Source organism: Pseudorca crassidens, chromosome 3, assembly GCF_039906515.1.
Source record: "Pseudorca crassidens isolate mPseCra1 chromosome 3, mPseCra1.hap1, whole genome shotgun sequence".
Taxonomy (NCBI): domain Eukaryota; kingdom Metazoa; phylum Chordata; class Mammalia; order Artiodactyla; family Delphinidae; genus Pseudorca; species Pseudorca crassidens.
Window position 1 is genome coordinate 106,947,045 of NC_090298.1, and position 127,277 is coordinate 107,074,321.

Genomic DNA, 127,277 nt, shown 5'->3' on the forward strand with positions numbered 1-127,277 from the left:
GTCCTGGCCCTTCCTCTCATGAAACACCACCCCAATGAAGCCTTTTCACAGCTGAAACAATTCTGTGAACTTGAGTCAGTTTCCTATGGCTACCATATTAAATTACCACAAACTCTGAGGTTTAAAACAAGGCAAATTTATTATCTTCCATTTCAGTAGGTTAGAAATCTGAAATGGGTTTCACTGGGCTAAAATCTGTCTTTTCCACTAGATTCTAAGCTTCTTGAAAGCAGGACCTGTGCATTTATTCTGTACTCATTCTGGAAACTCATTTTGAGAACCTACTAAGTTCTAAACATGTGCTGAGGATAGAAAGATGCCCCAAGGAAGCTTAGGGTCTGGTACAAAATCAGATATATCATAACCTTTCAGTAAAAGTGAATTGAATTATGTCAAAGGTTCAAGAATGTCAGTACAACAAAGTTTAGAGTAATATACTTGTGAATTCTGCGTTCTCCCTTCTTTTTTGCAGATCATGCAAGCAAGGTGATGAGGCCTAATTATAGGAAACCTGAATTGATTTTAATACATTAGTCTTTGAATTGGAAGTGTCTCCAATTTTGTAAGGTAACAAAATTCTTTTAACTGATGTAAATAAAGACCTTGAGAACATAAGCAAAAGAATAGTCCAGTGTCTTGAATTGCAAGGGGGTTAGAAAGATCAAGACACATCGTTTATTGAAATGCTAAAACATATGCAGAAACTTTATCTGAAATTAAAAGTAATAAAAGTTATTCTAACCAGGAAACCAAACACCCTATAACATCCATTTAATTACCACATTTCTCTAATTAGGAAGAATATTTTCTCTTTTTAAAAGTTGATATTTGGGTAAATATGACTTTAGATCTGGGTGGAACTTTAAAGATCATGATCTCAGGTCCATTTCAGCTGTAAAATTCTACAACGGTTTTCTTTCACAAGTGTGGCTAGTGAGACCCAGAGATAGATGTTTCTAGTTGCAGAGGTGAGGAAAGGCTCAGCAAGATGACAACTACATTACTTAACACGTTGCCCTGGGCTTCCTTACATTAGTTGATAACGCTAGAGATTATCAGAAGGAAAGCGGGGAGAACAGTAAAAAGGATCCATTTTAGAATCTATAAAACACTACACTGTTTACATTCGCAAAGCTAAAGGGCTGCTTCCAGCGCCGAGAACTTTCCCTGTGCCCCATCTTCAGTCTAGCCTTACTTCTTTCCAGATGGTTTTGAACTAATTCGGGAGAATGGCTGATAATATGAAAATTACCATTATTTTTATCCTCAGATAACTACAAATCAATATTCTTACATCACTCATGCTTCCTTGATCCTCCATGGAGCATTATTGTCACTATTTAACCCATGATTAAAAAATTTAAAAATCACTAGGCTACCGTAATGAGATACATCGATTACTTTGATATGGTTATGAAATAATTGCAGTTGGCTTTTAGAATTCTTATTACCATGTTGCTTTTCTTTATCTTTTAAGCCTGAATAGCAGACATCTTATTGAAAATTTATTTTTAGAAGAGATTAAAGTCCAAAATGGTGGTCAAGTAAAATAGCCTATTAATTCCGGTTAAAGAGACTGTAATCTTGATTTCCCTGTTGTAGGAAACAGAATTTTGAACTGGGCCCCAAGGTTCCCACTCTGGTATACACACACTTTGCCCCTGACAGGCAAATACTAATCTCTGTTCAGCTGTAAAGGGTTTGCTCAAGTAATTAAGGCTTCAAATCAGTTCACCTTAAGATAGGGAGACTGCCTTTGTGTTCTTGATTGAATCAGGTGAGCTCTTAAAAGGAACTGGGCTGTTCCTGGCAAAAGAGATTCAGTCTGTGGGAGGGATTTCGTGGGAGGGAGATTCCCTGTTGCTGACTTAGAAGATTCTCTGTTGCTTACTACAAGGCTGAGGATTTGGGAGGCCAGCAAGGAAACAGGCTCCTAAGTTGTACAAGCACAAGGAACTCAATTTAGCAAAGAACCTCAGTGAGTCTGGAAGCAAGTTTTCCCTCAGAGCCCCCAGGTAAGAATGCGGGCGGCACCCCCAATGCCTTGATTTCTGCCTTGTGAGACCCTGAGCCGAGATGGCCCCCATGCTGTGCCGGGACTTCTGACCTCCAGAACTATGAGGTAGTAAACGTCTCTTAAGCTGCTAAATTAGTGATAATTCATTACACAGCAATAGAAAATTAATGTACTTGCTTTTTTTGTTTGTCGTGGTTTTTTTTGATTTGCAATCATGTTTATATGAAGAAAAAGAGGAAGAAAATAAGTGGGATGCCATCAAGACAATAAATCTAGCTTCTATTAATTTATTTCCAGAAAAGTGGGATGGGAGGGAAAGTGTATGTCTGTTGTATTAATTATGTAGCATTTTTCATTGTAAGGTTAGCTTTTTGTCATTTTTATTGCAGAAAATAGTCAACTTAGAGCATACCTGTCATAGATGAGGCTTCATTTCTTGATATAATTGTTAGTTGCACAGTATATTTCACTAAACTGTAGAAGTCCCTTGGCTTCAGATTTGTTCATTGTTCTCACAGCTGTTTCCTTGCTGAATTGTTCCTCCCACTTGAGACAGTAAATGCAAGAAATGAAAGGTGATGTGTCTCAGAACCTGTGGTTAATACACAAATGCTCACTGTTGACGTATTTTGAATACATGCAGCTTTGAATTGGACTTCTGGAAGATGCATATTGTGCTTTCACAAAATAGCCTGTTTGGCAGCCCCAACTAAAAATGTGGAATGCACTGTAAATGTCGGAAATGTGGGGATTTTTCCAAGAAATTAAGACCTAGAAATAATACGTGAAACATACAGAGAAGGCAGGTGTAAATTGTTAGCCGTTACCCAAATGTTAGCATCTTTTTGGTTGTATTGTTTGTATGCCAATAAGTGCTTTTTTCTTTTGGAGAATTTGGCAAAACTTAAATACTGTGTCCTATGATGTCCATATTGGATTCCAGCAATTCATTCCTGCAGGTAGACAGCACGGTGTAGATGTAACATTGTGTGTGTTTATCTATCACATACCTTCCTTTTCGTATTAAAAAAAATGGAGTTGTTGGTGGAGGGAATTGGCAGGAAAGAGAAGGATGGGGGATTGCCTTTAAATACTGGAGAAAGAGCCACTGGTTATGTGATGCATTGTGTAATGGAAAGCTTTTAAATGGTAGACGCAGCTTCATTCTTAATAGCTTTAACACTGGGGGCAAATGTCTCATTTGTACAATGAAGAGATTGGACTGAACTGTACCATGTGTAAGGTTCATTGCCGTTCTAAATTGTATACTTCAGATTTTTAAAGTGAATCAAATTTAACATTTGAGCATCTGTCATATTAAGTAACTTGATCCTCATAACAACCATATAATGTAACTGAAGAACTAAGTGAATAAGTAACTTGCCCAAGGTCATCCATCTGGTTAGAAGTGAGAAGGCTGAGATTTTAACCTAGAATTTAGAAACTGCTGTAACTGCCATAACTACTATGCTGTACTCCCTCTGGCCATCACGAGAGCCAGTCATTGTGCGAGGGAAGCCTCTGTGAGCAAGTAATGATGTGTGAGGCATGGGTGGCAAGTGGGGATTCTTTATTTCCAAGTTTTTAAAAAATTTCTATATAGATGACTTTATGCTCTGTTTGCTATAAATAGCTTTTTTTGAAGACTAAACATTTTAAAATATTCTTTAGAGAGCTCATTGAGAAAGGTGAATTCCATTATATGCCAACCGTCTTGCTGTCTTTAGTCTTCCTTTAAATATTAACTAAATTGATTTAGCTGTGCATTCAAAAAAGTAATTAGTCAGAAATTTTGTCAATTTGCCCAACCTCTGTATTCAAATCTTCCAGCGATAAATAGAAGCTTAATTTGTCTATGGCGAATATTGACTTTGACAAATTACTTTCTGCATATTTTAATTACAAAATAACTATACTTAGCTAAAACTAAATCCATCTCTTTTAAATACCTGAATATTTTAGTTAGCTTTGAGTAAAAAGTCTTCAGTGATATGATGAGAACCAAAATTAGCATAAAAGCTTTTTAGAATTAAGAGGAATGGGAACACACTTATATGGTCGCCCTTGTTCTCTTTCCATGTTGACCAATCTCATATGTTCTGAATAAATCTAGTTAAATCATTTGCTATAATAACCTGTAGACATGAATTTTCAAGCTAAAATCAGTGGCAGGCTTGGGATTTGATTGTACACTTCTTATAAGATAATGACCATGCTACTGTTTCATGGATGCTAGCAGAAGACATGACATTCCTGGATCAGAGACAAAGGACTTAATTATGCAAGCAGTGTGAGCAGTAGCGTGTGTGCATTGGTTCCCTTTACACCTAAGTCCCACAGGGGCAATGCAGTATGTACCAGATGGATGCCATGCACTCAGTGGGTTTACACTGAACTTTTATAGCAAAAAGTAAGCAAGCCTGTTCTTTGTCCATAAAAAGCTGTTACCTCATTACTCAAGGTTACCGGCTGCATAAACAAGACTGAGAAGTGGGCTGGGTAGAAGTGTTCAGGGCCTTGAAGACATGGCACACCCAGCAGACCTGGAGGAGTACAAGAGCTCTAAGGAGGACTTACCTCCCAGCAGACAGGTGTGGTGAACTTTAGTGGAAAGGGTAGTGAGGCAGGGCTCTGGTTCTTGTCCTAGCTCTCTGCAGCAGCCTTCCACAAGCCTTTCTGAGACATCTCTAGGTTCTCTTGTATAGGAAATGGAGTTGGATGAGATGACAAAAAATATCTACTCTTTCATCTAGATATTAGGGTTATACTTTTCTGAAAACCTTCATTTAAAATAAAACTGAACAGGTTGCCTAAGGCTAAAAATTGAGCCTCAGAATTTTTACAAAATCAAGCAACACAAGCACAGAATGGCTGATTCCCCTCAAGTGTTAAATGGATTCTTAGGAGAGAAGATGAATCATTGTATTGGTTCAAACAGGGATGCCCTTTATAATTTTAAGAGACATACCTTAACACAAACACAATTATAAAAGCGTGAACAAGAAATGTTACCTCATTTTCTTTGATAAACAAAAAAATTCCAATGATTATATAAGGCATAAGGGCATTCATTAAAAAAATTATCATCTTTATGGAATGTCTGGACCAGCTTAGAGATTTTAGATTGAATGCATTGTTTGAGATTGTTTTTCAAGAACAAATGAATGAGAGCTCATTACTTAATCTTGTGAAACACATTTTATAGATTTTTTATTTTAGATTTTGGAATAAATTCTGTGAATTCACAAATTTTGCTGAAGATTACTACATTAAGATCAGCTTTGTTGGTCGAAACTTCTCAAAAATAGGTTAAGCATCTGCTTTTCACCCCTTGAAAAATTCTACTCGAAAGAACTACTAAATTTTTAAATGAAAGATACTTGGGAAGAAGATGTTAAATGATTTGAGTCCACATTAACTTGCAAAATAGCAAAAATAGTTCTGGAAAATCCAATCATGCTATCACTGTTAAAATTTAGATTGTACACAAAACTCTGTTTTGGCTACTTAGAATGTGGAAAGATGTTCCGGTACATGGGGTTTATTTATATTAACATCATCCAGCAAACACGTTCTGTCACTGATAGACCAGCAGCACAGGTTTTGAAGTATTTTAACACATAAGAAATAGACTGCAAGCAAACCTTGGCTACCAAGAGTTTTCTGGAGTGAATATATATGGGTTTGTCTGTTCTTTCAGTATTGCTTTATTGAATACCTACCCAGTGAAAGCCTCCCTGCCGGGGAATGTCTCCAGAAGAGAGAGCTGTTCTGAAGTTCAGTCTAATGAGAGACAAAACAGGTCACACAGGGTGGTTAGTACAAAGATGAGGTCCTGGACATAATTGGGGAATGCTAGAAAACAAATTCTCCCCAGATGGGTTACGGCTTTTTAAATCCAGGGCCTGGAGCCTTTTCATTTTAATTCTTTCTGGCAGGGTTTGTTTCTTTGGCTTTTGGCTGGTTAGTTTGGTTTAATAGATAAAATTATCTTGTAATATATAATCTATATTATGGTTAGTTTTAATATTTGTAACATTTCCTGCCTTAACAGGTTAGGACATTTTACTCCTTAAAGGAGCTTACAATCTAGTTGTCTAAAAGGAGCTGCACAACCTGCACTGGCCATGCCCAACACAGGTGAAGGGCTTTGTACAAAATGGGCAGTAATAGGAGCTTGATACCACTTACTCTGAGCCAGGTACTTAGATGCTGTGACTTCCCTAATACTCATAACCTTGTCAGGTTGTTTCTGTTATCCTTACACGGAGAGGTTAAGAGCCTTGAGCTAGGAGTTGGTATGAATGAACCCTGTTTTATGGGCTCTCCCACTAACTGCGTAGCCTTGAATATTCTTAAATATCAGCTACGGGGAAGGACAGCTCACGATACATACACCAGGGCAATGTCTAAAAAAATTCTGTTGAGTAGACCAATTATTCGTGGTATGTATCGATTAAAGACAGCTCTGCTGGGGTGTTGCTAGTCGTGCTGTGACCTGGGGTTAATGTGCAGTAGGCATTGCGGAACCCAGAGCGCTCAAACCTGATTGCCCACGGGATGAGGCAAGCAATACAAATAAATGAAATGGGACAGGTAGGCCTGATACGTGTGCAGCCAAGTTTGAGAACGAGTGCTCTGAGACTTCGCTACTCAACGAGCCCCTCAAATCATCACCATCATACCTGTGGGAAATAGAGAATCTCAAGCCCCATGCTAGTACTACCAGGACATAATCTGTGGTTTACCAAAATTCCAGGTGATTCTATGCAGGCTAAAGTTAGAGAAGCATTGCCTAATAATCAAGTGACAGGTTGAACCTCACTCTAAAGCCTTAGAACAGTGGTTCTTAAATCACGGCTATGCATAAAAATCAGCAGCGAGTTTCAAAAAGGTACTAATATTCACGTCTGTCATTGGAAATTCTGTTTCAATTGATCTCTGGTTAAAATCCTGGAATCAGTATTTTAAAAAATTGTCCCAAAGTGAATCTAATATGCCAGGGTTAGAAAAAAAAACAACTGTAATTCAGTTTTTTTTTTCCCACTTTGAAATTCTATGAAACTGTCTTCACCCAATACATCTTTCTTGTATGGAGTCATCTGATAATTACTTCATATTGAAAAAGGCACTGGGAGAATTTTTCCTGCTTCCAAAACTGTTAGCTGAATGTTAGCTGTTAGTTGAACTAGGTCTGAATGTTTTCTGATCATTGATATTAAGTAACTCTTCATCTGCCACTCTTGAAGATGGACTTAAGAATTAGTCTGCCTTCATTGGTAAACAGGCAGCCCTTCACTTTGGTTTTCAGTCTGTCTATACAGCAAAAATCATCTGGAGACCTTGCATCCACATTTAATGTACTTTCACAGAGCTCAGGATTCTGACGGGGTGAAGGGCACGCGCTTTTAGTCACCCACACACAGGCCCACAGTAAGCTACTGGAACGGTTCAACCAACCAGGTTGTCTTTTCTGTTAGGACTTAGAGATCACCTGGAATAAATCGAATTTTATCATCACTCCTGTGAACTCCAGATTTTTCAACTGTTAAAAAAGAAGATCTTGTTACTTATGAGAACTTCATGTAATGTTTATAAAGCACTTAACACAATCTCAACTCTGAATACTTCTGAAAGTCTAATCTGACAGGGCAGGTCTTCTGATGGAAGATATTCACCTCAAGTGGTGTATATCAAAGACCTTGGCTCAAATTTCTTTAACTTCTACCCAAATTAAGGCATGTTTTTCCCCCTTAATGAACTAGTTGCATGCCTTCCAATCACAAAATAGAAAAATAGCTACCTTTTCTTATGCAGATGGCATGGCTTATCATAAAGAGCTAGAGGTACCCCAAGAAGCCAAATGATCTTCTGAGAAAAATTAAGTGCCCGCCCCCGCCCCCCGCCCAAGTAAGCAGTTGAATTGAGCGATTCAGTTTGTTCAGCCTTGTGGGGCAGGCTGGCAAGCAAATTCAGGTGGGTGGGCCTGCAATCCCAATCACAGGTACTTTAAGAGCCATATTAGGGTTCTTCTGTCAGTGGCAACAGGTCACACCTGTTAACTCAAGTTTAACTGGCTAATTTATCTGTCGTGCTACAGTGGTTTTCAATCTTTCTATCACAGTGCAAGTAAAAAAGAAAACTAACATTTCTAGAGTACTTTAGGGTAAACTGATAAAGCTGGATCAGGAGAGGCAACATACTGAAACGCTTTGGCTGCTCAGAGGGCTGGAAACATCCATATCTCAGTACAAGCACGCTTGGATCCTAGTCTGGGAACACGTGCACTAGAAGCTCTATGGCGCCCCTTCGGGGCATGATATGGGAATAGGGCTCTCAACACTGCTTCATCCAGAGCAGCTCATCATCTCTCATGTTTTATTATTTATCTTCCATATAAATCTTCATTTACAGAAAAGTGAAGTCCCTGCCTTTGTGGGATGTAACTTATGATGGTATCTCGGCTTTCATTTTATAAAAATGGATCATGTAATCTAAATATCACTTGAAGAAAGTGGTAATAGCTCAGTGAAAGGAGATCCAGTATTTTCAGACATTCCTTTTGGAGTCTGTTTTGATAACAAGTTTCTTAGTATTTCCCCCCAGCTTTCTGTTCTATTCTTGTTTGTGGAAAGGCATGTATCTTGTATGTGATTTGTTATGAACCTAGTTGGTGAAATACACTGAGAAATAGTGAATCCTTAATTAGAAATTAAGAATTTTTCAGTAAATCCAGCCTTAGAAATTAACTCATCGAATTTCCTTTACGGATGAGATACTGAAATGCAAACTCATCTCCTCCGCCAGTGATTTGTTCATTGGGTTTTCATGTCTTCCTAACCAGGCCACATCAAGGCTGTTCACATTTCCTCAGAGCTTTGAGGGGATATTGTTTATTTGCTAACCAAAGCTCAAAGACCTGGTGACTTCACATAAAGAAAAGCTGATCCAAGGTATGAAAAATGAGGACTCACTACTTACTGTTTAGTTAAATACAAATTTATAAATCAGAAAATCATTTTTTAATTGGTGTGCCTACTGTCTTTAGCTATAAGAAGTATACAGTATTTGATACAAATTCCTGAGAGGATTTTGAACTACTTATTTGTGTTCTGTATAAATGCATCCATTTGAATATTTGGATTCAGTGCTTCCTTGTGCACTGTGAAAGCAGTGAGGCCTGAATAAGGCAGTTGTGTAGGGGAGAGGACGTGAGTGACTTGAGTAAAACTCCACAGCTTTGCTGAGAGTTTTGCAGACCTACTTGTTGGTATTTGGTGGTGCTTTCCAATCTGTTTACTTTCCTTTATTATAAATAGTCAAAAATATGACTGAAACAGAGCTGGCAGAGCTAATATTTCTTTCTCCTGGTTGCGTTCTGTCTCCAGCCATCCTTCTCTCTGCAGATTTAATTTTTCAACAGTGATTTGTATGTGTATGTATGTTCTGCATGTCAGATGAACTCTGAGGATACAAAGACATAATATGAAACTGCCCCATCTTAAGGCACTTATCTACTCATAAGGTAATTTCTAATTCATCAAAGAATTCAAAAGTGAGACTTACCTGTAATTCCTGCTAGTAATCAATTTTTAGGTTTAGGTGTTCAGAAATATTACTTTTTTAAAAAATGGAGTTAGACACTGTCAACTGTCAGTTTAGGGAATGCTAGGAAACATAATAAATATAATCAGATAAACACTTTTGGCAAAGTCATAATACAACAGTGCATTTTTTCCCAGTGATTTCTAATGATTTCTGTGATCTCAGATTATTAAAAACAAACACTATATGAAATTTAGGAGTAATATTGAGAGAATTATTTAAATTTTATAACAAATCATTAGTTTGTATGCATTATTTCACCTAAATATTAAAACCAAAGTGAATTTTCACTATCCTGAATTGGACCTACTTTCTAGGTCATTTTCAAAGCAACACAGAGAGAATTCTTTTTGTACTTTAAAAATAAAATTTAACTAAATTCATTTGCATTCTCATAGCCGATTTTACTGTCAGTCCTAAAATGAGGACAAAGGTAAGCTGGTAAGTTCAGGGAAATATAAGGTTATACCTATAGCCTCTAAATATACTGTTTGTATTCTCTCAAGGAAACACACTCAGCAGCTAATTGACAGGGTAGCCTGGGCTTACATGGAAAGGTCATCCATAATGTCAGAAAGGAGTCAGAGACTGAGAATATCCATTAACAAGGGAGATCCGAAAAGATGCCCACTAAGGCCAGAGGATCAATGCTCATTTTCTAAGCTTACCTCATTCAATCTTAAGGAAGAGAGAATGATAATAATAAGCTCATTTAAGTACCACATTGTAAAAAGTATTCCAAATATGCATGCTTATAACTTGTATTTCTTGCATCAATTATTAACTCACTACATGACCAACTCTTCACAAATTTCTCATAATTTTGAAGTTGCAGCATACTTTACTCATTTATTCATAGTTTGATACCATAAGTCAGGTCCCATTTCCCAGAATAAAGACAGCTTCACCAAATTGAACTCTAAACTAATGATCCCCCATACATAATGAGCAGATAGGCACATTTTATTACTTTAAGCTTATCTCAGCATTGAAAAAAGTAATAAAATACTAAGAAATGTAACCACAAAATAAGCGAAATCTTATAACTCTGTAATATTAAAAAGCAAACATCAACTTTGGAAAATTCTGCAGCACATAATTAAAAAGAACTTACACTTTTTAACGTAAAGACTTGTTAGCAATTTTTTTTTAAGCTGGCAGCTCTTTTTTTTAGCTCTTTTTTTTATATTAGAAATATGGGCAAATGGGAAATTGCCAGGTGTTTACCAAAAAAGAATGCAGATGACCACAGCATGAAAAATTATCATCAAAAATGTAAGTGGGGCTTCTCTGGTGGTACAGTGGTTGAGAGTCCGCCTGCCGATGCAGGCGACGCAGGTTCGTGCCCTGGTCCGGGAGGATCCCACATGCCGTGGAGCGGCTGGGCCAGTGAGCCGTGGCTGCTGAGCCTGTGCGTCCGGAGCCTGTGCTCCGCAATGGGAGAGACCACACAGTGAGAGGCCCGCGTACCGCAAAAAAAAAAAAAAAAAAAAAAAAAGTAAGTGAAAATAGGAAATTACTATCCACAGTACTTGGAAAAGGAAGCAAACAAACAGAAAGACAGTCTGGTACAGTTTTGTATGTAATTAATAAAAACTTTCCAGAGGGAAGATGGTAAATTTAAAAATATATGTATAGACATGTTCTTTAAATTTTAGTAAGTTCTAGGGAGTGAAACATTGAGGGATACGTAAATGGATGTTTGCTTATGAGAGAAGAGACATGGATGGATATTTGTCAAAATATCAATAGTTATTTTCTTTTCAACCATATAAAATACTGAATAGTCAGTTTGAGTGCCAGGACCTAGTCAAAGTACTGTATATACAGCAATGCCTGAAACAAAAATTTCTGCTTATAGAACTTACATTCTAGTTGAGGCTGATATTTAATGTATTTTGATTTGTTTTTTATGCTTTTCAGTGTTCTCCAAATTTCTTCAGTGAATGTACTTAATCAGAAATACATGTTACTTAATTCATTCTAGTTAAAAGATGAACATCTGTTCTTTTTAAATATCAGGTTCAAATATTTTGGCTAAACAATTTTCTGCTGTCTTAAGTGTTTTGAGATGTTATGTATTGAACTGGGCCACAGAGGCCTTAGCTGTATACAAGAATGTATGACTGCGTATTAAGTTTATTTACAACCATCATTGTCAAGCTAATATTAGGCTCTCTAAACATCATTTTCCCAAACTTCTTCTGACAATAAAGCATTTTGAGAATTTCAAGAATGAGAAAACTAATGAAGAAGCTACAGAGACATTTCTCTCATCACTGATGCCCCTGGATCATTACATAGTCCTGAGTTGTATCTGACATTGTTGCCATTTTCAGTATATTCTATGTCTTAGCCATAGTGGGGAGGAAGAAATGGGATTATGCAGGGGTAGGTGGTATTTCCTAAGTACCTTTTAAAACTGAGTGGTAGTTCTTAATCTCTTTGTGCATCAGAATGACCTGGGGAGCTTAATATAAATCAGGTTTTCAGGCCCCTGCCCAAGAAATTGTGATTCAGTAGGTCTGGGTCTGGGCCAAGCATCTGTTTTTTTTTTATCAAGTGGTTCTGATGGCAGTAGCCACATACTGGAAAACACTGAGAGTAAGTGCCATAGGGCTTGAAGCATGTATCCCAGTAAGTTTTAGGATGTTTAATTATTGTCTCCAAAAAAGCTTTTCCCCTTAGCTTAACTCCCTGATATTCCCATTACTGTAGTGGCTTTCTAAGTCCTCTGCACAATTTTACGCTGAGCATTTCTTTTTTTTTTTTTTGGCTGTACACGGGCCTCTCACTGTTGTGGGCTCTCCCGTTGCGGAGCACAGGCTCCAGACGCACAGGCTTAGCGGCCATGGCTCACGGGCCCAGCCGCTTCGCGGCATGTGGGATCCTGCCAGACCGGGGCACGAACCTGTGTCCCCTGCGTCGGCAGGCAGACTCTCAACCACTGTGCCACCAGGGAAGCCCTCTGAGCATTTCTTGAAGGTCTACCTGCAGAGGGTTTGTTTTTTTCCTGAATCTATTTCAGACTGAATAGAAATGGCAAGGTCACCTTCAGCATCAACAGTTGTTCTTTGTAGGTCTCCCTATTTAGTCTTTGTCAAGTCAGACTTGAGCTCTCCATGCTCAAGGGGAAAAATCTTTCAGAGTTAATAGGCTTCCAAATACCTCTGTTTGACAAATACTAACCTGAGGAACTGTTACATTATTCTCTGAAAATGTCTTCCAATTGGAAGTATTATTGCAAAAGAGAATTTTTGGCTTTTCAATAGCAAAACAAATTTTCCTTTTATTTAGCATCAAAATGAATACATGAAAATTAAAAAATTCTCAGTGTTGAGGGACTCCTAAATATATATGCAAATGATCGTTCGTTGCCAATTTAAGATACGTGTTTAAAATCTCTTTAAATGATGATACATAAAGCATGGTCATGACCTAACGTTGGATTACATTGTGAAGTAGACTGAGGTGGTCCCTCATCTCTGCTTCCTGATTGTTCTGTTTAGGGAAGTGTATTTCTCCTCTCCTCTGGTACCAGGGCCACCAAAGCTCTGCCATGTGCTCTCAAATTTGCCTTTCTTAGCTGCTGACATTAAGTTCTCAAATAGAAGTAGATGTTCTACTTCTTACTGGGACTTCAGCAAAGAAGTTTTCATCCAGTAAACGCAATTCAGGAAGGATGTTGAATATTAGCAGGAGTTCAGAAAACATTTGTCAGGGCCTAAGGGTTTTGCCCTGAGATGAAAATCCATGATAGTCTTCTTTCCCCCTGTGAAAGCACCTTGACCTTCGATATTCCTTCCTTAGCATTTTGTTAATGTGAGTCATAAAAATACCGTACTAACCATAGACACTAAAATGTGTCTCGTATGAGTACATGTTCTATTTTCCCTTAAGAGTTTCTTAAAGCAAATTAAACACATGAATATGAATTTATATAAATTCATGCGTAGATAATATGTATATATAAGCATTCCCATATTTCCTATAAATTGCTATAAAAATAGAGATTACTTTCAAGTAATGGCTTTTTGCATGGACTATTTAAATTATTGTGCCAGAATTGTGTTTGTTGTCTTGTGTCATGGAGACATAGGACAGTGGAGACATACATATCATGTTGAAAAAATGTGCTGGGGTAAAAAAGCAAGAAAACAGCTGCATTCGCTAATGAAACACTAGAGACTGGTTATGTAAACTCGTCACATATTGGTGTACTTAAATGTACTGTTTTTTTATCCCTCGAAGAGTTTTGTTTGTTTTATTAAGCTTTATTGATGAAAGAGCAATGGAAGAGAAGGCCACTTTTAACAAGTTTTTAAATATGTTTTTAATTCAGAGCTTAGCATGTTGCTTGGCATGTAATAGGCCCACTGGATTAAGTCCTGACTTTGGCAGGCTATGTAAGACTAAGACACTCATTTCACCCCGCCTCACACACTTATCAAATGACAAACTTACCCAGCTTTCAATTCTTCTGTCATAAAATTTCATAGTTGATAGAGAAATCACATCATCTATTGTAGCTCCCTCTTTTACAGATGAGGAATCTGAGGCCCAGATGGGTCGATGATTTGCCTTAAACAGGATCAAAACTATGTCCCGATTCTCATCCCAGCTCTTAACTGTATGCTTTAACTACAGCCCTTGCATTTATATAGAGTGTAACATGAGTCTAATAGTTCTAAGTTCACGTTTTATCCTCTCAGTAACTATGCGTGGATGGAATTTAATAATATCCCCACTTGACAGATGTGAGAACTGAGGGTTAGAGAAGTTAAGTGAGTCATTTTAGGATGTAGGTTTTGTAGGAGTAGAAGTACTCTCCCTTTTGCTCTTGATGGTATTGCCTCTTGAGTGGCAGTGTTCTTGGGTCTCTAACCTGAGCTACTGTAAAGGTTGCCTTTCTTGGAAATGTTAGGATTTCTCTTCTAATCCTTTAAAAATAAAGTGAACCTCCATCTCGTTCTGAAACTTGAGAGTTGTTTAATTAAAGCCAGTCAACTAGACAAAAGAGTTTAGGTACAAACACGTATATTTCCACTATTTAACAAGTAGGATTTACTATTCTGGAATTTTTTTTACCTGACGTCTTACATTTTGGAATATAATCTCAAACTGTCAATCAGTGTGATGTGTGGGTTTTTTTTGACAAAGAGCTGATCAGTTGATGTAATTTTTTAAAGTTAAAATAGATTGCTTGAAAGAATGAAAAGGAAAGTCTTCAAATTACAGGCCAAATTTGATAGCCCAAAGTGTTCAAAGGAAGTCATTTCTTAAGTGAGGCTAATTCTCACCTTAATGTAATATTCTCTCTATCCAAAAGATATACTGTTGGACTACAGACCTCAGTGGAAAAAAGTCTAGAAGTAGCTAGATGTCTCGGGAAGGGGGAGATCCAGCCACCATGAGGTAGAACAGATACTATGGTAATAAAAGAATTTGTATTCCATCAATAGTAGGACTTAAGCTGATTACATGTACCAAAGAAGACACGTTCCACCCTTCATAATGAAAAAATTCCATGGCATTTATACTAAGAAAGGGAGAGTGTTTAGTCAATACTCGTATTTTACTGTTGAGGAACAAATTTAGGGAGGTGAGGTGCCTTGTTTAAGCTTTCAAATACAGGTGCCAAGCCAGAGCCAAAACCCTGCTTTCCTTGCTCCCTTCCTGGACCTCTGTTACTAAAATAAACTATATTCATTGAAAAGATAGTAAGTAGACAGTAAACACATCTGGAATAATTTCATATGGGATATGTGCACGATGGACAAAGCTGCATTTCTGCCAAAGACCACGGATATACAATCAATCAGGTCACAGAAGCTATTTGTAGTTGTCAGAACAAGATGTGCTCTGATAGAAACCTGGAAAATAAAGATTGCTAACAAGCCAGCTTTAGGAACAGCAGCTGTTTTGGAGGAGGTCATTGAGAGGATGTGACCACCAGTTGAGTTGACCGGAGAGCTGAACCTATGAAATCTTGAACCCACTGTTCCCATAGGCAGAGCTGTCACTAGGAGGTAACCATGAGAGAGTAAGGTGTGGAGACCATCCAGGCTAAACCCAGGTAAGGTCCATATAGAAACTTCTAAGGTCCTGGTGGGTGAGTGCTTGTAGAAGCAAGCCTCGTAAGTAAGTTGCTTATTAGATCTGCCACCTACCAATCTGGAGTGGTCTCTCCTTGCCCTCCATGTGGGGGGGCCAATTCGTGAACCAACGATATGATTATTTTAGGGTGATTTTAGCAGAATGCCTGCAAAAGCACTCTTCCAGATTGTAAACCAAATGGGAGAAATTTGAGGGACACACTTACATACAGGATAGTCTCTGTGGTCTATTTATCCAAGAAAGAACCACTTCTAAACCACTGAAGGACAAAAGGAATTGCTATTCTTCTAACGAGAAGAGGTATTTTGGCAACTTGCTCCACTGTTAGATCACACGAATATTGTGTGTTTTTTGAGAAACTTGGTTATCGATGGGAAGGCAGTAACATATAGATGAAATCATGTTATTATAGAAGTTATAAACTTCTCATCAACCATAATAAAAATTGAATGAGGGCTTCCCTGGTGGCTCAGTGGATAGGAATCTGCCTGCCAATGCAAGGGACACAGGTTCAATCCCTGGTCCTGGAAGATCCCACATGCCACAGAGCAACTGAGCCCATGCACCACAACTACTGAGCCTGCGCTCTAGAGCCCACGAGCCACAACTACTGAAGCCCGCGCGCCTACAGCCCGTGCTCCGCAACAAGAGAAGCCATTGCAATGAGAAGCCTGTGCACCACAACGAAGAGTAGCCCCTCCTCACCGCAACTAGAGAAAGCCCACGCAGCAATGAAGATCCAACACAGACAAAAATAAATATTAAAAAAATATATATATATATATAAACACATATAAAAATGTGTTTACTGGAATTTTTTAAACAGAAAATACCACATGAAATTTAGGCCTATTTGATGCATAGGTTCAGGGTACATCAGACTCATTCATCCTGCTAATCGTACGCTTTAGTGCCATTCCTAAGTCTCCCTCCATACCTTTTTTTCCATTTTGTAGGAAAATTTTGACTTAGGCTTGGAGTACTCTTTGAATTTAACCCCAAAATTATGTTTCCTTATTGCTTTTAAGAAGACTGATGCTTATCTTCTGCAGAATCGATTAAAGCCAATTGTTTTCATGTAGAAATATAATTTCAGCACCTTGCCTAGGTATAAGATATCAAATAATATACAGCATTTAAATGTTTTAAAATTACAGGTCATTCTAAAAATGTATTGATCACTAGTAGTATTCTAAAGGTACCCATCTCAAATATGTGCTTATAACTCATAACTTACATATAGACAGACTTTTTGTCTAATCAGTTGTTTAACTGAAGGCAAATTTAAAATAAAGCTATTAGAAATTATGTATTCTTTCACTCTATATAAACAAAATTCCAGTCACTGGAATGAATTGCTTAGGTATGTAAGTGCATGTACTCTCTTAATAAGTTGGAATAGGTCTTCCTACTTTATTCAATGTCAGAAAAATGTTTAAATGACAATCCAAGGCTCCTAATTTTTCAGGGTTAATGAGAAATTAAGTTTTTAAAGGAAAACCCTTCTTAAAATAACTTTTAGAACCAGATTGATTTTTCTGTTTCTGTCCTTGTATTGCCAGTTTCTGGTCCTGTCTTTTCATTAATTAGTGAAGAATTTAAACGGTTTTGGTAAAAGTAAACTACCAGGGAAACAAGTGATTTTATAAACTAGTTCAATAGAAAGGAAGTAGGGGCACTGTGAGGAAGCAGTGGTGGTAATCTGTCTTCAGAAATCAACAAGATTCTACCCATAATGGCTCTTAAAAACTCAAAGTGCAGAATGGGAAGCCATTTGTTATAAATAACTGCCACAAAGATAATTTGAAAAAACCAGGCAGGCACATCTCCAGGTGAAGTAGCATAAAAAGGAGGGCCTCTTCAGAATTCATGTCAGATATGGTCTCATTTATTATTTAAGCTTGCAGATGACCAGAGTAAGCCTCTCTGGACATTGAAGTAAACTAAACTCTAAACGCTTATAGGGACAAACATTGCAGGTAAGGTCATGTTAGTGTGTATAGTAACACATTGAGAGGGCAGGGACTCCAAATACAGAGCCATCAAGGGGTTCACGTCCATGGTTCTTAACACGCTGAATCCAACGCAGGACGTTTGTCGTGGAAGTTAGAGACACACATGAAAGGAACAGGGACAAGAATTGTCAGAGCACCTGGTCTGTGCCTTTTACAATGCTTAAGAATTATAAGGAATAATAGGATTCTAGACTTTTTACCTAAAAATATTAACTACTGAAAAAATACAAAGTTTTAGATCGTGTGTTGTGTGTGTGTGTGTGTGTGTGTGTGTATGTATACGTTAGTATCCTCATGGGAATTAAGGAAATCAGTATATTTTGGCTCTGACTAATTTTCTGAGACTAATAGCAAAGACAATAACCAATCCCTTCTGCAATAGTCCTTTGGTGTCTCTGCCAGAGACAGAGGCCAGACCCAGATGGAAATGATTCATTTAGTTAATCCAAATCCTGGAAACACATAAGGGGATGTTTAAAGGCTGGACTTCTTTGGTTAGTTGTCTGTAAAAGTTTAGAAAGTTAATATAAGTGTTGATGTTTGTGAAGCAAGTCCTTTGTTTCTCCCTATATATGTATCCTGTGTTTAAAAAAAAATGTATTAAGAAGAAAAAATTTCCCCTTTGAGTCACCTTTCCTCTATGAACGAAATGAAGTGAAAACACATCCTGCCTGTTGAGAGCGCCCAGAGTATACATCCTGCTGTTTCATGGTTATTTAATTATGCAATGATTCATCAAGTTCTCATTTAGTCAGAGAGGTAGAAAAAGAGAAATCATAATGAAATCAACACTGAGGATAAGTTCTACCAAGGGGCAGGATTTAGAAAGTTATATTGCTGTTTTTCTTCCTTACTGGCCCCTAAGCCTAGCGTTCTGGATGCCGTTCAGGAATCACTCACCAGTGAGGATGAAGAATTTTCAAGATGTGTTGATGGAACATTGGAATGTACTCAGTTTACCTTTTCCTGCTGGCATTTTTCTGTGTCTGCTTATGGTTTTTATGACAGAGAAGGTTATTTTAAAATCAGAAGACTGTTTTACAAATGCTATGGCAGTGAAAATGCATGAAATCATTCTCAGGTTTCTCTGAGAGGTAGACGACAGTAATAATCTTGATTGTGCCCTGGCTCAGGCACACACTGGAAGCAACTCTCCTGAAGTGATGCATCAGATAGTTCCAGAGCCAAGTGTGAAACCAAGAATCTGACCCCGCAACTGCTACCATTAAGAAACCCCTGCATATGAAAACACCGGCCATACGTGGGTCAACAGAAAAAGAACTATGGAAACATGAGGCTAACGAGCTAGCCTGAGATCAGCAGTGGGAAGTTACGATTTCAGAGGGAGCTCCTTGGTGCTCATTCAAAAATGTGCACGTATGCCTGCCTCTCTCCTTCCTGAGACAATAAAGGAACACAAAAATGAATGAAATCTTAAAAGTGAAGAGAATTGTAGCTGATCATGGGGAAATTAGAGAGTAAGGATTTTCTGAAAATCTGAAAGTACATACCTGGAAGTCTGCTAATGACTAAGACCACGAGAAAATTGAAATGGAGGTGAAAGCCAAACTCCCCGACAGAACCCCAGAATGGGCTGAGCTCAGTATGTGCAAGCATAGAGCACAGAAGTGAAAAGAGCAAAATACAGAGCACTTACATGGATGCACATACAAATTGTACCTTCCTCCCTCTTCCCATTATAAGACACATTTTAGCTCTCCTAAAAGTCTGTGAAGAGCTGCCTAGAGAAAGCAATAGTACTGTGTGGGTGTGGATATCCCAGAAGTAGTCTTCATTCTGGCACCAGAGGATTTTTTGAGCTGTGAAAATACTCTGTATGGTATAATAATGATAGATATATATAATTTAAGATACATGTAATTTACTTAGCAAACCCATAAAAGAGACAACACCAAGAGGGAAACTTAAGGTAAATTACAACTCTGCAATTATGATGTGTTACTGTACATTTGTCCTTGGTTAAAAATACCATTCTGATAAATGATGATGATAATGGGGGAGGCTCTGCATGTGTGTGGGCAGGGGGTATATGGTAAGTCTCTGTACCTCACTCTCAATTTTGACTCCTTGGGCTCAAGCTGAGTACACTTTAGTAGAAGAAACAGGAAGAACTAACCATGAAGTACAACAGAAAGACTACAGAGGTACAAATTTCCATGGAAATAGTGAGAGAGGTGCAGTTAAATCCATTTGCAGTGGTACCCAAAGCTACCAGGAGCCTGTATCTGAGCTAAATTTGTGCCCATCTCTTAGCAGACATCTCTAACTTAGGGAAGTAGGAAAGGAGAGTACCATATTTCTTACTGTCTTCACCCAACCAATTACTAGTCTTGTTTCTGTCCTAAGTTTCTTGCCTAGTACAAGTGTAAAGAACTAATTTTGTACATCAGGAATTCCTTACTAAACTGGACATAGGATGTAGAGGATACAGTGGTCTTAAACCTTCTGTACTTCATGCACAAGACAATGAATGTTTGCTGTTCAGCCAAGAGTACATCATATTTTTTTAAAGAAATTCTTGAAATAAACATAAGGATAGTTAAAACTCGTTATTTTGGCAAAAAAACCTCATTTTTAACTTGAATTAACTTGAATTCCTTAAAAAATTAAAAATAGAATTGCCATATGACCTAGCAATCCCACTACTGGGCATATTCCCAGAGGAAACCATAATTCAAAAAGACACATGCACCCCAGTGTTCATTGCAGCACTATTTACAATAGCCAGGTCATGGAAGCAACCTAAATGCCCATCGACAGACGAATGGATAAAGAAGATGTAGTACATATATACAATGGAATATTACTCAGCCACGAAAAGGAACGAAATTGGGTCATTTGTGGAGATGTGGATGGATCAAGAAGCTGTCATACAGAGTGAAGTAAGTCAGAAAGAGAAAAATAAATATCATATATTAAGGCATATATGTGGAATCTAGAAAAATGGTACAGATGAACCGGTTTGCAGGGCAGAAATAGAGACACAGATGTAGAGAACAAACGTATGGACACCAAAGGGGGAAAGCAGGGTGGGGGGGCTGTGGTGGTGGTGGGATGAATTGGTAGATTGGGATTGACATATATACACTAATATGTATAAAATAGATAACTAATAACCTGCTGTATAAAAAATAAATTTAACATGAATTGACAAGTTAACCTCATATCCATTTACAGTGAAGTTAAAAGTGATATAAGTGTGGTGAACATGAGTGTGTTACTGTGACTGAGTTCTCAAGAATGATAACATTTTGATCCTCACTCCAAAAGGTAGACCCTAAGTTTGGTAGGTACACAGAACTTTCTGCCCTGTTATAATTCATTGTCCTTTACTTTGATCGCCTATTTGCCGTCATTACTCTCCTGTTTGATTATTACCTAGAGGTATAAAAGAAGGCAAAATTAAAACCAAAAAGCATAAAGACCTGGAGTGGGGTGGAGTTGGAGGTTTGGGTGCAGCAAAGGGGGAGGGGGCCACATTTTCAGCTGGTTATTTTTGGAGATGCCAAGCCTCTAGCTTTAAGTTCTGTGTGTCTTATATAATCATGACCTTTTTTTGTTCTCCCAAATGTTTCTATTATTAAATATTAGAAACATTTTAATTTTATTAAGCTTACTTAGTCTTTATAACTTAGGCTTTGAAACTGAATGCAAGGGACTTCCCTGGTGGCGCAGTTGTTAAGAATCCGCCTGCCAATACAGGGCACATGGGTTTGATCCCTGGTCCGGGAAGATCCCACATGCTATGGAGCAACTAAACCCACGAGCCACAACTGCTCAGCCCCCCACATGTCACAGTTACTGAAGCCTGCGCACCTCAGAGCCTGTGCTCTGCAACAAGAGAAGCCACCGCAATGAGAAGCCTGCACACCGCAACAAAGAGTAGCTCTGGCTCACCACAACTAGAGAAAACCCGTGTGTAGCAATGAAAACCCAACGCAGCCAAAACTAAATAAATAAAAATATTTTTAAATAAAAAATTATAAAAATAAAACTGAATGCAAGAAGATACTTGCAAACGCTATATCTGATAAGGGGTTAATATCCAAAATATACAACGAACTTGTACAGCTCAACATCAAAAAAACAATTTGATTAAAAAATGAGCATTGGACCTAAATAGACATTTTCCCAAAGAAGACATACAAAAAGCCAACAGGAATGTGAAAAGATGTTCAACCTCATTAATTATCAGGGAGAATGCAAATGGCTATTATCAAAAAGACAAGGGTTTACAAGGGTGTAGAGAAAAGGGAACCCTAGTATACTGTTGGTTCGAATGTAAATTGGTGCAACCACTATGGAAAACAGTATGGAATTTCCTCAAAAAATTAAAAATAGAACTACCATATGATCCGTCAGTTTCACTCCTGGGTATTTATCCAAAGAAAACATTTATTCAAAAAGATGGGGCACCTCAGTTTTCATAGCAGCATTATTTACAGTTGCTAAGATATGGAGGCAACCTAAGCATCTATCAATGGATGAATTGATAAAGAAAATATGGTTGCATATATATATATATATATATGCAATGTTATATTACTCAGCCGTAAAAGAGAATGGAATCTTGCCATTTGCAACAATGTGGATGGACCTAGAGGGTATATGCTAAATAAAATAAGTCAGAGAAAGATAAATACTGTATTATTTCACTAATATGTAGAACGTGAAAAACAAAACAAATGAACAAACATAACTAAACAGAAATTCTCACAGGTATATAGTACAAATAAGTTGTCAGAGGCGAGGAGTTGGGGGAGGAGAGAAATGGGTGAGGGAAATTAAAATGTACAAACTTTTAGTTACAAATTAAGTGAGTCATGGGTATGAAATGTATATTATGTGGAATATAGTCAGTAATTATGTAATATATTTGTATGATGACAGTTGGTAACTAGATTTACTGTGGTGATCATTTTGAAGTGTTTAGAAATATCAAATCGCTCTGTTGTGTACTAGGAACTAACATAGTGTTGTAGCTCAATTATAGTTCAAAAATAAACTCATAGAAAAAGAGGTCAGCTTGTGGTTACCAGAGGCAAGGGGCTGGGGAGGGATAATTGGATGAAGGTAGTCAAGAGGTACAAACCTCCAGTTATAAGACGAATAAGTAATAGGGCTGTAATGTACAACATGATATATATGATACTGCTGTATATCATATATGAAAGTTAAAAGAAATACTAAGAATTCTCATCATAGGGAAAAATTTTCTACTAAATTTTGTGTTTGTATAAGAAAGTGGATGTTCACTAAACTTACTGTAGTCATTTTACGATGTATTTAAGTCAAATCGTTATGCTGTACACCTTAAACTTATATAGTGCTATATGTCAATTACATCTCACCAAAGCAGGAAGAAAAGTTCTAAGTACTGTTAAAATTAAAGTAATAAACTTTTATATCTCTTGACATTCTGAATTTGCAAGAATTAACTAATGTGTCATGAGATAAATCATAATTATCAGAAAAATTATACTCATTAAGTCATTATAAATCATAATCATAAGGTATTATCTAGTGCAAGGTTAATCTTTTTCTTTTAACCTTGCACTGGATAATATCTTATGATTTTCTCATTTCTTTTTTTTTTCTTTTTTGATGTGGACCATTTTTAAAGTCTTTATTGAATTTGTTACAATATTGCTTCTGTTTTATGATTCGTTTTTTTGGCTGTGAGGCATGTGGGAACTTAGCCCCCTGACCAGGGATTGAACCCACACCCCCTGCATTGGAAGGCGAGGTCTTAACCACTGGACTGCCAGGGAAGTCCTGATGATTTTCTCATTTCTTGAGCAAAGAAATAAATGATGGTAAAATTTTAACTCAACTGTTTCACATGAAAAAAGCTCACAAAACTAAAAATTATAGATGTTCAGTAATTTTTGAATTGAACTGTTTTTGTGACTACTTGACATGATATACAAGGTATGAAGAACTCAATGAAATTTAATTCAATTGGAATTCCAAGGGAATTTGCAATTTAAAGGAATGTTTATTCTGTAACAAATCTTGGGTTAGAGGCCACCTATGGATATTGCATTCTTAACATAGAATCTGTTTTGCACTAAAAATACCTTATTAAAATATTGGCGTGATGGAAAAATACATTTAGTTGATGGGTATGAGGATTTCATACATACAACCATGTCACTCTTGATATCTCTTACTCTGTTTTTTTTCTTTTTCTCCGAGGCACTTATTAATTTCTATTATATCAGATAGTTTACTAATTTATCATGTTATTCACATCTTTCTCTCCATGCTAGCATATAAACTCCATGCAGTTAGTGATCGTTATCTGTATTTTTCACTGCTGAATCCTAAGCATCTACACCAGTGCCTAGAGCATTGTAGGTGTTCAATCAACAGATATCTGTTGAATGAATACATTAATAACGATAATGCTTTTTGAAGAAAAAAATCCCATCATTCTTGACTGTTACTTTTCTTTAAAATTTCTTAGGCATAGACTTAAAACACTATGGTAACTTGACTTATTAAAATACTTATGTAAATTTATACTTTACTATTCTAGTATAAATATTTAAGTATTCTGTAATTTTTTGTGACATAATATTGGCTCCTTTATATTTCATGCTAATAAGAAAAATGGATTTATGATACAGAATTGATAATTCATAGACTTCATTTTTCACTCAACAGTGATATTTTTATTGACCTCAGTCAAATACTTTGTTTCCTACTTTAAAGCCCCCAGAGTGTTTCTATTAAAGATATGAATTGTATTTTTCTGGAAATAAATGCTTACACTTGACAGGATCAAGAGAAATTTCACTAACTGTAAGGTACACTGCTCTAGAGAAAAATAAGAAATTTAATAATATTCACACAAAGGAAACTTCCTAGCCAATATTGATATTTTTAATCTAAAATTCTTGACACAATCTGCTTTGAGGAAGGCTGCTTCAAGTGGTGCTCTTGAAATTACAATGATGGTTAATAATGTACTGTTTTAAACTATAATATGTTCAATCTATAAAGAGATACTATGAATTGTTATGCTCTGGTTACATAAAAAAGGTGAATTTATTTTAGAACTATTGCCTTTTGCTACTATAAACCACATTATGTTTTAGTCAGTTCTGATGACAACTGGCAATATGAAGAAGCTAAGGTTCACCTAACTGGAAACCAAGTGACATTAGGTCTGTGACTGTGTTCATTTTGGCTCCTAAAACAAAAAATACTATAAACAGGGTGATTTATAATAAACATTTTCTCACAGTTCTGGAGGCTGGGAAGTCCAAGGTTATGGCAGCAGCAGGTTTGGTATCTAGTGAGGGCCTGCTTTGCTGTAACCTCACGTGGTGGAAGGGTCAAGGAAGATTTCTGTGACCTCTTTTATAAGGGCACTAATTCCATTCATAAGGGGTCTCCCCTTGTGACCTAATCACCTCCCAAAGGCCTCATCTTCTAATGCCGATCACGTTGGGAATTAAGGTTTCATTATAGAAATTTTGGAGGGACAAAAACACTCAGACTGTAGCAGTGGCATTGCTGATTATGAGATAAGATCATTGGGTATCAATTTCAGGCAGTATAACAGACATGGTTAATATTTCTTATGTGTTAATTTTTCTTCTTTTCGCTTGATTATGTTTATTTATTAGGGAACATAGTGATCTACATCAGAGGACTCTAAATGAAATAAAAGATTGGAAAGAAAGATGTGGTTAGTCAATAAAGTAACTGCTCTTTCAGACTAATTGTTTAACTTTTCCTTTTTGGAAATGGATACCTACCCAAGTTGGCCTGGTACCATGTGTGTATGTTTTTGCTAATTTTCAGTAAAAGTAGAAAAACTAAGAGTTCCTTACAAATAAACTTCATTGAGGAATTCTATTACATGTGTGTAGTTTGTTGAGTCTTGAAAAATATATGTATCTAATGTAACCATCATTCCAATCAAGGCAACATTTTCATTACCTCCAGAAAGTTTCCTCAATCTCTTTTGCAGTTAGTCTTTCTCCCTGCTGCCCCAAACATCAAGCAATCACTAATATAATACTGTTAGTTTTAGAAATTCATATAACTGGAATCATATAGTACATGTTGTTTTATATCTGGCTTTGTTTGCCTAATATGCTTTTTAAATTTGTATTTTTGCATGATTTATAGTTGAATGTTTTGGTTTTGTTACTGAGTAATACTCATACAAACTTTTCAGTTCATCCATTCACATGCTCATGGGCATATAGATTGTTTTCAGTTTGGAGACAGGAAATATCTATGACTATTTGTGTATATAACTCCTGGTGTGGTCACGTGTTTTTATTTCTTTTAAGTAAATAGCTATCTGAATGGAATTTCTGGGTCATATGGTAAGTGTATGTTTAAAAGAAACCCTCGAATGAATTTCCAAAGTGGTTTTATCATTTTATACTCTGACAAAGTATAAGATTCAGGTTGATTCAAAGAGATTTCAGTTGTTCTACATTCCCTCCAAAACTTGGTATATCAGTCTTAGGGTTTTTAGCCTTTCTGGTAATATCTTCTGCTGTCTCAATATGGTTTTAATTTGTATTTCCTTGATGACTGTCAATGTTGAACATCTTTCATATGCATATATATTCATGAAGAGTCTATCTAAGAGTCCGTTACCCATTTTTAAATAGTAGGGTGGTTGTCTTATTTTTGAGTTGTGGACTACATCTTGTAAACATTTTCTTCTAGTGTATGGTTTTTCTAATGGTGTTTTTTGAAGAGCTGAAGGTTTGGATCTTGATGAAGTCAAATTTTTTATTTTTATTTTATTGCTAATTTTTTTTGTATCTTGTCTAAGAAATCTTTACCACTGTTCACTAATACTTCCTCTAATACATGATTCTAAAAATATTATAGTTTTAATTTTTGTTTGGTCTCTAAGCTATTTCAAATTAAGTTGTATTATGGCATGAGGTAGAAGCCAAGGTGGTTCTTTTTCTTTTTTTTTTTTTAATATAGTTTTTGCAACATGATTTGCTGAAAAAGAATGGCTTTTCCCTTTGGAATTATGTTAGTACAAATGTCAAAAATCAGTTGAGCATAAATGTTTGTGAATCTATTTCTGGACTCTCAATTCTGTTCCATTAGTCTAGAGCTACATTTATTAGGGGTTTGGAGGGGGGACTGTATTAAATCCACAGATAAATTTGAGTAGAATTGATACCTTAACAAAATTTAATCTTCCAATAAAAAATGTACATTTTCCTAATTCTTAAGATCTTTAATTTCTCTGAATGGTGTTTTGTAGCTTTTTAGTGTACAGTTCTTCCACATCTTTCATTAATTTTATTCCTAAATATTTTATGCTTTTAGATGTTATTTTTGCATTTTAAAAATTATTTCTTAATTTTGTAGCTAATATATATTTATCTTGGATCCCATAACGTTGTTAAATTCACTTTGTAATTTCGTTGGTTTTCTTATAGTTTCATTAGGATTTTCTGTGTGGACAAGCATGTTATTTGAGATCAAGATCAGTTTTACTTCCTATCTTATTTCTTTCATTCACCGATATTTTCTTTACTGTCTTCTAATCTGTTCTTAATTCCATGTATTGTATTTTTTATGTCAAGTATTTTATTTTTCATCTTTAGAAGTTTGATTTTAGTCTCTTCCAGTTCTTGAATCATTATGTTCATGTTTTCCTTTAAATCCTTGATGATTTATAATCTTTATCATAACTTTTTTTAAACATGTTTACTGCTATATCAATCACTTCTGGCACTTAATGTTCTGTGTCTATGGATGTTTTTTCTATAGGTATACGTAATATTTTCCTGCTTTTTTGCTTATCTTGTTATTTTTGAATGGATGCTGGATATTGTTAAAGGTTGAATTGAATTGTATTCCTTTAAAGAATGTTGAAATTAAGTTTTATATGAATTTCAGACTTCTGGGGCTTGCTTTTAAGATTATTTAGTGTAGACTTAGGTCATTGAAGCCCCATTGGATATCCAATGCCTCATTGGCTATTTAAACTCTGACTATTGGGATCATAAATTATACTTAGCCCTGTGTGTATTGTAGAAATTGTTTGACCTATTGCTTTTCATACTTTTCTAATCTTGGATAGTTTGTCTCATACATGAGAAAATCAGTATTCAGCCAAATATTTGAGGGAACCCCTCTCTCTGTGCATCTCTGGAGTGTGTGCTCTCTTTCTCTGTAATTTCCCTTTCTCCACTACTCTATCTCACACAGTCTAGTTGTTTTGCCTCCCTGAACTCTCATTTTTGTCCCTATACTCAGTGAAAATAAGACTTTGACAGGGTTGCCCCTCTCTGAGGTGTGACACAGAAATGCCTCCAAACAGCAGACTCTGGCAATTATATGCCTAACTTTGTTTCCTTTCTCTAAGGGAATAAGAATCATTTTCTGTCTTTTGTATAATGTTTAAATCATTTGTTCCATGTATCTTGTGGGGTTTTCTGCTATGCAGGAAGTGAAATTCCTGTCATATTTAATCATTCATGGATATAATACTATTTATAATTTTCATTTTTCAGCTCATATATCCTATCTGTTCATATATTGACTGTATTTTCCTTTTGTGTTTTGAACATATTTATTATACCTGTATTCAATTTTTGTCTGCTGAATTCACCAGCTTAGCCGTTTTAGGGTTGGTGTCTATTGACTGCTTTTTTCCTTAACTATGTATAACAATATTTCTGGCTTTGTATGTATAATTTTCATGTGTACTGCACATTATTCATAAAGCATTGTAGAAATTTTGAATATTTTTTTCTTTTAACCTGCAGGTAACTTACTAACTCATCACATTGGACTTGTGTAGGTTTGACTTTATGCATTGTTAGAATCTCTGGAAAGCCCAGGGTGTTTCTTAATCTCCTCTTACTTGTGGCATCAATCTTCAAAATATTTCTTTCTTGCTGATCTTTCAAGACTTGGTTTTAATTTGTTTTAGGGTAGATTTAAAGTAGGCCTTAACTTAGGGCTTGTTCCTTATTTCCAAAGTTGGATTTTGGTCTGTGCTGAATGCACAGGGTATTAATGAGGTGTTAAGAAGGTGTTAATAAGATCTCTCTATTGCTCTCTACTGCTGCCTTCTTGGCAATATTAAAAACAGTAAAGCAAAGTGATGTAACCTAAATATTATCAACTCATTCTCTTAGATAATAAGTAGTTTCAGATAACAAGAACTTGATGGTACCTTCTGGAATAAGAACCTATATAGGGTGGCTTTGCTTTAGCTTGTTGGGAGTTTAGTCATCCTCTGAAAAGGAGCTTCTCTTATTTCTAGAATGTCTTTTAAATTAAACTATGAAATTTACATTATTTTAAAATATTTTGTAATAATATTTTAGTCATTTTTGTTTACAACTGAGAACTGAGACTCTGGGTATTTAAAATTAACATCCTTGCCTGTGTTGCCCTTTTAGACAACAGAAAAAGTTTCAACCTTGTGTTCCACATTATTCTGCTGTGTTTTATCCAAATGAATCTTTGAGTTAGTTGGCATCCAGTTTCACCTGGGTTCTCTTGCCTACACTTTCACTTGGAAAGACTAAGTCCTCTAGGATCACATGTGCATGGTTGTCAGAGTATGGTTTCTAGGATGCTTTTGCTTATTTTTTTGTACAGCCGTTTTGAGTTGGCTTAGGCAGAATTCTCCTCTGGGCTTTAAAGATAATGTATTTCTCACTGAACATTTTCTCCAATTCAAGTACTTACCAGACTTGGTTTTTCTCGAAAGATTTCAGTTGAGGAACAGGAACAATGATCATAATAGCTTTCTGACCGCTATCAACTTACTTTCCCTGGCTGCTGTTATATTCAGCTCTCTTATCTGGGACTTAAGGTCTGAATTCATTTTCAGCTCAAGGAGACCCTGAGAGATGCTGGACTAAAACTCATCCCACTTTTCACCATTGGGCTTCACTATCTTCACACTCTAACTAATAAACATGTTCTCCTTATTGAGCACTGACCTAGGAAGAGAATACTTTATTTTTACAATTTCCTCAGCAATGTGTGAGATATAATCAGATACTAAGTTATTAAAAAGGCAGCTAATGAGGTTACATTTCAGTTTATAATCCATTTAATCAACCCTGTCTCTTTAATATCACTCAAGTGTACCCATCCTCTCTACCTTCACTACCACAATCTCTGTGCAGCCTCCTGTAATTGCTTGTCTGGTTTACTGGTCTCCTAGCCTCTACTCTGGAAACCCAATAATTCATTTTCCACATAGAAGTTATAGAGAGTATAACAGGATTTTAAAAAGGAAAATGTCACCACTTGGAGTGTGAAATCCTCCTCTGCATTTAGTAGTGGAATTTACTTATAGATGAAAGGATTGAGCAGGGGGATGAGGAAGAAATATCCTTGAAAGAGAACAAAACATAACATTATGAACAGTTGGGTTTTTTACTCTTTGAACCATGCATTTATTGCTAAGGTTGCAGACTTCTCCTCACAAGCTACAGTTGATCCTTGAACAGTGAGGAAGTTAGGGGTGCTGACCCTCTGCATACTTTACAGTTAGCCCTCTCTATCCATGATTCTGCACCTGCAAATTCAAACTCAACCAACTATGGATTGTATAGCACTGTAGTACGTATTTAGTGGGGGGAAAAATCTGATATGAGTGGACTCATACAGTTTAAACCTGTGTTGTATATTCTACGACTCAGTGAATTTTTCAATATCTCTGCCCCACTTCAAACCATCTTGCTCCCATCTGATTTACTTAGTGTCTTCCCCATTCATGCATACCGGAATCTCCTGTATTCACTGCCACTTTCAGCTTAACAACTTCCTTGACAGGTTACCTGGCTTTGAATTTATCGTCTGAGATACTGCCTCCCAGATTGCCTCCTCTTCCCTAACTGCATGCGAGTGACTACCTGAAGACATCCTTCTACTACATTCAGCCTAGGTTTCTAGAATTAGTTTTCCTGGGAGTTAAAAAAAAAAAAAATCATAGTTTTTCTGCATAGTTCTGCATAGGGAGAAAAAACAACTAAGCTATCAGGTATATTTTTTGTCAACATTTATTTACTAAATATTGTACACTTAGTATGTGCTAACTTTTGGTGTTGGATATACAACAACTGACATATTAAGCTAGTTTTCTATTTCTAGAGTGCTTGCAGTATTCTGGAGGATATAGTCTATTAAAATAGTGAGAGAAGTTCTATTGTAAGGAAGTATAGAGTGTCATTAAAATACCTAGTTGAAATACATATCTCAGTTTATAAGGAAAAATTTATTGGGAGAATAATTAAAATGAATAGGAGTTAGCAAGGAAGAAGTTGGGGCAGTGTGGAAAAGAGTATTCAGGAAAAGTAAACCAACATTTGAAAATCTAGATGCAAGAGACCACATAGCATCTTTATAGGCTGGATGGATGGGGGTTGTCAAGAGAAGTGTCAGGAAAGCTAATTTCTGGGTAGTTCATCAAAAGCTTTGTGAGCCATGAGTTTGGATTTTATCCTAACATAGTGGTTCTTAAACTTTAACGTGCATTTAAACCATACAGAAATTTTACAGTGTAGAGAGCCTTATTCACTAGGTTTGTAATGGACCTTGCTACTCTGCATTTCTCCTAAGCTCTTAGGTATTGCTGACGCTGCAGGCTCATGGACCACACTTTAAATAACAAGCTCCTAAGGGAAATAGTAAAGGTATGAGGGAGTTCAAGCAGAACATAAAATATGATTGATATTTGTTTGTCTTCTAGAAAGATCACTTTGACTACAGAATAGAGGATTAACTACAGAAGGGCAAGTTTAGTTGCAGGAAGATTTTGTAGGCTATTTTATTAATCATAGTCTACTGTAACAGCACTTTAGGCTAGTTGATGTCATGGATATGGAGAAAACTGAGCAGATTCAAAAATATTTGGGAGCAAAAAATGAGAATCTTGGAAATAGATTGCACTTTGGAGTTGAAGGAGAAAATAGAAGAATAAAGAAAGATTCCTAGGTTTCTGATCCAGTCAAATTTATCACTATTCAATGTGATTTAGGGCACCTGTGGAAGGTGTATAAAATAAAAGATCAAGAGATTTTTTTTTTCCTGTGGTTCCACTAGAAACTATTTTTCTTGAATTTTAATGAATTTGGTGTGATACACCCAAGGAACAAATCCCATCCAGACAGGGCAGATAGTTTGATGTTCTAGCTGTAACATAGCTAGTTTTCAATGTGGAGTACACACTCTGTTGTCAATTTGGATAGAGCAAATCAGTGGAGTTTCAGTAAGCAGGAAAAATTATTGGATTATTTGCTATGTGAGACTACCAGTTCTGGTTTGTTACTCACAGCTCACATTCTTTCATAGGTAAACGTGATTAGACTGAAGGCAGCTTTGCAGTCTTATAACACCAGCTAGAAATATCCAACATAAGGGAGGATTGAAGAAGAGGATTTTTTTAAATGACCAGATGAAAACATACCTATGAATCAAAAGACCTCAAACATGAGCTGGCAAAAGCCCTAACTACCTACCTCAGTCCTAAGCAGCCCATTCCTGGACAATCTGCCTGTTTACCACTTGGAAGGTTTAGCTCTCCCTGTAACACTAAGTGCTGGTGAGTCTGAGGATAAAGGTGTGTGGAGCAAAATTCTCAGAGCTTCTGTATTGTCCTTTCATTGAATGAGTCACAGATGTTTTCACTTGCAAGGATTTTGTGTTTTGCCAGTGCAGTCCATCCTTCTGTCTTGATCTGTATCTCACAATTTTCAATCCATGGTTGTTTGAATCCAAAGATGCAGAACCCATGGATATGGAGGGCTGACTGAATTGGTTTTACAAGTTAATGATGAGATAAAGAATATGTAAGTCACCTAATGGCTTCACAAGCTTTTCCCAAGTCAGCCTGTCCTACACCAGCCTCTACTTCCTTCTAACATTGTTCATTTAAACGTCCAACATTTTCCTAGTAAGGCTAATTTTTCACTGATTTTTCTCCTAATAGTTGTGGGGCATTTGATTTGCAGCATATGGAGGCTGTTAACTAATGCAGTTACAGCCAAGAATCTCTTGAGTTTCTCCTGGTTATTATCTTTCTCCTCTGACATTGTGCAGTTACACTCTGTGAGCAGGTAAAGGATTATGACAAAACATCTAGCAGTTGGAAAACACTTTTAATTCTTACTTTCCCAAACCTACTGATGTTGACAGTCTTTTTTTCTTTTCTCCAATTATTTTTTAAGGTTAACATATTTATTTCACAACTCTTCATGGTCTAGTCGGATAATTAATTGTAAGTTCAATATTGCTGACTAAATAAAACAAATTATCCAATATGTGAAAATTCAGTTATCACATGGGTGTGCCTTCCGTAGATCAATTTTATGGCTATCCAGAATATTTTATTCTGCAAAGATTTTGTCCACAAAGGAAGGTTCTATCTAGTGGTTGGAATTTACTACAGTCTGCATATTTCTCTTATGAAGAGCTGAGTTTTAGAAGGGTTATTTCACCTTATTAGACTCTCTGAGCCAATTATGGTTAGAGCCCAAGATGAATTGTTTGCTTAAGTCAGAGCTTTGGAACTTTCCTCATCATGACAATCACTTGGGGTGCTCATTAAAAGACATTTTTTCCTGATTCTAATCCAGAAATGAATTAGAATGTTCAGGAGATAAACCTAGTGTTAGGGTTCTCCAGAGAAACAGAACCAATAGGATAGGTATATATGTGGGTACGTGGTGATTTATTATGAGAAATTGGCTCACATGGTTTTGGAGGCTGAGAAGTACCACGAGATGCCATCTGCAAGATGGAGCACCAGGGAAGCTGGTAGTGTGATTGAGTCGAAGTCTGAAAGCCTGAGAACAAGAGGAGATGATGATGTGAATTCAGACTGATGCTGGAGAAGATGAGATGAGCTGTCCCAGCTCAACTTGTGAGGCAGGAAACAAAGAGGCAAATTTCTCCTTCCTCCACATTTTGTTTTAGTCAGCCCTCAGCAGATTGGATGATGCCCAACCATATTGTACAGGGCCTTCTACTTCATTGGGTTCACTGATTCAGGTACCAATGTCAACCAGAAATCTACTCAAAACACTCCCCCAGTAAGATATAATCCAGGCATCCATGCCTCACTCATGTTGACACATAAAATTACCCAACCCAACTACACCTTTTGTTAACTTTGCACCCATACTCATCTCCTTAAACCATACTTAAGATGCAATTCGTGAAAATAAGATCATAATTTTGCCTGTTGTGCTACAACTCTCCTGTGTACAATTGAAAATGCACTGACTGCTTTTCCGGTAAAGGAGGTAGAGTTCTTGAGTGATGGTTAGTCTTCTCTTTGATAGTCTATAACTTATACTATGATGTTAAATTAACAATACTTAAATATATGTTGTAAAGTCAATATATTTTACCTTACATTATAAGAAAATAAGAGGGGAAAGAGAACAAGCATGCCTATGTGTGTGTATATCTGAGTGGTATAGAAACAGGCCTAATTTCTGCAACTGGCCACATGGTTTTAGCTAGTAATTATAACTACCTTTATCCACTATCCATTCTCTATCCCCTTTTCTTCACCAAGCACCTCAGTTGGTCATGGTTCTTTAACCGGTGGAGTGACCCAAACCTTCATTCCTGAAGGGTCTGGACCATTAGTAGTCCTGCCTGGATTTGGTTAGTGTAGTTTTCTATTGACTTTAATCACACGATATGATAATATTAAGTAACACCCTAAGAGATTGCCTATATTCAAGACTTACTCTTCCTTGCTGCCATTGTAAAGTAGTAGTCCAATTTCCTCTTGGTATGAGATCAGTTACCCGAGCTTACACTGAAACGCCCTTCTTTGGTGATTTGGAAGCATGAGGAGCCCAAAGTGGCCAGTGGGGTGTTGGCATTATTAACTTCAAGGTCAGTGGAATCATCTCCTGGTGTAAGCATTCCTTCCTCTGGAACTAAAATCCCCAGTCCAGCAGAGTATATAGCCTGAAGAACACAAAGCAAAAATTTTGCTAGAGGTACCAGGGGTAATATTGAGTGGATCCATTGCCATTTCTACTCCTTGACTCCTGGACCTGTGAATCCTGGCTTCGGGAGAAAGAGCACCATATACAGGATGTTGATTTAGAGCATGTACAGCCTTCTGCAGAACCTTGCTACAGCCCTGTGAGGTATCACCACCTTACTGGCACTGTAACTAAGTCTTCAAAAGACCATTACACCATTCGATCAAGCCAGCTGCTTCAGTGTGGTGAGAAATATGGTAAGACCAATAAATTCCATGAGCACTGGCCCATTGCTGCCCTTCTTTTGCTGTGAAGTGACTTTCTTGATCTGAAACAATGCTGTGTGGAATACCATGATGATGGATAAACCATTCTTTAAGTCTATGGATGGTAGTTTTGGAAGAAACATTGAGTGCAGGGAAGGCAAATTCGTACCCAGAGTAAGTGTCTATTCCCATAAGCATAAAACACTGCCCCTTGCATAATGGAAGTGGTCCAGTGTAATCCACCTACTACTAGGGAGTTGGTGCCATATTAGGGACTCAGAATTGGTCTCTATTGCTAGCAGATGAGGCACTCAGTGGTAGTCGTAGCCAGATTGGCCTCAGTGTGTGGAAGGCCATATTGCTGAGCCCATGCATAAGCTCTGTCCCTGTCATCATGGCCATTTTGTTCATGAGCCCATTTGGCAATGACAGGGGTGGCTGGGGAAAGAGACTGCCTGGTATTCACAAAACAGTTCATCTTATCCACTTGAATATTAAAATTCTCCTCTGCTGAGGTCACCCTTTGCTGAACAATTACATGGGATACAAATATCTTCATGTTTTGGCCCAATCAGAGGGGTCAACCCCTGTACTTCTTCCCCAGATTTCCTCCTCATAAATTTTCCAATCATGTTTCTTCCAAATCCCTGACTGACTAGCCAAACCGTTGACCACAACCCATGAGCCAGTTTATAATCATACATCTGGCCATTTCTCCTTCCAAGCAAAGTGAAAAACCGTGTGCCTGCTTGAGGCCAATCAAGTATATACCACTTTCATTTGATTATGGAGTGTTTCTATGCATGCCCAACTGTGTAGCTTGGTGGATCAGATAATGCCTAGGCTAAACTAGTTATTTCTTGCTCACTAGTTCCAATCAGCATAATGTCATTGATGTAATGGACCAGTATGATATCTTATAGAAGGAAAAGTGATCAACATCTCTGGGCTAAGTTATTATATAGGCCTAGAGAGTTGTGATATACTCTTGAGATATGACAGTCAAGGTATAATGCCAGCCTTGCCAGCTGAAAAAAAAAGTCTGCTCCTGGTGGATCTTATGGAGAAAAGGGTATTTGCCAGGTCAATAGCTGAATACTTGATACCAAGGAATGTGTTAATTTGTTCAAGCAATGAAACCACATCTGGTACAGCAGCTGCAATTGGATTCACTGTCACAGTTAAGCTTACGGTAATCCACTGTCATTTTTCAAAATCCATCTTTCTTTCGCACAGGCCAAAATAGGACTGTTGAGTGGGGATGTGGTGGGAATCACCACTCCTGCATCTTTCAAGTCCTCAATAATGGCACTGATCTCCGCAATCCCTTCAGGAATGCGGTGGTATTTTTTGGCTTACTATTTTTTTATGTAGGGAGACAGGCCTTTGCTGCCATAATAGCCCTCACTCCTCACCAGATTATGATTTTATGTACACAGATTTGGGTATTACTGACTTACATTATTGGTAGGCACCAAGTTTGTTATCGTATTGTATAAAAGTTTAGTAAAATGTTCTCCCAAATATGCATATTCTAAGAAGTAGACAAAATTAATGTAATTATAAGATCTTGAGAAAAGAAATGTTTGGACATTTAAGGTTGGAAGATTCATTGGCTACCTGTAAAGGAACGCCTGAGCAGATATGATAGCACAGTTACAAAGTACAGTTAGAATGTGGCAGGTAAATGTAATTGTAAACTATTGCTATATTGGTTATCCTTTTATTTGTTTCCTGTTTTAGGTTTGCTATACTGTGAATTATTGGAAAACTTACCAGCAGGTGGTAGCACTGTTTAACAAATATACCCCTGATCACGAAGTGACTGAATTATTGGCTGCGAATGCAGCAAAATTCAAATATGTCAGAATAGTGGATTGTGATCCAGAAAATCCAAGTCCTGGTCCCAGTGGTATTACTTATTGGCCTCATCACTTTGCAAAAATAAATCTCATAGTGTTTAAATAACACTATAAATAAAATTAGTATAATAACAACTGCCTTGGCTTCTGCTGTTTTAAGGTTAGGAATAGAAACTGATTGTAAAAATCATTAAGGGAAAGGTAGGATGCTGTGTAAATGCAAATATCATTTCTCATTTTTTTGTCTGTTTTTCCTTTATTTTCCGGGCATTAATTTTAAGATGTGTTCTTACTAGTAACAAAGGTAGTCCTAAAAAGGTCCAACATGAATGTAAAATGATTTCCCATTGGTCATATGTTCAACTATTTTTTGACCATTTTTCTGTTCATTTCCATGTGGTATAAGATCTCAAAACCCATTTTGTTGGGTCTGAGGAAGAGTAGCTCTAGCCTCTGAATCCTTCTTTGCACACCCACTGCTTTCCTAACCTTTGTAAATGCGTGAACTAAAGAGGAAAAGTCCAAGAGAACGCAAATAACTTCAAGGAAATATGTGTTAACATATTTAAAGTATAAGGAGGATAATGAGCCAGCACTTACCTTTACTGTGTGCAGAGAAGTGTACTAACCACTGAAAGGATTACAGAATCCAGAGACTTCCAAAAATGAAGAACTTTTTTTTTTTTTTCGACAGATGCTTACTGATCTCCATCAGTAGACAAGGAAATTTACTAGATGCTGGGGATCCAGGCTGTATAAGACATACATAATTCTCAAAGTTGAAATTTCTATAGTTGAGTTGAAGATCACCTATCAGCAAGAGTAAACAGATATAGTACAAGGCAGGAGACGAACCATGAAAGGAAATGCACGACTGGGTGGTGGTTTAGATTAAAGCCAACCTGGGCAAGATTGAAGGAGAGAAGAGAGTCTAGGTGGACGTAAATGATACTTACAGAGACAGGTATTTGATGTGAAGGTGATAGGGTATAATAGTTAAGACTATAGTCTTTGGGTCAGAATGATCTGACATAAAGTAATAACTCTACCACTTACAAACTGAGTGACCTTTGGCAAGGTACTCTGATTTTTTGATTCTTCATCTGTAAAATGTAGGTGATAATAGTGCATCTGTTTCATAGAGTTATTGTGAGAATCTATGTGGAAATTAGTGTACAGTAAACTCTAAATGGGGAAGCAAACAGAGTTTTTTGAGATGTGTAAAATATATAGAAGAGCAGTTGATATAAGGCGCTGCATGCTGGACACTTAAGTTTGTATTTATTATAGCGGACAAAGGGAAGTGTAGATTCTTGTATAGAAAGAGATGTCCGTGAAAAGATACTTAAAAGGTGTTATAGGAGTTTGTATAGGTGTTTTAGAACAGAGAAGGGGTGGAGGCAACAGAAGGAAGGTCATCTGAAGAGTGTGGATATGAGGTCATATGAGGTTACATTTGAGTAAAGCATTTGGAAAGACTTGGTGAGATCAAGGGAGAGAGAGGATTAAAAAGTTATTCCAATAACTTGAGCCTAGGGAACTAGGGGGATGGTTGTATCTTTGGCAAAAATAAGAGACAGTTTCTTTATGTGTGAGGAAAGCAAATATATTTATTCTCATGAGAAAGAGGCTGTAAGAAAACACACAACAACAAGCAGAAGGGTCCAAGATCAAGGCTGGACATTTCAGTTGGGAATCGTCTGCTGACTTTGAAAGTGTTCATTGAAACCAGCTGCTATAGGGTGATTGAAGGTAGTAGAAAAAAAAGGAAAAAGAAAAATCACATAAGTATATGCTAAGAAAGACTATCCTTGGATCTGATAGAACATTTGGGAAAGTGATAAACTTATAAGCATCACAGCAAGCCAAATTCTGTTTACATGAACGTGGAAGAGCAATTTCCCCTTCCTGTGCAGAACTTTTGCCCAGGCCCATAGTCAACATGAGTTGACTAATAATTCGGATACTAACACATTATAACTAATTTAGTATCTGGCTGAGGCATGTACAGTAATGTCAAATAGCAGGTACCTCATTTTCTGTTAAATTATTGTGTTCTTTAGAAAAACTTAGTTTCCCCAGGTTTTCCTTGTAAAGAGAATGGAATGTCTCTCTGGAACAAGTTGACCACCCATAAAACATGCAAAAAGATGAAACAGTAAAATTCCTTCCAGAGGCTCTGGGAAGACTTCTCTAAGATCCTATCCCCATAGCTGTTTTGGGCAATTATCCTCAATATCAGAATTATATGCCACACTTACTTTTACCAGCATGCTTACAACACTGTGTTGGTATTATCATTTTAGAGGTGGCTGTGACCCTGAGTAAAACCAAAGGCCTTAAAGACAATAAAAAAGCTATTGAAAATAGCACTATTAAGATCTAATTTATAAAAAGTCACCAATTTTGCAAAATGTATGCATTCTAGTAACCACTATGGTAGTGGTTCCTGTGTAGAACATTTCCATGACACTAAAAATTCTTTAGTGTCCCTTTGCAGTCAATCCTCTCCTCACTTCTGGCCACTGGCAATCAATATTGTGCTTTCTGTCTCTGTAGCTATAACTTTTCTAGGATTTCATATAAACAGAATGATGCAGGATATATTCTTCTGTATCTGATTTCTTTCTCTTAGCATCTTACTTTTACACTTCAGTTTATTGTTGCCTCTATCAGTAATTTGTGCCTTGTTTTTCGTTATTGACTGAACTTCATACTTTATTTGAAATTCATTAGTTTTTCCATAATATATGTTTCTAGGATCCAATCCAGAATATCACATTACATTTAGTTGTTATGTCTCTTTAGACTCTTTTGGGCTATAACTGTTCCTCAGACTTTTCTTGTTTATTGATAACCTGGACTTTTTTGAGGAGTACTAGTTGGATATTTTAAACAGTATCTTGTTTTGGTTTGTCTGGTGGTTTTCTCATGGTTAGACTAGGGTTAAGGGTTTTTCAGAGTATAACCAAGAAGTGAAGTAGTTTTAAATTTATAATATCAAAATGATTTATCACTTACGGTAACAATTCTGATCATCTGGCTAGTTTTTCTGCCCTGAAAAGTCACTTTTTCCCTCTTTCCATTCTGTACTCTAGAAGCAAGTCACCAAGTATAGCCTGTACTTAAGTGTGAGTTTATGCTTCACCTTCTTTAAGGGGAGAGTGTCTATATAAATTACTTGGAAATCTCCTGTAAAGGAGATTTGTCTCTTGTCCCCTATTTATTTATTTATATAAGCCTTTATTTTATCAGTATAGACTCATGTTTTTATTTTATAATTTGGGTTATCATTGTAATACTACATTATGTATTTTGATTGCTCACATTTTCCCAGCTTTGGCAGCTGGGAACTCTTTCACTTATGAGAATACATTCACTCTTTCATCGTTAATTACAATGTTGGATATAGATGTTTTATAGATGTGCTTTATCAGTTTGTAAAAGTTTGCCTCTATTTCTAATTTTCTGAGACTTAAAAAGTTTAGAATAGATGTTGGAGTTGGGAAAATAGTTTTTGTGCATCGATTGAGGTGATCATATGATTTTTTCTTTTTAATTAACAAATACTATGAATTGCATTCATTGATTTTTTTTTTCTCTTTTTTTGGAATGTTAAATCAACCTGATGTTCCTGAGAAAAACTTCCCTTGGTCATGATTCTTAACCTTTTTCATATAGCTTGATCTGTTGAAAATTTTAGAACCTTTGCATATATGTTCATGAGGGATATTAGTCTTCTTTTTCTTTCAGTGTCTTTTTCTGATGTTAGTATCAGGACCTCACAGAATAAGTTGGAAAGCATTCTCTCCTCTTCAATTTTTTGAAATATTCTTGTGTAGAATTGGAATTAATTTTTTCCTAAATGTTTAGTAGAATTCACTTTTGAAGCAAACCGGATGTGGAATTTTCAATGTAGGAAGGTTTTTAATTACAAGTTACATTTCTTCAGTATATATAAGGCTAATCAAGTTATCTATTTCATCTTTAGTGAGCTTTGTTTGCCTATATATTTGAAGGAATATGTCCATTTCATCTAAGTTTTTGAGTTTATTTCCATGAAGTTTTTCATAAACTTTTCCTTTGCTCTTAATATCTGTAAATCTATATTGATGCTATGTCTCATTTCTGATATTGGTAAATGCCTTTCTTGCTCAGTCTGGTGAAATGTTTATAAATTTTATTGAACTTTTCAAAAAACCAGCTTTTGGTTTAGTTGATTTTTCTCTATTTTTTCTTTGTTTTCTATTTCATTGATTTTTTTTTTCCCCTCTGATAATTTTTTATCTTCCTAATTTGGTTTTAATTGACTTCTTCTAGTCTTCAGTTGGAAACTTAAGTCATTGATATTTAAGACCTTTTTCTTATCTAACATAAGCATTTACTGCTATAAAGTCTTCATGAAAAACAGCTTTAGCAGCATGTCACCAATTTTGGTATGTTGTCTTTTCATTTTCATTCAGAGAAAAATACTTTGTAATTGCCCTTTTGATTTCTTCTCTGACCTATCAACTATTTAGAAGTGTTATATACTATATGGGCTTACATACCATAAAATGGTCCCATTTAGGTCTTAGAATTCAATGGCTTGTTTTGTACTTTTATCTAGGTATGCAACCATAGCCACAATCTAGTTTGACGTTTCCATCACCTAAAAAGTTTCCTGATGTCCATTTGCGGTAAATACTGGTTTTCATTCCCAGCTCCTGACAATCACTAATCTACATTCTATCTTTATAAAGTTGCCATTTCTGTGTATTTTGTATCAACAGAAACATACTGGGTCATTTAGAGGTATGTTGTTTAATTTCAAATATTTGTGAATTTCCTGAATTTCTTTCTGTTATTGATTTGTAATCATGTACTTTGCATGATTTTAATTCTTTTAAATATACTGAAGCATGTTTTATGGCTTGGTGTATAGTTTGTTCTGGAGAATGTTGTATCTACACCTGAGAAGGATGTGTGTTTTTTGTGGTGGATGGAGTATTCTAGAGATGTCAGTTATGTCAGGTTGGTTGATAGTGTTATTCAAATCTTCTGTATCCTTGCTGATTTTCTGTCTAGTTCCTCTTTTCATTATTGAGAATGTAGTATTGAAATGTCCGATTTTTATTGTTGAGATCTGTATTTCTCCCTTCAATTTTGTCATTTTTTTTACTAGATGTATTTTGGGGCTATGATGTTCGATACTCATGTTTTGATATTCCTTATTTTTCTGTTGAATTGACCATTTTATCATTCTTTGGTCTAATGTATATTTTCTTCTGACACTGATATGGTCATTCGAACTCTCTTATGATTACTGTTTGCCTGGTACAGCTTTCCCCATTCTTTCACTTTAAGTCACTTTGGGCCATTCAATCTAAAGTTTATCTCTTGTGGATAGAGTACAGTTGTATTACATATCTATTTGGTCTCAATTTACCAATCTCTGCCTTTTGATTGGAGTGTTTAACCCATTTACATTTAGTGTAATTATTGATATAGTTGGATTAATGTCAGTCACTTTGCTATTTACTTTTCCTCCTTTACTACCTTATTTTGCTTTAAGTAGATCTTTGCTGGAGTATCACTTTTTTGTTTTTGAGTTAGTTTCTCAATGGCTTTTTCCCTAGGGATTATAACATCTCAATTAAAAATAATCTGCTTCAGATTATTCCTAATTTAATTGCAATAAAATGAATTTTGCTCTAGTATAGTTCCCTTCCCTCATTTATCCTTTGTGATGTTATTGTCATATATATTTACCCTCAAATATTATATGATAGAAGTTATAAAATATAGTTTTATAATAATCTTTTATTCTTACATTAGTCAAAAGAAGAAAAAAATATTCTTACTTTCTCTTATATTTATCTAAGTAATTACCTTTCCTAGTATTCTTTATTTCTCCATGGATTTAACTTACTGTCTGATGACACTTCCTTTATGCCTCAAAGATTACCTTTAGTATTTTGTGTAAAGCGGGTTTGCTAACGATGAATTATCTGTCTGGTTATTTGGAAATGTCTTCATTTACCCTTTTTGGAAGAATGGTTTGAATAAAGAATTCTTGATTGCCTTCTTTTTTATATCATCTAGGCCTTAGTGTTGTTAGGAGGATCTGGTCTGGTTCTCACAAGTAGTCCATGATATTCTCCTATTGAATGTAACACTTTCACAGAGCACCAGCATCACAAAGTCACTCTGTCACCATATGGATCAAGATCAAAACAAAATTATTCTATAGTCATGTCTGAACACAGATGAAAAAGAAAACATTGCCAAAACCACAAAAATGCTCAGACATATCCCTCCCATGGTTAATATAAGTAATTATTGCTGCTTCACCAATTATAGGTTACTCTTGTTTCATTCTTCCTATTTTGCAGATTAAAAAAATTTTAAGATATAACCATAAATTTTCTCCACTTCATGACATCATCTAATCCTTAACCAAGCCATACTTCCTTGATCCCGCTTCCAAATCACCTAACACAAACCCAAATCCTATAACACCCTTTTACTGAGACACTCCATGGTTCCCCGATGTGTGGTCTCCTTCATTATAACACATTATAAAACTAACTTTGTTCAACTATACATGAATTCCTAGTCTCTTTGGCCAAAGGGCATTGACACCTGAATTAGAAAGGATGAAAGTTAGGATGGGCAAAAACATATCAGTTAAATGCAACCAAAACTAAAGTATGAATCATAATATTAATATCAGAAAAGTTTTAATTCAAAGTTAATATAGGTGAACAATAAAGGATAAGATTTATAATAAAGACTTTTTTTTTTTTAAAACATCTTTATTGTGGTATAATTGCTTTACAATGGTGTGTTAGTTTCTGCTTTATAACAAAGTGAATCAGTTATACATATACATATGTTCCCATATCTCTTCCCTCTTGCGTCTCCCTCCCTCCCACCCTCCCTATCCCACCCCTCCAGGCTGTCACAAAGCACCCAGCCAATATCCCTGTGCCATGCGGCTGCTTCCCACTAGCTATCTACCTTACTACGTTTGTTAGTGTGTATATGTCCATGACTCTCTCTCACCACGTCACAGCTCACCCTTCCCCCTCCCCATAACCTCAAGTCCGTTCCCTAGGAGGTCTGCGTCTTTATTCCTGCCTTACCCCTATGTTCTTCATGACATTTTTTTTTCTTAAATTCCATATATAAGTGTTAGCATACGGTATTTGTCTTTTTCTTTCTGACTTACTTCACTGTGTATGACAGACTCTAGGTCTATCCACCTCATTACAAATAGCTCAATTTCGTTTCTTTTTATGGCTGAGTAATATTCCATTGTATATATGTGCCACATCTTCTTTATCCATTCATCCGATGATGGGCACTTAGGTTGTTTCCATCTCTGGGCTATTGTAAATAGAGCTGCAATGAACATTTTGGTACATGACTCTTTTTGAATTTCGGTTTTCTCAGGGTATATGCCCAGTAGTGGGATTGCTGGGTCATATGGTAGTTCTAGTTGTAGTTTTTTAAGGAACCTCCATACTGTTCTCCATAGTGGCTGAACCAATTCACATTCCCACCAGCAGTGCAAGAGGGTTCCCTTTTCTCCACACCCTCTCCAGCATTTATTGTTTCTAGATTTTTTGATGATGGCCATTCTGACTGGTGTGAGATGATATCTCATTGTAGTTTTGATTTGCATTTCTCTAATGATTAGTGATGTTGAGCATTCTTTCATGTGTTTGTTGGCACTCTGTATATCTTCTTTGGAGAAATGTCTATTTAGGTCTTCTGCCCATTTTTGGATTGGGTTGTTTGTTTTTTTGTTATTGAGCTGCATGAGCTGCTTGTAAATCTTGGAGATTAATCCATTGTCATGGCTTCATTTGCAAATATTTTCTCCCATTCTGAGGGTTGTCTTTTGGTCTTGTTTATGGTTTCCTTTGCTGTGCAAAAGCTTTGAAGTTTCATTAGGTCCCATTTGTTTATTTTTGTTTTTATTTCCGTTACTCTAGGAGGTGGGTCAGAAAGAATCTTGCTGTGATTTATGTCATAGAGTGTTCTGCCTATGTTTTCCTCTAAGAGTTTGATAGTTTCTGGCCTTATATTTAGGTCTTTAATCCATTTTGAGCTTATTTTTGTGTATGGTGTTAGGGAGTGTTCTAATTTCATTCTTTTACATGTACCTGTCCAGTTTTCCCAGCACCACTTATTGAAGAGGCTGTCCTTTCTCCACTGTACATTCCTGCCACCTTTATCAAAGATAAGGTGTCCATATGTGCATGGGTTTATCTCTGGGCTTTCTATCCTGTTCCATTGATCTATCTTTCTGTTTTTGTGCCAGTACCATACCGTCTTGATAACTGTAGCTTTGTAGTATAGTCTGAAGTCAGGGAGCCTGATTCCTCCAGTTCCTTTTTTTGTTCTCAAGATTGCTTTGGCTATTCGGGGTCTTTTGTGTTTCCATACAAATTGCGAAATTTTTTGTTCTAGTTCTGTGAAAAATGCCAGTGGTAGTTTAATAGGGATTGCATTGAATCTATAGATTGCTTTGGGTAGTAGAGTCATTTTCACAATGTTGATTCTTCCAATCCAAGAACATGGTATATGTCTCCATCTATTTGTATCATCTTTAATTTCTTTCATCAGTGTCCTGAAGTTTTCTGCATACAGGTCTTTTGTCTCCTTAGGTATGTTTATTCCTAGATATTTTATTCTTTTTGTTGCAATGGTAAATGAGAGTGTTTTCTTGATTTCACTTTCAGATTTTTCATCATTAGTGTATAGGAATGCCAGAGATTTCTGTGCATTAATTTTGTATCCTGCCACTTTACCAAATTCATTGATTAGCTCTAGTAGTTTTCTGGTAGCATCTTTAGGATTCTCTATGTATAGGATCATGTCATCTGCAAACAGTGACAGCTTTACTTCTTCTTTTCCGATTTGGATTCCTTTTATTTCCTTCTCTTCTCTGATTGCTGTGGCTAAAACTTCCAAAACTATGTTGAATAAGAGTGGTGAGAGTGGGCACCCTTGTCTTGTTCCTGATCTTAGTGGAAATGCTTTCAGTTTTTCACCATTGAGGATGATGTTTGCTGTGGGCTTGTCGTATATGGGCTTTATTATGTTGAGGAAAGTTCCCTCTATGCCTACTTTCTGCAGGGTTTTTATCATAAATGGGTGTTGAATTTTGTCAAAAGCTTTCTCTGCATCTATTGAGATGATCATATGGTTTTTCTCCTTCAATTTGTTAATATGGTTTATCACATTGATAGATTTGCGTATATTGAAGAATCCTTGCATTCCTGGAATAAACCCCACTTGATCATGGTGTATGATCCTTTTAATGTGCTGTTGGATTCTGTTTGCTAGTATTTTGTTGAGGATTTTTGCATCTATGTTCATCAGTGATATTGGTCTGTAGTTTTCTTTCTTTGTGACATCCTTGCCTGGTTTTGGTATCAAGGTGATGGTGGCCTCGTAGAATGAGTTTGGGAGTGTTCCTCCCTCTGCTATATTTTGGAAGAGTTTGAGAAGGATAGGTGTTAGCTCTTCTCTAAATGTTTGATAGAATTCGCCTGTGAAGCCATCTGGTCCTGGGCTTTTCTTTGTTGGAAGATTTTTAATCACAGTTTCAATTTCAGTGCTTGTGATTGGTCTGTTCATATTTTCTATTTCTTCCTGATTCAGTCTTGGCAGGTTGTGCATTTCTAAGAATTTGTCCATTTTTTCCAGATTGTCCATTTTATTGGCATAGAGTTGCTTGTAGTAATCTCTCATGATCTCTTTTATTTCTGCAGTGTCAGTTGTTACCTCTCCTTTTTCATTTCTAATTCTATTGATTTGAGTCTTCTCCCTTTTTTTCTTGATGAGTCTGGCTAGTGGTTTATCTATTTTGTTTATCTTCTCAAAGAACCAGCTTTTAGTTTTATTGATCTTTGCTATTGTTTCCTTCATTTCTTTTTCATTTATTTCTGATCTGATTTTTATGATTTCTTCTGCTAGCTTTGGGGTTTTTTTGTTCTTCTTTCTCTAATTGCTTGAGGTGCAAGGTTAGGTTGTTTATTCTAGATGTTTCCTGCTTCTTAAGGTGGGCTTGTATTGCTATAAACTTCCCCCTTAGAACTGCTTTTGCTGCATCCCACAGGTTTTGGGTCATTGTGTCTCCATTGTCATTTGTTTCTAGGTATTTTTTGATTTCCTCTTTGATTTCTTCAGTGATCATTTCATTATTAAGTAGTGTATTGTTTAGCCTCCATGTGTTTGTATTTTTTACAGATCTTTTCCTGTAATTGATATCTAGTCTCATGGCGTTGTGGTCAGAAAAGATACTTGATACAATTTCAATTTTCTTAAATTTGCCAAGGCTTGATTTGTGACCCAAGATATGATCTATCCTGGAGAATGTTCCATGAGCACTTGAGAAGAATGTGTATTCTGTTGTTTTTGGATGGAGTGTCCTATAAATATCAATTAAGTCCATCTTGTTTAATGTATCATTTAAAGCTTGTGTTTCCTTATTTATTTTCATTTTGGATGATCTGTCCATGGGTGAAAGTGGGGTGTTTAAGTCCCCTACTATGAATGTGTTACTGTCGATTTCCCCTTTTATGGCTGTTAGTATTTGCCTTATGTACTGAGGTGCTCCTATGTTGGGTGCATAAATATTTACAATTGTTATATCTTCTTCTTGGATCGATCCCTTGATCATTATGTAGTGTCCTTCTTTGTCTCTTTTAATAGTCCTTATTTTAAAGTCTATTTTGTCTGATATGAGAATTGCTACTCCAGCTTTCCTTTGGTTTCCATTTGCATGGAATATCTTTTTCCATCCCCTTACTTTCAGTCTGTATGTGTCTCTAGGTCTGAAGTGGGTCTCTTGTAGACAGCATATATAAAGGTCTTGTTTTTGTATCCATTCAGCTAATCTGTGTCTTTTGGTGGGAGCATTTAGTCCATTTACATTTAAGGTAATTATATAATAAAGACTTAAGTCAAAAATCTATCATTCCTCAAAAATCTGTCGCTATTCAAAAATGGCATAAAAATGAAAAAAGATATTCCTGGATTACTCTAGTTCTAGATTAGCAGTCAGCAAGATTTTTTTGTAAAGGACAAAATCAGTAAACATTTTTAATTTTGCAGATCAGATATTTACAAGTACTCAACTTTGCCATTTTAGTATGAAAGCTGCCATAGTCAATACACAAACGGGCATAATTGTGTTTCAAGAAAAGTTTGCCTGGGCTTCTCTGGTGGCACAGTGGTTGAGTGTCTGCCTGCCGATGCAGGGGACACGGGTTCATGCCCTGGTTCGGGAAGATCTCACATGCCGTGGAGCGGCTAGGCCGTGAGCCATGGCCGCTGAGCCTGCGTGTCCAGAGCCCGTGCTCCTCAACAGGAGAGGCCACAGCAGTGAGAGGCCCGCGTACCGCAAAAACAAAAAAAAGAAAAGTTTGCTTATGGACACTAAAATTGGAATTTTATATAATTTTCATGTGGCACAAAAAATTCTTTTGATTTTTTCTCTTCAGTAATTAAAAGACATGAAAATCATTCTTGGCTTATGGGATATACAAAAGTAGGTGATGGGCCAGGTTTGGCCTGTGTGCCTTGCTTGTTACCCCTTCTCTAGATCATTGTATGGCTCACTGCCTCACATCTTTACTGTAATGTTACCTTCTCAGTAGGGGTCTTCCCTACTTACCTTCTAATAACAGCACTCTCTGCTACCCCCTTCTCTACTTTTTGTTCCCCTATTGGACTTAAAATAATTAAATAAACTGTATATTTTATTCGTTTGTTTGACCGCTCCCCCCACTACAGTGTACACTTCCTGAAAATTAGAATTTTCAGTTTTGTTTACCATTTCAGCCCCAGGGTCTACAAAAGTGTCTGGTTTGTTGTATTCACTTAATGAATATCTGTACAATGAATACATCAGAACTTGTAGAAAGAATCACACAGCAGCAGATGACAGTAGTCACCTGGGCCTAGGGTTGGTCAAATTTCAATGTCTCCAGTTTGAGAATACACATGAGAGATACCTTTAGCTCCCAGTTTTGAGAACACTCAGAAAATACCTTGGGGAAGCCAAGGGCATGGGCATGAGGGCTAAAATAATAAGCTTTTAATTCAATGGTCTGAGATACCAGAAGAGATTTTTCAAATCAGGGAATTTAGTGTAAAAATCTAGTTTGGATTAAATTTTTGTTTCTTGATGCCTAGCTGGTAAAGTTTTACAGATAGTATTATAGATAGAAACTATAATTTTATTGTCTGAGTCCTTATATCAGTAATTTATTCATTCTTATTTTAATTAAAAAAAAAACTTCGAGAAGGGTAGAAGGAGTATGTTAGCAGTTGTTGCCTTACAGAAGGAGGACTGGGGATTTAACTCAGGAGAACTTACTTTTCATTTGGATTGTTTAAATAGCATTTAAAGGGAGGCTCCAGAATTTTCATGTGCTGGAGTCTTAGAATGCTAATCTGATTTGAAGATGGGGAGGTAGAAAGCTTTTTTGGTTAGGTTTGTACAGCAAACACAATTTCATTGCTTAGAGGAATGGCTTGGGAAGTGTGATGGACATCATGGGGGTCTAAAGCCCCTTGAAACTCCTTTTGGGGGTTGGATATACCATTTGTATATTTTTTTTATTTTTCTAAGTAGAGATGAAAATAGAAAGTAGATCCCAGTATACAAATCAGAATGTCAAATATCCAGGAAAAATATTTTTCAATGATCTGTGCCCTTTTTTCTAGAACAACCAAGAGTAAAGTGTGTTAGTTTCTAACGTGTGTTCATTTGCTTAGAAGCCTAAGCAAAGCTGTTAGGATGTTTTCCTGCAGACCTATTGTAAAGGAGTATAAGACATTCCAAATAGATACACTCCTGGTGTATGAAGTGGCCTACGGCTGTGGATGGGAGGACAGGATTCTGAAGCCAGAGCCTCCTTCTTCCTTTTTGAGAAGAACTACTACTTACTTCCTGATTAAGAACACTAGAATCAGGCTAGCAAATCAAATGCATTCAGAGAGGTCTGTTAATATAAATGCAGGGAACACGGCCTGCTGTAGGATGAAGAGGAACAGTGGAGAAGGTGGCAACCTAGGAAGGGGCACCACCATTGAGAAGCATGGCAGCCATTCAGTAATTCTTAAACGGCCATTCAACTATTAAAGAGCATTCACAATATAGGCCTGGTCTCACCAGTCTTCCGATTCATTAAAAGAAGGTAGGCATCTACCTTCTTTTTTAGATTTGTATGTGAGATCTATCCAATTTTTAAATGTCAATCAGTAATTCAAGATATTTAAAAATCCTACATAAGTTAAATACAGTTCCATCTAAGGCTTAATCTTCTGGCTTCCAGCTTGATGCGACTTCTGAACAAGACGATTGTTTGAGCTACAGTTTGAGCTACAGTTACGTTCTTTCACGTGATTGTAGAGCTACGGTGCAGTACAAAGTTTATAATATTTGGGAATACCTTTCCCATTCCAGTACTAGAGTGTAATGGCTAAGGAAGGACAGAAAAAAAAAAAAATGGGGTGGGATGTGGACTTGAGTACATTTGTGTTTCTGGAGTCTTGAGTTAAGATTCTGAATATCTAGATAAAGAGATAGGCACAGGCATAGATATAGATTATAGGTAAATTCACTTCTTATTCCTGTGATCATCTTCCTTGGCAATGGCAATCTATTAGGATGGGGAAGATATTTCAGATACTGTAAACATCATATCCCAGTATACCTCTGTAACTAGGTGAAATTAAAAAAAAATAAGTTATAGATATTCAGAGTTTAAAGTGGTAGGTAGCTGTAACTAAAATAGTACAATTGAAACCATAGTTTCAGAACAATATAGGTTAAATAGACTTTTGAAAATTTGAAAGGGGAATGAATCTCATTTACAGCACGGTTTTTGTGAGAATAAGTTCCAAGTACTAAACTATTTATATTCCAAGGAACATTTAAAATACAGCCCTTTCATAAGCTTGAGGCTGCCTGCCTGTGGTCTCTTCTCCCAGAGAACAAGATTTGGCTACAAGGAACATTTTCACCATTCTTGGAGCTTTGTGTAGCTGTTAAGCTAAGTTACTTAAAAAGGAAAGAAAAAAAAAAGTGATGTGGGGTGGCATATTGAATGCTGCCTGGGCACCTTAGAAACACAGGACTGCACTGAATTTGAAAACACTGACATTGTTATTTCCTTTTTTCCTGACCTGATAAGAAGAAACTTCCCTGGTCCTTTTAGGGGATGTTGATCAGGCTCAGCAAAGAATGACCCCACACAGACTTAACAGGGACCCTTGGGCAGTAGATGGAATTTCACAGGCAATTCATCCTCCCCTTCCCTGTACTTGTGATACATAATTTTCCTCCCTAACTGCCAGTTTCTGGAGGCTGAGAAAAGTTTTCAGTATATGTCTATAGTCCCTAGAAATGCATCAATCTTGGATAACACATTTCCCTAATTCTAACTTGTACATAGTTGCTCTGTTTAATAATAAAGATGTGGCTGTAAAGATACATTTCCATTTACTTTATGGATGTTTCTCACCTCAATAAGTCAAGACCATAAATGTTTTATATCATTTTAAAAGCTTCTTAATATGTTTCTTCCTAATACTAAACTGTTAAATAGACAGTCATCTTTTAGCAAAAAGCATGATGAAAGCACTATATCAAAATAGTAAAATAATCAAAATGCATACTATTCTTCTTTATTGCAGCCTGCAGGCTCAGATAACACACAAATGAGCAAGTCGTTTAAGAAGATAGAAGTATCGCTCACCTTCGGGCTTGGAACTATCTTTATTGTTTCTAACTTTAAAATGTTACTCTACTTTGTTGTAGTATTTCAGATTCTGTCCTTCCACAGTCCTGGCCTAAAGTGGACGTAGATCCTATTATTACCAGCCAGCTTAATCACACTCCCCTGTGCAAGCTCTTTCAGCTAGCAAACAAAGTTCAGTTTCAGACTTTCAATCTTCTTCCAGTTTCCCACGTTTACATTAGAGATCATGCTCTTAAAAGAAACTTTTAAACTAATGCAGTTCCTTTTCACCTTATATCCATTCCAAAGCTGCCTCTCCTTTGAGACCATGTTTTCCAATCCCTCAGTGGGGAATTTTCAAAATTTTAATCTCAAAAGGCTTTGCTCAGTACGTTTAGAAGCTGGGTTCATCAGCTCCATACATATCTATTGCCTGTCTAACCTTGACCAATCTGCCCAGCTCATCTCTCCATCTTAAAATGATGTCTCCCTCCTCCCAAGAAAGCTCATTTCAAAAACATGCTTTATCAGACTTCCCTGGTGGTGCAGTGGTTAAGAATCCACCTGCCAATGCAGGGGACATGAGTTCGAGCCCTGGTCCAGGAAGATCCCACATGCTGCAGAGCAACTAAGCCCATGCACCACAACTACTGAGCCTACGCTCTAGAGCCCACGACCCACAACTACTGAAGCCCTCATGCTTATACCCTATGCTCCGCAGCAAGAGAAGCCACTGCAATGAGAAGCCTGTGCACCACAACGAAGAGTAGCCCCGTTTGCTGCAACTAGAGAAAGCCCGTGCACAGCAAAGAAGACCCAACATAGCCAAAAGTAAATAAATAAATAAATTTAAAAAAAAAAAGAACCTGGAAATAATAGCCTAGTTTAAAAAAAAAAAAGCTTTATCTCAAGTGCACACAAAACAACTTCCCCTTGAATATTCAAATTGGAAACCTCACTCATATAGGGCTATAGAAAGAATTATTCTAGGTTACACTCTGCACTTCAATTCAAAGGACAGTTCTTAGGATATACTGAAACATCCCTTTGTCTCTCCTCTTTCTTTAAAAACAATTGCACAAGCAAAATCCTTACTTGGAAATTTACCTGACAACACAAGAAGAAAAATGAACATAAATGAAAGGTGTGGTAGGCAGAATCATGGCCCCTCTGAAGATGTCCATGTCCTAATTTGTGGCACCTGAAAATATGTTACCTTACATGGCAAAATGGATTTTGCACATGTGATTAAATTAAGGACCTAGAGATGGAGAGAGGATCCTGAATTATCCAGGTGGATCCAGTGTAATCACAATGGTCCTCCTGAGTGGAATAGGGAGGCAGGAGGTTGGGTGTCGGAGTCAGAGCTTTGAAGATGCTGCGAGGAAGGGGCCACAAGCTAAGGAATGTATGTGTCCTCTAGAAATTAAAGAAAACAAGGCAACATTCTCCCCTAGAGCCTCCAGAAAGGAATGTGGCCTTGTTGACACCTTGATTTTAGCTCAATGAGACTTGTGTCAGACTTCTCACTTCCAGAAATGTAAAATAATAGATTTGTGTTGTTTTAAGCCACTAAGTTTATTGAAATTCAATTTGAAATCGAGTAAAACTAAAATCTAATACAGTGGGGTAAGAGGACTTTAGATTTCTTTAGTAAGGTGTATGAATATTCGAATTCTTTAAGTAGACAGCCCAGAAGCCGTCTGCCATGTAACATTATGTGTATATGTGCATATCTGTATGTACATATTTTATATATTGGCATACATATATATGTATACATATGAGTTGAGATATATAAATATATATGCCATAAATTAAAGTATTCTGAAAACAATTTAAAAGTCAAAAAGTAAATACTTCATGATGTTCTGTGATAATTACCTTCTTAGTTTCATAATCCTTTCTGGCCAGCAAAATAAAACATAAAGCATATTTATACACACTGTAACTTAGAGTTCTGTCACCTGTGTCTAAAGGAGAGGCATCCTGTTCAGTTCTGCAGAAAGCCAGCTGTTACGGTTTACCAACCATTCTATAAACACTTGGAGTTTGGATAAGATTCGAAAGTAATAGTTCATGGGTTTTCATAGTCTGAAAATTACCTCTAAAACTTACTCTCTGTAGATAAACTAATAACATAAAAATTCAGAAGCTCTGTAATGGTGAAAGTTTGTTTTTCAAATTTTTTTTAAATCAAAGAATTAATTCTAATCATTGAATTAATATTTAATTAGAATTTATGTACTTGGTTATAAAAGTGGCTGTTTTTAGTGAACCCAAGATAATCATTTATGTTCCTAATCTCTTTTGTTTTTCTTAGCTTTCTTTCCAAGTCATTTATTAATGAAATGTTATAAATGTTCATTTTAAGTAATATTGAGTCATAATAACTTGGTAAGTCCTGGTAGCTATCAAGTGCTCAAGGAAATGTATTAATTCTGGTGGAATAACTTTATTATACTGTTATGTTATTGGTAGCATAATAATGAGAAGGCTAGATGGTTTAATTGTGATGCAGCCATAATTTAGGAGTTACAGTTTTTATAAAAATGACACGTGCCCATTATAAACTTTAAATAAAATGAAAGAGTACAAAAAAAGAGCAAAACAAGTTATTTCAAATATTGATGTATTACATATATTTGGGTAGAAAAATAGATAAAAACACAACAATGTAATTATATTGCCCGTGGTATTTCCAGTAAAAATTTTAGATTTTATTTCACTAAAATGTAATACACATTTGAAATTGAAGGAAATGCTTTTTTTTTTTTTTTTTTTTGCTGTACGCGGGCCTCTCACTGTTGTGACCTCTCCCGTTGCGGAGCACAGGCTCCGGACACGCAGGCTCAGCGGCCATGGCTCACGGGCGTAGCCGCTCCGCGGCATGTGGGATCTTCCTGGACCAGGGCACGAACCCGTGTCCCCTGCATCGGCAGGCGCACTCTCAACCACTGCACCACCAGGGAAGCCCTATTAATTTTTTAAGGCGTGTTTTAAGGTCATGAAAAATGATTAGAAGAATGTTCAGGCTGGAGTTATTAGTTAGACAGTATGAACATTCATTATGGTAAAAGATGAGAAAATGGTGTACTTATACTTCGGTTTTCACTCCCTTGACTGGCAGACAGATTGTAGGGTGGCTCCCACTTCTCCCCACCTCCCCCTACTCTTGCTCTTGTGTGATCCCCTCCACCTCTGATTTACATCTAACCAGCAGAACACAGCAAAGGTTAAAGGATGTTACCACCTTGATTACGCTGCATAAGGTTTTAATGTCCATCTTGCTAGGTGTCAGATCCTTGAAGACTGTTGAAACAAGAGCCTCAGTTTCTTGCTGGCTATTGGCCAGTGCTGCCCTCACTTTCCTCCTTATGAGTCTTTTTAGAAGACAGCTCACAAAATAGTTTCTTGATTCATCAAAGCCAGCAAGGAAGAGAGTTTTAGTAATACAAATTATTTCACTTGCAGGTGATTTTATTTCTGACAAATGAATGAAACTGAGTTCTAAGTCTCATTCTATCCTTCAAATTCTCCCTATTGCTCACCCTAGGGATTGGAGGTAATAAAAGAGTCTGGATAGTGGAGGCTCAGAGGTTGTAAGACTTCACGTACAGCTTGGCAGGCAAGCTTCTTACAACCAGGAATCTTGTTATTTTAATACTTGCTCATCTCTTAAAAAGCCATCAGTCATTTGAACCAATCTCATGGTTGTCTGAGAATTTACTTGTGTTTAGAAGAAACTGCAATAAAATTCTCTGAGTTCTTAATTCCAGCGGTCATAGTTATTTAATTTCAAAAACAGATTTATCTGCTTAATCATAGAACTTAATTTGTGTAGTTAATATTTTGAAATGTATATTTTTTAAATTTTTGGCTGCGTTGGGTCTTCGTCGCTGTGTGCGGCCTTTCTCTAGTTGCAGCAAGCAGGGGCTACTCTTCGTTGCGGTGCACAGGCTTCTCATTGCAGTGGCTTCTCTTGTTGCAGAGCATGGGCTCTAGGTGCGCGGGCTTCGGTAGTTGTGGCGCACGGGCTTAGTTGCTCTGCAGCATATGGGACCTTCTTGGACCAGGGCTCGAACCCATGTCCCCTGCATTGGCAGGCAGATTCTTAACCACTGCGCCACTAGGGAAGTCCCAGCATTTGAAATTTTTGCCTGACCTACATCCTTTTTCCCTTTGTGGTTTAGTTTCTGTAATTCTACTAGATTGGTGTTGGGCTGTCAATCATGTGGTCCCACTTCCCCTGCCGCAGGGGTGTGAGCATGAGTCAGCATGATCATGCCACGACAGTAGACTGGGGAGTATTGGTGTGCTCAGGAAAGACCACAGTCATTTTGGGAATTGCCGTAAATATTGGCGAAGTTATTGGAATTTTTATTTAAACAAATTTGAGTCAAGTTTCTTTCACTTGCAACTGAAATAATTGTGACAAATATAATTTGTTTTGCATTTGGAAATCTCAGTAAACACCTCTGTTTTTGGCTTCTTCATTACAGTAGATATATTTGATTTGATTCCCTGAGAATTCTACCCTAATTTAATTAATTAAATCTTGGTTACTGAGGTAAGGATGTATGAGTAGATCTCTTATTCTGTGTTCCAGGCTGCCTGAGAAATACCCAATGAAAGTGTTATTAGTTCTCCTTGTCCTCAAAGATATATAGAAATTATGTTTAATGTAGTCAAACATCTTTATAATTTTTAAGGCATGAAGCTCATATTCAACGGCTAATTTGTTTTTAATAGTCTAAAACACATTGTTGTAATCACACATACATTTTTGACTTACACAAAAGTGAGATTAAGTAGAAAGTGAACATTTTTAGTATTGAAGGTGGACTTTATGAGATGAAATGGTCAGAAATATTTGTCAAATATAATACCATGAAAACAGTGATTTTACATTTTCCAGGATATTTTGATATAATTGTGTCAGCATAACCATGTAGTTTCCTTGCTTTGTAAATATTCTGCTTTTAAACTTTGTGAAATGTTACTTCACTTCATAAGTGCTGAGAAGATAGTTCTTTGTGATCAGAAGAGGGATGTTAAAGGCTTGTTTAAGTAAAATTGTAAATCTGTCTTTTTCATGTTGCTGTTTTACCTTCAGATGCTACCCACCCTTTATTCTAACTGCTTCATTCACTGATTTTCATTCCTCTATTCACTTTTTTTTTTTTTTTTTTTTTTTTTTTGCGGTATGTGGGCCTCTCTCACTGTTGTGGCCTCTCCCGTTGCGGAGCACAGGCTCCGGATGCGCAGGCTCAGCGGCCATGGCTCACGGGCCCAGCCGCTCCGCGGCATGTGGGATCCTCCCGGACAGGGGCTCGAACCCGTGTCCCCTGCATCGGCAGGTGGACTCTCAACCACTGCGCCACCAGGGGAGCCCTCTATTCACTTATTAAACTCATATTTATTGAGAACTTATTTTATGCTACATATTAGAAATAAAGTAGTTAATAGATATGAACCTTTCCCTCATGCGGTAACAGTCTCATAGGGGAACACAACACAAGCACTCATAAAATTCCAGCTCAACAAGCGTCGTGGAGACTCTACGAGCTCTCTAAGGATCAGAAATGTGGGAGAACAGGCAGGGAAGGTATCTATGAGGATGTAACCCTTGGGCTGCAAACTGAAGAAAGCATGGGAGGAATTGGGGGGAAGAGAGACTGGAGGAGTATTTGAGGTAGAGAGAAGAGTGTGTTCAAAGACCCAGGGAAGTGTACACTCACATATTAGGGACTCAAAGAATACAAAGGTGGCAGGATGGATGGTCGGTGGCGGGTGCTTCACAGTGCCAGGTGAACCTGGGAAAGACTAAAGTGTTTTACTCCATGTTGAGCAGTGTTTTGGTTTATCTTGAAAAAAAAGGAAATCGCTGAAGTTTTTAGGGTAACATGTTGCTTTGCATATTGAAAAGATGACTCTGTGGTGAGGGGAAACAAAAACAAAAAACAACGCAATGGGCATTGTCTCCAGAACTAGAGCCAGTGAACGCTTTCACAAGTTCAGGAAAAAAGTGGATGGTGCCTTGGATTGGGGGTGGGGAGGGGGGTGATGTTAACCATGGTAGAGATGGGCTAGATGGGGAAGAAGATAGATTTGCAAAAGATTTATAAGATAAAATCCACCATATTTGGTGGTGGGCTGAATGGCAATGAAGGATGGGAGAAAGAGGTTTCAAAAATAATTGTTAGGATTCTAACTTTGTGCAAATAAATGGATACTGATGTCTTTAACTGAAGTAAAGAAACATTCTCCTCTCAAATATCACAGCCTTTCGAATCACTTTTCCTGTGAACTGTCTTCCCTTCCCTCACTTGATCAAAACTTCCGTGTTCTCCTAGATACTATAACCTGAGGGTAAATTACCCAGATCAAATTAATATAAGTTACCATGTGGATGACTGATTCACCAGATGGTGCAACAAAGGGAAATGAAACATTTTGGGTACTATAGGGCAGATATTTCCGGGCATGAGAAAGTTCAGTGCTTCTCTTTTCCTATTATTCAGGTTCATCTAGAAAACATGACGGAAGCCCCTAGATATCACGTGAATAAGTATATTGAGGTAGTATGTTATTCCAATATATTCCTCTTTCAGTATCTTACATTATTAATATGTAGTAGTTGAAAAATACCAGCTGTTTATCATTTCAAACAAATGATATATGTTTGAGTGTAAACAGTGTAAGTAGAAAGCCATATTAAGTCTCATAGCACTCTAACTTGTTTGATTGATAAGAATTTGAGAATCCATTTTTCATTTTCTCCCAGACTTACAAAAACCAACTTTAACTCTTTGTAACTTATTTTTACGTTTTGCACTGTTTAAATTCAAGATGAGTTTAAATCATTAAAACCCTCAATGTCATGAGACACTTATTTTAAAGCTGATGTTTCTTATTATCAAATAATACCTGCTCATTTTAGAAAACAGAAAAAAGGAATTTGTGGTTGTGGAATACAGGAACTTACTACTTTGTTAGAGGAAGTGTAGACAGAACAGGCAGCCATTCTGACTGAAATCTGGGACCACTTTGTCAGCAAATCTGTTCTAGGCATATGTCCCAAAGACACTGTCTCCTGGGCTCCTAAGAGAACATGAGTGAGAATGTTTAATGTGGTGCCACCTGTTGGAGTGGGGGACTGGAGACCCACTGGGGGCATGGGTAGCTGAAATGGGTGGATGTAAATAATGGAGAGTTGTGCAACAGTTAGAAGCAATAGAATATATATACACACACAGGGCTGTATGGGTGTACCGTAAAGCATGATGCTCAAGGGAAAAAGGACAACAGTATGAAACACATAACCCAATAGCATAGACTAATTAAACAATACAGTTTTTAGAGCACACCAAAACTAAGACACACCATAAACACATTAGAATAGTTGTTTATGAAGAAGGACAGGGGAATGGTAGCAGGGAATGAGAATAAAATGGAGTCAGTAGTTAAATAAACAAGAGGAAGAATTGAGCAGATCAGCAGTGATAATATCCAGTGCACTGAGGTTTCTGATTGATTCTTTTCTCCTCACCTGAAGTTCCCACATCATGAAAGATAAAAATGCTTGTGTTAGAAATTACATAAAGGTGCAAAGAAGGAAATAAGATATCCCTACCATCCTACTGTTTAGGAATTCCTGTTTATATGTTGCTTTCTTTCTTTCATATCTAATTTAATGCGTTTTTACAGTTGAGAACATGATAACTACACAGTTTTATATCTCCCCCCCCCCCCCCCCCCCACTTAACAGTACAGAGTAACAGGTAGTGAAGTCTGGTATAGAGTTTTGTAGTTTTGGCATTTAGTAGCTTTGTTATCTTGGGCAAGTTGAGAAACCCTTCTAGTGACAGTCTCTTTATCTATAATAGCAGGTAATGATTTCTACCTCCCAAGGCGGAAATCTGAAGATTAAATGAGATCATGCCTGAACGGTGCCTAATTCGCTGCTGGCACAGAGTTGGGGCAGTTTCTGTTTTCAGCAACATTTCCTCATGCTGGTCTTAAAAATAAATACATTGTAGTATTTCTCTTACACTAAACACACAAATCTCTTATTCCTGGATATTTAGATTGCTTTAAATATTCTGTTATTTAAAAAATTTTTAAGACCACCTATACACTTAAAATTTTATCATACCTTATTTCCTTAGGAGATTTGTAATTGTTGACCAAACACTGTTGACATGTTTAAGGCTTTTGATAATATAATGCTCCATTTTCTCCAACAAGCTAATACCACTATAATCCTCAAATTCACTTTTCTAAAACACAAATTTTTAATTTTCTCAGATTTCTATCATCATATCTTTGTCCCTTCTTTCTAAAAGATTTGGCTCCAGTAAGCTACCATTTTTATATACCTCCCTCCCTTTTTCCTCCCACTGTTTCCTTAAGTTCCAGATATTCTTATTAGTTTGGGGCTATGATTCCATGTTTGATAGGAGCTATATTCTGTCTTTTTATTGAAAAAAAAAGCATGTAATTGGGAATATTTTTCCTAAGTCATTTTTAATCCTAAAAACTGGATTTTCAGGACTTATTTTCTTTAGCCTTTTGGAGAAAGTCTTGAATACTACCATCACCTTTTCTATACCTAAATTTTACACAAGGCAGAGACAGACTGTAATTTTCTTTGTTCTAATAGCCATTATTTTAGCATTTTGAGTAAATATGCTTTAAACATTTTATGTACAATTGGACATTCATTCATAGTTTTCATATATAGTATTTAGGGTAGCAAACCAGTGTTTAAGATCGCTTCTTAGTCTGTTGGGAGACTTGGTCTATAATACTTGTAATTCAACCCCAGTGTCAAAACATCCAGGAAAAGTTGCTTAGATATCTTTCCTTCATCTGAAAACAGACAAAATCAGGGGGTGTTTATCCCACAATAAGTGCATGGGATAAATTTATACACAGGAATTAATCAGCCATCACTTACTGAGCGTAGAGTATGGGCAGCAAATTATATGAGCTACAATAGATGAATGGAAGGGAATAAAAGGCCTGTGCCTTTCCTTCCAAGAACTTTTAATCTGGTTGGGGTATATAGGACAACATAGAGAAAAAGAGAACTAATGTTATAATGTACCACGTGTAGTGTCTGGAAGTGGAAAAGATCGTGCCATAGGGCTTTCGTGGAGAAAATGTACAGACGGGAGGAGTTTGAGAAAGTGTTAGGCCAGCCAGCTGAGGTTTGAGGAACAGGTAGGATTTAGATGGATGAAAAGAAGGATGATTGTGTGCAGTGGATGAGAGTGGTGGGGGCTTGGAGGAGGGAGGAAGGTCATAGTAGGTCACTGTATTCCAGGAATCCTAGCAGTGGACAGCAGTAGGCAAAGCTCTTACTGACCCTGTAAGGTAGAATGGGGATGGGCTCTAGGGGCAAAGATTCCCCCTTGAAACACAGAGCTCTCTGCCACACATGTGAGGGAGCATTCTCTAAACAATTTAAGCTTGCAAGTTTATCAGTGAATCAGTTTATTCACTGGTCAGTGTACAAATGAAAACCAGAACATTTTCTATACTTGGTATTTGATGAGGGTTTTCACTCGTTCAGTAATAATTTCTTCTATTCACGGTTGCTATCTGTTCCAAGTAATATTTCAATGAACAAGTGAGGGAGGGTAGGCAGGAAGGAGAGGGAATGAAGAACTAAGAGTGGTAGGAAAAGACCTAATAAACCATGCCAAGAGCAGCTGTGCTTTGGACTCAGTAGGGGCGTGTGTTCCAAGAAAAGTACTTTAAGAAAATGAGATTAAAACCAGGGAGATGATGCAGATAGAAATCAAACTGGAACTTGGAATTTCCAAAAGATTGACAACCAAATGACAGTGACCAGAAGGAAAACCCACTCCCTACCAAAAAAAAAAAAAAAAAATCACTAGAAGCCAAGTTCAGCCAGGAAAATCAAAGTGACAGAGTGCTGCTTCAGCATTTTTAGTCATTCTTAACAAAATGGGAATCTTACCAGTAAGTTTCAAGGCATGATTGATGAGAATGGGGATAAGCATTTGCCATAAATTACTCAAGTTCTGTTGTAGAGAAACAGTATGTGTGGTCAGCTTCTGTGCTTTATTCTTGCAGTGCCGAAACTTGAATACTGCTTGCCTCATGTCTTAGGTTACATTACAGAACTTTTGCTGGGAATGCAGGAGGTTGAAACCTTGAAGCCTACTTAGTAGATTTTTTAATGTAAGGTTACACAGTTTGCTTGTGACAATCCTATAAAAGAAAGTTGTGTTCTGGCGCTTTCGTTGAGTATGCTTTAGAAATTTTACATAAAATTGGCCATTTATTTATAGTTTTCACATACAGTATTTAGGATAGCAAAGCAATGTTTCAGATAACTTCTTAGTCTGTTGGAAGACATCATCTATAACATTCGTAATTACAGATTTTAGAGAATTCACTTAATATTTGGGTCACCTTTAGAAAGATGACTGTTCATCTACACAGATTCAAAATGTTACAAGTAAAAGAAAATAAGAATTATGAACATTTTAAATCTAGGCTTTCTTTGAGTGAATTCAGGTTTATTTAGCAGTGCCTAATTTCTGCTTCTGTTGTTTTGACTATTTGTGATGTGAACTTGAACAAAGTCATCTACAGCATCCTTCACAGTGTTTGTTAGAGATCAGCAATCTTTTTCCATAAAAAAACAGCTAGTAAATATTTTAGGCTTTCTGGATGGACTAGGTGGTCTCTGTCACAACTACACACCTCTGCTGTTGTAGCCCAAGAGCAGCCATACACAAGGGAATAAATGAATGTGATAATAAACTTGACAAAAACAGATGGTGGGCCAGATTTTCCCAGCAGATTGTAGTTTGCCCACCCTGATCTATGTTTTAAAACCTTAAATAGAGACTTAAGTGAAAGAAACAGAGAATTGGGTAGTTCAGTGTTTTAGGCATATTTCGCATTATATACTTTTCTATTCTGGATGCTAAATTAGTGTGACTTCTAAAAATCTATATGAATATATTACTTAGGAAAAAAATCTCCATTGGAAGGAATACTTGCAAGAAGATAAAACTCTTAATTTTAAATTTGCCTACTTCTTAGAAAAAAATAAGATTTTCTAGAATATGTATTATATATATATAAGCTTTTACAATTTGTGCAAATTCTAACAGTATCTTAATATCCTTACTTTAGTTTGTTAACATTGTAGGCCAAGCTTTCACTTCAAGTTTGGTATACTGTGTGCCTGTATTCTCAGTGGAAATTGGGGTGGGGAAACCTAGAAAAAGCATCAGGAAAAGAAGGGAAGGAATCACTGACATAGCTTAATGCCTTTGTTGTTTTTGAAAATGATGGTTAAAACTTGTGAACACAGTGAGTGAATCGTGTGTAAGTGGTAAAAGGTGGGTATGTAAAGTGAGGATATTTTATGGTTTCCCTTATGACCAGGAAGAGGGGAAGAAACTAAGAAACATTGAGTGCATATATGTCATAGGCATTGTGCTAGAGTTTTGTTCAACTGTAAAAGCAACTGTGCAAGGTAGATATTTTTATCTTCATATTTGCAGTTGAGAAAACTTAAGCTTGGGAAAGTTAATATCACAGTTGGTTAATACCTGAGCCAGTATTGAAACATGACCCCATAAAATGAAAAAGCCCAAGCTCCTCCATTGTAGTTCATTGTACAGATTTTTTTTTTTTACATCTTTATTGGAGTATAATTTCTTTACAATGGTGTGTTAGTTTCTGCTTTATAACAAAGTGAATCAGTTATACATATGTTCCCATATCTCTTCCCTCTTGCATCTCCTTCCCTCCCATCCTCCCTATCCCACCGCTCTAGGTGGTCACAAAGCACCGAGCTGATCTCCCTGTGCTATGCGGCTGCTTCCCACTAGCTATCTATTTTACGTTTGGTAGTGTATATATGTCCATGCCACTCTCTCACTTTGTCCCAGCTTACCCTTCCCCCTCCCCATATCCTCAAGTCCATTCTCTAGTAGGTCTGTGTCTTTATTCCTGTCTTACCCCTAGGTTCTTCATGACATTGTTTTTTTCTTAGATTCCATATATATGTGTTAGCATACGGTATTTGTCTTTCTCTTTCGGACTTACTTCACTCTGTATGACAGACTCTAGGTCCATCCACCTCACTACAAATAACTCAATTTCGTTTCTTTTTATGGCTGAGTAATATTCCATTGTATATATGTGCCACATCTTCTTTATGCATTCATCCGATGATGGACACTTACGTTGTTTCCATCTCCTGGCTATTGTAGAGCTGCAATGAACATTTTGGTACATGACTCTTTCTGAATTATGGTTTTCTCAGGATATATGCCCAGTAGTGGGATTGCTGGGTCATATGGTAGTTCTAGTTGTAGTTTTTTAAGGAACCTCCATACTGTTCTCCATAGTGGCTGTACCAATTCACATTCCCACCAGCAGTGCAAGAGGGTTCCCTTTTCTCCACACCCTCTCCAGCATTTATTGTTTCTAGATTTTTTGATGATGGCCATTCTGACTGGTGTGAGATGATATCTTATTGTAGCTTTGATTTGCATTTCTCTAATGATTAATGATGTTGAGCATTCTTTCATGTGTTTGTTGGCACTCTGTATATCTTCTTTGGAGAAATGTCTATTTAGGTCTTCTGCCCATTTTTTGATTGGGTTGTTTGTTTTTTTGTTACTGAGCTGCATGAGCTGCTTGTAAATTTTGGAGATTAATCCTTTGTCAGTTGCTTCATTTGCAAATATTTTCTCCCATTTTGAGGGTTGTCTTTTGGTCTTGTTAATGTTTCCTTTGCTGTGCAAAAGATTTGAAGTTTCATTAGGTCCCATTTGTTTATTTTTGTTTTTATTTCCATTTCTCTAGGAGGCGGGTCAAAAAGGACCTTGCTGTGATTTATGTCATAGAGTGTTCTGCCTATGTTTTCCTCTAAGAGTTTGATAGTTTCTGGCCTTACATTTAGGTCTTTAATCCATTTTGAGCTTATCTTTGTGTATGGTGTTAGGGAGTGTTCTAATCTCATACTTTTACATGTACCTGTCCAGTTTTCCCAGCACCACTTATTGAAGAGGCTGTCCTTTCTCCAGTGTACATTCCTGCCTCCTTTATCAAAGATAAGGTGACCATATGTGCGTGGGTTTATCTCTGGGCTTTCTGTCCTGTTCCATTGATCTATCTTTCTATTTTTGTGCCAGTACCATAGTCTGAAGTCAGGGAGACTGATTCCTCCAGCTCCGTTTTTCGTTCTCAAGATTGCTTTGGCTATTCGGGGTCTTTTGTGTTTCCATAAAAATTGTGAAATTTTTTGTTCTAGCTCTGTGTAAAATGCCAGTGGTACTTTGATAGGGATTGTATTGAATCTGTAGATTGCTTTGGATAGTAGTCATTTTCACAATTTTGATTCTTCCAATCCAAGAACATGGTATATCTCTCCACCTATTTGTATAATCTTTAATTTCTTTCATCAGTGTCTTTTTTTTTTTTTTTTTTTTTTGCGGTACGCGGGCCTCTCTCTGTTGTGGCCTCTCCCGTTGCGGAGCACAGGCTCCTGATGCGCAGGCTCAGCAGCCATGGCTCACGGGCCTAGCCGCTGCTCTGCGGCATGTGGGATCTCCCCAGCTCGGGGCACGAACCCGTGTCCCCTGCATCGGCCGGCGGGCTCTCAACCACTGCGCCACCAGGGAAGCCCTCATCAGTGTCTTATAATTTTCTGCATACAGGTCTTCTGTCTCCTTAGGTAGATTATTCCTAGATATTTTTTTCTTTTTGTTGCAATGGTAAATGGGAGTGTTTTCTTGATTTCACTTTCAGATTTTTCATCATTAGTGTATAGGAATGCCAGAGATTTCTGTACATTAATTGTGTATCCTGCTACTTTACCAAATTCATTGATTAGCTCTAGTAGTTTTCTGGTAGCATCTTTAGGATTCTTTATGTATAGTATCATGTCATCTGCAGACAGTGACAGCTTTACTTCTTCTTTTCCGATATGAATTCGTTTTATTTCCTTTTCTTCTCTTATTGCTGTCTCTAAAACTTCCAAAACTATGTTGAATAAGAGTGGTGAGAGTGGGCAACCTTGTCTTCTTCCTGATCTTAGTGGAAATGCTTTCAGTTTTTCACCATTGAGGATGATGTTGCCTGTGGGTTTGTCATATATGGCCTTTGTTACGTTGAGGAAAGTTCCCTCTATGCCTACTTTCTGCAGGCTTTTTATCATAAATGGGTGTTGAATTTTGTCGAAAGCTTTCCCTGCATCTATTGAGATGACCATATGTTTTTTCTCCTTCAGTTTGTTAATATGGTGTATCACATTGATTGATTTGCATATATTGAAGAAGCCTTGCATTCCTGGAATAAACCCCACTTGATGATGGTGTATGATCCTTTTATGTGCTGTTGGATTCTGTTTGCTAGTATTTTTTTGAGGATTTTTGCATCTGTGTTCATCAGTGATATTGGCCTGTAGTTTTCTTTCTCTGTGACATCCTTGTCTGGTTTTGGTATCAGGGTGATGGTGGCCTCGTAGAATGAGTTTGGGAGTGTTCCTCCCTCTGCTATATTTTGGAAGAGTTTGAGAAGGATAGGTGTTAGCTCTTCTCTAAATGTTTGATAGAATTCGCCTGTGAAGCCATCTGGTCCTGGGCTTTTGTTTGTTGGAAGATTTTTCATCACAATTTCAATTTCAGTGCTTGTGATTGGTCTGTTCATATTTTGTATTCCTGATTCAGTCTTGGCACGTTGTGCATTTCTAAGAATTTGTCCATTTCTTCCAGATTGTCCATTTTATTGGCATAGAGTTGCTCGTAGTAATCTCTCATGATCTCTTGTATTTCTGCAGTGTCAGTTGTTACCTCTCCTTGAGAAGTAACATTTCTAATTCTATTCTAATTCTATTGATTTGAGTCCTCTCCCTTCTTTTCTTGATGAGTCTGGATAATGGTTTATCAATTTTGTTTATCTTCTCAAAGAGCTAGCTTTCAGTTTTATTGATCTTTCCTATCGCTTCCTCCTTTTTTTTTCATTTATTTCTGATCTGATCTTTATGATTTCTTTCCACTGCTAACTTTGGGGTTTTTTTGTTCTTCTTTCTCTAATTGCTTTAGGTGCAAGGTTAGGTTGTTTATTCGAGATGTGTCCTGTTTCTTAAGGTAGGATTGTATTGCTATAAACTTCTCTCTTAGAACTGCTTTTGCTGCAACCCATAGGTTTTGGGTCATCGTGTCTCCATTGTCATTTGTTTCTAGGTATTTTTTGATTTCCTCTTTGATTTCTTCAGTGATCACTTAGCTATTAAGTCGTGTATTGTTTACCCTCCATGTGTTTGTATTTTTTACAGATCTTTTCTTGTAATTGATATCTAGTCTCATAGCGTTGTGGTCGGAAAAGATACTTGATACAATTTCAATTTTCTTAAATTTACCAAGGCTTGTTTTGTGACCCAAGATATGATCTATCCTGGAGAATGTTCCATGAGCACTTGAGAAGAATGTGTATTCTGTTGTTTTTGGATGGAATGTCCTATAAATATCAATTAAGTCCATCTTGTTTAATGTATCATTTAAAGCTTGTGTTTCCTTATTTATTTTCATTTTGGATGATCTATCCATTGGTGAAAGTGGGGTGTTTAAGTCCCCTAGTATGAATGTGTTACTGTCGATTTCCCCTTTTATGGCTGTTAGTATTTGCCTTATGTATTGATGTGCTCCTGGGTTGGGTGCATAAATATTTACAATTGTTGTATCTTCTTCTTGGATCGATCCCTTGATCATTATGTAGTGTCCTTCTTTGTCTCTTCTTATGGTCTTTATTTTAAACTCTATTTTGTCTGATATGAGAATTGCTACTCCAGCTTTCTTTTGGTTTCCATTTGCATGGAATATCTTTTTCCTTCCCCTCACTTTCACTCTGTATGTGTCCCTAGGTCTAGAAGTGGGTCTCTTGTAGACAGCATATATATGGGTCTTGTTTTTGTATCCATTCAGCCAGTCTGTCTTTTGGTGGGAGCATTTAATCCATTTACATTTAAGGTAATTATCGATATGTATGTTCCTATTACGATTTTCTTAATTGTTTTGGGTTTGTTATTGTAGATCTTTTCCTTCTCTTGTGTTTCTTGCCTAGAGAAGATCCTTTAGCATTTGTTGTAAAGCTGGTTTGGTGGTGCTGAACTCTCTCAGCTTTTGTTTGTCTGTAAAGGTTTTAATTTCTCCATCAAATCTAAATGAGATCCTTGCTGCCTAGAGTAATCTTGGTTGTAGTTTTTTCTGCTTCATCACTTTAAATATGTCCTGCCAGTCCTTTCTGGCCTGCAGAGTTTCTGCTGAAAGATCAGCTGTTAACCTTATGGGGATTCCCTTGTGTGTTATTTGTTGTTTTTCCCTTTCTGCTTTTAATATGTTTTCTTTGTATTTAATTTTTGACAGTTTGATTAATATGTGTCTTGGCGTGTTTTTCCTTGGATTTATCCTGTATGGGACTCTCTGTGCTTCAAGGACTTGATTAACTATTTCCTTTCCCATATTAGTGAAGTTTTTGACTATAATCTCTTCAAATATTTTCTCAGTCCCTTTCTTTTTCTCTTCTTCTTCTGGGACCCCTATAATTCGAATGTTGGTCCGTTTAATGTTGTCCCAGAGGTCTCTGAGACTGTCCTCAATTCTTTTCATTCTTTTTTCTTTATTCTGCTCTGCAGTAGTTATTTCCACTATTTTATCTTCCAGGTCACTTATCTGTTCTTCTGCCTCAGTTATTCTGCTATTGATCCCTTCTAGAGTATTTTTAATTTCATTTATTGTGTTGTTCATCGTTGCTTGTTTCATCTGTAGTTCTTCTAGGTCCTTGTTAAATGTTACTTGCATTTTCTCTATTCTATTTCCAAGATTTTGGGTCATCTTTACTATCATTATTCTGAATTCTTTTTCAGGTAGACTGCCTATTTCCTCTTCATTTGTTAGGTCTGGTGGGTTTTTATCTTGCTCCTTCATCTGTGTGTTTTTCTGTCTTCTCATTTCGCTTATCTTACTGTGTTTGGGGTCTCCTTTTTTGCAGGCTGCAGGTTCATAGTTCCTGTTGTTTTTGGTGTCTGTCCCCAGTGACTAAGGTTGGTTCAGTGGGTTGTGTAGGCTTCCTGGTGGAGGGGACTAGTGCCTGTGTTCTGGTGGATGAGGCTGGATCTTGTCTTTCTGGTGGGCAGGTCTATGTTGGTGTGTTTTGGGGTGTCTGGACTTATTATGATTTTAGGCAGCCTCTCTGCTAATGGGTGGGGCTGTGTTCCTGTCTTGTTAGTTGTTTGGCATAGCGTGTCCAGCACTGTAGCTTGCTGGTCGTTGAGTGAAGCTGGATGTTGGTTTTGAGATGGAGGTCTCTGGGAGATTATCGACGTTTGATATTACGTGGAGCTGGGAGGTCTCTTGTGGAGCATGTCCTGAAGTTGGCTCTCCCACCTCAGAGGCCCAGCACTGACTCCTGGCTGCAGCACCAAGAGCCTTTCATCCACACGGCTCAGAATAAAAGGGAGAAAAAGTAGAAAGAAAGAAAGAAAGAAAGAAAGAAAGAAAGAAAGAGAGAAAGAAGGAAAGAAAGAGGATAATAGAAAATAAAATGAAGTAAGATAAAATTAAGTTATTAAAATAAATAATTATTAAGAAAAATAAAATTTTTTAAAGTAAAAAAAAAAAGGACGGATAGAACCCTAGGACAAATGTTGAAAGCAAAGCTTTACAGACAAAATCTCACACAGAAGCATACACATACACACAAAAAGAGGAAAAGGGGAAAAATAATAAATCTTGCTCTCAAAGTCCACCTCCTCAATTTGGGATGATTCGTTGTCTATTCAGGTGTTCCACAGATGCAGGGTACATCAAGTTGATTGTGGAGATATAATCCGCTGCTCCTGAGGCTGCTAGGAGAGATTTCCCTTTCTCTTCTTTGTTCGCACAGCTTCCGGGTCTCAGCTTTGGATTTGGCACCGCCTTTTAGTGTAGGTCCCCGGAGGGCGTCTGTTTTTCGCTCAGACAGAACGGGGTTAAAGGAACCACTGATTTGGGGGCTCTGGCTCACTCAGGCCGGGGGGAGGGAGGGGTATGGATGTGGAGCGAGCCTGTGGCGGCAGAGGCTGGCGTGACGTTGCACCAGCCTGAGGCGTGCCGTGCGTTCTCCCGGGGAAGTTGTCCCTGGATCCCGGGACCCTAGCAGTGGCGGGCTGCACAGGCTCCCCGGAAGGGAGGTGTGGATAGTGACCTGTGCTCGCACACAGGCTTCTTGGTGGCGGCAGCAGCAGCCTTAGTGTCTGATGCCCGTCTCTGGGGTCCGCGCTGTTAGCTGCGGCTTGTGCCCGTCTCTGGAGCTCCTGTAAGGAGCGCTCTTAATCCCCTGTCCTTGCGCACCAGGAAACAGAGAGGGAAGAAAAAGTCTCTTGCCTCTTCGGCAGGTCCAGACTTTTTCCCGGACTCCCTCTTGTCTAGCCGTGGTGCACTAATCCCCTGCAGGCTGTGTTCACGCCGCCACCCCAGTCCTCTCCCTGGGATCCGACCGAAGCCCGAGCCTCAGGCCCCAGCCCCCGCCAGCCCCAGCGGGTGAGCAGACAAGCCTCTCGGTCTGGTGAGTGCCGGTTGGCACCCATCCTCTGTGCAGGAATCTCTCCGCTTTGACCTCTGCACCCCTGTTGCTGTACTCTCCTCCGCGGCCCCGAAGCTTCCCCCTCTGCCACCTGCAGTCTCCACCCGGAAAGGGGCTTCCTAGTGTGTGGAAACCTTTCCTCCTTCACAGCTCCCTCCCACTGGTGCAGGTCCCGTCCCTATTCTTTTGTCTCTTTATTCTTTTTTCTTTTGCCCTACCCAGGTACGTGGGGAGTTTCTTGAATTTTGGGAGGTCTGAGGTCTTCTGCCAGCGTTCAGTGGGTGTTCTATAGGAGCATTTACACGTGTAACTGTATTTCTGATGTATCTGTGGGGAGGAAGGTGATCTCCGCGTCTTACTCTTCCGCCATCTTCCTCATTTTTCCATTGTACAGATTTGATTCATTTAGGCGTGGAATGTCTGTTTGAGAAATCAGCATCTATGAAAACTTTGGTGATGGCTTTCCTCTGCAGCCTGGGTTGACTATCAGGGGTACATGAAGAGAATGATGTTGGTCAGGAGTAGCTGAGGCTAGGTGGTGGCCTAAAACTATCTGAGGCAAAGTGGACATAAATGAATGGTGAGAGAGAAATGACTAATTTGGATGTGCCTTGGCTTGTATGACCCTTTCTTCCCCTAGATGAAATCTTAGCAAGCAGAAGGCTGATGTCAACTACTGCAATAGAAAAATCACAGTTCTTCACTCAGTTTCCAAAGCAAAGCCATTCACTGACCCAGACCCTGCTGATTGAAGATCCTCCTGGTAGGACCTTGCAAAGCCACAACAAGTACATATGATAAACATTCTTCTGATCCATTCCCAAAGGAATGTACAGCCATTTACCAGGTTAACTGTGCACTGGAATAAGGGGAATATTCAGCTTGTTAAGGGTTTCTCAACTATGACTTTTGAGCTAACACTGCTACCAGAAGATCTGAAACACCATCATGGTTCTCCAATTAGAAAGGAAGCTCTGGAGGTGTTGGAGTTTTGGGACAAGTTCATCTTAAAGTGGTTCTAGTTAGCACCTGTGTGTAGGAAAATAGGGATACACACACTGACTTAGTAACTGACAGAAGCCTTACATTTTTTCACTGACTTAAGAAGTAATAGCCAATAAAGACCAAGTAAGAATGGCCAAATGGAAAACTTTCCATCCTTTCAAAGAATTGTCTGAAGCAATATCACATTTCACCCAGGATTTCAAGAGATTATCCTAATCTCCAAAGACTTAAAGGATATAAGAGTAGTGGTTCCCAATGTATGCCCTTTTAATTCACCTACTTGCCCCCTAGCCCCATACTAGATGAACCCTAGTAGATGATGGTGGATGCCTATAAATTGATCCAAGGGGTTCTAGTTCCAATCCCAGAGGCTATACTCGACCTGATATTTTTACTAAAACAAACTTACAAATGCTCTGGCATTTGGAATGTGCTATTCATCTGTTAAATATATTTTTCTCAATTCCCATAAGATGGATCAAGAATAATTTACATTTACATGAGAAGAGAAGCGAGAGACACATGTTGTCTTGCTTTTGGCTGTTAATTCTCCCTGATTTATGTCTTAACAAAGCTTGCAGGGACCTTTACCATCTTGATATTCTGTAGAACATCATGCTGGTAAACTATGTTGATGGCATTGTGCTAATTAGACCAGGTAGCAGGAGGTGGCAAGTAATCTAGAAGTATTCTAGAAGTATTAGGAAGTTGCATGCATTTGAAAGGCTGGGTAATAAACCCCATGAGGATTCAATGACCAGTCATAACAATGAAGTCTGCAGCTTGGAAGATCATCCCTACTACTTTCCACTAATAAAGTGACAGGATATACTGCACTTGGCAGTAATGCTCATTCCCACTTATTCAGTGACTTAGAAGATTGCCAAGTTAGAGTGGGGCCAGGAGTAAGGAGAACAGGTTTTGTACCCTAGAATATCTATGGTATTAGGAATTTCCATGATAGGAAGGAAAGCTTGTGGTATCTCTAGCTATCCCCCAAAGAGAGATGCATCATAGTCTTTTAGAAATCTAGACCAAGGTCTTTTCTCCTGCAGGAGAGAACTACTCACCATTTTGAAAATAGCTTCTGGCATACCACTGGGCCTTGGTAAAGACTGAGTGCCTGACCGTGGAAAACCAAATGACCATACAACTGCAGTTTCTTATCATGACTTGAGTTTTATTATATTCACTATTATTAATAGTTACTTTGGGATACCTGGCCTATACTAGAAATATTGCAGGCAACCTGGGGTTTAAGGATATCCTATTTCTGGATGACAACCTATGATGAATTAAAAGAATGGGAGACAATTGTGTTTAGTTCTCAGATCCTAAATTGAACACTGTGTTGGTATTAGCCATAGGTGAACTCTGGCACAACTCAGACCATTGGAGAAGGGAAATTCTCCTAGGAGGCAAAGCTGAGACCTGTATACTTGGAGGTTCACTTTGTATAGATTGAGAAGTGGCATAAGGTATGGGTATATGTGGGCAACTAAGACGTGACCAGTGGCTCAGGTGGTTACTGAGGAGCCTTGAAGGAGTAAAATTGGAAGATTAGAGTCAAGAGCATATAGGAAATTAGATTTTGGATGGTCTTATGGGAGTGATTGCAAGATGGGGTTTTGTGCCTCATGTTAATATCCAACAAAAAGCCCCACTGTTAAGTCACCAATAAGTGGAAAGGTAGAATGACTTGTTCTGTGAGATCAGATTTGGCCACTCCATTGCTGGAGCAATGTTCTGCTCATGACTTGAGAGTCTGTGATGGCCAATAGCAGGGACTTCCCCTTAACAAAGTCAAATTAGCAACTGCTACTTGAATGTCCAATGTGCTAGTATCAGAGACCGGTACTGATCCCTCAATAAAGCACTATCCTTCGAGGACATAGCCCAGCCACTTAGGGGTAGACTGACTTTTTTGATCTTCCATCCTTGAGAGGGCAGCGGTTTATCCTGGGAAAGGTAGTTATTTTTCTCGCCTGCCCACAATGCCTCTGCAAGCTCAGTTTTCCAGGACTTAGAGTGCCTGATCCATTATCATGGGTACTCTGTACAATGTAGTCTCAGATAAACACATTTTATATTAAGAAGTGTGATAATTGGCCCATGACCAGGGACTCCACTTGTCTTTCTGAATACATTATGACCCCAGATGTAGATTTATGGAATGGCCTGTTATAGGTAAGAAACTAGCTTGAGATCAGAACTCTGAGAGTTTGAATTGCTGTCCTACAGGCTGTGGTACATGCCCTGAACCAATTAGCTAGAATGCATTGCTTTGGGAACTAAAGGGGTAGAGGCAAGATTGGCTCCTCCCCATCACCTGGAACTGACCCACTTGTAGAATTGTCATTTCTTGATTTCTCAGAAGAATGCTTCTATCAGAGGACACAGTGAGGGTTCTCCTGAACTTGAAAGTGTCCAGGTGGTAGTCATACCTGCAAGTCCTCACGCCAATAGACCATCAGGCCAAGAAAGGAGTTAGCATATTGGCAACTCTGGTTTCCCTGGGAAGCCATGTTTGATGCTATACAATGACTGCAGAGAAGCATGTGTCTAAAAGCCAGGAGAGTCACAGGAGCATCTCTTGATGCATCTGTGCCCCGTGATAATGGTGATAAAACAATTGCAATATCCATGGCCTGACAAGGACACAACCTTATAATTTTCTAGTATTAGTATATTATTTACTTACATTCAATGTTTATTTTCTTGTCTACTCCTTTTAGAATGTAAACACAATGCCAGGGGTATTTATTTTGTTCATTTTGTGTATAAGTGGCTAGAGCATATTAGAGGTTCAATAAATATTTTTTAAATATATGAATAAAAGTGTAATGTTGAGAGGAGAAGGAACAGAAGAATTGGAAGGTAGCATAAGTGTACAAAATTCATCATCTTTCACCTATGGGAGTCAATATATTTCCTGCTCTCTTTACTGTTCTTCCAGATATAGTACACACACCAAATCAATTTCTAATAACTTAAATTTATACCTTTGGAAACCAAGGAGTTGCCAGTATGCTAACTCCTTTCTTGGCCTGATGGTCTATTGGCGTGAGGACTTGCAGGTATGACTACCACCTGGACACTTTCAAGTTCAGGAGAACCCTCACTGTGTCCTCTGATAGAAGCATTCTTCTGAGAAATCGAGAAATGACAATTCTACAAGTGGGTCAGCTCCAGGTGATGGGGGGGAGCCAATCTTGCTTCTACCCCTTTAGTTCCCAAAGCAATACATTCTAGTTAATTGGATTAGATGTTTTGTAGGTCTATACATTTCTTTTTCTTGGTTTACTCCCTCATGTGATTTAAATATATTTCCTGGTAATACCTAAGAGAGCATAGGAGATAATAGTTTTTGAATCCTTGCTTGACTGAGAAATACTTTCGTTCTGTCTTCTCTCATGAATGATAATGTGACTGTATATAGAATTATGGGCTTTGGACTATGTATTGATTTCTAGCACTCATTGTTTGGCTGAGTAGCCAAAAGCCTTTCTGATTCCCATTCTCTTTATAGATGTTCTTCTTCTCTCTCCCTCCCTGCCCTGGAGATTTAGGGATCTGTATCATTCAGTAAGTAACATTATATAATTTTCTCTTCCATTCATTATGCTTGGTGATCAGTTACAGTTTTGAGGTCCTTGTCCTTCAGTTCTGATGAAGTTGCCTTCAGACTTCCCTTATAACTTGAGAAGTCTTTTACTTTCCTTTTTTATGTGTTGTTGTTTTGCTATCTTCATGCATTACTTCTATAATTCAGGCATAAACTCAGAGATTCTGGTGGCATGTCTCTGATGATACGGAAGAAACTAACAGATGGTAGGAGAGCATAAAGCCCATGTGCAAAAGAAACAAAGATTAGAAACGGGAAAATCCTGTATCTCCTGAGTTCCCAATTATCCCATTGGTTCCTGGCTCTGCTTTTTCTTCCAGTTTACGGAGATTCCACATATTGATTAGCTAGTTTGACTTGTGTTGCTGTCACAACTCTGAAGTGAGCCCTGAATATTACAGTGTTTTACTGAAATGTGAAGAGGTAGCCACTGATTTATGCTACTTGTTTTCCAGAGGTATGCAATTTGATTAAAATTCCCTTGACTCTCCAATTTCCAGCCATGACTGGGAAGCTGTTCTTCACCCAAGTGATCAACGTCTAAGAAGAGATGCTTGGTTTAAAGAATCTTGCTTGCTATTAATTTTATGACTCTGAGGATTTTAAATTTTAGAAAAGTATATCAAGGAAACAAATTGGCATTCTCAAGTGTCTTTAAAGTTAAGATAATGTAAGATAATTTAGAGATAATTTAGTCATATTCCTGCCCAAAGGCTGAAAGCTACATTTAATCAATTTTTAAAATGTTTTCCAGGGAAAGAAGTGGAAGATCTCAATGATATGAGGTCCATGTACACACTTGAAAGAAAATATTGGCATGATAAACATACTAAGTTGTGCTTTCACCATATCAAGACTAACCAAATATGCAAAAAACTGTTTAAATCACTAAATGTAACTAAACAGAAACATGTTAAATTCTATTTTTATAATTCCATAAACCTTTGATAGTTTACAGCAAACAGTAGGTCTTTAGTATGTATATGATGTCAAAATATGAACATCAAAATTATATACGTTATGGGATGGTTGCTTATATTCAAATAATTATTTGGTTCATCAAATATATGCCACAAAAATTTAAATGATTTAGTTAAAATATTGCAATTTTTCATCAACATTTGCTGTGTAAAGGGCATAAAACTCCATAGACTGCTATTGATGGAATTAAACTTATATAGTCATGCTGAATGCATTTTTAATAACTTCTTTTTAAAAATTATAACCATAGAAAACAAAAAAACCCCCAAAACTTTCAAATATTTACAGGTTTATGTCACCACTAGCAGAGATGTCATTTAAAGATTATCTACCACCCAAACATCAATCAGCAAGTTTCTTTGTTTTATAATTGACACATGATATGGACTCTGGCAGATCATGTGTTTTTATAGGAGAGGATCAGCCTGTTTTAAAAAAAAAAAAGGGAGTTGAGAGAAGAAAAAATATTTTTATCAACATTCTAAATCTTTTTCAGTATATTCGCTATTGAATCCAAAATAAACATTTCAACTTTCATTTTTCATCTTCAGACTTCAGCAGCACAACATTGATCATTTTATGTCACAGTTTTTCTGCAACATCAGTTAAAGAGGGATTTAGTTCAGGAATGTGCTGTGCTAACAGAGCTGGTAGGGGTAATGAATGGAGCGAAACATACCCACACTGCATACTTTCCATCTGTAGAACTTTTATGAAAAGGAGGGTGAGTGGTTATTGGGACCAAGTGGCCACAAGATGCTTTAGTCATTGTGTGAATAGGGAAAATCTTTAAATCAGAGAATGGATTCTGCTAGAATGTAGCTGGCATTTTTCAGGAGAAAAAGATAATCTATTTTGCAACATTGAACCCTGGCCAATTTGGTAAGAACATAAATCCTACTTCCCTTTCACTAGGTTTTCATACATTGTGATATGTTTTTAGGTTCATCCAGATTTAAAATTTAGAATTGATATCTTCCTGGGGAATAGAATCTCTTTTACCGTGAAGTGATCATCTTTATCTTCTTTTCTCCTTGATGTTTACTTTGATACTAATATGATGACTGACTTTTGGTGACCATGTGGTAAAACTTACTCTATCATGTTACTTTCACACTTACGTTTAGATGTGTCTTCTTACAAGTATACTAAAATTAATTTTTGAAAAATTGAGTCTGACAATCTTAGATTTATTTCATACTGTTTGTCCTGCATGTTGTAGGTTTATATTTGCTTTGGGGATGATTAAATGTTTTTATCAATTTTTTTAATACTGCTAATTTGGAAGTTAGAAACTCTACTTCTATAATATGAGGTTACTCTTCTATCTTAAACTATATCAAAACCTAAAGTCAGTTTTTATTAAAAAATTTTTTAAAAATTATTTTTGGCTGCATTGGGTCTTTGTTGCTGCACGTGGGCTTTGTCTAGTTGTAGAGAGCAGGGCCTTCTCATTGCAGTGGCTTCTCTTGTTGCGGAGCACAGGCTCTAGGCGTGCAGGCTTCAGTAGTTGTGGCACGTGGGCTCAGTAGTTGTGGCACACAGGCTTAGTTGCTCCACAGCATGTGGGATCTTCCTGGACCAGGGATCGAACCTGTGTCCCCCGCATTGGCAGGCGGACTCTTAACCACTGTGCCACCAGGGAAGTCCTAAAGTCAGGTTTTAAAATTCCCTTGTAGATGATACAAGAATCTTAGAAAAGGTTGACTTCATTAATTTCTTTACCTATTTAAAAACTCAGGTTGCTGTACATTTTTTGCTTGTGCATTTCTTGCTGTGTTTTAATAACTCAGCAAGACTTTACTATAATTGTTGCTTTAAATTGTCGATGTTTATTTACATTTAAAAATTTTTTTCTGAGGTATAATTTGTATACAGCAATTTGCATTGAAATATTTTCTTCTAGTCTGTGTTTTATCATTTCATTTTCTTACAGTAACTTTAGAAGAGCAAAATTGTCTTTCATGACTCATGCTTTTGGTTTCCCATCTAAACAAACTTTACCTACTCCAAGTTTGTGAAGACGTTCTCCTATGTATTCCTTGAGGGGTTTTATCTTTTATGATAAATCTGTAATACATTAAAAGTTAATTTTCATGTATGTTTTGGGGTAAGAGAAAGTTTTACTATTTTTTCTACATAAAAGTATGTGGTTGTTCCAGTATCATTTGCTGGGAATATTTTCCTTAATACATTGATGTATCTTGAAAACATAATGGAAAATCAATTGACCATATATATGTGGGTACATGTCCAAACTTCCTGTTTTGTTCAATTGATCTGTGTAACTATCCTCTTGCAGTCTTGATTACTATAGCATTATTTTAAGTTTTGAAATTAGATATTATAATTCCCACAATTTTATTCTTCCTTTAAAAATTTGTGTAGGCTATTTTACATCTTTTGCATTTCCTTATAAATTTAAGAATCAGCTTTTTATGTGAATAAGTATGCTGGCATTTGCAAATTTTGTCAAATTTATAGACCAAATTGAATAGAAATGATGTCTTAATAGTAGTAAGTGTTCCAAACTGTGAACATGATACACCTCTCCAATTACTTAGATCATCTTTAATATCTGTACAATATTTGTAGCTTAATTTGTACAGTTCTTGCATATTATTTTGAGTCTACTCTCTTACACATCATATGTTTTGATGTTATGATAAATGGCATTTTATAATTTCAATTAATTTAACTTAGGTTTTATGTTTAGGTCCTTTTTCTATATAGTGTGAGGTAAGATTCACGTCCTCTTTCTTCGTGGGTTTGTTTCTGGCATTGCATTCTGTTCGTTTGCTCTATGTGTTTATCCTCTATCAATAGCATGCTGTCATGATTACTAAAGTTTTACATTAAGTGTTAAAATGAAGTAATGTGAGTCCTCCAATTTTTCAGCATTGTTTTAGATATTCTAGTTCTTTTGACTTTTCAGATAGATTTTAGAATAAGTATGTCAATGTTTTAAAAAAATTCTTGCTGGGATTTTGATTGGGATGTATTGAATCTGCAGATTAATTTAAGGAGAGTCGACATCTTAAATGGTGAGTTTTCTAATTTATAAACATGGTATAGCTCTCCATTTATTTAATTCCTTTTTCTTATATGTTTTCAATTTGTACCTAAAGATTTTATGTGTCTTGGTGTAACTGGGGACAGTACTGTTTTCTTTTTTTTTTTAATTTCAGTTTTAAGTATTCTATGACTAGTATATAGTAATACATTTATTCATTTGTTTATTCATTTATTTAGATACATTGATGTTATATTTCAAAACCTTAATAAACTCAATTATAATATTATTTCTGTACATCCGTTGAGGTTTTCTACATAAAGAATCATAATCAGTGAATATAAATGGTTTCATCCCTTATTGCACAAACTGAATGCTTTTAATTTCTTTTTCTTGCCTCATTGCACTGGCTAGGATATTGAACAGAAATAATGAAAAAGGATATCTTTACCTTATTTATAATACTAGGGAGAAAGTACTTAGTCTTTCATCATGAAATATCATGTTAAACATAGGGGTTTGGCAGATGTTCTTTAGCAGATTAAGCAAGTTTCCTTCTGTTCTTAATTTGCTGAGTTTTTATAATGAATGGATGTTGAATTTTAGCAATGCTTTTTCTTTATCTATTGAGCTGAGCATGTAGTTTTTCTTTAGGATGATGATATAATGAATTCTTTTGGCTGAACTTTGAATATTAAACCAGTCTAATAGTCCCAGGATAAAATCCACTTGATTAGGAGACATCATCCTTTTTATATTTTGATGGATTAAATCTGCTAATATTATGTTAAGGATTTTCTTTTGCAGTTATGTTCATAAAGTATCTTAAATTTAATTCTTCTTTTACTGGTTTTGTTTCATAAAATGCATTTTAAAGTGTTTCTAATTTCTTGAAGAGTTGGTATAAAATTGGTATTATTCTTTAGTGGTTTGGTAGAATTCATCAGTTGAACAATCTAAGTTTTGAGATTGCTGGGAATTTAATTCCTTTGGTGGATATAGGATTATATAGACGATTTATTTCTTCTTGAATAAGCTGTGGTATAGGTTGTCTCTGTCAAGGGATTTATATATTTCATTAAGTTGTTGAATTTATGAACAAAAATTGATGATAATGCTGTCTTAATATCCTTTTAATATCTTTCAGAGTCATAAAACTCCTCCTTTTATTCCTCATATTGGTATTTTGTGTCTTCTTTCTCTCATGTGACTTTTTCTTGATCAGTGTGTCAAGTTTATCAATTTTATTAATCTCTATAAAGATTCAACTTCTGGTTTCCTTGATTTTTTTCTCTTTTTTTGATTTACAATTTCATTGATTTTTGTTCTTTATTTTCTTTTCTGCTTGCTTAGAGTTTAATTTGCTCTTCTTTTTTTAGATCCTTAAGGTCAAAATTTATTTGAGACATTTTTCATTTTCAATATAAGCACTTAACGCTATAAATTTTAAGCACTGTTTTAGCTTCATCTTATCACTTTCAGTACTCTGTGTTTTCATTTTCTTTCAGTTGAAAATGTTTTCCAGTTTCACTTGACTTCCTCTTTAACCTGTGGCTTAATGGTTTGTTAATGGTCTCTAGTTTAATTCCATTATAATCGTAGAACACAAATTCTATGAGTTAAATTTTTGAAAAACCTCATAGCTTCTTGTAATGAGGAAACAATTTTCCCTATATTTCTTTTCTTTTTTTACAATTTTATTTTTGGCTGTGTTGGGTCTTTGTTGCTGCGTGCAGGCTTTCTCTAGTTGCAGCAAGCGGGGGCTACTCTTCATTGCAGTGCACAGGCTTCTCATTGCAGTGGATTCTCTTGTTGCCGAACACGGGCTCGAGGTGTGCTGGCTTCAGTAGTTGCAGCATGGGGGCTCAGTAGTTGCAGTATGTGGGCCCTAGAGTGCACGAGCTTCAGTAGTTGGGGCGCATGGGCTCAGTAGTTATGGCTCGTGGGCTCTAGAGTGCAGTCTCAGTAGTTGTGGTGCACAGGCTTAGTTGCTCCGTGGCATGTGGGATCTTCCTGGACCAGGGATCAAGCCCGTGTCCCCTGCATTGGCAGGTGGATTCTTAACCACTGTGCCACCAGGGAAGGTCCTTTATTTCTTACATTCCTGCAAAGTTCAAGCCTCTGAGTAAAGGGCATTTTTCAACAAGAAACATGCCATGGAAGCTAAAGATAGTGTCTCCCTAAAGACAGAGAACTCTGGAGATATCTCAGGATTAATATAGCTTTGATCTTACCCTCCCTAGAGACATGTGTACATAAAAATAATGTGTGTTCTATTATTTGATGAATTGTTTTCCAAATGTCACTTACATGAAATTGGCTGGTATTATTCTGCATGCCTTATATATCCTTAGTGACTTGCTCTCGTTTTGTCAGTTACTGAGAGGAATATTGAAATCTCTAGCTACAGTCATGAATTTCTCTATTTGCCTTTTCAATTCTTTAAGTTTTTGTTTCATGTATTATTTAAAAATTTTTATTGGAGTATAGTTGTTTCATCTATTTTGAAACTCTTTTGTTAGATGTGTACATTTTTAGAATTGCTATGAATTTTTGGTGAATGAATCCTTTTGTCACTATGTAATGTACCTCTTTATCCTTGGTAATATTCCTTGTTCTAAAATCTACATTCTTTGATATAAATATAACCAATACAGTTGTCTTTTGATTAGTGTTCACACCATATTTATTTTCCACTGTCTTTTACTGTATTTTTGTATACTTCATGGGCATTTCTTACAGAAAGCATGTATATATTTGAGTCATTTAAAAATCTAATCCAGGGATTTCTGTCTTCTAATTGATGTATTTGAACCATTTACATTTAATGTAGTTTTTTTTTTTTTTTTTTTTTTTTTTGGGTGGTACGTGGGCCTCTCACTGTTGTGGCCTCTCCTGTTGTGGAGCACAGGCTCCAGACGCGCAGGCTCAGTGGCCACGGCTCACGGGCCCAGCCGCTCCACGGCATGTGGGATCCTCCCGGACCGGGGCATGAACCTGTGTCCTGTGCATCGGCAGGCAGACTCTCAATCACCGCACCACCAGGGAAGCCCTAATGTAATTTTTATATGGTTAAAAGCTACCATGTTTCTAAATAATTTATACTTGTTTCATCATTTCTTCTATCTTCTTTTTCTCTGCCTGTGTTTTATTAGTTGAATTTTTTTGCTTCCACTTTACCTCCTCTCTTGGCTTATAATTTATGCATCTTTCTCATTAAAAAAAAAAAAGGGTTCCCTAGGGTTTGCCATATACATCTTTAGATAACTATTCTACCTTCAAATAATATTGTTACACTTCCATGTAGTGTGATAACTTTGCAACAGTATATTTCAAATTTCTCCCTCCACTTTTTGTGTTATCTTGCTACTACATGTTACTCTTTTCCACACACATCAAACCACAGTACATTGCTACCATTTTTTGCTTAAGATAATACATTACCTTATAGAGCAGTTAAACATAAGAAGAAAAGTATTTTACATTTATCTTCATTTTAACCATTTTCAGAGATCAAGCTTCTTTCTGGTATCATGTTCATTTTGCTTGAACTTGTTTTGACATTTCCTATGATGCAGTTTTACTGGTAATGGATTTTTTTTCCCTAAGTCTATTTGTTTCTTAGTTTTGTTTTTTTTTAAAGATTTTTTTGATGTGGACCGTTTTTAAAGTTTTTATTGAATTTGTTACAATACTGCTTCTGTTTTATATTTTAGTTTTTTGGCTGCGAGGTATGTGGGATCTTAGCTCCCTCACCCCCTGCATTGGAAGGTGAGGTCTTAACCACTAGACCGCCAGGGAAGTCCCACTCCCTCAGTTTTTGAAAAGACATTTTTGCTGTGTCTAGATCACTGAGTTAAGTTTTTAGGCATGCCTAGTTTCTGATGAGAAGCCTGCTATAGTTCTTACCTTTATTCCTTTATGAGAACTTTTCTTTTTTTCTCCCTTTGACTGCAAGGTTTTGTTTTTATGTCTGGATTTTAGCAGATTGAATATGATTTTTAAAATATTTTATGCTCAAAGATTTATGGACCTGTGGTTGACAACTTTTTAAATAAAATCCTCAGTCTTTTCCTGTCAAATGTTTCTTCTGTTCTCCCTCTGGGTCTTCAACTACATGTGTATTAAATGATTTGATACTTTACCACAAATCTTAGATGCTATGGCTCTGTATTTTTCCCCTACGTACTCTTTTCTTACAGTTTCAGTTTGGATAATTTGTATTAATTTATCAAATTCACTAATATTTCCTCAGGAAACTAATATTTCCTCACTAATATTTCCAGTCTACTGATGTCCCTGGTAAAGTCATTCTTGATCTCTGTTAACATGTGTTTTATTTCCATCCATATGCGTTTTTTTTTTTTTTTTTTTACTATTTTCTATTTCTCTGCTAAAATTCTCCGCCTGTTCATGTATGTTATCCACCTTTGCTTCTGAAGTTATTCGTATATTAATTATAGTTATTTTACATTTTGAATATCTGGGCCATGTTTATTCTTGTTCTGTTGATTACTGTATCTTTTTCATGGTGCTCTTGAGAGTTTAGTCATTTTTGGTGTGATGCTTATTTTCCTTAGAGTTTTATTTTTGAGCAATCTTTGTGAACTTGGAAGGAAATGTCTTCTCCAAAGAGAAGTTTCATTTGCTCTTCCCAATGCCCAGTGACAGCAATGGTTCAGAATCACTCTGAATGAAATTCTTACTGAAGTTCTCCCAATGAGAATTATTTCAGTTTAGGCTTTAAAACAGATTTTTGTTGCAAAATGTTAATGGTGGTATTTCCCTATTTGACCTTTTTACCCAGGTTTGAAGAATCAAATTTCTTTGCAATTCCTGAAGCAGTAATAAAATTTCCAGATGACCCCTATAGTATGATATAATCCTTGGTGCTCAAATTCATTGGGGAAGAGCATACTGTTATATTCTCTTTCAGAATCAGATACCCTAAGGATGACATTCTCTACTTACATCCCTAGAGTCTTCCCTCCATCCATCCCTTCCTTCCATCCTTTCTTCTTTTTCCTAGAAAATTTGTTACTCTCATGATTACTCCTTGATGCATCAAGGAAAATATTTTAAAAATTATATTAAGGAGTATTTTTGATTCAGGCAACTAGCCCATTATATAATCAGAAATAAAATTCATCCTAGGTCTTAGGTTTTATTGTGATAATTTTTTTATTTGACTTTAAAATTCATGTTCGAGTTTTGAAGGTTAAGCTAGGAGGCTGATTTTGTATTCTAGCTGGGTGATCTGTCCATTTATGTAAGTGGGGTGCTAAAAGTCCCCTACTATTATTGTATTATTGTCAGTTTCTCCCTTTATGTCTTTTCGTATTTGCTTTATACAGTTAGATGCTCCGGTATTGGGTGCGTATATGTTTAGGAGTGTAACATCCTCTTCTTGTATTGATCCCTTTATCATTATATAATGTCTTTCTTTGATTTTTGTTATAGCCTTTGTTTTCAAGTCTGTTTTGTCTGATATGAGTACGGCTACCCCTGCTTTCTTGTCATTTGTTTGCATGAAATATCTTTTTCCATTCCTTCACTTTTGGCCTGTGTGTGTGTTTAGCTCTGAAGTGAGTCTCTTGTAGGCAGCATATGCAAGGGTCTTGTTTTTTTTTGTTTTTTTACCAGTCATCCACCCTATATCTTTTGATTGGAGCATTTATTCCATTGACATTTAAAGTAATTATTAATAGGTATGTATTTATTGCCATTTAATTACTTGTTTTCTAGTTGTTTTTGTAGTTCTTCTCTGTTCATTTCTTCTTTTTGTTTCTTCCCTGTGGTTTGATGGTTTTCTTTAGTAGTATGCTTATGTCCCTTTCTTTTTAGTTTTTGTGTATCTATTATAGGTTTTTGATTTGTGGTTACCATGGGATTCATATATGTTGACTTATAACTATGTTTACTTGCTTTAAACTTGTAGTCATTTAAGTTCAAACACCTTCTAAAAGATCAACATTTTTTACTCCCCTCTCCCACATTTTGTGTGTTTGATGTCATATTTTACATGTTCATGTTTATCCCTTACCTGTTTATTGTAGTTACAGTGCTTTAAAATTTTTGTCTTTTAATTTTCATACTGGCTTATTTAAGTGGTTGATCCTCAGTCCCTATTAAATATTGGCATTTCCTAGCAGCATTTTCTCTTTCCTTAGATTCTTAATTTCTTTTGCACTCAGAGAAGACCCTTTAATGCGTCTTTCAAATTTTGCTTTTTTTTTTGCTTGAATAATTTCCATTATTCTATCTTCTAGATAACTTAGGCATTCTTCTGTCTCACTTAATCTGCTATTCATTCCTTCTAGTCTCTTTTTTTTTCACTTATTAAATTCTTCATTTCTAATTGGGTCTTTAAAAAATATTTTCTAGTTGCTTGTTAAAATTATCACTATGTAGCTCTATTCTTTTCCCTAATTTAATTAACATATTTGTATATATCAGATGACTTTATTTTACTCTTATTTTTTAAATTTATCTTTTATTGAAGTATAGTTGAATTGCAACATTGTGTTAATTACTGCTCTACAGTAAAGTGATTTGGTTATACATATATATACATTCTTTTTCATATTCCTTTCCATTATGGTTTGTCACGGGATGCTGAATATAGTTCCTTGTGCTATATAGTAGGACCTTGTTGTTTATCCATTCTATATATACCACATTGCACCTGCTAATTCTAAACTCCCAATCCTTCCCTCCACTACTCCCCTGCCCCACCAACAACCATCAGTCTATTCTCTGTGTTCCTGATGGTTTTTGATTCATAGATAGGTTCATTTGTGTCATACTTTAGATTCCACAAGTAAGTGATATCATATGGTATTTGTTTTTCTCTTTTTTAGTTAACATTTTTATTATCAGTGCTTTGAATTCTTTATCTGGTAATTTGATTATTTAATTATTTATTTTTTCAGGGGTTTTCTTTTGTTATTTCAATTAAGAGCAGCTCCTCTTCCTCTTCATTGTGCTTAAACTTCTCTGCCTCTATGAATTTAGGTGAAACATTTACATATCAGTCTTGAAGGGGTGTTCTCAGGCGGGGGCATTCCTATACAGACTGCATGTGCCCAACACCTTTGACGGGAGAGCTGGATTGACATGGACACAAATCATGTCTTTCCTGAGAGTGTACTGTCAACTCTCACCTTGGTACTTGCTGGGGCTGGAGATGGAGGGGCCACAGCTGGAGCTTGGTGTGAGACAGGAATTCCCCTCTGCTCAGTGGCTGTTCCTCCCCTGTTGACATGGGGTCTGATCCCAAGTTGCTAGAGCAGAAGCCCTAAGCCCAAACTGGCTCTGTTCCTTTTAAAAGTGTATTTTCCTCTTTCTCTGCACTGGGACCCTTCCCCCAGAGCAGAGGATTGATGAAGCAAGTGGGGCCCATGCAGGCTCTTGGCTCCTGACAGCCACAAACAGAGGTCTGAGCTGTCTCTGAGGAGCTGCCTCTGCAAGAGCTCCTATTTGTTTCCCTCACTCTACTCAGATGCAACTTTGGGTGCAATTCCCTTTGTCCCTAATAGCCGATCACTGTCCCCAGCCTCCAACACCATGTTATGGAGCCACCCTGCAGAGCTAGTAGGGCATGTGTGGACTCTTGGTATGTATTGGGAGGTGAGCTGTGGTGGAGTGGCCACCATTAGCAATCTGGGCTGCTTCTAATGTGCTACTTGTGTAAGTGCCAGCAATGCCTGCTACTTCCACACCCCAGGCCCTGCCCTGGGACTGATTTGCCTCTGCACCCCAGGGTCAAGTCTTCTCTTCGCTTGTGGCCATCCCAGAGCCAGTGCTGCACTATGATGTGGAGTAAGCAGGGCCAGAGTGTTCACTCAGCTTGGGCTGGGTGAGGGCAACCTGGCAGCTGCTAGAGCAGACCTCTCTCTGCCCTGCCTGGAGGGCTAGTCAGAGTGCGCACTCCTCGTGAGTGGAATCTAGGCTTATCACAGCCCTTCTGTTAGTCCCAGGAGTCCTTCGACCGCCCAAGGGGGCTCATCTTCCCAGTGTAGGACCCCAGGACTAGAGCACCCAATCTGTGGCTCTCACCGCTCACTCCCCAGGGCAGATCTCTGCCCGTGTATTCTCCCTTTTCCTCTGAGTCTCCTCCCAGAGCATGTCCCAACACAATCACTTTTCTTCCTTTCCTACCAGCTTACGTGTGTATCTTTCTTACAGCCTTAGTTGCACAGGAGTCCTTCTGTCAGTTTCCAGTTAGTTTTCAGTGAGAATTGTTCCACATGTAGATGTATTTTTGATGTGTTCATGGGATGTGATGTGTTCCACATCCTCTTACTGCACCATCTTCTTTTTTTAAATTAATTAATTTATTTATTTATTTTTGGCTGTGTTGGGTCTTCGTTTCTGTGCGAGGGCTTTCCCTGGTTGCGGCGAGTGGGGGCCACTCTTCATCGCGGTGCACGGGCCTCTCACTGTCGCAGCCTCTCCCGTTGTGGAGCACAGGCTCCAGATGCGAAGGCTCAGTAGCTGTGGCTCATGGGCCCAGTTGCTCCGCGGCATGTGGGGTCTTCCCAGACCAGGGCTCGAACCCGTGTCCTCTGCATTGGCAGGCAGATTCTCAACCACTGCGCCACCAGGGAAGCCCTACTCCACCATCTTGATGGATCTCCTCCCAATGATGTTGAATTAACATTTAGTTTGGGGGGGTTGTCATCATAAACTCAAGGGTTTTTAATATATTCAGTGTGCATTCAGCAGCATGCATTATTCATTAGATGCTCAAATTTTTCCTTGCTTAACAGAAGCCCCCGTGAGTTCATTTCTATGTCATTTTGAAGTCACTGATTAGTCTTTGATCTCTTTCCTGCTTTCCAATATTTCCTATTTCTTGTTTTACCCATTTGACTTATCTATATTTACTCTTCACTATGAAAAATGAAGATATTGGTAAGATTATACTCTCCCTATGTGAGCAGGAAGTAATGCCTTTCATTGGGGATATTCTACTCCCCCACAATACTGATGACTTCAAACCCCAAGAATTACCCTGCTTGTGTTTTACCTATATTTGGTTTTAGGTGATGGTTAATTACAGTCATGCCAGTTTTGGAAACTTTTATGAAGCCCACAGGGGAGGTTTCCAGCCCCAGACACTGATGGTTCTTTTTAGAATAAGTGATGCTTAGGACCTGTGTTTTCACCTGTGACCAAGTTGTCAACTCTGGGGCAATAGAAATCCCATCTAACTTCTTGTCACAATGTTTGCAAAACTTCTAGGCTTGTGGGCTGAGTTTTCAGTCCCTGTACTACAGATAACGTAACACCTGGTGATAAACACTTTTATGAAGGTGGATCAGTTCCAGCCACATTTCCCACACTGACATGAGGCCCAATTTCCTTTAAGTTCACAGTAGGTATCCCAGTATTCCTATGAACAGTGTTGTGTTAGTTCCAGTTACCTTTTTGACTTTGAATTCCCTCTTTATTTCTGGCACCTAGATATTTTCTTGGTTTCAAGCTTGGTGTGGCATTAAATTTCATTTTTAATGATAAACTGTCTGTAATCTATGTGTCTTTGTATGGCATTCCATGCAGTTGGCCATAATAACAGGAAGTTATGACACCTTAACAAGAGATGAAAATTAAACATTTAAAAGACTTCTAAGTTTTCTTCTGGTAGAGGAAGGTGAAAAAGTTGATAAAAGCTTTCTTTCCCCCACTGAATATTTCAAAAATTTGTGAATTCCATCAAGAAAAAAGAATCAGACTTATAAATTATTTTAGTAAACACATAGTGAAATACTTCCAGTTGCACATGGTAAAGTTAAGGTGTTTCTAGTTTACTCCATTTCTAACACTAATTAAAATGATGCAAAAAACAAAAGTCTGCATCTTCAATGACACTAGTAGACAGCCAACACCCGATCTACTAATTGTAAATGGTAGTAGCCTAGCAGTGTAAAATTTTGACCAAATGAAGTAACATGCTGAGAACCCTGTATATTTTGATGTATCTTGGACACAATGACGTTCAGGATTTGAAGGACCTAGTCAAGAGACCCTTACTTGGAACATGAAAATCTGGAGACAGGAATAGGCCATGAAATTGTTCCATAGTAGATATTGTCATACATTGTATGTAATTTTATACCTTGATTAGAGATGGATACTTCCTTAATTTGGTAGAAATTGCATCTCTGATCAAATTCCAATATCATGCTCAAGGCTTAACTATTTGAAACTTTTCCATCAAAGTGCCTTTTACTTTTAGTATTTTGTAATATTATTGTGGACATATCAGTAAATGATATTCAAAAATTTTACAAAGAGTTTTAAAGACTGTCAAGTTGAGGGAAAAATATTTTCATAGAAAATGTGATTGTATTCTTGGAAAACTCAATAATAAACTAAAAATAGTACTGGAACTAAAAGGAAAATTTGTAGTAATCAGCCTGGTTACAAAATCAATCGCTTCCTTATTAATTATAGCTAGTTAGAAACTATATTAGATAAAACCTCCTGTTCACAACAGCAATAAAAAAGTAAAATACTGAGAGAAATTTAGCAATATAAGTTAACAGGGCTTACTTAATTGAAAAATTTAAAACACAGAATGAGATTTGAATAAATAGAATGAGTTCATTACTCTTAGTAAATTGGTGTTCTAGAGACTGCAGTGCTCTAACTCATGTAAACTTGGTACTGTGACAATAAAAATAAGACTTTTTTTTGTAACTTAAACTGATTAGAAAACTCAGAGAAATAAGCACTTAAGTAAAAATGAAGAAAACTTTAGGAGTATTGAAAATCTAGTAGCCTTGCAAGATTTATAATATTTCATAGTTTTACTATATGACAGTTTTGTTGTACTTTATGAGAATATAGATAGATCAATGTATAGAACAGAGAAACTATAAAGTAAACCAACACAGATATGGAAATTTAGTATATGGTGATGGTGGGAAACCTGGGTAGTTATTTGGGAAAAGAAAGCTAGAATTCTATTCAGTACAACAATTCTATTGTACTGAACACATAATACACACACACTCCATCTCCTATTAGATCACAAACTGAACAGTTAAAAAAACAAAACAAAACTGTGTCTTGGAAGATATGGGCAACTTTTTCTATAATAATAGTGTAGGGAAGGTCCAAACACAAAGTTAATACTCCATAAAGAAAAAAAAAATGATACATTTGACCACATGAAAATATAAATGTTCTCACCAATCAAAATAGTCAAAGTGCTCAGCTGAGAAAAGGTATTTACAACTCCTGCTGCAAAGTCTTGTATTATTACTGAGGATTTTGTTAACTGTAATCCACATCTTCCTGATGTTTAGTATCTCTAGAGTGGCAACGTTGGGAAGCCTCCTAAAATGGCATCACTGTAAAAAACAGATGGCTGTGAGAGAGAGGGGAGGGCGGCTATCAGACTAGTTAGCAGCATTCCTGCAGTTGGAGTCTAGAGCAGGCTAGCTTTACTTAATGGCAGTGTCAGTTTCAGAGCCCAGGCCTGGTGGCTTTTAGATCTTGTAGGGACTGCTTTTAAGCAATGCTTCAATACCAGTTCTCTTGACTGCACAGAAGACACTCTTGTGAAGAAAACCATGGACATGGAAGACTAAGGGTTGCAAATTGATTCTGAAGAATCAGACGTTGAATTGGAGAAATATATTTTGCTTTATTTCCTGTCTATATTTGCTAGAGTGAAACATGGCCAAAACATCTGTCTACTTAAGTGTAAAAAGATTATTTTAATATGTTTAAAAATTATAAGTGATAAAAAAGCACTGTTTCTTAGTGTAATGAGCAGGGATTTTTTTCCCTTGTTACAAATAATGATGTCTTAGATTTGATGAAATATGGAATATAATGGTGTCGACTTAAAAAAAAAAGCACAACATGAGAGTTGCGAGTTTAGTTTTATTTGGGGCAAAATGAGGACTGCAGCCCGGGAGACAGCATTTCAGATAGCTCTGAGAAACTGCTCCAAAGAGGTAGGAGGGAAGGTCAGTATATATGTGATTTTGGTGAAGGGGGAGTACATACAATCAAGCACATGTTTTTTTGCAGAAGGTTTCTGCTAGTCACGAGGAGTAGTCTTCACCGTGAAGGATTTTAGTGCTTTTCTAGATATGAGGAGATTGGCTCCCGAAAATATCTATCTGAAGACCTGTTCTGCCAGTTTTCCCCAGGGCACTGAGTGCCTCATTTCTGCTCTCCAGCCTGAACTCCTTTCAGGGGGTGTTGAAAATCAGCAGCTGCAGCAGCACATGATTTGATCCTTGCAGAGGTAGCTGGCAACTGCCAATGGCAAGTGCCAATTTGTTGTTGACAATGGGTTTCAACAAATCAATGAAAGATAAAACTTCAAATTCACATTTAAAGAAATACAAATGGCTGTTAAAAAATATAAATGGATGTTAATATTATTCATAGTTTTGAAAATAGAAAAATGAAATGCCATTTTACTATTAAATTCACCAAAGATCAAATATAGTGTGTGACAGTAAGAATAAACAAAACCTCCTTATACAGTTTTGGTAGTGGATTAAACTCTTTTCAAAGGACAAAATGATGTATTTGTAAAGAATGAAATATTTCAGTGTTAATGGCAAGTTGAATAAATGAAGGGACATCCAATCAACATATTATCTTGTCCCTTAAAAGTGAAGCAGATGTTTATGTGCTACCAAAGAAATATCTCAAATATAGTTTAACCAGAAAGAGACCAGGTTCAGAACAGAAGCTATGTATATATAAAGTATGCTTTCATTTGTGGAGAAAACAAAAAACGAAACAAAACAAATATAGACATACACATGCAAATACAAAATTTTATAAGTATAAATTTTATATATACCAGTAAGTATATATTACTTAGAAGTATAACATGTTATACATATATCTATATATCTATACCTGTCTATGTATCTATATCTACCTATCTATATAAAAAACGTGTTATATTTCAATCAAAACACTTGTTTAAAAAAAGAGTAGACAAAGGTCATTCCTGAGACTTTTTGCACTTTTGGGTAAGTAACCTCAGGCAGCTTTTGGTATGTGTACACACTGAGTCATACCTGTAAGATTAAGCTGACATCCATCTATTTACCTTGAACCTGTTTAACATCTTTTGTTTCCTTGTTGCTTCCATCAGGGGAAGAGCAGACCTGTCTCACCCCCCTGCCCTTGCAATTCCTTTCTCTAGTTCAGCCAAAGGTGACTGCCATGCTCAGTGCTCATGTATTTTATAGGTATCTCAGGGATCTCTCTGTTGAAAGACACAGTTCTGGTGTTGTGGTTTTGGTTTGTTTTTCTCTATGCATGAGCTGTTCTTTTTGATTATTCTTTGGGAATATGTCAGTTCCGCCCCTTAAGATGGATATTTCTATTCTTTGTCCTGCCTATGCTCCCAAACATGCTGCTGTTAGAGATTAGAGGGAAAAACAATGTTTTCACTGTGGCTGGAATGTGTTCTTTTTTTCCGGTGATTGTTAGGACAAGCTCTATTATTTTTGCTGTTGCCTGAGTTGAATGATTTATGAGTGAACTATTTAATTTTTGGAGCACTTGACATTTTTGACCTCTAATCCATCAACCCTTTGAAATTACTTTGCTTGGTAGATTGAAATACTGCTTCATTCCTCTGTGGATATTTTCAATTTTCCTTGTCATAGGAATTACTGCCCTGGGTTTACCCAGGGGAGTTATCTGAGAGGTAAGCATATGGCTTTCAGAGACAACACTGTCAGGACACTGCAAAGAAGGTCTGTGAAGAACAGTGCCCCTGTTGAAGTGCTTTACTGGCGTTAAATTCTGACAGGGTAACTTTTCTTTTTCTTATACATTTCACTTTTGTTATGATAATAAAACTAACCAAAAATATTAGCATTATCTTCCTTACAAAATAATCAAGTTGTATTAAAAATAAATTTCCCTGTTGTCATAAATATGTCCATTAATACAGGTAGCTTTGTGAGACACTAATAGAAATTCTTGCTTTTATTTCAGCTATTTAGCTAAAAGCATTTCAAAATTTCTCAATGGAAAAAAAATTGTTTTTTATTCTAACTCTCTAGAATAGATTACTCCTTCCTTCACAGCATTGATGGTGAAGGCAAGATGGTTAAACCTTGGCAACTTCTGTAACTTTCTAAGAGCGAAAGTGGTAAAAGAATCAGATATTGTCAAGATGTTAAGGATAATAAAAAATCTTGGTTATCCAGCATGTAATGAATGAGACAATGCATTTTGTGTCTATGTTCTATTTAACTCTAAAGTTAGGGGCTAATTAGACTGTCTGTGATTTGGCACCTGGACACGTTTGTTGCTTTTCTCACAATATTGTCAGGATTGTATCTCTGGCCTTGACGCTTAACTCAGAAAGAGGATATGACACACTGGAAGAGGTCATCATTATGAGTAGACGCTGGAGTGAAAACAGCTGTCCTCTTTATACTGATAGACCAAGAGGTCTGGCTTTGTGATTGGGCCCGTTCTGAGATGTGCTCCCTGGTGTCCAGAAATAGGTGCTGAATTAATCATCTTGTCCTAAGGAAAAACTCTTGGAATAACATTCAAAGAACAAAATTGACAGCTTATTATTGTTCAAGAGTTTTCTAAAATGAAGAGATGGAACTGATACCTGGCCACCAGGAAAAGATGATTATTTTCCTGTTATGTAATTTATAATTGTCCCTAATATAAGACATATTCAGGAATTAACATAGTGTTCTCTTCACCTCTTTGTATCCTTCTTAATGGCAAAAATCTCTTCCATATTAGGATACTTAAGAAAACTCACATCTCTAAAGTTTGAGCCAGTAGTGCCCTAGAAGTTATTCCTGTCCCCAGTTCTACTCTTTGAAGGATATACATGAATTGCCCTAAGAATCTTGAGGACATACATTTATTCATTCACCAAATATGTGTTGTGTCCCTACTTTGTGCTAGGTACTAAATGAGACAAAGTCACTGTTTTCAGGAAACTTATACCATAGAATTAATTATAGTCTTTCATATGCTCAGGAACTAAGACCGTTTACCTACTTGAGGTTTCTGAAATAAATGATAGTATATCATTTAAAAATAAGTTCTCAAAGGGACTTCCCTGGTGGTGCAGTGGTTAAGAATCAGCCTGCCAATGCAGGGGACATGGGTTTGAGCCCTTGTCCGGGAAGATCCCATATGCCACGGAGCAACTAAACCCGTGCACCACGACTACTGAGCCTGCACTCTAGAGCCTGCAAGCCACAACTCCTGAGCCCATGTGCCACAGCTACTGAAGCCCACGCACCCTGAGACCGTACTCCGCAACAAGAGAAGCCACCACAATAAGTCCGTGCACTGCAATGAAGAGTAGCCCCCCGCTCACCATGACTAAACTAGAGAAAGCCCGCACGCAGCAACGAAGACCCAAAGCAACAACAACAAAAAATGTTATTTTTAAAAAAGTTCTCAAAAGCACACTCTTACACATTCATATCATACTTTATGATCTCTCTTTTTTTTTTTTTTTTTTTTTTTTTTTTGCGGTACGTGGGCCTCTCACTGTTGTGGCCTCTCCCGTTGCGGAGCACAGGCTCTGGACGTGCAGGCTCAGCGGCCATGGCTCACGGGCCCAGCCGCTCCGCGGCATGTTGGGATCTTCCCAGACCGGGGCACGAACCCGTGTCCCCTGCATCGGCAGGTGGACTCTCAACCACTGCGCCACCAGGGAAGTCCCTTTATGATCTCTTAATACTTACTTTTGGGAAAAAAAAAATCTTCCTAAGTCCAAACAACTTTCTTTTATTCTTAAGAAGTGGAGAATTTGTTGTTTCATGACCTCTATAAAAATGATTATTTAGCTGGAAAACTTATTAAAATATAGATTAGATTCAGTGCATCTGAGGTGGGGCCCAAGAGTATTCTCCATTCTCCAGGCTTCCAGGTAATGCTAATGCTCCTGGTCCATAGACCACTCTGAGTGGCAAGGCTCTATACTACAGCATTATGGACTATATGTATTTCATCCTATTTCTCAATTATAAAATTCTTTATTTTATTCTTCATAATAAAAATTGGCAAACATGACTGTCCAAGTCGAGTAGTGGTTATTTATAATATTCCCATCACAAAGCAGAGACTATAAAAATATTTATGGTAAAGATTATGATCATTCAATCTATCATTCAATACTGTACATTTATGGTATAGCAAATAGGGGATTATATAACACAGTGGTTAAGAGTTTGGGATTTAGGATCAGAAAATCCCTACTAACTATGTAACATCAAGCAAGTTATTTAATCTCCTAAACCTGTTTCTTCATCTGTAAAGTGAGGATGACTAATACTACTTGCCATATAGGGATAGTATAAGATTAAATGAGAAAATGCATATAAAAACCTCACATAATTTCTGGCACATATTGTGTGGTCAATAAATACTAGTCCCATTATTATATGCAAGGGCTGTAGTGGGTAAAAAGTAAGGAAGGTTATTACCCTGTCCTCAGAGAAGACACACTTTGGCATGGAGGCATAATGTATATGTTAGTAACTAATTGGACTTGGAAAGATGGGTAAAGAAGAGCAAAAAGTGCAACTGGAGTCTGAAGAAGCAGTGATGAATTCCACTTGGGGAACATGCCAGCTGACCCTTATTGAGGACTCAACTCTGCATCACTCAGTCAGCATTCAAGTGCTCTTTATTGATTCACTTGATCCTCACAATAACCCTGTGGTAGGTTAAAGCTTTAATCTGCATTTAGTAGAGGAGGAAATTGCACTGGAGGAAGGTTGACTTGCCCACAACTAGGAGGTATTTGATCTAGGTGCCAAACTGAGTGTGACATTTGGGTCTACCTATTAACCACTGTACTAGTCTCATCTAAAAAGAAACAAAGCTGAGGGTAATCTCTGAGCTCACTTTTAGCAATCAGGCAATCTCAATTCCCAGGGTGGGAAAAGATGATTGAGGACAGGAGTTACAGGAACTGAGAAGGGCATGGACAAAGGCAGACTGGAAAATGGAAGCAAGTAGGGAAAAATGGGAGTATTTGGAATTACTGGGGCACATATTAACAGGAGAACTGTACTGACATGACATTAATCTCCAGGGAATAGAGATTGTCTTGGGACTTGGATTCCCGTGCATGATGTGCTTTTGAAAAGACAACCTCAACAGAAAAGACCACAATAGCCTAGCTGCTGACATATAGTTAGGAGAAACGTTTTCCCTGTGGATATGAAAAACCAGCATCTTTTTTTTTTTGTTAGATTTGGGTGAAATGTGTGCTCTTTTCCTTTCCAGGTCTTAAGAATGGTTTATTCATCCATATATACTTTCATACCATCTAATGCTGTTTTAAGAGGAATAAATAATATTTGCCAAACTTTAGCAGCTATTTTCTTTCTTTTACCATAGGGATTACTTTGTTCCCTCATCCAGTAGCTAAAAATTTGCTTGAATAGGCTCTGTCCAATTGGTCTAGTTTATTATCTTGTAACTTCAGCTATGATTCATATATATAGTCTCTGGCCTATTGCTTCCCTGCTTTCCCACTCCTAAAACTAACACTCTCTCTCTCTCTCTCTCATTTTCCTCTGTCATTCCCTCCCTCTCACACAATGGCCACACAGACATGATTCAAGAGATTTAGATATGTTTCTACCTCCACCATTCAATATCTAAACAATATTGGATGAATAGTTTATATTCTCTGGGGTCCATTGCAATGCAGGGATGCTGACTTTAAACCAAACCAAGATATTTGAGGGTAACATTTGAGAAGTACTTTCCATTTCTCAGGAGAACATTTTTTTCTGGTCTCAGGTGTTATTTCCAATACTCATGATCTTTTTTATTCCTTTATAGATGTTATGTCCTAGGAAAAGCAGCAGATAAATACCCTAGGTTAACATTAGTTTTATAGAGGAAAGTCAAGCCTCTAAGCATTTATCATTGAAACATTTTGTTTTAGAAGACTTGAATCTGGAGAAGGTTTATGTCCCACCTGTGCTGTTTTTGCAATTGTATCTAGTGATATATATAGCAATCTTAGTTAGAAGTAAATATGAGGTCTATCTTGGAACTCAAAAGCGGAAGAGTGAATTAAGTTTTATCTACCCCTCCTTTTCCCATCTTCCATTTTAGCTATTTTCTACTTTGGAAGAAAATCACAAATGTTGAGAGATCAGCTGCTTTTTCATATGTCGGTGTGGTAGGCTGAATAATGGCCCCCAAATATGTCTATATCCTAATCCTCATTCAAAGTTCTTGATACTAAGCTGCTTTCTAATAAGATATAACCCATAAATAGCCTGACTGTGGATCTTGGTTTTCCCAAGTCAAGCCTGTTAACACCTGTTGTCCCACCGTAATTATTAGTAGTTACCTCTTTCAGTCTCTCAAATTTGGATGAAAAATTATCTAGTCCCCTTACCCATAAGCAATCTGGGCAACTTGAATAAAACTGGAATTAGGTTCTAGAATTCAATACTTCAAAAAAATGTAATTGCTTTGTGTAGAAAATATATCTTCACTTGTGTAGAACTTTAATAAGAGAATAACTTGTCAGAGATAATCTCTTTTCCCTTGGCTAGGTGCATGAATTATTTTTCCAGATGAACTGCTTTTTTAATTTCTTAAGACTCCATACATACCACATCAACTGTCCCGTCAACCCAAGATTGGCACTCATATTTGTATTACATTGTATTTTTATCTTAATTTGGAAAGAATCGGCTTCCTTATGGTCTTCTCATTTTGGAATCTTCATTTGCTTACATAGGCTTTGTTTTATGTCCTATAGTAGAGCTTTGTACATTTTGTAAATGGATCTAGTTTATTTCATGTTGACTTTATTCCTAGGAAGTTTACAATTTTTGCTGTACTGCGAATGGAATTCCACCCCCCGCCACCCTGTACGTTTTCTAAGTAGTTATTGCTAGTACAAAGAAAAGCTATTGATTTTTTTGTCATTGAGTACATAGTTTGCCACTGACCATCTTTTGGAACTCAAATAATTTCCCAGTGGGAGTCTTCAGATTTTCAAGCTTTATAGTCAAATGATCGGCAAATAATGATAATTTTGTTTCTTTTTCTTCTAATTGTTGTTGTTGCTTTTTCTTTCTTCACTGTAGTGATTAGAACCTCCAAATAATCTTTAATGATGGTGATGAATTTTGGATATTTCTGTCATTTGCTGAATCCTTTATATATGTCAAGAGACTCTTCAACCCAGGAAAATTCCTTTTTTTTCTTTGACTATTATTTCTCCTCTAGTCTTTCCTTTCTCTCTTTATGGAACTCTTATTCATATACTACATCTCCTAGCCTTCCATCTTCCTCTATTTTCTTTATATTTCTTTACTTCCTTCTTATGTTTTAGGTTTGATTCCCTGGAAGTAGAGCTTGAGACAGGGACTCTTGTACAGGCACTTCCTGAGGTAGTGTTCTCAAGGGAAATCTTTGAAAGAGTGAGCAAAGCTGAATAAGACAGGGAAAGAAGCTGGGCAAAGATAGGGGTTCAGCTGAAGCCTGGCCTTGGCCTAAGACCGCGGGGAGCTCTGACGTATAAATGGTACCACAGGGTTATCCTCTCTGAAAACCAGGCCTAGCTTATGTACCTCCTTGTCAGGTGGTTACTCGCTGGGAACCCTAGCTGAGGCTGAGGGTGTGATTGCTCAAGTCATAGGGGAAGAGTGCAGCTGTGACTTGTTAGCAGCCAACAATTAATAGCAGTTGGAGAATGGGTGCATCAGCCCAACACACCTGCATGAGTCACCAAAAGCATCTACTAAATACTCTACATTTATATGCAATATAAATTGATAAAATATGTAAATATTCTATATTAAGAAATCCTCAACAACAAAAAATAAGCATAATAACAGCGACCACAACAACAAAATTTTCAGCTTCCAAGCAATGTTACAAATAAGTAGTATTTGAAAAAAGTTTCTATATTTTTTTTGAAAAACATAAGCCTTCAAGCTCTTCTTTTCTTTGTAGAATTTCCTTTGGTTTCTTCGAGTGTGTAAAGAACACGAGAAGAGACCTTTAGAAAGAGATTCATTTCTTTCACGTTTATGTTCTCTGGTTGTGCTCCACTTTCATCATAAGAATATTTTTCTATTCTCAAAGATTTTTTCTTAATAAATTTGTTGTAGTTCTGAACCACAAAAGTAGGAGCTTTATTTTGTCATCCTGAGCATCAGTTAATGTTTCAGTCATAGTGGAAACCTGCTGATCTTAAAATGGTCTGAACCTCATAAGCCTCTGAGCAATGTCCACAAGTCATTTTTAATCATAGAGTTTCTAGGGACCAAACTGCTTAATGAGGTCCATTTAGTCTTCTTATATTAGGGGAACAGTTGTTTTAGAACTCTCCAGTGCCTATTATAAAATTACTGCTTATTAGAAAACTATTGCTCAATGAAGCTTCTTTGCTAATAGTAAAAATATGAAATGAATGTGAAAACAACAAAAATATTGTATCATCGGTATGAACATATACATATACATGTAAAATGTAATGTTTTGCTTAGGATGATAAAATCAGCTAAAGGGTTATTTCATCCAAATACTCAAAGTTAAGTCTACCATCTCCCACTTTTGACTGGGGTCCAGCAGTAACCGTCCAAAAAGAGAAAGGGTCTCATCTTTTCAGTGTTCAAGGAGATGGAGACATTTTAGTACTGAGCAACCTGGGTGAGAAAGGCTCTGTGTAGTAGAAGATGAAATGAGTTTCAAAGCTTTCCTCTCCTTCAGAAGAAGCTGCTTTCCTCCTCTGATGCGGTTAGTAGGTGATTGTGTTGTTCAGTGGAGTGGTTAAAATAAGTTTTTTAAAGTCCATCAATATATTTAGATTACAAAATGCCATTGGAATTAGATAACTATCTTCCTGTATCACATTTCTTTTGGGTGAAGATATATTTCTATGATCCATACATACTTGTCTTTAGAAAGAATTTGGTTAGACTGGTGAGATCTTCAGATAATATTTGACTAGGTCATTTTCTTTATGTGAGAGTTATTTATATCTTGTGGAATGTTAAACATATGTTATTGAATATGATATGTGAATGTATACATATAATTATGTGAATAATATACATAAATGTGAATGAAAGGATTAGATTATCTTTAACAGTGAAGTTTTGAAGTTTCAAAGCCTTGTAGATAAAATAAGTGAGCTCAACTTTAAATGTGTAAGGACATTGGAAACCTGAATAAGCCACAAACTTGTTTTACATACTGAGGTAACTCTATTCTAGTATTAGATGTTTGGAGAGAAGAAAGGAAAATAGCCTCATAAAAATTGGAAAATTTATAGGTCTCACAATATTGATTTGTTAAGATTTAATAAGAGCAATATTTGTTTCCTGTTGCTGCTATAACAAACTACCACAAAATTTGTGACTTAAAATAACACAAATTTATTAAACTTTTTTAGGTCAGAAGTCTGTGAGTCTCACTGGGCTAAAAGCAAAGTGTACGCAGAGCTGTGCTCCTTTTGGAGGCTCTAGGAAAGGATCCGTTTTCTTGTCTTTCCAACTTCTAGAGACGCCTACCTTGCTTGGCTTATGGTCTCCTCCTCATCTTCAAAGCCAGCAATATTACATTTCTCTGACCCTTATTCCATCTTCATCTCCCTCTCTCTGACCATAGCCAAGAAAGGGTCTCAGATTTTAAGAACTCATGTAATTAAATTGAGCCCACAGAGATAATTCAGGATAATCTCCCTATTTCAAATTCCTTGATTTTAATCACATCGGCAAAATCCTTTTTGCCATGTAAGGTAACATATTCACAGATCCCAAGAATTAGAATGTTGACATCCTGGGTGGGGGAAGCATTGTTCTGCCTACCACACAGCAGATCATTTCTAGGTGGAGTAAGAGAGATGAGCCTTTCCCACAAAAGTGTCTATTTCTCCTAATACAGTCAACCTTCATAGCATATTTCTAACAATCACATCACTGTAGTATCTCACATAAAGTTTATAATCAACTGAAATTGCAAGATGGTTTTCTATCACTATTCAGGGCTAACTCCTGATTAGATAATATTTATTTCAATATTTTTTTTAAAGAACTCCATTTTTCAATCAATGGAATGAAAATGAAAATTATGATTGATTATTCAGTGTAGCTGATATTCAATGAGGCTTCAAGGTTAGTACTCACAATCAAAGGAGGAATAACTTCTCAGTCTTGAAACAAACACTTACCTCGGGTTCTTAGAAGTGAATTTTAATGGAACATAATTTACTTTTATTTAAGAAAGTTTGCCAAGCTCTTAAAAACCAAAGCATTCTCATGGCTTACAATAAAGGTAAATAAAATCATGCTGCTTTCAGTGTTTACCAAATCCAGCTGGTTAGAGACATTTGTAAATCCACTGTCTATTTTTTCAGTTCTGCAAACGGTTCCTTGATTTCCTCATTTGCACCTCCAGCCTCTGGTTTTTCTTTAGTCTGGAGCCATCAGTTCTTGCAGACTTCGAGCCATGCTTTGCTGTCAGGCTGAAGCTGTGGGGAGACAGCTCACCACTCCCGCAGCACCACACATCTTTTGCTGGGCTTCCCTCCAGGCAGAAGGAAGTGGATGTAGGTCCAAGACCCAGGCAGGCAAACTGATGTTCTTCGAAGCAGGGTTTGGTAGATTTCAGCAATGACAACCACCTCTTTTAATGGAAACAGTAAAATTTAGCCTTCACTGACCTTTTTAAGTTTAATGAAAAACAGTGACCTAGAGAAAAATCTGCAGTGAAGCCAGACTGGAGAATAGGACTAGACATTAATATGCACCACTGTGCATATTACTTTACACTGTGCATTTTACTATGAGTAAAACCTGCAGTTAACAGTGGCAGACAGGAAAACTGACTCATGCCATGACATCTTTAGGCAACTTTCTTAAATAACAAGTAAACCAGAAGAGACAGGAAAATATACAGCAAATGTGTATATATCAGTTATGGATCGTACTCCCATAGAGAAAAGCAGGATAAATCTGAAAATCCTCTTTTGTTCAAAGATGTTTGTGCATTTTTTTAGCTACAGTGTTTCTTGCATGCAGCCAGATTGGGTTGAGTGAAGACCACAATCAGGGTAACCCAGATCCCCTCTAGGCATTTAAATTTCATATGCCCAGACTATTTTTCTGGAATAAACTCTCCATCCCCATTTAGGCAGGGCTATCATCACATGACCCCATCTTGTAGGGTGACCAACAGTCCCACTTTTACACTGGGCTTTCAGTTTTAAAACTGAGACTGTCCTGGACATACCATTTTGATTTGAATGGGTTCCCGAGATGCAGGACTTTTCATGCTAAAACCAGGAAATTCCTGAGCCAGTTGGGACAAGTTGTTTACCCTATCAAGTCTCTTGCCTTGGAGTACACTTTAGGACTACTGTTGAAGCTTTGGGAAAGAGCTGCCCTTTGCTTACTGCAAGGGTGAGTAAAAGTCTTGCCACCTGGGAAAGACCATGTCTGCAGAATGAGGCAACACTGTGAAAGACTCCACTGAGAGGGCATATTCAAGGGAGAAGCGGAATTTAATACTGGTTTCATCCGTAAATTCTGGATATATTCCCTGGATTTTCAATTTCTGTTAGACAGTACATTCCTTTTTTTTTTTTTTCACTTAATGGTTTGATTGGGCATGATTATAGGCCATGTCCATTTTATATGTTCTCACGTAGTGCCAAATTACATTTCAAAGAGGCTACTAGATCAATTATTTTTTTACCATCAGGTAGATGACTATTTTAACCGATATTTGATGTTGTCAGGCTTTATCTTTTGCCATTAGTGTTAAATGCCGATTGATTGTTGATATAGTTTGAATTTCCTTGAATAATAGTGATGTTAAACATTATTTCAACTTCTTATGTTTTTTTTCAGAGATCCTAAATTGAGACTAGTGTTCTAAATCCTCTGACCCATTTGGTGTTGGTTGTTTGCCTTTTCCTAAGTGATTAGTTGGGTTTGATTTTATATATTTGTAGTTTGTTACCTGTTTTTTTAACATTGATTATGATATCTTTAGACATATATAAGTGTTTTATATTGATTTAGTGAAATTTACTGATCTCTTTTTATAGATTTTGTGTGTGTGTATGTTGTTTGAAAAACCTACCCTATTCCTAGTCAGAGATATTTTTCATATTTTTTCCTAAAATTTTTGTTGTTTCTCATATGTAGGTCTTAATTACGTCAGAATTTTGTTTGTGAGCTTGATATCCAAATTTATCCATATGGAAAGTCAACATCATTTATTCCATCCCCAAATGGTATAAAATAACATCTCTTTTTTTTTAACTGAATACACAATGTATGCTTAGGTCTATTTTTGAGGCCTTTAGTCTGTTCCACAGGAAGAAGTTTAAGTTCATTGTATAAAATCTTTTAAATATTTTGGTCAGAACTGCAACTGTTTTGTGGATTTATTTAGGGAAAATTGGTACCTTTAGGATAGTGCTTCAGGTCTTCTTTTATGTCTTTATATAGTTTTATAATTTTCTCCGTTAAGACCTTTTCTAACTTTTGTTATATTATTTCTAGGTGAATCGCCAAATGTCCTAACACTTCAGCTCTATTTTCTTATTTCTGGTAGATTGGAAGAATATTTCTTTATGTATTAGTTTTAGGTTCTGTGTCTAGCATCGACTCCAAGTTTTTTCATGCAGCCTATTGAAGTTTTTTGTGGTCATATCATTTGTAAGTAAAGTCAGTGGTCTTTATTTTGTGTGTGTATATGTGTATATATACATAACATTTTATTTATTGACAAAGATCATCAAAATAATGTTGAATAATTGTGATTATAGTGAGCATTCTAACCTTATTCTATTCACTACTGTGTTTGATGTTAATGAAGATTTTTGATCCATGAAGATAAAATATATTTCCATTTATTTAGATCTTTTATTTCTTCTAAAAATGTTTCATAGTTTTCAGTGTAAAATTCTTACTCTTCTTTTAATAAATTTGTTATTAAATATTTTATTTTTATGGTAATGTGATTGGCATGCATCCTTAGTCAAATTTCTTGGACTTAATCCATAAATAGTACTCCCATCCCATTTACCTGTCCACATACTGCATAAGAAATTCACAAATAACATAAAGCAAACGTGTGTCTCTCTGAAGGCGGTAAGAAGATAGGACTCCAAATTTTAGTCTTTTATCTTTTCGTATTTAGTCTTCCTTCCTGGATTCTCTTCCAGTTAATCTTCCGGCTTAAATTTTGGTGGTTTTCAGAGTTTTCTCCTTGGTCCTAGTCTAATCCAGATCTGTAAACCTTCTCTTGGTGATTGGCCTAACGTCTGGGACTTCTCTCATGACAGGAATTCTCAGATGTAACTCTGGCTCTGAATGCTCTTGTAATCCTGACCTATTAGAAGTTATCATTTCAGTATACATCAGACCCTCAACCACAACACATTCAAAGCTGAACTTCTTATCCTCTACTCAAAATGCTTGTTTCGTTGTCTTGGTTAATAGTGTCACTCACTTTGCAGATTGTTTTTAATGGGCTAAACTTAGTGGTTTGCAAAAATCCTATTTGCAAAAATTTTAATTCTCATCTTCATGGTTCAGGAGAATTAAATACTCTAGTGACAAAGAACAAGAAAAAGAAAGAAGAGTTTAAAAATCAAGGCCTATTTATTGGGAATTTTGGAAATATAATTATTTTGGGATCCATACCCCCAAATGACAATAGGATTCTGGTACCCAAAGAACAAAAGCATCAGCCATCTCTTTTTCCATAACCTCTTCAGACTTCTCCTTCCTATTCCTAGAAAATATCTTGGCTGTAGGATTAACTAGTACTTCAGAAACCCCAGGCTGTGATGAGGGCTTAGATTTTTAAAATGCTCTCTCACCAAGTTCTTGTCATCACACATTGAACTGGCTGCTCGTTTATTGCTTCCTTTAAAGTATTTTATTAGTGTTTGGGAAGGAGTCAGGTTTGATCTCCCATTAACGAATTTCCTCCCAAGACTCAGCTAGTGAAGCGAACTACTATCAATCGTTATGTCTTCTTTAGAGAGGAAATATTAATAAATTAGAACATAATCCTGTCTGGGTCATGTTGACTAGGAAAATATTATTGTTTATTCATCTGCATTTGGGGACAGATATTTCTGTTACCTAAACTTTAGGTATTATTATGGTCCTTGCTTTCGTTTTCTGAAGGAGAAAAAGTTAAAACTCCCTAACTCTCCTCTTCTTTTTGGTTCTAATCCCAAACTTAGATAATTGCCAAATGAACTTTAAAAAATGACCACTAGATTAACCTTCATTCCTTAAAGTGGAATCTTTGTTGTCATTCTCAGCTTCCACTTTTCCTTGCTCTCTATATCCAGTTGTTTTTAAAACCTGTTGAATCAAAAGCAAAAATACTCTTGCTTCTGGTTGGTGTGATATACTCCATAACTTGGCATATTAAGTCTTTCAGAAGATCTGTCTCCCAATTCTTCTCCCTATATCCTACATTGGTGCCTCACTGTTCTCCAGACAGGACTTTCTCATTGACTACTGATTGTATCTACTGATTACTCATCCTGAAAAGCCATCTTCACCATCTCTACCTACCTTCAAAAACTCACTCTACAGGACTGAGCTTAAATGGGGCAGGTAAAGAGGAAAAATATACCATTGGTCACTATATGATAATTTTTCATAAAAGTTCCAAAAGAGTAGGAATCATGTCTGTATCATCTTTGATTCTCTTTCATCCTTCATATTTAAAAGAGTAAATGGCCAGCAGTAAACAAGTGTAATTTGAAATTCAAAACACTATACCATTTACAGTAGGACCCCCCAAATTAAATAGTTAGGTATAAATCTAATACAATATGTACATGATCTATATGAGGAAAATTATAAAACTCGAACAAAATCAAAGAAACTTAAAAAATAAATGGAGAGAGATTCCATTTTTATGGATAAGGCTCAGTATTGTTAAGATGTCAGTTCTTCCCAGCTTGATATATGGATTCAATATAATCCCAGTCAAAATCCCAGCAAGTTATATTGTGGATATCAACAAAGTGGCTCTAAAGTTTTTATGCAGAGGCAAAAGACCCATAAAAACCAACATAATATTGATGAAGAAGAACAAACTTGAAGGACTGACACTACCCAACTCCAAAAACATACTGTAAAGCTACAGTAATTACGGCAGTGAGGTATTGGTGAAAGAGTAGTCCATTGGGAACAGACTGAAGAGCCCAGAAATAGACCCATGTAAATATAGTCAATGGATCTTGGACAAAGTAATGGCAATACAATGGAGCACAGATAGTCTTTTCAACAAATAATGCTGCAACAACTAGACAGCCACATGCAAAGAAATGAACCCAGATACAGGCCTTATACCTTTCGCAAAAATTAACTCAAAATGGATCATGGACCTAAATGTAAATGAAACCATAAAATTCCTTGGAGATAACACAGGAGAAAACATAGATGACCTTGGGTATGGAGAAAACTTTTTAGATAAAATACCAGAGGCATGATCCATAAAAGGAAATAATTGGTAAAATGGACTTCATTGGAAGTAAAGCCTTCTGCTCTGCCAAAGATAATGTCAAGAGAATGATAAGACAAGCCACAGACTGGAAGAAAATATTTGCAAAAGACACTTATAAAGGGCTGTTATCTAAAGTATACAAAGAATCCTCAAAACTCAACAATGAGAAGATGAGCAAACTGATTTAAAAATGAGGCAAAGACCTTAACAGATACCTCTGTTAAGATACACAGATGGCAAATAAGCATAGGAAAAGAAGTTTGACATATATCATTAAGGAATTATAAATTTAGAAAATAAGATATCCCTACATACCTATTAGAATGCCCCAAATCCAGAACACTGACAATATCAAATATTGGTGAGAGTGTGGAGCAACGAGGACTCTCATTGCTAGTGGGAATGCAAAATGGCACGGTCCCTTTGGAAGGTAGTTTGGAAGTTTGTAACAAAAATAAAATACTCTTATCATATGATGTAATGATCACACTCCTTGGAATTTGTCAAAAGAGGTTGAAAAATTATTTCCACCCTAAAACCTGCACACAGATGCATAGCAGCTTTATTCATAATTGCTGAAGCTTGGAAGCATCTAAGGTGTCTTTCAGTAGGTGAATGTATAAACAAACTGTGGTACATCCTGACAGTGGAACATTATTTAGTGCTAAAAGGAAATGAGCTATCAAGCTGTGAGAAGACATAGAGAAAACTTACATGCATATTATTAAATGAGAGAAGCCAATCTGAAAAGGCTACAGACTGTACAATTTCAGTTTCGTGACATTCTCAAAAAGGCAGAACTATAGAGACAGTGAAAAACATCAGTGTTTGCCAGGGGTTTGGGGGAGGGAGGGATGAATAGGCAAAGCACAGAGGTAGGGCAGTGAAGCTATGGATACATACCATTATAAATTGTCAAAACACATAGAATGTACAATATTTAGAGTGACGCCTAATGTAAACTACAGTTTAGGGGTAATGATGATGTGTCAAAGTAGGTTCATTGGTTGTAAAAAAATTGTACCACTGTCCATGTGAGGAGACAGGGAGTATATGAGAACTTTCCATACTTCCCACTCAGTTTTGCTGTGAATCTAAATCTGCCCTAAAAAATAAAGTTTATTAATTAAAAAATTAAGCTTTAGCCCAGGGATTAGGAAAGGAAACCATAACTTAAAGTACCACTGAATTTGTGATAAATTTCTAAATTTTAATTTTAAACTTTTTATTACTTCTAAACTTTCTTGGCCTAGACTCAAACGCAGGCTGAAATCAGAAACTGCGTACTGGGTGTGGACAGAAAAAGCTCCAGGAGAACTCCTCCATTTCTGATCTGAGTAGCCTTCTATGGGTGAGAGAGAGTGAGTTAAACCTTCTATTTCTGCTTTATTTCATTCTCTCCTATGGCAGTGATCATAGTAGTGGTCATACAGGCCACTAAACTCAGAGGAATGGAAACCCTTCTCTCTGACCAGAGGAATATGTTCCCAAGAGCATGTGAGAAAAATCTCCATTGCTTCTTTATTTCTCTATATCTTCATGTTGGTAGGTCCCAGAGGCAGATGCAGTCAGGGAAATCTGTGACAGAGAGAAAAATTAAAGCCTTGGCTCTCTAGTCAAAGATGAGGAAAGGAGTCCCTGTGATATGGAAAGTGTCAAGGAAAAAGCAGAAAGGAAGGAGTTTAAGAAAGTGATTCCATAAATTTGTATGTGTATTTCTGAGCTACAGATGTATGGATCTGATCTAACCAGCCTACCACAGGCTTTGAGAATTGAACTACTTGTGTAGATCACTGTGCATGTCCTAGAATGGCAACTGTGTGGCACACATGCAGGACAGATCTGAGTAGCACTGCAAAAGCTTTGATAAATGGACTGAAGGTGGAGCCACAGCCCAGGAGGACAAATAGGAACTTATGGTCCTAACCAAATCAGGCCAATTGCCTGTTAAAATAACAGGAACAACAGCAGATGAACATTCTGCACAAAATTTAAATTAGACCAATAGTCTCCTAATTTTCAAAATGCCCAGTATATAACCAAAATTACTAAACATATGAAGGACCAGGAAAATAGCAACAATTCACAAGGGAAAAGAAAATCAACAGACTCCAAACCAGAGATACCTTTGATGTTGTAATTATCAAATAAAGACTTTAAAACAACTATTATAACTGAGCTCTATGAAGTATGGGTGGCCATTCTAGAAATGAACTGATGTATAGAAAATCACAGCGGAGAAATAGAAGCCATAATAAAAACCCAATGGATATTTCCTTATTAAAAATATGATAACTAAAATAAAAACAGTAGAATGGAGATGACAGAAGAGTCAGTACACTTGAACACAGGTCAATAGGAATAGCATACTCTTATGTTACGTCTTAAAATTTAAAACAAAAAAGAGTACAGGACACATTTCTTTGCAAACAGCAATGTAAAAAATAAGAAATCAGCGAAGTAGAAACCAAATGCCAATGTGCCCTATATATAAAATTTCTTTTTATAAATCATCTTTGTTTGAAAAAGAAATCAGTGCTGAAATTGAAGAATATCAAGAAAATAATGAACCATGGATAGGCTACAGATAAAACTTACATATATGGCTAAATATATTTATGGTAAAATTTATTTCTTTGATTCCTTATATCTCTAAAAGTGAAGGAAGTAATTTAAATGCAGTTAGCACTCACCTTGCAATTGCATGAGGAATCATAAAATGCAGTGTAAAATTAGCAGTAAGAAAATATTTAAAAACAGAAATTAATGAAACATAACTGAAAATGCAGTTTGTAAAGGGAGAATACTTATGTGGAAAACTATAAATTAGATAACACATTATGTAGCCTAATGTTAAAAAAAGAGTCATAACAAATGAAATGAAGACGAAAAGTAAAACACAGGGATACAATCAAAAGAAGCATTAGAGAATAATATGTTAAACAAAATGCAAATAAATTTAAATTTTCAATTTGATTTGAGAAAGATGTTAAATCTATACTGGTTAGTACAGATGGAATAAAATTTAAAGATTATCCAAAATTCCACTTCAAAATCAAATCCATGTGGGAATTTGTGATTTTGCTATTGTTATCTTAATATCTTAATATTATGTTATCTTAATTTCTTAATTTTGCTATTATGTTATCTTAATATGTAGAATTAGGAGATAAATCTTTAAAGAACAGAAAAATCATAAAAACATTAGCTCTTCTCTGCTCCATAGCCCCAACCAAATAAATAAGTAAATACACAAAGAGTACCAGGCTGTGCACATCCGACAACTTCAAAGATGCTGTATTTCAGGCACAAAAATTCCAGTGTTAACAAGGTATTTGAGTTTATAAATGTAAAGCTCCTTTGTTTTTTATATTCATTCCAACATAAATAGCAAAATTTAACCAAAAGATCACCAAAAGAAAACTATAAACAGATTGCATTTATGAATTTTAATAAGAAACAATCTTAAATAACATGTAACAATAAGTATAATTTTGAAATCAATTAAAAATAATATGACATGACCAAATGGGGCTTATCTTTAGAAATACCAGATGTTAAAATATAAGGAAATTAATTAATATACTTCATATTTTTTAAAGTGAAGGGTAAAAAAATTATGCAGTCAGTTCATTGACAGCTGAAGATGAATTTTATTAAATCATTTACCAATTTAACATAAAACTTATTAAAATAGAAATAGATACTTATTTGCTTGATTTTTATAACTATTTATCAAAGCCAAAAGTACACAGAGTAAGTATTGAAAAACAAGAATAATAAGACAAAAATACCCACTAATACTATCGTTATTTAAATTTACTCTGGAGATATATATGGTGGTTAGGAAAAAGGCAAAAGGGCATAAAATTGAAAAGGAACGACATTTTCATTATTAACAGGTGATTGCATAGTTGGTAAATTTAAGAGAATAACCTGAGCACTGTTAGGAATACAGAAACAGTAAGAAAGTTCATTAAGATGTCTTATTCAAAATTAGTATTCAAACCTTAACAATTTCTTTCATACAAGAAGTTTTAAAGTAAAACAGATGAGAAGATATTAATTACAAGTTAACATAAACATATAAAATGCAAATAACCTGACATGAAGTGTGTAGAATCTATATAAAGAAAATTATAAAACTCTAGTAAGAGCTATAAATATAGTCTCCAGTTACTGAAAAGACATCCCCTATTTCCGAATAGAAAGACCCGATATTTTACAGATGTCAATTGCACCAAACCTGATCTGTAAATTTAATGTGATACTAATACATATAGCTGCAGAAATTTTTGAAAGTAGTCAAGCTGATTCTAAAGTTAAGTAAACACATTAGGCAGGAAAATTATGTAAAATAATAATGTGATTAGTGAGTATTTTTATCATGTATAAGAGAGATTATAAAGCTACACTGGTTCGAAATATTTAGCCCTGGCTCATTAAGAAACAAGCAAATCAATGGAACTCAATAGAGAATAAAGAAGATAAAGTAAATACATATGGAAACTTAGTATAAGATTGTAGAATTTTTAAGCATTAGTGAAAAAATAATTATATAATAAATGCTGTTGTGACAACTGACTATTTAGAAAAGAATAAAACTGGATTCCTACTTCTTGAAACAAAATACATTACAGATTAACTGAAATATGATGATATCTTGAGATATTAACTCTAGCAAATATTTATTTCATTCTGGCTCCCCAACTTTTCCCATCATGGAAGGGACAGTTATTATTCCACACTAAAAGAAACACATTCTAAATTTGAATTTATATATCTTCCTCATCATGCTTCAACAGAACCATTATCCATGAACATATAAAACTGTTTCTGAGCAATTAACTCAATTTACATGTATCATGCAGCAATGGGCTGACGTTCATAGAATTTACTGATTTTTCTGTGTACTCTAACACCAAAATACAGCTACCACGATAATCATTTGGACATTTGAAATGATAAATTGAAGACGGTTTTGTAAACTTGGTATCAGACCTCATCTTGACAGATCGAAGCCTCTCAAAGGGGTATATTAAATATATACTCGAAGCCGTTGACCAGCACATGACCACAATACATAAAGAACTGCAACTGAAAGTGAGAAATGCAGTGGCACCACTCACAATTGTGTCTACTGACCCACTTGCAAAATTTTTCCTGTGACTTGGGCTCTGCTCGTTTAGAGGTCTTACTGTCTAAAGAAAACAATGCTTCCACCAGGGGAGCCCAAGCTATGTCCCCTGGATTAGAAGCTGATATTGCCATTTGCCCATTTCAGGCTCTGTGACACCAGAGGAATAGATAAAAGAGGGTATCTATTGTTGACTGAGGTGAGTAACCCTGACAATTCAAGAGCAATTGTGTTCTGGTTGCAAAGGAAAGTGTAGATGAAACAAAGGGCTAACCTGAGGTCTCTGGGTCCAGTGGTAAATGTTAATGGAGACCATGGCGACCACAGGCAGAACCGACAAGTGCTCAGATCTCTCAGACTGCACGATACCAGATATAGAACCCCAGTCAACCGAGGGAGCCACTGAAGTAAAAGATCATATAATAAGTGGTAGAGGAGGGAAATCATAAACATACAAACAGGTCTCTATAACAGTTGAAGATACTTGCATTTTCTTCCTTGCTATATAATTATATATATATGTATTTTTTTTTCTTTTATATTATGATGGCAGTGGTGAACTTATATCACTTGCTCTCTATATTAAAGAATACTCATACGGAAATGTGATGGAGGAATGTGTGTCTCCCAGGAGATCCTGGATTTAGATCTGGAGGCAATAGCTGATGATATTTGAATTTATGCCTTTTAGAGAGTGGTTACTTGCATTTGTTGTTGTTGTATGAGGACTACTTGAGCTTGACAGGATTGAGTTTGTTTTGCTTAGAAGCACAAATAAACATACTTACTTTGGACAGCCAAAGGTGAGGGAACGTAGTGTACATCTATTGTTTTATGGGGTACCAATCATATAAATGTCCATCCTGCATTTGGCAATCCCTCACTTTATGTGTCATAGTTGACTGTACCGTGTAATAGCTGAAAATGCCAGACACTTTCCTTGGCAGTTTCCTTTCCATTGATGGCCTGTGACTTTGATCACCAAAAAAATAGGCTTTTATTCAATTACTTGTGACATAAAGAGGCAAGTCAACCAATAGATTTTCATTATGGTCAACTACATGGTAGTAGTTGTGGTAGTGATTTCTATTTTTCAACAATAGCGATGACACAGAAGGTGTAGTGGTGATGTTCAGTGGCCTGTGATGTGGCATGTAAGCTGTGGAATCGGGACTTGGTGGAGGCAGTGGTGATATTTATGGTGCTCTAGTACCTTGGCTTGGTGTTAGACACTGTTTTTGTTTGTTTTTGGTTTTTTTATAAATTTCTTCCTTGCTTCCTTCCTTCCTTCCTTGACTGTGTTGGGTTTTCATTGCTGTGTGCAGGCTTTCTCTGGTTGGGGCACCTGGGAGCTACTCTTCATTGTGGTGCGCGGGCTTCTCCTTGTGGTCGTTTCTCTTGTTGTGGAGCACGGGCTCTAGGTGCACGGGCTTCAGCAGCTGTGGCGTGCAGGCTCAGTAGTTTTAGCGCATGGGCATAGTTGCTCTGCGGCATGTGGGATCTTCTCGGACCAAGGCTCAAACCCGTGTCCCCGGAATTGGCAGGCAGATTCTTAACCACTGCTCCACCAGGGAAGCCCCAATTTTAGACACTGCTGAATTTCCCTTCTAGGTCCTCTAGCTTTCCTGAAGATTGGGAGTTACCTAATATCCTTTTAATGAATTATATTTCTGCTTAATGTAGCTAGAGTTAATTTCTATTGCTTTACAACTAAACATTCATCTCTGTTTTCTTTTCTTCTACTTGTGTTTCCTCCTTTCCTATTGCCCCATTTAAGTATTTAGTCACTCTTCCTGCTCATTGCATAAGGGATGGAGCTGGGTCAAGCAGAAATTCTGGCTTTGTTTTTGAAAAACTTAAGCTTTGGAATGGGATTGATAAAATGTCTGGGACAGAATCAGGGGTTAGTGGAGGTCATCACAAACTTAGAGAGAAATTTTAGAGGACTGAGAGAAGGAGAGCCATGGAAAGAGACATGGGACAGATGGCTGTGCAGGCTTTCCTAACATGCCCTGAGCCAGGCAGCAGGACCCCAGGGAGGAAATGCCTGGGGAGTGCATCTAGGTACATGAGGTCATGGGTAGTTTTAGAACAAAAGATTTCTTTGTCTTAAGCAGGGCATTTTTTAAGCTGTGAGTTCTGAGTTGCTGTGTTGATGGGAGGCACCTTGTTTGGCCAAATGAATCGATGTGGGCTGTTTTCCCAAATTTGGCATTGTGAGAGTCCCTAGAACCTTTCACAGTCTCAAGGAGACTAAAGAGAAACAAAAAGACTGACATGAGGCTTCCTACCAGCCAAGCGGGATAGGGATTCAAATTAAAAACTGAGTCAAGAAAAAGTAAAATTATATTTTCGACATTCCTGAATTTGCAAACTGAAATTTACATCTATTATGAAATTTTTAAAAATGCAAGAGTATTAACATTCCTGAATAAAATAAGGGCTTTTAAAAAGTAGTAATCTTGGGCATTCCCTGGCAGTCCAGTGGTTAGGACTTGGCACTTTCACTGCTGTGGCCTGGGTTCAATCCCTGGTCAGGGAACTAAGATCTCACAAGCTGCATAGCAGTGGCCAAAAATAAAGAAAGAAATAAAAATAAAGAAATAAACAAAAATAGTAATCTTAAATTAATGAAGCCATTCTAAGTATGACATCAAATCCAGAAATGTAGCAATCAAAATACTAGTACATTTAAAGATTTTAAATATTTAAATTTCTACATGGTAAATGATGTCATATAAAGGGTAACTTTTTAAATGTATAGAGTGCTTTTACAAAGTATTCAGAGAAGACCACTAGGCAGTAGAAAGATGAGCTAAGGTATAAAGCAGTTGCTTGCAGCAAAAGAAACTCAAACTTTGTGTGTGTGTGTGTGTGTGTGTGTGTGTGGTATGCGGGCCTCTCACTGTTGTGGCCTCTCCCGTTGCGGAGCGCAGGCTCTGGATGGGCAGGCTCAGTGGCCATGGCTCACGGGCCCAGCCGCTCCACAGCATATGGGATCCTCCCGGACCGGGGCACGAACCTGTGTCCCCTGCATTGTCAGGTGGACTTTCAACCACTGCGCCACCAGGGAAGCCCCTTCAAACGTTTTTAAACTTATAAACATATTCAGTATTGGTAAAATTATTAAAGTAGAAATTAAAACATTGAGAAGTTATTTTTTCTTTTGTTCAAGTAATATCAATGATAGCAATATAGTAGGAGTAGTAATAATAATAGTAAATAACAATAATAAATGTTTACTGAGCATTTACTATGTGTCAGACGCTGTTCTAAGTTCTTTACACGAATCAATTTATTTAACCTTCCACAAACCCTAAGGAGTAGTTATTTATTATTCCCCTCTAGAGTTTAACCTTCATGGACACAGGTATATTTCCCTATTTTGTTCACTGTTGGATCCTCAGTACATAGAACAGTGCCCAGCTCACAATATGTCCTCTATAAATGTTTATTGATTGAATAAACTTTTGTTTTACAAAAGAAGAAACTGAGGCACAAAGAAGTTAAGTATCTTGCCCAAAGATACATAGCTGATTAAGTGGCTGAATTCATTTTGCACCCAATCAGTCACCAGATTTTGTACTCTAAATAACTATACTAAACTACTTCATACAGAAAAACATTTGGGAATATACGACATCTGGAAGATATATGGAAAGACATTATCAAAACTGTTCTGACTTCTTTGCAGAGCAATATATACCAAAGTGAAAAATATACCCTTTAACTCAACAATTCTGCTACAGACACACTCACTCATGTACACAAAGATGTACTTAGAATTCACTTTAGTGATGCATTATCTGTGATGACAAAAGACTTTAAAGAACCTAAATGTTCATCAATAAGGTTGGATAAATTGATACCACTCTGCTATGCAGTAGTTAAAAATAATGTCATTTTCTCTATGCTGATTTGGAAAGATTGTCATTAAGTAAAAAATGCACGGTCCAAAACAATATAATATATTCTTCTCCTCATTGCCTAAATTAACCCAGTATACTCTCTCTCTCTTCCTATCACTATGTCGGTATCTGCACACATCTCTTATACACACATAACACATATATCCATGTACAGTTTCACATGTATAAGCTTACAGTTTTTCTTGGAGAGGGACTTGGAGTCTTGTTTATGGAAAGAGGCCTATGTTTGTATATGCTTTTGTAGTCTTTGAATTTTGCCATGTGTAAGCATTACTTTTCAATAAAAAAGCTAAAGCACAAACTAAATATTTGTATATATCCAAATGTATTTATGTAAATCTATGAAAATTTTCTCCCTGGAAAAATGAGAACAGTAGGACGGCAGTAGATTGGAGGCAAGGATGCAGGGAGAGGAAGCTTTCTCTTTATTGATGTTGTTTCATTTTTTATAATGGAAATATGTAATTTAAATTCCATTTTAGAATAAACTTACAGCCTTTCCTTTTAATCTGGAAATGCACACTAACATGTATAAGTTGTTGAACTCTAAAAATTAAAATTTTAAAGTACTAGGTTGAGACTGGAAAAGTTGACTTGTTTTTAAGGATATAGATAAGATTTTTCAAATGTGGAAAATATTTACTAGCCATTCATCTAAATCTGGATGATATTAAGAAATTTGTGGAAACTATGATTATTGTATAGTCAAATTCTAGGTAAGGTTGGTGGTGTTTACTTAAGATATTACGGTTTATTAGGTTGGGATCTAGTATTACTGTATTGTGATTAACAGTGTGAGACCTAGGATAATATTATGGAAAAGTTTAAGCTTAACACAGGTTTTGTTGATGCTTTTTTTTTCCATAAAGTCAAAGAAAAAAAGGTAAATAAGTGTTAAAATTTTACCTATTTCTTCCACGCTGTGGAACTTTATTTCTTATGCTGTGGTAAAGAAGAGAAACAAAGACAAAAATTTTTTAAAAATCCAAATGGCGTCAACTCCTTCCTGTACTTTAGAGGAAAGGATCCAAGTGAATTACTTAATTCTTTATGATGGACTGAAAGGTAAAAATGCAGATATACAAGCAAATGCCTCCAATTAATATTGATCACTTATTTAATCATCCATTCACGCATAGAGCCGTCAGGCCACCAGTACACTCAAGAAGGATTTTCAGAGGCTGACAACCTGATACAACTCATTTAAGCAGGAATAAAGAGGATAACAGAGTATGTACCCTCACTCCCGTAAACTTAAATTCAAATTTAGGAGATAATATAAAGATAACAGATGTAAAAGTGTAAAAATGGGGTAATGAGGTAGTCTTATAATTTTTAAATTATAAGAGCAAAGAGAAAATATGAAATAGAGGGTAATTATCATGATTAGAATTGTCAGGGAAGACTCACCTATTTGTAGAAAATTTAAGTAGTCAGAGGCAGAATTTATAATTCAACTCAGTCAAGATTTAAGGTGTTTTATAGCAAATATATATATATATTCTTAAGTACTAGGGATATAAATGTGAGAATATTGTTCGTTTCTCAAAATAACTTTAATCTTAGGATTAAAAATGCTATAATTGGAAGGTGCTGTAGAGATTGAAATAGTTGACTTTATAGATACAGTAAAAGAGTGTGGCCATTCACGGGGATGAAAACATTCCAAGCAAACAGAGAAGCTGAAGAAATCAAGTGGTGAGATGACGAGGGGCTGGCTTCACAGTTGATGAGCTGTGCTGAGTCAATTTAGAAATGAGATTGGGTGGTTACAGGGCAACCTGGAGTGCTGGACTAGTTCTTTAAAATTTGATCCAAAAGACAGTAGTGACTCATTATTGCTCTGGAGCAGAATAGAATTATGAAAGGGACATTTTGAGGAGGATAAGTTAATGTGGCTAGAAAGAGTAAGTAAAAGTCAATTAGGATTGATTTACAATACACACAAAAGAGAATGTTAGAAGCTAGAACAGTATGCTGGCTCTAAACTTAGAGAATTCAAAGTTCAGGTGCATTTTGGAGAAGGAATTGGGCTAATCTCCAATCACGGACACACTGTCTATTATACAATTTGTTTACTTTTATGGTAAGTCTCTTCAAACTGCCTATCTTCTTTGGTACTTATCAAAAAATGGATGAGGGAAGGGGAGATAACACGAGATGTGAAGAAAAGTATAAGAGAGAGATGGGGAGGCAAAAGAGAGAGGGAGAGATACACAGAAAAATAAGAAGACAGAAGTAAAGAAATAGGTGTAGAGAGACAGAGGCAAAAAAGTCAAAGAAGCAGATGGAGAGGAGAAGAGATTTTCTGACCTTTCCTTTTCCCCCGCACTGCACCCCACCTTTTCAGATCCCAAGGATCTCTGTACAACTCCTGGTTCCTTTTGTAACTCCATTTGTATCTGGTACATACAGATAATATATACCATTCTAGCAAATAGTGGTACAGCATGGGATGGAAGGAAATTTTCTGAGATGGCCATCACACTCTGGATCTTCCTCATTTCCACAGATGGTCTTTGAGATATTATTTACTCCTGGAGGATGTTCGTGTCTTACTAACATCTGGCACCAGGGGGCAAACTTCAAGGTTTTCCCTATAACCTCGGAAAATTGTGTCTTCTGATGATAGATGTAGAAATTTGAGCCACTGTATCCCTCAAGGGCTGAGGCAGGGATAAGACCAGTTTAATCTGGATATACCAGCCCCTGGTGTTGTTTACCAGGCTTTAAAGATTCCAGAGGGCTTTCAGATATATCTGTGGGGCTTCCCTGGTGGCGCAGTGGTTGACAGTCCGCCTGCCGATGCAGGGCACTCGGGTTCATGCCCTGGTCCGGGAGGATCCTACGTGCCGCGGAGTGACTGGGCCCGTGAGCCGTGGCCGCTGGGCCTGCGCATCTGGAGCCTGTGCTCCGTGGCGGGAGAGACCACAGCAGTGAGAGGTCTGCGTATCGCAAAAAAAAAAAAAAAAAAAATATATATATATATATATATATATATATATATGTATCTGTGGGTTCAGTTGACATAATATTCCACATGGTAGCCAGTTAGGGGCTTTATAAATCTACCTCATCCCACTGAGGAAACTGTAGCATAAACATATTAAATACTTTGCTCCGAAAGACGGAAAAAACTACATAGCCAGTGAGGTGTGGAGTTAGAACTAGAATTCTGCCAATCTGATTTGAGTCAGGAGTGCCTTAAGTGGGAAGTGCATGAGTATGATTATACATTGGGTAAAGAAGTAACAATGAAATGAAGCAAAATGATCATCTTGCCATAATCATATGAACTATTTAGAGGTCTTGTAAGAATTTGTTTTCAAATTAGAAGTAAAAAAAATTGCCTAAGTGGAAAGGTAGCATTTTCCTTGTTAAATGTCTTACCTTCATTGTTTATTGGGAGTCAATATAAATCACTTAAAAATGTTACTTTTTTATGTTGTTATTCAGTGTTCATTATGAAACAATCTGTAAACTAAATTTCTTTTAGAAATTTGTTCCCTTTTGAGAAACATTTCCTTAAGATTTGATTTCATTTTTGTATGAAGCTATCATGAGGTATACAGTAAATACCATGTTCTCTTTGGTAAAAATAACTAATATCTATTAAGCACTTACAATATGCCATGAAGGCATAGCACTGTGCTAAATGTTAAATAGGTGTGTGAATGTATTTGTGTGTAGTGTATACATATGCATATATTAGCCTCATTTAGTTATCATTATAATTTAACGAAGTAAGCGCTATATGCTATTTATTTTACATATGAGAAAAATGAGGCACAGAGGTGTTATGAACCCAGGTCACAAAGATAGTAAGTCATAGAGCTACGAGTAAAACCTAACCAGTCTGACTCCAGAGGCAATGGTCTTAGTTAATACTGATTTTCTAGATAAAACTTTGTCTTTTCTTTTTTTTTTTTTAATGTTAGTAGAATAGCTGGCATTGTGATTTCTGGAACAAAAGAAAAGTCAGTCCTGCTAAGATTCTATTTCTAAGTAACTGGATAATATCTGAAATTCCACATATGAGAGCTTGATTTACTTTATCTAGGATTTCTTTAAAATACCGGTGACATTATGGAGCACTTCAAATTTTTTCACTCATTTCTTAGCTAATACAGATGAATTTTGGGAACTTTTATGACAGCTCCTTTTTATGGGAAAGAAAGAGGGAAAGCATTGTGAGCATGCTGAGTGTTTACAGTATCTCATGTGCAGGAGGAAAGGGAGAATGGAAACTGTTTTTCTTATATCGGGCCCTAACCTTCTGTCTTGGGCTCTCTTAAAAACTCATTGTAGTACTTTGTAATTAGGCCACCAATATGCTTAGGTTGACTCATTAGTTTAGATTCTCAGTGGCCTAACATATTTGCCTTCTCCAAAGCTTTCCAAGTGTTCCATAAGATCATTATATTGCAGAATTCCAGGAGTCATCAAAAAATGTTTAAAAATTACTATGTGTTAAGAATAATTTGGTTTTTAACTGGGTTTTAGTGGTTAACTTAAAAAATACTTTGCTAAAACTGAAAGGTAAAATTTAGATACATAGAAATTGAATGCAGCAAAGAAAGTGTAAAACAAAACATCTTATTACAACCTGAACTCAATCTTTAAATATCAGAAAAAGTAAGAAACAAAGAAGAAATTAAAAAATATAAACACAGAAGTAAAAATAAATCAAACATATCAGTTATTAGAAAATAATTTAATGAATGAAATATCTTCATTAGTGAAAGAGACCCTTGGGTTTCATCTTTAAAAGGCCATCTATATGCTGCTTCTAAGAGAAACGTTCAAAACAAAAATGAGCATTAGTAGTTATACACATATAAAGCAAGGAATGGCAAACATAAGATAGCAAAAGTGGAAATTTTACTGCAAAAACATTCATTGAGACAAGGCAAAACTACCCAAAAGATATGTGTCATAAATACTTTTACACCTAAAATAGCTTTGAAATTTATAAACCAACTAGAAGTAGAGAAATCAACAATCATTTTTGGAACGTTAACATCCTTCTTTTAGAAAAGACCATGTAGACAATAAATAACTGAGGATTCAGAGGTTTTGAAAAACATAGTTAAGTAGTTTAATACAAAGACAAAACCAAGAATTGGAAAAAGTACTGATCAGCAAAAGATACCATCTGTTAGATTTAGAAAATGCACTTGAAGAAAATACTTGCAGTATGAATAATAAAGGGTTAATAGCTGTGATATTTAAGATCTAGAAATCAACAACGTATCAGTGAAATATAAAACAAAATTAAACAGCCCTAAGATAAAACTATTATCTGATTAAAATGATTAAGACTGTTTATAAAATCTGGTATTATTAAGACTGTGGAGAACCAGATACTTATAGAAATGCTAGTACAAACGTAAAATTGTAAAGTACTTGCATATCTCGTTTTATTGCACTTTGCTTTATTATGCTTTGCAGATATTGCATTTTATTTTACAAATTGAAGGGTTGTGACAAACCTGAGTTGTCAGATGATTAGCATTTTTTTAGCAATAAAGCATTCCTAACTAAGATATGTACATTGTTTTTTACATGCTGTTTATTCAGCAATGCTATCACACACTTAATAAACTGCGGTATAGTGTAAACATAATGTGTATATACACTGAGAAACCCAAAAATTTGTGACTCATTTTTTTTCTCAAGGAGACAGCATTTTGGGGGATCAAAGAATTGCATTTCAGGGCACACAGACTCAGGTAGCAACCCAAATATTGTCCCACTAGGGAGTATAAGTCAAGGGCATTCATTCATTCATTTACAATGATGATGATTAACATTTTTATTAGTGTCATTTTATTATTTTTTCTTATTTATTGAGGTATAGTTGATTTACAATATTATATTAACTTTACGTATAAAACAGTGATCCAAATTTTTTATAGATTATACTTAATTTATAGTTTTTATGAAATATTAGCTATATTCCCTATGCTGTACAATATATCCTTGTAGCTTATTTATTTTATACATACTAGTTTGTACCTCTTAATTCCATACACTGTCTTGCCCCTCTCTCTTCTATCTCCCCAGTGGCCACCACTAGTTTGCTCTCTGTTTCTGAGTTGGTTTCTGTTTTGTTGTATTCATTTATTCATTTTATTATTTAGATTTCACATGTAAGTGATAACATAGAGTATTTGTCTTTCTCTGTCTGACTTATTTCACTAAACATAATACTCTCTAGATCCATCCATATTGTTGGAAATGGCAAAATTGTATTCTTTTTTATGGCTGAGTAGTATTCCTTTGTATATATACACCATATCTTCTTTATTCATTCACCTGTTGATAGACAATTAGGTTGCTTCCATATCTTGGCTGTTGTAAATAATGCACTATAAATATTGGGGTGCATGTATTTTTTCAAATTAGTGTTTTCAGTTTTTTCAGATATATACCAGGAGTGGAAATGCTGGATCATATGATAGTTCTATCTTAAGCTTTTTAAGGAAACTCAGTACTGTTTTTCTTAGCGGCTGCACCAATTTATATTCCCACCAGTCATGTATCAGGATTCCCTTTTCTCCACATCCTTGCCAATATTTGTTATTTGTTATGTTTTTGATGATAGCTATTCCTACAAGCAGTGGGGTGATATCATTGTGGTTTTGATTTGCATTTCTCTGATGATTAATGATGTTGAGCATCTTTTCATGTGCCTGTTAGCCATCTGTATGTCTTCTTTGGAAAAATGTCTGTTCAGGTCTTCCACCCATTTTTTAATTGGGTTGTTTGTTTGTTTTGATAATGAGCTGTATGAGCTGTTTATATATTTTGGCTATTAACCCCTTATCAGTCGTATCATCTGAAAATATTTTCTCCCATTCAGTAGATTATCTTTTCATTTTGGTGATGGTTTCCTTTGCTGTACAAAAGCTTTTAAGTTTAATTAGGTCCCATGTGTTTGTTTTCACTTTTGTTTTCTTTACCTTAGGAGACAGACCTCTCAAAATAGTGCTATGATTTATGTCAAAGAATGTTCGGCCTATGTTTTTCTTCTAGGAGTTTTATGGTTTCTGGTCTTACATTTAGGTCTTTAATCCATTTTGAGTTTATTTTTGTATATTGTATTAGAGAATATTCTAATTTCATTCTTTTACATGTAGCTGTCCAGGTTTCTGAGCACCACTTATTGAAAAGACTGTCTTTTCCCCATTGTATATTCTTGCCTCCTTTGTCATAGAGTAATTGACCATAGGTGTGTGGGTTTGTTTCTGAGCTCTCTATTCTTCGCCCTTGATCAGTGTCTGTTTTTGTGCCAGTACCATACTGTATTGATTACTGTAGCTTTATAGTATATTCTGAAGTCTGTGTGTGTGTTACCTCCAGCCCTGTCTTTCTTAAGAGTGTTTTGACTATTTGAGGTCCTTCGTGTTTCCATACAAAATTTTAAATGATTTGTTTAAGTTTTGTGAAAACTGCCCTGTATTTTGACAGGGATTGCATTGAATCTCTAGATTGCTTGGGTAATGTGGTCATTTTAATAATATCAATTCTTCCAATCCATGAACACAGTATATCTTTCTATTGGTCTGTATCATCTTCAATTCCTTTCACCATTGCCTTATAGTTTTTGAACTACATGTCTTTTACCTCCTCAGCCAGGGTTATTCCTAGGTATTTTATTCTTTTTGATGTGATTGTAAATGGGATTATTGCCTTACTTTCTCTTCTGTTCATTGTTAATGTGTAGAAATGAAACAGATTTCTGTATGTTAATTTTGTATCCTGCAAATTTACAGGATTCATTGATGAGCTCTAGTAGTTTTTTGGTAGCAGCGTTAGGATTTTCTGTGTATGATATCATGTCATCTGCAAACAATGACAGTTTTACTTCTTCCTTTCCAATTTGAATTCCTTTTATTTCTTTTTCTTATCTGATTGCAATGTCTAGGACTTGAATACTATGCTGAATAAAAGTGGCAAGAGTAGGCATCCTTGTCTTTTTCTAATATTAGAAGGAAATGTTTCAGCTTTTCACCTTTGAGTATGATGTTATCTGTGGGCTTATCATGTATGGCCTTTATTATGTTAAGGTATATTCCCTCTATACCCACTTTTTCAAAAATTTGCTCTGCATCTGTTGAGATAATCATATGATTTTTATTCTTCAATCTGTTAGTGTTGTGTATCACATGGATTGATTTGCAACTATTGAACTATCCTTGCATCTCTGGGATAAATCCAACTTGATCATGGTGTACAATTCTTTTAATGTGTTGTTGGATTTGGTTCACTAATATTTTGCTAATGATTTTTGCATCTGTTTTTGTCAGTGATATTGGCCTGTAGTGTGTGAGTGTGTGTGTGTGTGTTTGAGATATCTTTGTCTGGTTTTGGTATCAGGGTGATGCTGTCTTATAGAATGAGTTCCTTCCTCTGCAATTTTTTGTAATAGTTTGAGAAGGATAGATGTTAACTCTTCTTTAAATACTTGGTAGAATTCACCTGTGAATCCATCTGGTCCTGTACTTTGTTTGTTGGGATTTTTTTAAATTACTGATTCAATTTCACTATTGGTAATTGGTCTGTTCAAATTTTCTATTTCTACCTGATTCAGTCTTGGGAGATTGCACACTTCTAGGAATTTGTCCACTTTTCCAGGGTGTCCATTTTATTAACATATAGTTGTTTGTAGTAATCTCTTATGATCTTTTTTATTTCTGTGGTGTCAGTTGTAACTTCTTTTTCATTTCTGATTTTATCAGTTGGGGCCCTCTCTTTTTTTCTTGATGAATCTGGCTAAAGGTTTATCAATTTGTTTATCTTTTCTAAGAACCAGCTCTTAGTTTCATTGATCTTTTCTATTTTATTTTTTTTGTCTCTGTTCTATTTGGTTTTGCTCTGCTCTTTGAATTCTTTCCTTCTACTAACTTTGGGTTTTGTTTGTTCTTTTTCTAGTTACTTTAGGTGTAAGGTGAGGTTATTTATTTGAGATTTTTCTTATTTCCTGTGGTGCATTTGTATTGTTATCATCTTTCCCCTTAGAACTGCTTTTCCTGCTTCCTATAGATTTGGGATATCGTGTTTTCATTTTCATTTGTTTCCAGGTATTAAATTTCTTCTTTGATTTCTTCAGTGAAGCATTGGTTGCTTAGTAGCATGTGTTTGTGTTTTTTGCAGTTTTTTTCTTGTAGTTGATTTCTAGTATCATAGCGTTGTAGTCAGAAAAGATGCTTGATATGATTTCAGTTTTCTTAAATATACCAAACTTGTTTTGTGGCCTAGTATGTCATCTATCCTGGAGAATGTTCCATGTGCACTTGAAAAGAATGTGCATTCTGCTGCTTTCAGTTGGAAAGTTCTACATATATTTATTAAGTTCATCTGTTCTAATGTGTCACTTAAGGCCAGTGTTCCTTATTGTTTTTCTCTCTGGATGATCTGTCCATTAATGTAAGTAGGGTGTTAAATTCCCCTAGTGTTACTGTGTTACAGTAAATTTCTCCCTTTATGTCTGTCAGTACTTTCTTTACATTTAGGTCCTCCTATGTTGGGTGCACATATGTTTGCAATTATTATATCTTCATCTTGGATTGATCCCTTGATCATTATATAGTGTTGTTGTCTCTTGTAACACTCTTTGTTTTAAAGTTTATTTTGTCTGATAGAAGTATTGTTACCCCCGCTTTCTTTTTTTTTTTTTTTGCGGTACGTGGGCCTCTCACTGTTGTGGCCTCTCCCCTTGTAGAGAACAGGCTCCGGATGCGCAGACTCAGCGGGCATGGCTCATGGGCCCAGCTGCTCCGCGGCATGTGGGATCTTCCTGGACCGGGGCACGAACCCGTGTCCCCTGCATCGGCAGGCAGACTCTCAACCACTGCGCCACCAGGGAAACCCACCCCTGCTTTCTTTTGATTTCCATTTACATGGAATCACTTTTCCATACTCTCACTTTCATTCTGTGTCTCTTTACATCTGAAGTGACTCTCTTGTAGGCAGCATATATGTGGGGTTTGTTTTTGTATCCATTTAGCCACTCCATGTCTTTTGATTATTGTATTTAGTCCATTTACATTTAAGGTAATTACTGATGGGTATCTGCTTATTGCCAATTTGTTAATCATTTTAGGGTTTTTGTACTGTTTTTATTCCTTTCCTTTCCTTTTTTTTCTTCCCTTGTGATATTATGACTATATCTTCAGTGTTATGTTTGGATTCCTTTCTCTTTTTTGTGTTATCTATTATAGATTTTTGGTTTGTGGTTACTATGAGATTTATATATAGCAATTTCTCTCTGTATATATACAATTATTTTAGGGTTTCTGAGCTCTTAATTTCCTGCATTTTCCTCTCCTTCCTTCACAATTTCTGTTTTTGACATAATATTTTGCATATATTTGTTTCATTTATCCTTTAACTGCTTATTGTGGATGTGGATAATTTTACTAGTTTTGTCTTTTAACCTTCCTACAAGCTTTGTATGTGGTTGATTTACTACCCTTACTGTATATTTGCCTTTACCAATAGGATTTCTCCTTTCCTAATGTTCATGTTTCTAGTTGTGGCCTTTTCTTCTTTGCTTAGAGAATTTCCTTGAACATTTCTTGTAAAGCTGGTTTGGTGGTGCTGAACTCTTTAGCTTTTGCTTTTCTGCAAACCTTTTGATTTCTCTATCAAACCTGAATGGAAGCCATACTGGGTGGAGTATTCTTGGTTGTAGGTTTTCCCCTTTTATCACTTAAAATATATCATGCCAATTCCTTTTGGCCTGCAGAGTTTCTGCTGAAAAGTCAGCTTATAGACATATGGGAGTTTGCTTGTGTGTAATCTTTGCTTGCCCTTGCTGCTTTTAATATTCTCTCTTTATCTTTAATTTTTGCAATTTTAATTACCATGTGTCTCTTTGGGTTTAGTGACTCACTTTATTGTAATATTTGCTTTATTGCAATGGTTTGGAACCCATTCTGCAATACTTCTGAGATATGCTTGTATCTTAGCAAATATTTTGACAGGATTCGTATTTTTAAATTCTGTCCCATAGATATGGTCAAACATTTGTCAAATGGTTATTGTCCAAAGACATTTATTCCAACTTTACACAAAATGTAAACATATGGAAATAAAAGATATAAATTGATAGGGAAATTACTAAAAAAATAGTACCACCATACTAAATGTGGTAAAGAATAGATCTGAACTGATATGGAAAATGCTCTATATTAATTATTAAGTGAAAAGAGCAAGATTCAGAAAAAAAGTTATAGAATTAATGCTTACCTAAAGTGTGTGTATGTCAATGTGTACACACATAGAAAAAGACATAAACATATAGATGCACACAAGGAAAAAGACCCACAGAGATGATATATTCACATTTAAGACTGTTTTCGTGTTGACAGGGAAGTAGGAATATAAAGAGGACTTTTACTGATACTTACTTTGGAACTTCTATTTTATGTTAACTTTACAATTATATGTGAATTCTGTAAATAATAATCAAAAAAAGAACTCAACTGTGTTTTGTGAACACTGAACTTTCAAAAAGCCATCCAGAAGTCCCTCTTTTCATTTTGACCTTTAAAATTTTTCTCTTATTAAAGGGAATTTTATAGAGATAGTCTGTAAGTACATAGAATAAAAAAAGGAATATCTGGTTCATCTTCTTTTTGGACTAACAGCTACATCATATATCTTAAGCATTTTGTTATCTACTTCCCAGAAAATTTGGATTAGTTCTTAACACACTATATAAACAGGAGCTGTAATTTTCTAGAAGACTTCTTGGACTTTTCATATACTCATACCAAGTAGCTTCTTATAACTGATAAACAAAAGCAAC

General features: G+C 36.5%; 1 pseudogene; it reads right to left on the bottom strand.

The window, feature by feature from the left end:
* Nucleotides 1-29,110: 29,110 nt before the first annotated feature.
* Nucleotides 29,111-111,846, bottom strand: LOC137221009 (small ribosomal subunit protein eS7-like; annotated as a pseudogene).
* Nucleotides 111,847-127,277: the final 15,431 nt, after the last annotated feature.